The 130750-nt window shown below is 40.6% G+C and overlaps 1 long non-coding RNA gene and 1 pseudogene across 3 annotated transcripts; one reads left to right on the top strand and one right to left on the bottom strand.

The window, feature by feature from the left end:
• Window positions 1-9164: 9164 nt before the first annotated feature.
• LOC309625721 lies at window positions 9165-96284 on the bottom strand. Of its 2 annotated transcripts, XR_014242703.1 has the most exons (4): window positions 95231-96284; window positions 17432-17543; window positions 16679-16777; window positions 9165-10071 (listed from the first exon to the last, which is right to left on the bottom strand). It is a non-coding gene; the product is annotated as an uncharacterized lncRNA (long non-coding RNA). The 2 variants fall into 2 exon arrangements; XR_014242704.1 differs by lacking the exon at window positions 95231-96284 and having other exon boundaries at window positions 17432-21922.
• A 122-nt stretch (window positions 96285-96406) lies between these two features.
• LOC309625847 (Krueppel-like factor 13 pseudogene) lies at window positions 96407-108142 on the top strand (annotated as a pseudogene). Its single transcript has one exon. The product of its transcript is annotated as a Krueppel-like factor 13 pseudogene (transcript).
• Window positions 108143-130750: the final 22608 nt, after the last annotated feature.

The following is a 130750-nucleotide window of genomic DNA, read 5'->3' as shown; positions in this document are numbered from 1 at the left end:
TTAAGCTGTGATAGAGTGGTTTGACTCTCAACTTTGACTTCATACATTTTTTTCTATTTGGAGATACTAGAAAGCTAAAAACTACATTCCTCAGACTCTTCTTGCTGCTTAGGATTCTGGATGTAAATTTGGTTCTGCCAATTAAACACATTTGTCTGAGCTTTTTTTGAACACAGAAGAAAGATATACCATCTTTCTACAACAATGTGGACATACAAGCAAGCTCTAAAGGGTGGGGGGTTTGCAGTGGCCATATGTCATAACCCCACTGTCTAATCACCAGCTACATGGGTGGCGGTGGAGGTGATGGCAGCAGCTCTTGGAGAAGTGGCTGCAGCTATCACGAAATCCTGGGATCACACTAAGAGTGGTTGACACTGAAGTCAAAGTTTCAATGAAATACCTCGATTTCCACACCTCCATCACTTACAGTTATTTAATTGACAACTTATTTCTATGTTAAATCCTTTTATGTGTGGAAAACCTAGAGTATTTTCTCTTTCCTGAATTAAAGCCCAATTGATATAAAACCCTAGAGTTACACTTGTTTGTGTTCAAAAAGAGGCACATAAAGGATGCTCACTTCAACACTGCAACAGCTCCAACACAATGACCTACATGTCTAATCATAGGGGAATGGGTGAATAAATTAGGGCACATATTTACTGTGGGATGCAACAGTCCAAAAGAATGAAGTGAATCTGTACATACTGACATGAAAAACGTTCTAAGACATACTGGCCAGTTAAGGAAAAAGGGAGTTACATAATAACTGTGCCATATTAAACATACTAAATGTACATAGTATAAATATTGCATGTATAACACATGGTTTGGTATATATGCCATGCATCACCATATACTTGAAAGAATATATACCAAATTCATAATAGCAATAACTTCTTTGGAAGATACTGGCATTGACAGTGGTGATAAAGGAAGACTTTAATTTTATGTAGAATGATTGAATTTTTAGAATTAGAATATATCCCTGTATTACTTGATGATTAAAAAGAAATAAAAAAATAAGAACAATTAATTACATCTGTGAAGAGTAAAGCAATTATAAACATTTTTAATATAAAAATGTGTAACATTTTAAAATTACCTGGAGCTACTTGAACAAAATCTAGGAGAGGATTGGAGAAAGAGGGATGTAAATCAAGCTAACTTTTGTCTTCTTTGGGAAGAGGAGGGCAACAGAGTGGGTGAGAATGCATAGATATTACTTTGTTCTTGAGAATGACAGGGAAATTTAAGTTCAAATATATTTTTAATGTAAGGGTAACCAGTAACAGAATAAAAATTGGACATCTAGCTTTTAAACCACTTGAGAAAGAGATCAAAGGAAACTTGATCAATACAACAAAAGACAGCAAGGGAACAAAAGAAGCTAGAACACATAGTAAAGAGATGATTTTATGCGAAAATGTAGAACATCAAAATTGACTCAAGAGCATATCAAATTTGCATAGTGTACTAACTATGCAAACCAGGAAAGAAACTGAAAAGCTTAAAAATAATAATACTGTAATGAAGAAAAGAAAAGAAAAGGCAATAGACCCATATGGTTTATGGACAATTCTCTCCATTCGTTGAAGATTTGATTAAGTCCCTATGTTATTTGTGCAAATACAGAAGATAGAAAAATCAGAATATTTCCCAGTCAATTTTATGAGGTTTACATTGCTTTAAAGTTAAAAATGAACAAGAATAGCATAATAGATGTGAACAATAAAAGACCAATATCAGTTATAAATATAGTTGTAAAAATCCTATATGGAACATTATAACATTAAATCGAATGTTATATTAATTCCAAACTTGAATTATTTCTAAGAATTTAGGAAGGGTTCAACTTTAGGAAATCTGTTTGTGTAATTCATTCTCAAATGAGTTAATTGAGAAAAATATGAATATCTTCATAATTGCCACAAAGATACTTGATAAAATTCAATATCCAATCCTTAGGGGAAAAAATTCTTTGCAAGCTAAGGAATAAAAATATATTCTCTTACTGTGATAAAGAGTATCTATTAAAAACAAATAGTAAATATCATAGCTAACATAAAACATTAGTGGCACTCCCACTGAAATTAGGATTAAAACAAGGGTATGTGTTTTTTTTTTTAACATCTTTATTGGAGTAAAATTGCTTTACAATGGTGTGTTAGTTTCTGCTTTATCACAAAGTGAATCAGTTATACATAAACATATATCCCCATATCTCTTCCTTCTTGCATCTCCCTCCCTCCCACCCTCCCTATCCCACCCCTCTAGGTGGTCACAAAGCACTGAGCTGATCTCCCTATGCTATGTGGCTGTTTCCCACTACCTATCTATTTTACATTTGGTAGTGTATATATGTCTATGCCACTCTCTCACTTTGTCCCAGCTTCCCCATCCCCATCCCCATATCCTCAAGTCCATTCTCTAGTAGTTCTGCGTCTTTACTCCCGTCTTTCCCCTAGGTTCTTCATGACCAGTTTTTTTTTTCTTAGATTCCATATATATGTGTTAACATACGGTATTTGTTTTTCTCTTTCTGACTTACTTCACTCTGTATGACAGACTCTAGGTCCATCCACCTCACTACAAATAACTCAATTTCGTTTCTTTTCATGGCTGACTAATATTCCATTGTATATATGTGCCAAATCTTCTTTATCCATTCATCTGTCAATGGACACTTAGGTTGCTTCCACGTCCTGGCTATTGTAAATAGTGCTGCAATGAACATTGTGGTACATGACTCTTTTGGAATTATGGTTTTCTCAGGGTATATGCCCAGTAGTGGGATTGCTGGGTTGTATCGTAGTTCTATTTTTAGTTTTTTAAGGAACCTCCATACTGTTCTCCATAGTAGCTGTATCAATTTACATTCCCACCAACAGTGCAAGAGGGTTCCCTTTTCTCCACACCCTCTCCAGCATTTATTGTTTGTAGATTTTTTGATGATGGCCATTCTGATCTGTGTGAAGTGATACCTCATTGTAGTTTTGATTTGCATTTCTTTAATGATTAGTGATGTTGAGCAATCTTTCATGTGTTTGTTGGCAATCTGTATATCTTCTTTGGAGAAATGTCTATTTAGGTCTTCTGCCCATTTTTGGATTGGGTTGTTTGTTTTTTTTGGTACTGAGCTGCATGAGCTGCTTGTAAATTTTGGAGATTAATCCTTTGTCAGTTGCATCATTTGCAAATATTTTCTCCCATTCTTAGGGTTGTCTTTTCGTCTTGTTTATGGTTTCCTCTGCTATGCAAGAGCTTTTAAGCTTCATTTGGTCCCATTTGTTTATTTTTGTTTTTATTTCCATTTCTCTAGGTGGTGGGTCAAAAAGGATCTTGCTGTGATTTATGTCATAGAGTGTTCTGCCTATGTTTTCCTCTAAAAGTTTTATACTATCTGGCCTTATTAGGTCTTTAATCCATTTTGAGTTTATTTTTGTGTATGGTGTTAGGAAGTGTTCTAATTTCATTTTTTACATGTAGCTGTCCAGTTTTCCCAGCACCACTTATTGAAGAGGCTGTCTTTTCTCCACTGTATATTCTTGCCTCCTTTATCAAAGATAAGGTGACCATATGTGCGTGGGTTTATCTCTGGGCTTTCTATCCTGTCTCAATTGATCTTAAAACAAGGATATAAGTTTTTAAGACTTTTTGCTACATCATTGTGGAATTATTAGCAAAAAGATCAGAAAAGAAATAAGATACAGTTTCATAAATTGAAGGGATAAAACTGAAATTATTTGCAGATATATGATTTAGTTCTAAGAAAATTAAGGGAAACAACTAAAAATATAATAAAAGGTCAGAATGTCAGCTGAGTGCTGAAGATACAAATGAAACACATAAAACTCAATAGAATCAGAAAAGAAGAAGGAGGAGGAGAAGAGGAAGAAGAACTGAAATGGAAAAAAAATTCCATTCACAATAGCAAAAAAATTATAAAATGCTTAAGAATGAAATATTCAAGATATATAGAAAAAACAACACTTTCCTGGAGAGTATTAAAAAAAAAAAAAACTTTGAGTTAATAGAGCTACCTTAGATGTTCCTGAATGGAAAGATTCAATCTTGAAATCATTCAATTCTCTCTCAATTTGGTCTATACATTTTCAGCACAAATTGCTTCCTGTTAAAAAAATTACTTTTGAAGCCATCACATAGTTACATAAAAGGTGAAGTACAATAGAAAGACCTGCTTTTTTCTGAAATATTTGAGAGTAAATTACCTTCCCATTTTCCTATCATCTAAAAACAATGATGTTCTACATAATGTCAATATAGCCATTAAAGTCAGAAAATTATTTTTGATATATTACTGTCTTCTAATCATTAAACCCCATAATCAAGTTTCATCAATTATCTCAATAATCTTTTACAGCAAAAATGCCCATTTCAGAATCATGCATGGCATTTAGTTATGCCTCCTTAGTCTCCTTCAATCTTTAATAATTCATCCCTTGACTTTCATGACCTTGATACTTTAGACGACTATAGGCCAGTTGTTTTGTAGAGTGTCCTTCAATTTGGGCTTGTCTCATGTTTCCTCAAAATTGAGTTCAACTTATGCTCCTTTTCAGGGATACCATAGACATGAACCACGTTCTGCTGATCCCCCGACTAGGCTGTCCTCGCTTTATGGATGCCCCCCAGGTCCTACTCAGGCTTTGACACACAGTACCAAGCAACAGCTCTGCATGTTTCCTTCTTCACCCTACCTGGGCTCTAACATCCCACTCCAGACTTTCTATATGAGCATCCTTTTTACCCTCCCCTGACTCTGACACCCCATGGCAGGACTGTATAAATTTAATGCAATGCCAACCATAATTCCAAACAAAATCTGTTTAGAACTTTAAAAAATGATGCTAAAATTTTACTTGAAGAACAACTTGAGATGAGTCAATATATATTTGAAAAAGAAGATTGAAAAGACTTACTTTACCATATGTTGTAACGTAAAACCACAAAAATTGAAATAGATTCTGAATCAGGGACATATTCATGAAAAAAATAGAGATTAGAGAAAACAGATTGAAGAATATTGTGGTATTTATAGTCAGAGTAGAAATAACAAGTTTCTTGATGATGATTTGGAGAAAAGCATTAATTAGCATTCTGTATTAGGATTTACACAAAAGTTTAAGTGTAAAAAAATAAAATCATAAAGCAATATTGATTCATAATATTATATTTCTGGGCTAGGAAATACCTTGCTGGACATAGCAAAGGAGAAAGGAGAAGATTGAAAACTTAGACTATTTACAAATTAAAACATCCTATATAGTAACAAAACAATGGTGGCTCCACTTGTCTCCTGCACTTGCCTTCATGTGGAAAATGAGGGCTTTGGATAGATGATTCTGAAGATCTCTTCAAGCTCTGAAATGATAATTCTCAATATTTTATGCATATGATTGTACTTCCATTGTGTTCATGTCTGCCTTGCATCTGTCACATAATGTAAACTCCTTGAATTATATTTTTTAAATCCATTCTTCCAACCTCTCCCTTTTGATTAGAATGTGTTATTTACATTCATTGTAATTATTGATAAAGTAGGATTTATGTCTGGCATTTTACTTTTTTGTCTCTTGTCTTTTTTCTTCTTTTGTACCTGCAACAAAGAATACAGGCTTTACAGAATTAGTCCAGGAAAGTTGATAAGCAAATAAAACACAAGGGCAGCAACTACAACCTACAGCAAGAACGACAATCCGCTGGGGGTGAAGTGTGATCTGATTTGCAGAACTGCCACTGAAGTCTCTGGTGAGCTTGCTAATGATTGGACAGAGATTTTCTTAAATACTAGTAAGTCTCTCCACCTTTGCCAAAGGGTCCAGGTACATTACAGCATATCTTCAATGCTCCAGCAGTTTATAACTCTGCTTTAATCTTCACTTCCTACTTGCACAGTCTCAAAGTGAGGTGGAGATGAGAGATTAGGGTCTTCTCGGGTGTTTCCTGACCGTGAGCACAGCATGTGTGTGGCCTTCTAGATTGTCAGAAATATGTAAAAGTTTTTACTAGTGCTCTGTGCATATCTCTTTCCCATGCTTTTTCTTTTGAGTCTTTTGGTCAGCCTCTTGCGTATCCCAACTTGTAACCCCATCTCAGGCAGTTGTGATGTTAAATGATTTCCACTGATCGTTTTCGACAAATACCCTGGCGATAGGCTCTCCACATAGAGCAAGTTCTGAGTCCAGTCAAATACAGACAAACCTTGAGAATGGGGCTGGAGCAGCCAGACAGATCAAATAGAAACAATTCTCTGGGGAGACAGCTTATGCGGCAGCTCCAAACTTGTCTGCTGCCTGCAATGGCTGCTAGGATGCTGGCTTTCACAGTTACCATGGTTACAAGGCCTTTAGTTTTCAAGGCTACTGTGGAGCTGGGGAGAAGGGGAGAGAGCAAGTTACAATGCCACCAAACTCGCTGAGTTTCCAAGATGTAGCTGTTTTTCTCGCATTGAGGTTCCTTGGATTGTTGTAAACTTTTGGTTACTTTCCAGAGTTTTGAAAAAGTTTATTTTTGACAATTTTTGTCAGTATTCTGACTGCTTTTATGGAGGAGTCGCTTTCTGAGATCCTTACTCCTATCATTTCTTTAGAAGCCAATGTGCTTCTGCCATTTTTTTTTTTCAGATTCTTTTCCGTTATAGTTCATTACAAGATATTGAATATAGTTCCAAAGTCTTCTCTTTTAAAACTACTCTCCTCCATAGAATCACAGATTTTTATGTCTTAGAAGGAAGTTCCTATAGTCCAGTTTTTTCAAAACTTCTAGAGTAACAGAACCCTTTCTCTGAATGATACCTAGAAGCCCCCAAATTACTACTATTACTACTACTACTACTATTACTGCTGCTGCTGCTGCTGCTGAGTCTGATTTGGTTGAAGCAAGGGTAGACAGGAGGGTCACAGACTTCTATCTGTTTGGTCCATTTTTGTTGGCTTGTTGTCACCTTCAAAGATGCTTTATTTAATCCCAAGGGATCCTGGGAGTGGAGGAAACCAAGGTCCAGAGATAAGTGTCTTGTCCAAGATCATTAAGCCAGTTAGTGCAGAGCTGGGACTACAAGTCAAGTTAAAGTTTAGTGCCCTTCAGGTCCATCACCTGTACCATTGCTATCACCACCTGAGACCTGGCTTATTGCAATACATTCTTAGCTGTCTCTGATCTCCCCTCTCCTACGTCCTCATTTACAGAACATATGGTATTTTGTGTTCTTTGCGTCTCTCCTCTGTACAACAGGCTTCTATGGCTCTCCATTTCCTATAAAATCAAGACCCAGTCTTTACGGGTTCATTTCAGGTTCTTCATAATCCAAACTTTTTCTTACATTGTTCCCCAATCCAAAGCCACTGTGCCAGCCTGTTTGTTTTTTCACTGATCCTTGAATCACCCCCAAGTCTTTCCTTATATTTTTCCCTCTACCTGGAATGCTGACTTTCCATTGAACCTGTCCTTCAAGACTCAGATCAAGATCCTTGAAGCCTATTCTAACTATGCAGGTTCACAGTTACCCCTTTTGTCTTTTTGAGGACCATATGCATTCTGTACCATTTTTTGGCTCTTAAATTTCACATGGGTAAGAATATGTATTGTCTCATCAGTAAAAACATAAGTTCTGCTAGGACATGGACCATGGCTTATTTTGTATGCAATACTGACGTGGTGCTGTGTGAAAACCAACTGTGTTTTGTGAGTGAATTAAGCATAGTCAAGGACCTTTAGTTCCTCTTCAAGGGCTATAGATAACATTCTGAGCCATATCCTTTGAGCTATCTTATAGATACTTAAACCCCTTCCACCAGGTGGAAGAAGTTAACTACATGATGACCAGACTATAACCATGACATAAGCTGCCACAGTTCTGAGAGCTGGCCTCAAAGAAATGGGAACAAATTGACCCTGGAACTGAAGATTAACTGTACTTAAAACAATCAAGAGGATGCTGATGAGACCACTGCATGACCAATTTCAAGATGACTGTCAGAGCTGACTGTGTTGTTTCTGCACATAGCCCCCTCCCTTCACCTAAAAAAAGCTCTTGCCCACTCATTGTCAGTGGGGGGAAGTCAGGTTTTGAACAGGAGTCCACCTTCCCCCTCAGGTTGCTGGCCTCTGGAATAAAGGACAGTGGTTCGAGCCCTGGTCCGGGAAGATCCCACATGCCGCGGAGCAACTAAGCCTGTGTGCCACAATTACTGAGCCTGCACTCTAGAGCCGGTGAGCCACAACTACCGAAGCCCGTGCGCCTAGAGCCCATGCTCCACAACAAGAGAAGCCACCGCAATGAGAAGCCTGTGCACCACAATGAAGAGTAGCCCCCACTCGCAGCATCTAGAGAAAAGCCCACGCGCAGCAACGAGGACCACCGCAGCCAAAGATAAATAAAAATTTTTAAAAAAAGAATACTGTTGTCATATATTGTTTAAAAAATCATCTTTCTTTTGCTTTAGTCATAATCTCATAGCTAAAATATTTCTAATGAATTGAACCTGAACTTCCCATTTTACAAAAGACAACAAAGATACCAATCACACAAATGGAATACACATTCACACACCAGAAGACAGAACTGTCACAATCCTCCAAGACGACCGATACGGTGTCCCAGACAAACACTTCCCCAACACAAATGGTCCTCGACATCAGAACCAACTGGCAAAACACCCAACAGCGCTTCGTGCTCACAAATGGTCCTCGACGTCAGACACACGTCAGAACCAACTGGCAAAATGCCCAATAGAGCTTCGTGCTCAAAAGACAAGTTTGCCCGGGAAACACCAGTGGACTTACTCGGTCTTGGAGCTCGTCAGCTTGTCCAGATGCATGTTTCCGTTCCACCAAGGAAAAGCGTACGTTGACAGCCAATGCCGAGCAGGGGAGAAACAGGGAGGATCCCCCAAACACGTGGTTTCGGCAGCTGCTAGGAACGTCCCCCCAAAGCCCCCCTCTGGGGTCCAGCGAGCCTCGAGCAGCGGCTCCTCACAGCCATCCCGGCGCGTCGTCATGGCGGCTCTGCTCGGGAAAACCCCGGGAGCCAGATGTCGCGAGAGTACAGCAGCCCCAGGTTGAGAGCCAGAAACTAACCGAAAGTGGGGTTGGGCTGCTCGCCGCTCTAAAGCCAATGAGGAGCCAGGTTGGTGGGAAGGAAAGTTTGCTTTATTTCAGAGGCCGGCAGCCTGGCGGGGGAGGGGGCAAAGGCCTGTGCAAAGGCCGACTCCCCCCACTGACAATCAGTGGGCAAGAGCTTTTATAGACGCGGGGAGAGGGCTACACGCAGAAACAGCGCAGTCAGCTCTGACAGTCGTCTTGACGTTGGTCATCGGTGGTCTGATCGGCATCATCTTGATTGTTTTAAGTACAGTTAATCTTCAGTTCCAGGGTCAATTTGTTCCCATTTCTTTAAGGCCAGCTCTCAGAATTGTGGCAGCTTATGTCATGGTTACAGTCTGGTCATCATGTAGTTAACTTCTTCCACCTGGTGGAGGGGGTTTAAGTATCTGTAAGACAGCTCAAAGGATATGGCTCAGAATGTTATCTATAGCCCTTGAGGAGGAACTAAAGGTCCTTGACTATACTTAATGACAAAAGTATTATTATTTAGTCTTGTTGGACTGTTTTCCTTTGTTTCTGCATTTTCTCACTTCTCTGATTAAACTTATTCTTTGGCTAAAGTTTTTCCACAGACAAAAGGCAGACTGAGGACATGGGGGGCAAGCACCATAGGGTCCTGCTCTGTTTCACTATGCCTGTTCAATTTTTACATCAGGGTTATGCTAGCTATATAGAGTAAATAAGAGAGCTTCTCTTTTTCTTTCTTAATACTCTTCAACAGTTTAAAATAGTAATTATCTGTTACTTGAAGGTTTTGCAGAACTCATTCATAAACGGCCTATTGCCTTTTGGGAGGTGTTGATATTTATCTACTTTTCACTATCTACTATAGTTAATGATCTAAACAAATTTTCTCTTTTAGAGCCAATTTTTTTTTTAGATTATCATTTATCTCACCTGGATTCTCTAAGTTTGAATGCTGCCAAGTAGAAAGGTAGACTAAAAAACAAACAAAACAAAACAAAATGTTTCAAATAAATGGACTAATGAACATTTCCTTGTTTGGATTAAAGATGACATTGCTTCTTTCTACTTGACAATGGAAAAAAAATCCCAGTTTAGATAATACTTGGAGGAACTATGATTCAAACCACATTTCTGTATTAAGCAATTTATAAAACAAAACAATCCGGTTTCAAGTGTGTCTTGCTCAATACTAAATTTTGTTCTAATTGTCATAAGACAAACCTACATATGCAGATTATGTAGTTTCTTACATTTTAGATGAAAAATTAAACCCTTTGATAATGGAGAAACAATGAAAAGGTGCTTGAAAATAGGTGGAGACATTGAGATTCCTGACAAATGGTGAACACTGCTTTAGAGATGTGGACATCGCAGTGGGGTCACAAGCTCCAGGAGCACGTGGTGGGTGGTTGTGCAGTTGACATGGCACGCCCGAGAGCTGCCACAGGACAACCAGAGAGAGTGGGTGTTGATGTCATGGTTGTTTGCAAAGTGGCCTCTATAGTGTCCATCCACCCTTTCCCAGCTGCAGGGCTGTCCATCCACTCCCTCCCAGCTGCAGGGGTGAGACCCAACTAAACCACTCAGGCTAATCCCATCTCTGCTGTTAAGATTGGTTCTGGTAACCAGACTGAAGCAAATCATCCCAGGGCATTTGGACATAACATTTATGGGGTTGCATTGTTGGACCTCTGCTCTGGTTTTGAATTATATTCTTATGTCTGTACCTCTAGGGTTCTAAATAATTTTTGAACAGCTACACCAGCAGAGTTCAGCATCTGGCTTTACTAGTGGTATATCCTGCTTCTTTGGGAAAGGACATGACAATTTCCTAGTCCCCCTGGGCTCAGGCACAGGCTTCAGAGGTAACAACTCCAGATAGATAAGAATAGGGACATCTGGTTTCAGGCATGATCTAGGTGAGATAGGGACTTTAATCAGGGTTTTTAGAGTTGGGATTCTGGGGTTCTAAAACATGTTTAAATTGCTTCCAAGATAAAGTGCGTTTTCTTGGGAGAAGGCTTATTGTTTTTATTGGATTCTCCAAGGAGTCAATGAATTGAAAAGGGTTAGTGTACTAGTGAAGGTTTTCCAGAGATACAGAACCAATAGGAGATCTGAGAGGGGGGGGGGGGGAGGGAGATAAAATGAGGAATTGGCTTATGCAATTATTAAGACGAGTAAGTCCCACAAATCTGATGTCTGCAAGCTGGAGACCCAGGAAAGCCAGTGGTATGATTCACTCCAAGTTCAAAGGTCTGAGAATCAGGGGAGCCAATGATATAGATCCTAGTCCAAGGGCAGGAGAAGATGAAATGTGATGTCCCAGCTCAATCAGTGAGGCAGGGGAAAAAAGGGGACAAATTCCTCCCTCCTCTGCCTTTTGTTCTGTTCAGTTCCTCAACAGATTGGATGATGCCCAACCACTTGGGGAGGGCAATCCACTGGAGTGAGTCCACTGATTCAAATGCTAATCTCATCCAGAAACACCCTCACAGACACATCCGGAAACAATGTCTAATCTGGGCACCCATGGTCCCGTCAAGTTGACAGATAAAATGAACCAACACGGTTAAGAGCCTTGGTAGAGGTATCATAGACCATCTTCCTTGAGTTCAGGCAAAAGTGCAGAAGCAGTAATCCAAGGCTTGTGAGAATCAACAGAGTAGAGGCAGGTTTGTACCTCAGGTAAGAGACAGGATGTAACTCTCAGCCGTTCTGGCAGTGGTTCTCAATCTTGGCTGCATGTCAGGACCCTGGGGAACCTAGAGGAATTCCTGACGTACAGAGAAATGCCCCGTGAGTTGAATAAGACTGCATTGTATCCAGGTTGGAGGTGTTTGTGTTTCTGTGACTTAAATATTCTCATCAAGGGAACTTTGAGCAGATTCACCCAGAGAGGTCAAGTTCCTGCCTTCAGCTCTGCAGCCCCTCAACAGATCAGATCATAGTTCTCCAAGAAAAAAATCCCCTTTCCTCCAAGCAGGTAGAGTCAGACAATTTATACTTCTAAAGAAAATTACTTGGGAAAATAATTACTTGTGGTGGAATTAAAATTCAGTGTTTATGCACAGATACCAAAGTCTTACCTGCTCAGGATCTAAGGGATAACATTAAAAGTGTGCTTCATAATACTCTTGAATGGTATCTAGAAAGCACTGGAATGTATCCTACTGAATAAATAGCCTCATGTTTGTGTTGGGGCTTAACTGATATAAATACTCAGGACTTTTACCTGTTCCCCCACGAAGACTTCCATAGAGTCTAAAAGTTTAAAACCTTGTATTTTCTTGATATTCATCACAAATTTTCCAGTTTCTTGTCATCCCATTACTTCCAGTGGCAACCCCTTATATCACATTATCTCAACAAATCACTCATCAGAGTGATTATTTCAGAGAGAATTCTTTCTGAGCAAAAGCATTTATTTCTAAGATTTCCATTCTCTTTGCAGCCTATGAAGACTGATCATTGTAATTAGGCATAGTCACTATTTAATTTTGATTAGTGATCTACAAAGTAAACTGTAGAAACATGAAATATCCAAATCAGGACATAGTCTGAATATAAGGCATGTTAGCAATATACTTTGGTAAAATATTTAAAAGGGGTTTATTACTTAGCTGTTTTTAGCATTTATCTTAATTATTTAAAACCCTATTTTTTAAGCATTTAAATAATGCTTCCTGCAAACCCCCCTTTGGTTTGAAGGTAAGTAGGCATTAACTTTTTTTGCAGATGCTAACAAAAGCTTGAAATTAACTGCCCCATTCCACACTCTTTGCAGTTTTCCCCCGTCTCCCCAATATATTATACATCTTTGAGTTTCTGATCTTTCTGATGTAATGCATCAACTAAATTCTGCATTTTTTTAAAATAAGAAATATCAAACAAGACAAGCCTATGGTGAAAAGTTCATCAAGCACTTGAATTTAGTGTAGCAATTTGTCTGCCTCTTAATTCTAATTGGATAAACACCAGTTTCTGATGACCAGTTTAGGAACTGAATGATAGTGGGTGGTTTAAGTGACACATCTAGGGTGCATGAGGACCCTACCTCCCAGAGTGACTGACTTCACTCTCAAAGTTCTGGATGCTTGAGGCACTAGGCAGGCAGCTCTTCCTCTGAGCTGTCCTCACCGCTGGGAAATAAATCAGCAGAAAAGGCTCAGACTTCAGAGCCATCCATGTGGCCCGGGTTCACATCCCCTTTCGGTCACCCAATGCCCTGTGACCCCTGTGAAGGTCACAAACTGTAAAGCTCAGTTTCCCATTGGCAAAATGTGATTACTAATACCTACCTCAGAGGATTTTATGGGGATTACATAAGGTATCTGGCTGGGGGAGGGGGAGGCAGGCAATAAACAGAAATGATCCTTGTTGCATATTCCCAGAGTCTATTAGCATCACTGCATTTTCTTTCAGCAAAGAAAAACTTATGAAAATCCATTTAAGAATACTCACTTTTATATAACTGTATCTCCTAACATTTTCTAGACCAATAACTAATATTTATTGAATGTCTGCATTGTACCAGGGATGGGGCTCGGTACTAAGGATAGAGAGGTGAACAGGACAGACCCCAGCTTGCTGCTCCTGCATGTCACAGATAACAAAACCCATCCATTTACTTTGTTCATCTTCGGTGGTTTCAGCAAGGAGTCTAATAAGCCCTCCTAGTTTGAAAAACAAAAACAAAAACACACAAAAAGTATATTATTCCTTTTAGGAATTTACTGAATGCTAGCTGTAATAAGCATTTGTATCTTAATTCAGCTAATCCTCACAATAATCCTATGAGGCAGGTTCTATTATTATTGCCATTTCACAGAGGAGAAAACCAAGGCACAAAGAGATAAGTGATGTGTTCACATCACAGCACGAATACGTGGGCTGACCTTGGACTGTGGGCCCCGGCAGCCAGGCTGCAGACCCTGGCACTTAGCCCCTGCCTCCCCTGAGTCACGCAGGTGGAGCCAGGCCCGGAAGCAGCTTCGTCTTCTTGGCCTCCAGGACACAGGGCACATGTAGGCATGTTGTGCCGTGTGCCATGGATGCAGTTTGGACAAATGTCCATAGGCTCTGGGAAGAAAGAGGACCCGAACGAATTCTTGCTATCAGGTGGTTCTAGATCTAAAATTCTCAACCAGGAGGGGAAGGTGGGCAAAGGCTCACCCTTAAAACTTCTGGGAAGGGTTCCATGTGCAAAGAGAACTCACCCTGAGATGTGCTGGACTGTCCCGAAAACTCGTATTTCCTTCCAGGAGGGAGGGACTTTTATTAACAAAAAGTGGATTCAGTGAGTGTTTCTTTACTGGGGACATCAGGAGACAGAAATAGTGGGGCCTTCCTATAAATTGTGGCTCTGCAGTTGATGGTTTGGGGGTTGTTTGAAGTGGAGGGCCATACACGAAAGGAAGAGTTACATCAGGATCTGTAACCAAGAACCCTAACACTGACCCAAGAAGAATGGCTATGAGAAGAGCACCCCTGCCAAGTTCGGAGCCATGCACGGTCCCTACAAGTGACTGGCTTGCCCATGACCCCCGTCACACCGAATGCGTGTGTTATAAAAGGCAGCAGCGCTTGCCAGGGCTGTAGATGGCTGCACCAAGGCCAAACTCCCAACTTCACAAAGCTGTCTAAGCTGGTCAGCAGTCCTCCTGGGGCCTGGCGAGAAAGCTCTGCCCAGAAGAGGGCTCCACACAGAGCAGTGACTGACGGGCCTCACTGATCCGTTTCTTAACGGAGTTTGTATGTGACACATCCAGAGGGAATCAGCACCATAGGAGGCAAAGCAAAAGTGGAGAGACAGACACATTAAGAAGAACCATAACATGGAGAGACGTTAGCTATTAGCTCAGGAGCAGCAAAAGAGACAGATAGTGGCTGAGACACCCTTCGCCATGGAGCAGTGGACCCACGCAGTGATGCCCAAGGTGGGGTTTGCAAGATGATCCTCTGTAACATTAGAAGAAAATATTAGAGCACCTATTTACATTTCTTTATCTCATTGCTTCTTCATTTTTATTTTTTGCATACATTAAAAATACATATATTGGGGGAGAATCATCCTCAAATTTTTTCACTTTTGAAGGATCAAAAATGTTTGGAAGCCACTGCAAAAATGTATACAAAGCAGTAGATGCCCACATCTGCAGGGACAGCCACCAGAGTGATGTTACATCCAGAAAATGTTCCCATTTGCCATGAGACCCAGACCTAGGGCTGCTGTCTGCACCTATGTCTCTCCCTGTACTTCTGTACATTAAAGACCCACTAATGAGGTACTGCAAGTGAATCTCTGGAAATAGTCCAACCAACAGACAGTGGCCAATTTTGGTCTATGGTTTCATGAGGGCAACAGCCATATAAGAAGCTGAGGAGGGCTTCCCTGGTGGCTCAGTGGTTGGGAGTCCACCTGCCAATGCAGGGGGCATGGGTTTGAGCCCTGGTCTGGGAGGATCCCACATGCCACAGAGCAGCTAGGCCCGGGCACCACAACAACCGAGCCTGTGCTCTAGAGCCCATGAGCCACAACTACTGAGGCCCACACACCTAGAACCCGTGCTCCGCAGCAGGAGAGGCCACCTCAGTGAGAAGCCCGTGCACCGCAACAAAGAGTAGCCCCCGCTCGCTGCAACTAGAGAAAGCCTGTGTGCAGCAACGAAGACCCAACGCAGCCGAAAATAAGTAAATTAAATAAATAAATTTTAAAAATAAAAAAAAAGAAGCCTAAGATAGGGGAGATCAGAGCTACAACCTCAGAAGGAGACTCAAATGGTCACAGGGAGAAGATGTGAGCTGTCCCTGGATACCATCAGGGAAAGGAGGAATTTGGAATTGAGGCTAGCATCCTGTTGACCTGCATTAAAAATTTCATCTTTTCTATCATTTGCCCCCTTTTGGATGTACACCTCTGAGGTGGTTAACTCGAATGTGTTACATTGAACTTCCAGGTAGCTATACAGTAGAGCTCCCTAGGGATCATTTAACAGTAAACATTTAAAAAACAAAAAGAAATTTCAAGGCGAGGTCTCTAAAAGTCATCAAACTTTCACAGATTTTCATCAAATTTTCTACCTACTCTGTAGGTCTGGTAGCTGGAAAAGTTTTTCCAACAGAGAAAAACAAAGAAAAAATTGTAATAAAGAAATGATGAGAAATCCACTTAAGAAACAAAAATAGAAGCAATTTCCAAACCAGAATTGAAAGGATTTTAGTGATTTTATTCCATATCATTAAGCAAAAATGAAATAACTGCAAATATAATGTAACATGGTATTTTACGTATATTGTGTTCTAAATTCCGTAATTATTGCTGCTGATGGTTGAATTCATGAGCATGGTAACATAGATCAATGGTGATTAGCCATACTTTCCATGTTGTATACATGTGAAAACTTGGCTGTTTCTTCATAAATGACCTTTCTTGCAAAAGGAGAAAATCTTTTCATAAATAATTTCAATATTCTTTCATCTGTGGATACCCTCCCTCTTTGTCGATTCCATTTGTCCCAACTAAAAATATCTTAAGATGTTAATATACTGTAAGTTGTTATTGCAGTATTCATGATACCTCTGCTCCAGAAGGCCCATCCAACCACCAAAAGTTCAGTCAGGTTGCTGCCAAAACACCTCTCAGCTCTGTTTATGTGTCCATGTCTATCCAGCAAGGCTGACAAACACAAAGAGAAATTAATCATGGTCTCTGGGCTAAAGGAGCTTGCACTCTAGCAGGGAAGACAAGACATGCGCATAAATAATTATGTCACAAGATCAAATACGCTGTAGACTGGACAAATGGCAAACATAAAATGTGGAAGGATGTCAGGAAGGGAGCATTCACTTCCAGTGGAGGGGGAGGGCGTGTCATAAGATTTACAGAGAAAGGTGCATTTGATTCAGGCGTTAAAGGACAAGTAGGATTTAAGAAGCCAGGAGAGGAGGAAGAGGAGGAGAAGGCAGAGGAGAGGGAGAAGGAGGGGAGGAGAAGTGGTGGGAGCTGGGGTGGGGGGCAGGAGGGTAGGGAGAAGGAGAACCCGAAAATCACAACTTCTAAGACAAAGAATGGAAAAACTTGGAGTCTGGTTTTAAAAAAGAAAAAGAAAAAGCAAGTTATGGGATAGAGTTAGCTCCAAAGTAATTAGAGACAAGTACAGGAGTAGGTAATAAAGAAGGATAAATTAGTTGGTTGGTTGGTTGGTTGGTTAAAAGGCTACGGTTAAAGCATCTTCTCTTACCTTTATCTGTTTCCTTCTTCCAGCCTTGTTTGTCCTCATTCCACTTTAGAAACCCATGAACTACTGGTTTTGTTTATTTGTTTACTTACCAGACTCTCTTCGTGGACCAGGAGCTCCCTGAGGGCAGGGCCATGCTGTAGGAACCATCTCTGTATAGTAGTCATCTGGTTATGTTCAAGATTTTGTTATTAGTGACCAAGTCTAAACATTAACAGAGGAGGAAAACAGGACAGCAGCTCAGCAAGGCACCTGGAAAGTCAAACTAACCTGGGTTGGAGTCAATCTCTGCCACTTACTCAGTCTGAGCAAGACTTCACACAGACACTTCCCTGACAAACATACATTACCCTCATTTGTAAAATTTTCATAATAACACTTACCTCCTAGGGCTATTGTAAGGATTCAATAAGCTAATGTGTGCTAGACCTTTAGCACATTGCCTGGGACATAGTAAGCGCTTCATTTACATGTTATCTTATTATTTAACATTAAATACAGCTTGTCAGTGACGCTTGGAAGGCTGCTCAAGATATCAGCGTGACATTGGTTTTATGTTCAAAGCACAGAGGCTGGATAATAACTGTGATTTTTTTGGAATCTAAAATAGTACCAACATGATTCTCTATATGGTGGGTATATTTCTAAAATATTGTTTCTATTTTTACATATGACACACACACACAGAATTCAGAAACACACAAATATACAGTGTAATGTATAATTATGTAGTAAATATGCTTGTAACCAATATCAAAGATATAAAATGGAATATTGGTTGCTCCTCTGAAGCCCCCCCCATGACACTTCCTATTCACAATCCTCTTTCTCTCTCTGGAGGTGACCACCGCCCTGATTCTTATGGTGGGAGGTCTTGTCCTAGCTCTCCTAGTGTTTCTTTATAGTTTTATTCCCTACAAAGTGTGGTTTCTCTTATTTTTCAATTTTATGTCAATTAGAAATATACTGGGCTTCCCTGGTGGTGCAGTGGTTGGGAGTCCGCCTGCCAATGCAGGGAACACGGGTTCGTGCCCGGGTCCAGGAAGATCCCACATGCCGCGGAGCGGCCGGGCCCGTGAACCACAACTACTGAGCCTGCGCGTCTGGAGCCTGTGCTCCGCAACAAGAGAGGCCGCAACAGTGAGAGGCCCGCGCACCGCAATGAAGAGTGGCCCCCCTGCTCACCGCAACTGGAGAAAGCCCTTGCACAGAAACGAAGACCCAACACAGCCAAAAATAAATAAATAAATTTATTAAAAAAAAAAAAAAGAAATATACTGTATGCATTCTTATGTGCCTTGCTTCTTTTGATCAATATCGTGTTTGTAAGATTCTTTTTAAAGAAGCTCTATTTTTTCATTTTACATTGTTATAGAATTGCAATGTGCTAATGGATGTACCACGATTTATTCATCCATTTAATGTTTATGGCCATTATACCGCTAATGGACATTTGGTTCATTTACAGTTGAAGACTATTATCAAAATTCTGCTTAGAACACTCTTATACTTCTCCTGAGGCACAGTTGTGTGCATTTTTCTAGAGATATACCCAGAAGTGGGATTGCTATGTTGTGAGGTATGTGTAGCTCCAATTTTGTTGGAAAATGCAAACTGTTTTCCAAAGTAATTGTAGTCATTTCTACTCCTACCAACAGTGTATGAGAGTTCTGTAGTCCACATCCCAGCCAACACTTGTTATTATCAGATTTTTAATTTTGCCACTCTGGTGTGTGCACTGGGATCTCAGCTTGTACCTTCTGATTATTAATGAACTTGAGCTTCTTGGCATCTTCTTATTAGTTGTTTGGGTGTCCCTTTTTGTGAAGTGCTTATTCAAGTCTTTTGCTTATTTTTTTCATTGGGTTGTCTGCCTTTTTATAACTGATTTTTGGATACAAGTTCTATGTTGATTATGTGTTGCAAATATCATCTCCTTCTGTGGCTTGTATTTTCACACTCTTTGTGGTGCCTTTTCATGAGTTTGATTACTCAAGTTTAATGTCATTACAATCTTTTTTCTATCATATTTTAAAACCTTGCCCAATGGCAGAAAGATATGTATAATCATATAAACACTTTTAAATGTTTCTTTTCACATTTAAGTTTATAACCCACATGAAGTTGATCTTTGTGTGTGGTGTTAGGAAGGGGTCCGGTTTCATTCTTTTCTCCTTTAGATACTTAGTTATCCCATCATCATTTAACAAGAAGACCTTCATTTCCCCAACTGTTCTGGACTACCTCCTTTATCATAAGTCATACCAGTCTATGCGTGAGTCTGTTTTGGCTATCCTTATTCTTTTTCAGAAGTCTGTTTATCTGCGACAGATCCACACAGTCACGACTGATATCGCTTCACAAATCCTGATATTTGGCAGAACAAATCCTCTCTCCTCATTACTCTTCCTCAAGAGTGGCATGAATATTCTTGGGATTTTTTTATTTCTTTGTAAAATTTAATATCAGCTGGCCAATATGAAAATCAGTCTCTGGGGATTTTTATTGGGATTCCATTGAATATGGAGATTGATTTGGGAAAAACTTAAATCTTTAATATATCGACTCTTTCAATCCACGTACATGACATATCACTCCATCTATTTAGATCTCACTTAATTTCTCCCAATAATGTTTTGTAATTTTTCTTATAGAGTGCTTGTACATTTTTTGCTAGCTCTTTCACTAATGTAAATGTCTGGGTTCTTTTTACTGTATATCAAATCATTTATAATATCTTGCATTTACTGGATCCCTTCTGTTTTTCAGATATTATACCAGACACTTCAAATATACTATGTGTTACAATCCTCACAGCAACCTTATTAGCTACTCCTACTATTATGCCCATTTTACTCATGAACATACTGATGCTCAAAAGGGTTAAATACATCACTCAAGGTCTCACAGTTAATAAGTAGCCAAGCCAGAATTTGGACCCAGGCTTATCTGATTCCCAAATCATTCTATGATACTATCTTGGAGGGAGACGTGCCCTGAGGGAGTTGAATGCATTTCAGGTATGCTTTGATGGGTAGGAAAGACTGAGGGCCTGGGGCACTGACCAGGGAGGATGGAAGGATGCAAGGGATCCCAAGCACTCAGGAAACTGAAGTAAGGTGTTGAGATGAGCAATGATGGGGGATCACATAAAGTAGGGAGGTGCTGAAGACAAGCATCTCTCAAGCCGCCATATTTCTTAAGGCAAAGAGAAGTCAATCAATTAGCCTGGGTGGAGCTAATTGGCTTGGAGCTCCCGGGTGTCAGGTTTGCTTCAGTGGCATCACTTCTGGACACACAGAGGTCATATCAGCAGTCTATGTTATCCACTTGCTATTTTTAAAGTGAATTTTATTACCCAATTTTCCAGTCTCTTTCAACTGGTACCTTTCATTCGGATTTTCATCTTGGCATATGCATTTCCCCTAATGCTTACAGCTGTTTGCTCAAGCCAATTTTGAGGCTAATTTTGGGAGAACTCATCTATACTGAATAGACAGGGCATATGAGAACATGCCTCTCATATAGAAGATTTTTATGAACAAAAATTCTTTGATATAGTTCCTAACCATCAATCTGCATTTTTAAAATGTAGTTAAGAGTGCAATTGGCCAGGAACTCTAAGAAGCACGATGACAGGACAGATGGTCCAAGATTCTTAATGTCTGATGCTAGACTTTAAAATGCTGCTGTTCCATAGTGTTGATCTGCCTGCCTCTTGAATTCCTCAGAAAATGCATGTTGCATTGTAGTTGATTTTGAAGAGAAATAGCTGTATAAGGTGAGCAGCCGTTAAATGCAGCTCTGGAATAATTGGCCTTCCTCCGTTGTTCAATTCATAATAGCTGCAATAGCTCAGACTGCTAAAATAGATCCAATTATGTAGAAAAATATTAAAGGAACAGCAAGTATTTCCTCAGCTATCATGCCTTGACTAGAAAGTAAGCAAGGATTTTTTTTTCTTAGTTTATGACTCTACAGAAATGTAAGGTCCAATAAAATACAGAAACCCAGAAATAAAAATATAGAAGAAAACTTCCACTTAGCATAGGTTCAGACAGTACTGAAAACTACAAAAGTAAAAATACAATGGGGATGTGGCAAGATTATAAAAAGTAAGATGCATGATTTGTTTAAGAACTTGGACGCATATTTAACACAGTATAAATTTTTGTCAGGAAAAGAACTGTAGTACACATTTGTATAAATACTTAAAATTTTAAAATAAAAATAAATTAGTAAATGAATAAGGAGATTCATATATTTGCTGTATATTTTATCTCATGGTAGATGTACGTTATCTGAGATAAATGCTAATAAACAATGTCAGAAATTTGAGCATTAGTGTATTCAGTAAATTACTTAATCATTTCAAAGTATATTCAGCTTCTTTCCCCATTTTGCCCTAATTTTAGCACCTCGTTTTGTGAGCCATTTCTAATTTCACTTGTCAATTGTTGCATTCCTATTTCCCCTATTTAGGGAGATTTCTTAGATCCTTTTGATTGTCCTTTCCATAGCTCTTCAACTTTAAGCTAGCCCCACCTTATGATATTTTTAAAAATACTTTTAAAAATGTTAAAAAATTGGGAAGACACTTTCAAAAAAAATTATGTTGTTCGTGGTTGTTAGGTCCTCAGGCCAGTTCATCTAAACAAAACAACACAAAACCATTTCTTGCAAATTGTTTCTGGAGTTTAACTCCAATAATACTTCAGAGTCTATATACCATTTCTTACAATTATATCGTGGGAAATAAATTCCTTTTCAACCTGAGATGTCAGAGATGCATTTTAGGGACTTCCCTGGTGGTCCAGTGGTTAAGATTCCGCGCTTCCACTGCAAGGGGCGCAGATGCGATCCCTGGTGAGGGAACTAAAGATCCCACATGCCACGTGGTGCAGCCAAAAGAGGAAAAAAGAAATGCATTTTATTCCCTTACTGCAGTGGGACTTGGACCTCCCCTTCATCTGTCCCTTCTACCTTCTGAGGTCTGACAATGGTGAGACCTTGTCCAACCCAGGACACTTAGGGGGGCTTCTGTAGGCTAGAGTAGGGGCTCCAGCCAGCAGGACAAATAGTGTGCTCCTGGAAATGTGGAAAATGAGGCAGTGCCTTGGGTGGAAGTTTAGGGAAGAGGTACAGGTTCAAGGTCAAGTTTCTGGGTCAAGGCTTTCTTTTGATATTCTGATTTAGCCTAGGTCTTGCCTCCTCTGTCAATGTTCTGTTCCTGATACAGTTCACAAGTAGTGGTGCCCCAGTCTCTCTTTTCCTTTCCACTACCTGTTGCCTCTACCCAAGACGGCATTCCTCCCTGACCAAACATGAACAAGATCAATCTGCCTGCTTCTCCCCTGTAGCCTTCATGCAAGGACATGAGCCCCTTGAAAAGTTCTTAAGGGTTTTGACCACTGAAGGTGATTGGGAAACGCATGGGTGATAAGGTGATTCCTTCTTTCTGTCTGTCCTCTCTTTCCCCCCAAAACATGGAAAGGAATATCAGGTCTGCACATACATGTTAATAATGAGTCTTGCACATAAAGGCTCAAGTCAGAGTTCCTCCATCTCATGGTGTCTGAAACAAAAGCCTTCTGGGACCTTTTTTCACTGAAGAAGCTACTAACTGCCCCCTTACAGGAATGTGTGGAGGATGAATTAGGGTAACGTGGGTCAAAGTACTCAGCACAATGCTTAGCACACACAGAACGTCTTAAATAAATGATCACTTCTTTTCCCTTATGGGCCTTTCAAAGTTTGGTCAAATGAGGGAAGCAGCTATTTTTGCAAAGCCAACAACCACTTGGCAGGTTTAATTTGAAAATTAACATACCAGTATGTATTCTGCAAATCCTGTTAACAGAGGTTGTCAGATAGTGGGTCCACTGAATTCATTACACTTGACATCTTTAACAAGTAAGCACAGATGGCAATTTGTAGTCAATGGTAATCTCAGATCAAACTATTTTAGCATCAAAATTTGACTTATTATGAATTAATCTTCTCAGTTTGGGGTTTTCTTCTGTGTAGAAATATTTGCTCATGAGCTCTCTGAATACAAAGAAACCCGAAAAACTAAAATGTAATTTTTGCAGTTAACAATAGAACACAAGTAAGCTAAATTCTGCCATAAAGGGTATTGTTTTAGGGATGAAGTTCATAATATGGGAAAAATTATAATATAAATGATGTTGTCAAGTCATATTTTTTCATGCCATTACTCCTTGTTTGATGTTGTAGCAGGAAAAAAAAATGAAACTAATAGTTTCAGAGGGACTTCTTATGGGAGTTAGGAATTCTGGTTTGGATTCTTCTGAGCACATCAGGTTTTCTTCACTGGAGAATGGAAAACCATTTCAAGGGGGTAACATAAAAAAGGACTGGGGATGAGGCAAAAGGGAACAAATAAAAATGGGACAAAGGCGTTAATGGCAGGTCGTCTTGGGTTTGAATTCCAGTTTACCACTCAGTAGCTCCATAATGGTGAGCAATTTAAACTCTGCAGATCTTAATTTCTTCATCCATAAAGGGGGAGTAATATCTGAATTGTAGGCTATCATGAGGATTAAGTAAAGCAATCTATGTGCTTTCATTCAGTTTCTGACACATAGTAGGTGCTTAACAATGTTAATTCCAAACCCCCTTCTTTTCCAGACAAGGAAGTATAGAAAGCATGCCCAGAGTATTTTAATTTACTTTTTAATAAGAAAATATTTATGTAATGTTTACTATGTGCCAGGGTCTGTCCTAAACACTTTAAAAATATTAACTCATTTAATTCTCATCACAACCTGTGAAAAGTGCTATTATTCTCTCTCTTCTACAGATGAAGAAACTGAGGCACAGAGAATTAACAACTTGCCCAATGGACACAGCGGGTAAGCGGTGGGGTCACCTTCAAACCTTGGCCGTCTGGTTTGCACTTAAATCCTACACATGCTATCTCTCATAGAAATGAAAGAAAACATTCAATAGCATTCTTTGTTGTCAGAATTTCATTGTCAAGGGTGAAATATGATATAGAAGATGTCAAAGGGATGGTCATACACAAAAACATTATTAAAAATAAAATAATATTAATATGCCCCCAAATATCGAACCTTAAGGACCCACCAGGCAAAGGGAGAAAGCGCAGTATGGGGATGAGAAGAGAGAGGGTCATGGTGACAGAGGCAAGGGGTGGCAGGACAGTAGAGAAAGAATGCTAAGGCCAAGACTGGGACACCAAAGTCATCACAACTAACACGGTGCTTTCCCACTACCCAGGCGAGTGGAAATCATGGTTATGACAGAGCTTGTCCCCAACTTGTAGAAAACAGCACCACTGCCACTGGGTGCCAGCCATCACTGCTTTCCTTGAGGCACAAAGATTTCTTTAAAATAAACATCTGTCCTAATAGAGCGTTGTTTCTCTAGGTCCGTGGGATGAGTTTCCTCTGTGTTAGAAAAGAAAACGGAAGAGTTTTATAATGGATGCTCCACTGCATGTCCCACTCTCCCTCCAGGACAAAGAACTCCCCAGATGCTGAATGTTCCGCTGGCGGAAAACCCTCACCTGCCAGGCCCCTTCAGGAATTGTCTCAGCCTAAGAGCCACTTCACCCAAGGTCACACCTCCTCAGGGCAGACCAATCCAAAGTCAACACAGAGGTATGAGGGGACAACACTGGGTCCAACTGGGACAACACTGAAGGACCACCCCAGCATCGGCGCTTCCCGGGGGGTTGGCTAAGGCCTTTGTTGAGACTTCATCTCAGCCTGGCTTCTCTATCTGCCTAATTCTGCTGCTGCTCTTTCCTTCTCTTCCACAGGTGTGGATCCCACAGGCACCAGTAAGCATCCTACAAACTACTGTCCATCCAGAGTCTGTTCCCCAGGAAGCCCAACTTGCAACAATTTTTTTTCATGTACTATTGTATATGTATGTATGTATGTATCTCTCTATCTATCAATCTATCTATACTAGTGTGGTAATTCCAAGTTCCAATAATCTTAACTTTAGCAGATTTCTAGTCTCTCCTTTCTGCACAGGCTGGATGCCCTTGAGGTGGCTGATTAATATGGCATAGAGAAATGACATCAGAAGCATCTCAAGCTTAGGTCACACTTGGCAATCCTCACTGATAGAGGTATTAAATGGGTATCTCAGAAGACTGTTCACTTGAGGACACAGACATGATACCATAGTCCTGGTCTGGAGATTTGCCTGAATGCTAAAAAATTCTTAGTAAAATGTTTTCACTGGAAAGAAAGCTAATATTATTCCTGAACAATACTAGGAATTGTAGGAATGGGCTTATGAAGAAACACATTTTTTTTCTAGTTAATTGGTTTGTGTGTATGTGTGTTTGATTTGTTTTGTTTTAGGTGGTGAAGGGCTGCACAGACTTTATAAGCATATCTTTGAAACAAGGCTGACCAAATTTCAGGCCTGCACATTTTTGTGGGCTCAGTGATGAAAGAGTGCTGCTATTTTAAGAAGTGATTAAGAGCAGCTTTTTTTAGACCAAAAATTTAATCGAGATTTTTCTTTCTTTGTCAATTGTTCTCTGACAAGTGAATTCATTTCCAAGTACATTAGGCAGAATGAGATTCCAAGAGGCCCAGGAACATCCTTCCAGACTCCCTCTCAACAAGGGAGACAGTGTCCTCTTCCAGATTAAAAAGCCCTCTTCAGAGGGAGCGCATAACAAGCCTGCTGGTAAGACCAAAAGCTGGGCAGGATCCTGGGGGGAAGCTGGCGAGGGGCCATGGACCAAGAATTCAAGTTTATGAAATCCTGATCCATTTCCCTCCTCTAAAGACAACTGAAAGACATGCAGCCTCTTTGAAAACTCAAGATGTTGATCTATTGACATACAGTAGAGCTTTCCTCAACTCTGCTCTGTCACCTTTTCCATTTGGGAGCTTGTTATCTAAGCAAAAGTGCTAATAAAAATTGACACCAGCACATTTTTTTGGAGCTTGGCTTGGCCAGCGTTCAAGAGCCATGATCTAATTGGAATAGTTCCTACGAATGATATAACCACGGGGTGTGGGAAAGCATAGGGCATGAAATGCAATATTCACATTCAAAACAAATACAATGCAATAGGTTGTGACATATATAAATTCCTCTCTTATTCAATAGGTCTAAAGAAATCAACACATAGAAACTGACCTTACGACTGATTATAGGATACTCAAGAGTAGTATTTTCCCATTAAGGAAAAAACAAAAGTATTAATATATATGTGATTTACTTTGGAAAAAACTCTGATGTACCAAAATTCTTATAAATATAAATAAAAGGGTAGGTATCCAGTTTTCACAAGTCTCTTCCCCTGTTTTGCATCTGGTTAAGGAAGGGGAGTGAACACAGGATCTTCTCTCTGATTACAGAGAGTGCCAACAATGGGGAGCTGGTCCAAATTACATGCCAGGCTGTTGGACTGGTGCGTATCAGTACAGACTTTCCCCTGCTGTTCTTCCACATTGCCCCCAAAATTTCTCTCATAGGCTTGAACCTGCACTAATCCTGATGGCAGGGGTTGGCATTCTCAAAATCTCTCTGGTAGAAGAATCCACATCTGAAAAGCTTAAGCTTGTCTCTTTCTTTCCATTTTCACTGTCCAGCATTTCCCAAAAGGTTGTCTGTGGGATGTTAAATGCATTACCCAATAAAATATTCCATGGTCAAGTACATTTGAGAAAGAATGGGCTTAAATAAAATCCAGATTTCCTACTGCAGAGTGTTGCAGATTCTACTACATGCTAATGTGCATTCATCTCTCCAAGTAAGAAACAAAGTATGCACTGTCTCCCAAATTTATTGGACCATTTAACTTCTTTTTCTTTTTTTCAGGGAACCACTTGTGGGGTTAGTGTCCCAAGGAATCTATTTTGGGAAATTTTATAATCATTTGGGGAAAATAAAAAAATCTTATAGTTGTTTCCTAAATTGCTCATTTTGTATCCATATTTAAAATATTTGGTTCCTGCATGTCATATATATATTTATTGGACAGCACGTTGGTAAATATTAAAGAAACCAAATTAACATACTATGCATTCTGAGTCAACTCACCCAGCATTTAGAAAAAGTCTAATTTTGTGTGCTCAACCCTTTTAGAGTTTCAGGAAATTTCAATACAAGATTTCAAATAGATAAAAGGCAGTATTAGCATAGTTTTTTAAGGCCTTGAATCAAAGACATCCATTCAGACAGCAAATTAGTTAATTTTTACTACCGTTCCATCACTATGATGGAAGGAAATACCCATGTGCTTGCCCTTTCACAGCCACAGAGCACTCAAGTTGATGAAGCATTTTCTGATCTGCAGCCTCTGATAATACCTATCAGCCACCAGCAGCCAACTTTGATACACTGCTGAAGAGTAAGTTAAGCAACTCTAACTTGAAAAAGATCAGAAACAATCACAAAATCTAATGAGGTTCTCCTGACATGGCAGGAAGAGGGCGTAAAGAAGTGAAATATCAGAATGTGCTTTCATCAACCTACAAAGCCAGTAAGACTCTCCCTGAACACATGCAAAAAAAAACAAAAACAAAAAACCCCAGAAACATAATAGCAAACAAGAAAACAGCTAGTGTGCAGAAATGACTTAGATAATCCCTGTGCTATAGTTGTGTAATCCTTAAAATGAGCTATAGCACCAACATTAAGTAGACTTGTTATAAAAATTACATAGTGCTTAACACATATGTAGTAAGCACTCAATAAATATTATTATTATTATTATTATTAAAACAAAAGGTGAGTGACGGAAATGCTGTCAAAATTCTAGTAATTTGCTAAAAGTGTCAACAATCTCAAGACTCCCTCAGGATGTTATTAAAGAGCCAACAGTAGGAACTAGTCAATGAAAACACAGATATCAAAGTAGAGGAACAGAGGAAGTAAATTACAGATGGAATTTTAATCCAAGAATCACTGAGATTATTTTTTTTCCCGGGGGACTCGAAGTTTTGGCCGTCACTTGCAGTGTCCTCATGAGGGCTGCCAGTTGTTAAGTTTCCCAAGAGACTGATGATATAGTTTAGAGACATCCACCAAATAGTAAAAGAAAGCAAATTTGTGGATTTTCATCCCTGAATTGCAAATTTTTCTAATGCAAATTGCCTATGAAGGAATCAGCATGAAAATCTCAGCCCAAAGCAACAGGTAAGGAATCTTGGTTTCAGACACCCCAAGAGTGGTGACATAGAAATACATTCAGAGGAGCTCTTCCTAGTTACCTTGTCTTCTATATTCTCTATACCCCTGCCCTTACTTGACCATCCTCACAAATAAACCATTAGACTCTGCCCCCACGTGGAGCATGTTCAGCTACTATAGAGAAAACCCTGCTTAGTTTCCACTGCCACAGAGCTTCTTATGCATCCTTCACCCTTAAGGCAGATGGAATATTGAGTTGGGGAAAAAAAAGATTATTTGCTTCACACTAAATTCCCATTTTTATCTCCAGAGTTTCTCTTTTTATACAAAAGCACAAGCTTCTGCTAGAATCGGGGGGAGGATCCTTTTCCTCCAGTGAAACATTTATACTAATCCTTGGCCATTCATGTATTTCAGGATCTATTTGCTGGACAGCACATTCCTCTGACTGTAAAACATTCTGTCCCCTTGGGACACCAGTTGTCTCCAAACCGGAAGACTTGACCTTCATTTCAGCAGAGACCGGAAAGGAATGTCATTTCCTTGTGGTCTGTTAAACAATGTGACCTCTTGTTCTGCATCAGCCTCTGGCTCCAGCCCACACTGCTTCCCTCGAAATCACTCACTCTTGAAGATCTCGCCTTAGACCTTTTTTCTTTGCTTGCTAAAAACCAGCGGTGGATAATGATGCTGGAATGTTGTCAAACTCCTTATGAAAAGAATAGATTGATTTTTGACAATGGAAGGGGGCTCAGTCCTAAACCAAAGGTCCCGGATGATGAAGAACACCCCTCTGCAAACTTAGCACATCCCTACAGGAAGACCATGCCTCTCAGGAGAGCAGCCACTCTGCTTTACTCAGGAACGAGCCTGATAATAGAAGAATCTAACTGAACTTGACGCATTCTGATTAGAGCGGCTGAAACAAAAGCACATACGGATCTCTCTGAATCATTGAACACACACTGCTTGATAAATTATATTCTCATTTTCAGAGGCTCTGTCTCAGAACGTCTCAGCAGGTAAGAGCTGGCCTTCGCTCTGCATTGCTACTTTTCGCCACCCTGAAATGGATTCAGTGGATGGGTGGGAAGGAAACAGGAAAAGGTGACTGTCAGCTGCTGGCAGGTTTGTCTTCAACAAGGTTTAACTAAGTGAACCCCAACATTGAACCTCAAGACACCAGTGCCTTTTCCAGAACTGCTGCTCTCCACATAAAAGAATAGGAATTCAACTAATGTTGAAAGGGCTGGAAAGGGTGACATCAACCTTTTTCTTGAAACTATGCTTCTTTGACTCTGTTCTCTGAACTCTTGGTGATTACATCATTCTCCTTTGGGCTTTGATTTGGGCAAGAACAGTGTCCTGAGTGAAATCAGGTAAGAAGGTACAGGTCAGACTTTAGCAAGGCCACCCGCACAGGTGACTGCTTCTGTGCCGTGTGACAGGAGCTCAGGTTAACTTCTACATCTCCAGGGCCAAATCTCAGAAAGAGCCTGTGTCCATGAAGATTTTATGGCTAGCAACGGAAACCCACACCAAATGACACAACAGAAAAAGAACGTGCTGGAAGCACATTGAGTAGCTCCCAAAATTGGCCAGCAAGACCGGGGAACGAGGACCAGAAATGTGTGTGGGTATCTTTGCTGCTGCCTCTCCCCCTCCCCCGGCTCTGGACACTGAGCTCAGCCACTGGCCTTGGGAACTGGAGCTGTCCTGCTTCTGTGTCACTCGCTCCTCATTCAAAGTTCCAGTGAGAGCATGTGATTGGTCAAGCTGAAGCATGTTCTCGCACTTTGCTGGTTAGAGCAAGGTGCGGACAAATACCTGGCCTTTTGCAACGTCTTTGGTGGGAAGCAAGTGAGTTTGGATGTGCAACAGAATCTCCCCCCCCCCCCAAAAAAAGGAAAGAAGGGAGGGAGGGAGGAATCTGGACAAATGTTCATTCATTTGAGAACCCCTCAACAATTCTGACTAAATGCAGCATTAACCACTTTCCACAGGAAAGGCCACTGCCCTCTCTGTATCATCTTCAATCCCTTCGAATTCTGTCTTGCCCTTACTAAGCAAACACAATTTGAAAAAAGCCATTGGTAATTCTGATATAAAATCTAACCCTAGTCCTCCAAATCCCCTGGGAATAACTGCCCTAAAACATTATTCAGATTCCTCTGCCTTACTGAAGTTTTACATTGCCTTTCTTCTCAACTGAAGGTTATTTTAAAGTGAAAATGTCTGAACTGTTTAAAAAGAAGAAAGAGAAAAAGGTAAAAGCTATTTGTGATTTTTGAAGAGCGATAATGAAAGTAACCTCAAATCCCCAATTTTTCTTCCACCTGAAAAAAAATTCCTAAGAAAAAAGATTCTTAATTTCTCAGAATAGCTTTTAATTTTGTTTTTCTTCTCATTGGCATACTTTAATGACAGCCCTACAGGAAAAGATAACAAAGCTAAAAAAAGTGTTCCAGAATCATGACACAGAAAATTTTACTGTTTTTTAAATAGTAGAATGAATACTATTCTGGTTATAGACTCTGCAGAAGAAGAAATAATCTTAGAGGGAAAAAAACACAGAAAATATCTCTTTGGTCTTTTTAAAAATACATGTCACTGCCAAATCCCCCTGAGAAATGGATTCCCTGCTGGTTTTGCTTCCAGACAGGCAATAAATTACATAACCCCTGAAATTCCTTTTAGTGAGCCCTAGACACGAGTTGTTAACTAACCCAGCACATGGCCAGGCTCCCCCATGGAAGCAAACCGAAAATTAGGCAAATTCCAGGGGATTCTTCCTCAACACTTCCCCTTCAATGGCTGCAAAAACAAAGCTCCTGTTAGATAGCCTCATCCACCAGAGGGCAGAGAGCAGAAGCAATAAGAACTACTGTCCTGCAGCCTGTGGAACAAAACCACATTCACAGAAAGATAGACAAGATGAAAAGGCAGAGGGCTATGTACCAGATGAAGGAACAAGATAAAACTCCAGAAAAACAACTAAATGAAGTGGAGATAGGCAACCTTCCAGAAAAAGAATTCAGAATAATGATAGTAAAGATGATCCAGGACCTCAGGAAAACAATGGAGGCAAAGATTGAGAAGATGCAAGAAATGTTTAACAAAGACCTAGAAGAATTAAAGAACAAACAAACAGAGATGAACAATACAATAATTGAAATGAAAACTACGCTAGAAGGAATCAATAGCAGAATAACTGAGGCAGAAGAACGGATAAGTGACCTGAAAGACAGAATGGTGAATTCACTGCTGTGGAACAGAATAAAGAGAAAAGAATGAAAAGAAATGAAGACAGCCAAAGAGACTTCTGGGACATTAAACGCAACAATGTTCGCATCATAGGGGTCCCAGAAGGAGAAGAGAGAGAGAAAGGACCAGAGAAAATATTTGAAGAGATCATAGTTGAAAACTTCCCTAACATGGGAAAGGAAATAGCCACCCAAGTCCAGGAAGCGCAGAGAGTCCCATACAGGATAAACCCAAGGAGAAACACGCCGAGACACATAGTAATCAAAGTGGCAAAAATTAAAGACAAAGAAAAATTATTGAAAGCAGCAAGGGAAAAACGACAAATAACATACAAGGGAACTCCCATAAGGTTAACAGCTGATTTCTCAGCAGAAACTCTACAAGCCAGAAGGGAGTGGCATGATATACTTAAAGTGATGAAAGGGAAGAACCTACAACCAAGATTACTCTACCCGGCAAGGATCTCATTCAGTTTCGATGGAGAAATCAAAACCTTTATAGACGAGCAAAGGCTAAGAGAATTCAGCACCACCAAACCAGCTCTACAACAATGCTAAAGGAACTTCTCTAAGTGGGAAACACAAGAGAAGAAAAGGACCTACAAAAACAAACCGAAAACAATTAAGAAAATGGTCATAGGAATATACATATCGATAATTACCTTAAACGTGAATGGACTAAATGCTCCAACCAAAAGACACAGGCTTGCTGAATGGATACAAAAACAAGATCCATATATATGCTGTCTACAAGAGACCCACTTCAGACCTAGGGACACATACAGACTGAAAGTGAGGGTATGGGAAAAGATATTCCATGCAAATGGAAATCAAAAGAAAGCTGGAGTAGCTATACTCATATCAGATAAAATAGACTTTAAAATAAAGAATGTTACAAGAGACAAGGAAGGACACTACATAATGATCAAGGGATCAATCCAAGAAGAAGATATAACAATTTTAAATATATATGCACCCAACATAGGAGCACCTCAATACAAAAGGCAACTGCTAACAGCTATAAAAGAGGAAATTGACAGTAACACAATAATAGTGGGGGACTTTAACACCTCACTTACACCAATGGACAGATCATCCAAAATTAAAATAAATAAGGAAACAGAAGCTTTAAATGACATAATAGACCAGATAGATTTAATTGATATTTATAGGACATTCCATCCAAAAACTGCAGATTACACTTTCTTCTCAAGTGTGCACAGAACATTCTCCAGGATAGATCACATCTTGGGTCACAAATCAAACCTCAGTGAATTTAAGAAAATTGAAATCATATCAAGCATCTTTTCTGACCACAATGCTATGAGATTAGAAATGAATTACAGAGAAAAACACATCAAAAACACAAACACATGGAGGCTAAACAATACATTACTAAATATCCAAGAGATCACTGAAGAAATCAAAGAAGAAATCAAAAAATACCTAGAGACAAATAACAATGAAAACACGATGATCCCAAACCTATGGGATGCAGCAAAAGCAGTTCTAAGAGGGAAGTTTATAGCTATACAAGCCTACCTCAAGAAACAAGAAAAATCTCAAATAATCTAACCTTACACCTAAAGGGACTAGAGAAAGAAGAACAAACAAAACCCAAAATTAGCAGACAGAAAGAAATCATAAAGATCAGAGCAGAAATAAATGAAATAGAAAGAAAGAAAACAATAGCAAAGATCAATAAAACTAAAAGCTGGTTCTGTGAGAAGATAAACAAAACTGATAAACCATTAGCCAGACTCATCAAGAAAAAGAGGGAGAGGACTCAAATCAATAAAATCAGAAATGAAAAAGGAGAAGTTACAACAGATACCGCAGAAATACAAAGCATCCTAAGAGACTACTACAAGCAACTCTATGCCAATAAAATGGACAACCTGGAAGAAATGGACAAATTCTTAGAAACGTATAACCTTCCAAGACTGAACCAGGAAGAAATAGAAAATATGAACAGACAAATCACAAGGAATGAAATTGAAACTGTGATTAAAAATCTTCCAACAAACAAAAGTCCAGGACCAGATGGCTTCACAGGTGAATTCTATCAAACATTTAGAGAAGAGCTAACACCCATCCTTCTCAAACTCTTCCAAAAAATTGCAGAGGAAGGAACTCTCCCAAACTCATTCTATGAGGCCACCATCACCCTGATCCCAAAACCAGACAAAGATACTACAAGAAAAGAAAATTACAGAACAATATCATTGATGAATATAGATGCAAAAATCCTCAACAAAATACTAGGAAACAGAATCCAACAACACATTAAAAGAATCAACACCATGATCAAGTGGGATTTATCCCAGGGATGCAAGGATTCTTCAATACATGCAAATCAATCAATGTGATACACCATATTAACAAATTGAAGAATAAAAACCATATGATCATCTCAATAGATGCAGAAAAAGTTTTGCACAAAATTCAACACCCATTTATGATGAAAACTCTCCAGAAAGTGGGCATAGAGGGAACCTGCTCAACATAATAAAGGCCATATATGACAAACCCACAGCAAACATCAATCTCAACGGTGAAAAACTGAAAGCATTTCTTCTAAGATCAGGAATGAGACAAGGATGTCCATTCTCACCACTATTATTCAACATAGTTTTGGAAGTCCTAGCCACGGCAATCAGAGAAGAAAAAGAAAAAAAAGGAATACAAATTGGAAAACAAGAAGTAAAATTGTCACTGTTTGCAGATGACATGATACTATACACAGAGAATCCTAAAGATGCCACCAGGAAATTACTAGAGCTAATCAATGAATTTTGTAAAGTTGCAGGATACAAAATTAATGCACAGAAATCTCTTGCATTCGTATACACTAATGAAAAATCTGAAAGAGAAATTATGGAAACACTCCCATTTACCACTGCAAAAAGAAGAATAAAATACCTAGGAATAAACCTACCTAGGGAAACAAAAGACCTGTATGCAGAAAACTATAAGACACTGATGAAAGAAATTAAAGATGATACCAACAGATGAGAGATATACCATGTTCTTGGATTGGAAGAATCAATACTGTGAAAATGACTACACTACCCAAAGCAATCTACAGATTCAGTGCAATCCCTATCAAATTACCAATGACATTTTTTACGGAACTAGAACAAATTATCTCAAAATTTCTATGGAGACACAGAAGACCCCGAATAGCCAAAGCAGTCTTGAGGGAAAAAAACGGAGCTGGAGGAATCAGACTCCCTGACTCCACACTATACTACAAAGTTACAGTAATCAAGACATTATGGTACTGGCACAAAAACAGAAACATAGATCAATGGAACAAGATAGAAAGCTCAGAGATAAACCCACACACCTATGGTCAACTAATCTATGACAAAGGAGGCAAAGATATACAATGGAGAAAAGACAGTCTCTTCAATAAGTGGTGCTGGGAAAACTTGACAGCTACATGTAAAAGAAGGAAATTAGAACACTCCCTAACACCATACACAAAAATAAACTCAAAATGGATTCGAGACCTAAATGTAAGACTGAACACTATCAAACTCTTAGAGGAAAACATAGGAAGAACACTCTTTGACATAAATCACAGCAAGATCTTTTTTGATCCACCTCCTAGAGTAATGGAAATAAAAACAAAAATAAACAAATGGGACCTAATGAAACTTAAAAGCTTTTGCACAGCAAAGGAAACCATAAAAAAGACGAAAAGACAACCCTCAGAATGGGAGAAAATATTCACAAACGATCAACAGACAAAGGATTAATCTCCAAAATATATAAACAGCTCATGCAGCTCAATATTAAAGAAACAAACAACCCAATCCAAAAATGGGCAGAAGACCTAAATAGACATTTCTCCAAAGAAGACATACAGGTGGCCAAGAAGCACATGAAAAGCTGCTCAACATCACTAATTATTAGAGAAATGCAAATCAAAACTATAATGAGGTATCACCTCACACCAGTTAGAATGGGCATCATCAGAAAGTCTACAAACAGCAAATGCTGGAGAGGGTGTGGAGAAAAGGGAAACCTCTTACACTGTTGGTGGGGATGTAAATTGATACAGCCACTATGGAGAACAGTATGGGGGTTCCTTAAAAAGTGAAAAATAGAATTACCATATGATCCAGCAATCCCACTGCTGGGCATATACCCAGAGAAAACCATAATTCAAAAAGACACATGCACCCCAATGTTCACTGCAGCACCATTTACAATAGCCAGGTCACGGAAGCAACCTAAATGTCCATCGACAGACAAATGGATAAAGAAGATGTAGTACATATATACAATGGAATATTACTCAGCCATAAAAAGGAACGAAATTGAGTCATTTGTTGAGACGTGGATGGATCTAGAGACTGTCATACAGAGTGAAGTAAGTCAGAAAGAGAAAAACAAATATCATATATTAATGCACGTATGTGGAACCCAGAAAAATGGTACGGATGAACCGGTTTGCAGGGCAGAAGTTGAGACACAGATGTAGAGAACAAACATCTGGACACCAAGGTGGGAAAACCGCGGTGGGGTGGGGATGGTGGTGTGCTGAATTGGGTGATTGGGACTGACATGTATACACTGATGTGTATAAAATTGATGACTAATAAGAACCTGCAGTATAAAAAAACAAACAAACAAAACAAAACTAAAAAAAACAACTAATACTAAACTTTCTTTGGGTTATTTGTATGGAAATATGTTAATATAAATGTTTCCGACATTACATTAAATTTCTGTAAATCTTATATGTTCTGGTATAACGTTATAAGTCATAATTCTAGTTATTACTTTAAAATGTATATCTCAGAAATAACTAAAAAAATAAAAATAAAAATAAAGTAAAATCAATAACCTCAATACCAACACCAATGGAACAACTTCAGAAACCAAGAGGTTTCTGTTGTCTCCCAATTAAGATGGGAAAATTAGCAACTTACACTTCTTCCCACCTCTGTCCCCATTTCTCATTTGCAAGTATCCTCTGAGCTATGTTTCTGCCTTAAAGATAAATTATTTTTTACATTAAAAAAATTTTTTTTAATTTTTAAAAATTAAAACCATAAAGCTCCTTTGAATTAATTGCTTTCCTTTGCTTGTGGAGATCTGTTCAGAAGGAATTACTTTATAACCCCAGAATAAATGTTGAATTTTTGCATTGTCGGTAGTGATTTGGTTTTTTGGAGAGAGAACATCTTCATGTATCACAGATATAATTAAACGCTGGTTTTAAAATGGAAGGAGTTATCTAGTTAGGATGATCTTTGCAGTAGTCAAGTAAGGAAGTTTCATAGGAACTGCACATTTTATGATGGTTATATTGGTTACTAATTACTGGTTATATTAATTAAGACTAAGCAATCTGATAAGTCTATGTGTGTTTTTCTAATGCAGGTGTAACAGCTGGTTCTTTCCAACATTATACCTATTTGGGAACTATTTTGTAAGTGTGATTCTCACTTGATCTACTTTATTACAGCACCCAGAGAATGACTACCCATATGGGTCAAGTCCAACTGGTCCAGAGGCTGCTCTACACAATAACTGAAGAGAGTCACCCAATTTGAAAATGTATTTGGTTGAGAATAATTAAACCTAATGATTTTTATCACAGATATAGGCAGCAAGTTACAAGTAATTGAAGTCCAAGTCCAGCCTGGGTGTGGGATTATCTACCCATCTGTTCTCTCTTGGTGAAGACCTTGGCCGAGAGCAGTACAGCCAGAGTCATGACCTCACTGCTCCTATTTCGTTTTCTATTCCTGCTTCTCCATCCTCAACTCACATTCTTTAATCATATGCTTCTCACTGGGGAGTGCTGGTTTGGTGGCTTTCTGGAACTGTCATTAACATGTCATTGCAAACAGTTCTGTCTCATTATCTTCAATTGCCCAAAGTTTAACCCTGAGAGTACAATCTTTTGTCTTCAGAGTTCTTCCTATTACTAATGACTGCTGCACAAATCTCCACAATGTAGAAACTGCAGAAGTTGTGGCTTTTCTCAGGCCTTTCCAGCAAAAAAACTATGTAGTGTCATATTTAAGAGACCTCTGTTTATGAAAAATTTTGACAGTTACTCCCTGTGTGGTTTTGCACAAGTTATATAATCTCTCAGAACCTCAGGAATGTGAAGCCTGTTCCTGTGATTGGCACCCAATAAAGCACTCATGGAATGGTAACTGTTCCTATTATTTCTTCAGAGTGTCCCCTCCTGGAGAGGTGGGAGCAGGTCCATGGAAATGTAACAGCTTAGTTGAAAAATAAATATTGCCCAGTTGAATTGTTACCTAAAGGATCTTTCTTATTACCCCAAACCCTTTTTCTTAATGGTTTTCTGAATCCACTGTAAATATCTTCTGTACCCACTCTTCCCATGCAAAGGAATTATTTGCTCCCAAGACTGGGACTCAGTAGGTTATATACGAACATATGTTATTTACTATTTATGTATCACATGAACAGTGGGAATTTGAAAATTCAAGTATAGTTAATTATAAGTTGTTTATTCAATAGCATTCACTACTTGAAAGGTTCTAGGTGGTTCTGTGTTGCAAGGTCACTGACAAATCACAGCAGTTCCTCCAAGTAGCCTACTTGAACCCACAGGACCTTACACATGAAGGCCCAGCAGACCTATCATATGGATGATGCCATGGTTGCAATTGCGCAAGTTAAAGTGCATCCTGGGCCTTACTTACCAAGAGATCTGTGTCTAAAACACTGACAGCTAAGACATGGAAGCAACCTAAATGTCTATCGACAGATGAATGGATAAGGAAGATGTGGTACGTATGTACAATGGAATACTATGCAGCCATAAAAAAGAATGAAATAACGCCATTCGTAGCCACATGGATGGACCTAGAGATTATCCTACTAAGTGAAGTAAGTCAGACAAAGACATATATCATATAGTATCACATATGTGGAACCTAAAATACGATACAAATGAACTTATTTACAAAACAGAAACAGATTCACAGACTTAGAAAACAAATTTATGGTTGCCAAAGGTGAAAGGTGGGGGTGGAGGATAAATTAGGAGGTTGTGATTAACGTATACACACTACTATATATAAAATAGATAATCAACAAGGACCGACTGTATAGCACAGGGAACTCTACTCAATACTCTGTAATAACCTAAATGGGAAAAGAATCTGAAAAAGGATAGATACATGTATATGTATAACTGAATCACTTTGCTGTACACCTGAAACTAACACAACATTGTAAATCAACTATACTTCAATATAAAGTAAAAAATTTTTAAAACCACTGACGAATCTGTGTTTGGTTAAAAAAAAGGGTGGGGGTGGCGGGAGGATGAAGAAAAGTGCCTGTCAATAAAAAAGAAAATTGTGTAAGCACTTTGAGGGAAATGGAGAGTAAAGAACTCTGTTAAAGGAAGTGCCTTTTTTGAAGCATAAAATTGGTGTCAAAACGAGGAATAAGGAGCGGCGTAGGAACCAGAGATGTGTTTGAAGGGAGCATGGGTCAAAGAGTCTCAAGTACATAACTTAGTGACAGTGAATCCGTTGTCAGTGAACATGTAATTAAAAGGTGTTCATTTGGGGGAAGGTTGATGGCAAAACTTATAATGGAGACATTAACCTAATACCACCTGCCCACCCCACCCAATCTCAGCATGAGTAAAATAACTGGGACGATCATCACCTTGTGACGTGACACCTGAGGAAGCACCGTACACTGCCTGGGAAGGAATTGCGTCTAAAAAATTCAACCTGAATCTAACCAGTTTTCTAGGCCTAAATTTCAGTTATAGAAAAATATGGAGGAGAGAAGAACAAATGTGTTGACGTGATGAGGTAGCACTGACCAAGTTCACAATGTGAGACATTCTTCAGGATAAATGACGTTTCTCTAACAAACTAATGGCGTGAATAAATGGAGCGGGTCAGGGTGTGTGGATTAAAAAGACCTAACGTTCATTAAATGCAGCATGGGAACCTTGTATGGAACCTGCTAATAAGTAAATCAACCATAAAAAGACAAGTTTGAGACAATCAAGGACATTTGAATATTGTCTTGGGTTTAAATGAAATTAAAGAAATTATTGTTGATTTTAGTATCTATGGTAATGCATAGTAGTTATGTTTCTTTCTTTTTAAATAGGGGGAGAAAGATCTTGTTAGTTAGAAATGCATACGAAAGCTTTAGGTATGAAATAACATGATGTCTGGGATTTGTTTTAAAATACTGCAGCAAAAAAATGGGTGGAGGGACGGAGGCATAATTAGCTAAATGTTGATAATTGCTGAAGTTGGGTATATGTGGGTTTATTATACTATACTCTATACCTTTGAGTATCTGAAAATTTCCATAATAAAAACTGTAAAAAGTGTTTGCTTTCCCAATTATCTGTATATTATAAATGTGCTTAAAGCTTAAAAATTCTATTTATTTACAACATACTAGGAACTATATTTAAGCTACATCTTAGTTTGGGCTGTAATAACAAAAATACTATAAACTAGGTGGCTTATAAACAAATATTTATTTCTCACAGTTCTGGAGGGTGAGAAGTCCAAGATCTCAGTACCAGCAGATTTGGTGTATGATAAGAGCCTACTTCCTGGTTTATAGATGCTGCCTTTTTGCTGTGACCTCACATGTGGAAGGGACATCTCTCTGGGATCTCTTTTATTGTTTTTCTTTTCTTTTCTTTTTTAATTTTTTTAAAAATTTCTCTGGGATCTCTTTTATAAGGGCACTAATCCCACCCTCATGACCTAAGCACCTCTCAAAAGCCCCACGTCTTAACACCATCACCTTGGCAGTTAGATTTCAACACATGAATTAGTGGGGACACAAATATTCAGTCCATAGCAAGCTAAAAGTGGAAATTTCCCCTAACTGGGGGAGCCAGCAGTCTAACTTTGGAGGTAGGGAAGTTGTCAAGAGCTGTAGTTTCTTGGGCATAACTGACATACACATAGATTTTCAGCATCTCATGAAAAGAATACATATAATCAGTCTCCCTTGAAATGTCAAAGTGAACCTTTATAATCCCCTCATGATAAATGTACTCTTTGTGTCCTGGAGATTTTACTAGAAGATGGAATGCCCCTGGCAAAAAATTGACTGGTTTTGTTACTAACATGCTATGATAAATTGGAAGCACTGATTTAATCAGAGACCGAATTGAAAAAAATATGTCTCTTTGAAAAGGAGTTATTTCCAACCCTATCTGCCCCAGTATTATCCCTGATACCAGTGAAAGAGGAGGCTCGGCTGTAGCACTTGGTTAATACGTTAAATATTTAAAAGATTCAAAAGTCTAAGGAGAAAAAGTAATCCCTGTCAAAAAAATAAGAATACCTTTGTCAGCTGGGCAGGGCATATGAAGAGAAAATTATCAAACAAGTTTCTGAATGACGCCTTTACAGTGAGGACATGGAATTTGTCACGTCCAGGATATTAGGGGACAAGGAGCATTCCCTTTACAGGGCCAACAGAAGAGGGGTGTCCCAGCTTGACGTATACAAATGGAGGCTACCTTGGACACATATAAATGGTGTTGACATTTCCAGAGTCAATGGACGAAGGAATAAGATACAAGCCTTAATATACTTGATGGCTGCTTTAAACACACATGGGGTGTTGGTGTTAGGAATGACCTAACACTCCCAAGGTCATTTTTAGTATCCCTAGAGCTCCTATTGCCTAATTCTCAGTCCAGTAGAAGAAGTTCTCCCAAAGTGCTCCGCTTTAGGGACAGTTCTAACGACCTCATTTCAAGATCATTATAAACCAATACTATGACCTTCTGTTAACTAGAGGCCCACAGTTGACAGTCCTTAAATTTCAAGACACAGAAATGAGATGCCACCATTCACGGCCCAAGCCACATCAGGAAATCTAAGTTATCCCACAGCGATTTTGTATCACTTAGAATTTCTACCTAATATTTTATACTTAGTAGGAACACAATATTTTTAGAAAGAATGAATTTTCACACTTTCATAAAAAGTTTTGTTTGTTCTTGATAGCACATCCCATCCTGTTCCTACTGGTCATGACATATACCAGTCTCTCTAGTTTTTCCTTTCAATCAGTCAGATACCCCCATCACCTCCATAAAAAGCACTGGGCCATAGTCATCATCTCTTTCATCATCAAGCATCTCCTCTTATGGAGATGCCCATTATGTCCAGCACTATCTTAGGTTTAGGAAGGTTTGGATGCGGAGAAGGATGAAGTATATGCTCTACCACATGAGGAGTTGGCAGTGACTGTCCTCCTGCATCTGAAAAGCTTTACATCTTGTCAAATCGTAACAGTATAGGTTTTGCATTTAAATAGTTACCGACAATGATACATTTCAAAGCGCTTCTTTGTTAAACTGATGTGGACATTCACTGGTGACATCTGTCACTTGGAATTTTTCCCTTAATAAAATTGATTGTGAACAAGTAACAAAGAGCGACTGCTTCAGGACATCTGGCATGTGAAAATGGGCCCTTTGCAAAGAACTGGATGTTAACGTGTTTTCATTAAAATGGTACCTTACCTGAGCTACACAAGTGTTAACAGAGTAGAAGAATTTTTCTGCTGTCTAAACAAAGTCGCTATGTACAGTTCATGGGGCACAAATACTTCATGGGAGAATGAACAAATTATGCCTCTGAAGAGTTGGTGAATATTTATTCTGACACAGCTTCCACAGGACAACCAGCAACCTTACTTGAAGTAAATTCCTTAGTCTGGTCCAATAAGAATAATTGTGTTGGAACTGTGCTCCCTGCTCTAAAGAGGGCAAATCCATTTACTGCTGCAGAAAAGTCTCTGGAATGGATCTAACCTATTTGCGTTTGTGGGTTTTGATGCTGCTGAGTAAGCCAATGATATTTCAAGCGGGTGCCGGTTTGGACACAGTCGAGAGAGCTCTGTGGAGTGTTTTTTCTTCAACCACTCAACCATGACTGCAAACACACAATCAGTATCAGAGATGTGGAGTAACTTGTCTTGACAGCAGTGAACTAATGAACATCCATCATTGGATTGTTCGAACATCTTTCACAATTGAAGAGGTGACTTTAAAAGAAATTGCAGTAAAGTCTTCAGCATTTTCATAGCATTCATTTGGAGCAATCTGTGGTGTTTATCTGTAGTTTAAATGCAAAAAGAAAAGAAAAATCACACGAATGTTTCATGCAAGGCTGCTTCTGGAACAAAATTAATAATGGCTGCAATTTACAAAATGGTTCTGTCGCATTGTGGAGGCTAAATCTGACTAATTTAATTCCCTTGCAGTGATGGCTTAAAATATTGCAGAAGAAACAGTCAAAAACCTGTGAATATGGCACAACTACACAGTCCTCTACTGATCGAGAGCCTTCAGAGAATGCCCGCCAAGATTACTCTTAGCTCAATGATGTGTTTGCTTTTCCTCATAAACCTAACAATGTTTTTCCAGATTCATCCATTTTCATTTTGGGGGAATTCTAATTGGCTCCCAGTGAGGCTGGGCAGCCACCAAACTGATCATATGCCAGTTTAATTGACTCCAGAGATATTTAACAAATTGTTCACTATTTCACTGTGTACTGAAGGGTAGCTGTAACTATTCTTTTTTCCTGTCATAACCATTGTGGCCATTATGACAGCCCTGCACATGATTTATTTTGTGGCATTTTCTACGCAGGGAAAATAATAATGCTTCACCACCTCCACCTCCTCCACCACTGAAAATATGATTAAGATCAAAGATGGACTCCTGCTTATACATGAAAAATAATGATTGCTAGCCTGTCAATTTGTAGAGCAAATTGTGACACAATTCCATATAACACTGGACATCTACAAAGATGTATTGCAGTGAAATCATTGTGTGATTATTCATTCCATCCTTCCAAAACGAGCGTTTCATCAGCTTAAGAAAATGTAATAGACCTAGTCATCAGATGTTTAATGAATGAGTTTTAAATAACAAGAGATCATAGAAAACATCTTCGAAACATTTGAATCCAAGCTTTTGTTTCTTTAAAACCAAATCCATTAGAGAAAAAAGAATTGCACTTCACCATATTGTTTATAGACTACAAAGATTTAACTTCCTGGTGATAATTTATAAAGCAGTGAAATGAAAATATGCACATTTTCAGGAAGCATTCAACATAAGAGGCTTTTCTTGTTTAGAAAACTTTAGTCTGTTTGATCCTTTCAATTCAGTGAGTTAACACTGAGCACTGCAGACATGTTACATTACAGGGAGAGCTGTGAGTTCTAGCTTGAATTTGTGCAAATGTGCAAACTGGAGGGACAGATGGGGGAGCAGCAAGCAAAGATCAGGAAAGACCACTCTTAAATGAGAATATGCTATAATCAGAGGCAAGAAGATAATTCTTCTGCTGACCTATGGGGCACAAAGAGCACTGTGACCATGACATTGTAAGTGAGCCCAAAAGCCAAATGGCAGAAGGTGCAGGAAGCTGTCATGAATTTTATAACCTGATCTGCTCTCCTCAAACGAGAGTTTAGTATTATGAAGCTACATTTTCATGCAACGAGCACAAAAGGGCACTTCACCAAACCTCCAGTAACCATTCATTCACTTCTTTTTCTTCTTTTGCCAGCTCTTTTCCTTCATCAACTTCCCAAGCGTGTGCCACAATTCCACTGTTCCCTGTGTTTGCTCTGCTGGAGACCTGGCTGGACCAGGCATCTGATATGTTGCTGGAACTCAGCAGTTTGGGGCACCTGTTCATTGTGAAATGGTAGCAACGGTAGGAAGCGTGGGTAGAGTTCAGGTTCCTTAACACGTCTAGTAAGATCTTTCATGATCTGGTCCCCACTGAGCATCATTTTGCTTTGATTCTCTTTCTTCTCTTCCTTTTTCCTCATCCTTGCTACACTGGGTTGGAACATACTATACAAAGCATGAACATCACTTTAACCCTTGCCTTAGTATATTTTCCAGAGAAAGCTGTGCTAAGAAAATCAGAATAGGAAAATGGTTCTAGAGCAGACACACAGGACAGGATTTGAGGGTTGAATTGCCGTTCATCTAAACCACCTCCTTCTACCTCTCAGGCTGCTTTTATTCCAGCAGAAATTTAATGCTCATCTCTTCTTTTCTTTTTGTTTTTTGTTGTTGTTGTTGTTTGTTTGTTTGTTTTTTGGCCACGCAACTTGTGGGATCTTAGTTCCCTGACCAGGGATTGAACACAGGGCCTTCAGCAGTGAGAGCTCAGAGTCCTAACCACTAGACTGCCAGGGAATTCCTGCTGATCTCTTCTTATATTCTCCATATTTCCCATAAATGAGCTCATCTCTTCTCATCACTTCGAAGACTGTACTGATGATGATGATTCTAAAATCTTGTCTCCAGCTCTGACAATTCTCCGGGGCTACAGATTTACGTATCCAGCTGCCTTCCAGACTCATGAACGCTTCAAACTCAGTAAGTTCTGGCATGAATTCATCATCTTCTCCCCACACCCGATCTTCCCCTACTATCCCTTATCTCAGCAAACCTGGAGTTGTTCTTGATTCCTCATCGCCTCTGCCTTTCAGATTCATCTAGGTATCAAGTCTTATCTATTCTTCCCCATAAATATATCTGAAAACACTATTTTCTCCATTCTCACTGCCACTACCCTGATTCACCCTATCAACCCACCAACGATTCTTGCCTGCAGTAACGCCATGACCCTCTCATTGGCTTCACTTGTTCTAATCTTTCTCCCTGCAAATCCCTTCTCCATGCTACAGCCAGAGTGATCTTTCTGAACTGCAAACCTAATCATCATTCTGCTTAAAACGCCCCAAAGTTTCCCCCGCTGTTTTTAGGAAAGAGTCCAATCTACCTAACAGGTCTAAGATCCTTCATGAAGCTCCCTGCCGAGATCACCAGCCATTATCATCTTCACCTTCTATCTTAGCCCTAATGACAGTATTTCAGTGCCTTACAGGTAGCTTGTACTCTCTCTCCTCAGAGCCTTCACATAGGAAGTTCCCTTTACCAAGAATACTTTTCTCATCTCTGCCTTTCCCACCTCCATCCTTCAGCTGTCAAATTTGGCATCACTTTCTCCCAGAAGCCCCTTAGACTAGATGTGATCTATGGCTCCTTGCTCTTTTCGTTCTGTAATACGTCACACATTGCTGTGATTGCTTGTGTAATTGTTATTTCCCCCACCAGGCTGTATCACTTGTTTGTCTCACTTACAGGCCTAATGCAGGGCACAGGACCTGGTGCACAGGAAACATTCCATAAATATTTGATGGATGAATGACCATCATTTTAAAGAGACAGAATGGCTCCCAGGCAGGGCTAACTTCACCACGATACGATTAAATATATTGACAGGTCTAAATAAAGAACGTATCAGTCATTAAAAGGAGCTGGTCAGTTAGGAAATACAGAACAAGGTGAGTCACCGAGGTAGATGTTAGAATGCCTATCCAAGCACATCTAGGGATGAAGGAGTATTAGCTAATGGACTTCAAATACTGTGGTCCCATTAGTAAGAACATCCCTTTTATGAAATGGATACATCCAGCTCTTTCAGCCTGATGCTATTAACTCCTCACTTTCTAATTCCATACTCATGTAGCAATTTTTATAATTATTATTTGGCTTCCCATGTAAGTCTGTTTATAGGGAGAAAGACATGCAGATTCTGAGTATTTCAGGTCTCTGTGACAGTGATTTCTCACTGTGAATTAATGAATTCCCTTACGGTTGTGGTGTGCACGGATCGTGAGCAGACCAGGATGGGGTCTTATCCACTCTTTGCTCTGTGCACATTTCAGCGGCTCTTACTTCACTTCTCATTTTCAGTAGCCAATGGTTGCAGGAGCAAAAGTCCCTGGAAGCCTACAACAGAGGGTGGAAGGAGCTAGACCAGGGGCAGGGGTCATACTCTATAACTGTCAGTTCTTTTCAGCCAGGATTCTTTGTCAAGAACTACAGGACACAAGCAGGCAGTTTTTGTAACATTTTGTTCTTTGGTACATAGAGTGAGTTATCTTAAAAATTTCCAACTACTGAAGCCCGCGTGCCTAGAGCCTGTGCTCCACAACAAGAGAAGCCACTGCAATGAGAAGCCCGTGCACCGCTACAAAGAGTAGCCCCCTCTGGCCACAACTAGGGAAAGCCCATGCACAGCAACGAAGACCCAATGCAGCCAATAATAAATAAAATAAAATAAATTTAAAAATTAAAAAAAACAAATTTCCTCACCAACCTGAGTAATTTCTAACTCACACTGACCAAAATCACACAAAAATGAAAGATTTACCAAAGCAATTTGTTTGAAAGTGACCACGTGAAGGTCACAAGCAATATAGGCTCTTGGATCTGACTCTCCAGAGCAAGGTTTTGGGTACATTTAAAATCACAGAAATGGGAGTTCATACCAAGAGAAAATAGATGGTCTTCCCTTGTTGGTTGGAAAAAAGAGAAGCAGAAAAAAATCCCAAGAACACTTACTCATAATCACTCTGTATGATAAGAGATGGTTTGGCAAGTAAAATACAATTTATCAGGTTTCCATATATTTTCAATATATATTTCCATATATATTGAATTTTCATAAAATGAATGAAATTAGCTGCATCAATTTAGTAAAAGGACTAATGCAAGTAAACCAGGTACAAAATTGTACAATTGATGTGGGAACCATGTAGAAATATATGCATTATACCTCACATGCACTCTCCAGCAGCACATAAAAATGTCAGCAATTATTGCTCTATTTCCTACAGGAAGGTACAACTCCTCATTTAGAGTTTCATCCTTTAAAACCAAAAAGGACATGGGATAATTGGAAACAGTCTTGAAATCACGCTACTTATGAATTTTTCTGAGAGTGGGTATTGGTCTATGGCCTTATTTCTATTCTCATATCAGAGAAGTGGGTCCAGTTAAATTAATGCAAGGTACAAGCATGTTTAGCATTAAATTATTCCTTTCATTTCTCTGGTGACTTGAGCAAAACATGAGTTTCCTTTAACAAAAGTGTGCATGGGGAATGCTAATGAAAATTTTGCTAAGATTATAATACCTTTCGAAAACAAATCTAATCATACACTTCCAAGAGAAAGAGAAAAGAGAAGAAAGGCAAAAATATTTAACCTAATCAAAAAGAAAAGTAACTTTCTTCAATCTCTTGACATTTGGCACCCCAAAAATTACAGCTTAGTGTTTCAAGAAGAGAAGACAGGGGCAAATACCCTGAGAAAACCATAATTCAAAAAGAGTCATATACCAAAATGTTCATTGTAGCACTATTTACAATAGCCAGGACATGGAAGCAGCCTAGGTGTCCATTGACAGATGAATGGATAAAGAAGATGTGGCACATATATACAATGGAATATTACTCAGCCATAAAAAGAAATGAAATTGAGTTATTTGCAGTGAGGTAGATGGACCTAGAGTCTCTCATACAGAGTGAAGTAAGTCAGAAAGAGAAAAACAAATACCGTATGCTAACACATATATATGGAATCTAAAAAAAAAAAAAAGGTTCTGAAGAACCTAGGGGCAGGAGAGGAATAAAAACGAAGATGTAGAGAATGGACCTGAGGACACAGGGAGGGGGGAGGGTAAGCTGGGACGAAGTGAGAGAGTAACACTGACACATATATACACTACCAAATGTAAAATAGATAGCTAATGGGAAGCAGCTGCATAGCACAGGGAGATCAGTTCGGTGCTTTGCGAACACCTAGAGGGGTGGGATAGGGAGGGTGGGAGGGAGACGCAAGAGGGAGGGGATATGGGAATATATGCATACGTATAGCTGATTCACTTTGTTATACAGCAGAAACTAACACACCATTTTAAAGCATTTACACTCCAATAAAGATGTTAAAAAAGAAAAAGAAGACAGGGACTTCCGTGGTGGCTCAGTGGTTAAGAATCCGCCTGCCAATGCAGGGGACATGGGTCCGAGCCCTGGTCCGGGAAGATCCCACATGCTGAGAAGCAACTAAGCCCGTGCGCCACAACTACGGAGCCTGTGCTCTAGAGCCCGTGAGCCACAACTACTGAAGCCCATGCATCCTAGAGTCGGTGCTCCGCAACAAGAGAAGCCACCGCAATGAGAAGCCTGTGCACTGCAACAAAGACTAGCCCCCGCTCGCTGCAAATAGAGAAAGCCCGCATGTAGCAACGAAGACACACATAGCCAAAAAATAAATAAAATTTTTTTTAAAAAGACAATGAAGTTTTTTTTTGAATTTTATTTTATTTATTTTTTTATATACCAGGTTCTTATTAGTTATCCATTTTACACATATTAGTGTATATATGTCAATCTCAATCTCCCAATTCATCGCACAACCACCACAGCCCCACCACTTTCCCCCATTGGTGTCCATACCATATTTGTTCTCTACATCTGTGTCTCAATTTCTGCCCTGCAAACTGGTTCATCTGTACCATTTTTCTAGGTTCCACAAATATGCGTTAATATACAATATTTGTTTTTCTCTTTCTGACTCACTTCACTCTGTATGACAGTCACTAGATCCATCCACATCCCTGCAAATGACCCAATTTCGTTCCTTTTTATGGCTGAGTAATATTCCATTGTATATACGTACCACATCTTCTTTACCATTCGTCTGTCGATGGGCATTTAGGTTGCTTCCATGACCCAGCTATTGTAAATAGTGCTGCAGTGAACATTGGGGTGCATGTGTCTTTTTGAATTATGGTTTTCTCTGGGTATATGCCCAGTAGTGGGATTGCTGGGTCATATGGTAATTCTATTTTTAGTTTTTTAAGGAACCTCCACACTGTTCTCCATAGTGGCTGTATCAATTTACATTCCCACCAACAGTGCAAGAGGGTTCCCTTTTCTCCACACCCTCTCCAACATTTATTGTTTGTAGATTTTCTGAGGATGCCCATTCTAACTGGTATGAGGTGATACCTCATTGTAGTTTTGATTTGCATTTCTCTAATAATTAGTGATGTTGAGCAGCTTTTCACGTGCCTCTTGGCCATCTGTATGTCTTCTTTGGAGAAATGTCTATTTAGGTCTTCTGCCCATTTTTTGATTGAGTTGTTTGTTTTTTTGACATTGAGCTGCATGAGCTGTTTGTATATTTTGGAGATTAATCCTTTGTCTATTGATTCATTTGCAAATATTTTCTCCCATTCTGAGGGTTGTCTTTTCATCTTGTTTATGGTTTCCTTTGCTGTGCAAAAGCTTTTAAGTTTCATTAGGTCCCACTTGTTTATTTTTGTTTTTATTTCCATTACTCTAGGAGGTGGGTCAAAAAAGATCTTGCTGTGATTTATGTCAAAGAGTGTTCTTCCTATGTTTTCCTCTAAGAGTTTTATAGTGTCCGGTCTTACATCTAGGTCTTTAATCCATTTTGAGTTTATTTTTCTTGTATGTTAGGGAGTGTTCTAATTTCATTCTTTTACATGTAGCTGTCCAATTTTCCCAGCATCACTTATTGAAGAGACTGTCTTTTCTCCATTGTATATCCTTGCCTCCTTTGTCATAGATTAGTTGACCATAGGTGCGTGGGTTTATCTCTGGCCTTTCTATCCTGTTCCATTGATCTATATTTCTGTTTTTCTGCCAGTACCATATTGTCTTGATTACTGTAGCTTTGTAGTATAGTCTGGAGTCAGGGAGTCTGATTCCTCCAGCTCCGTTTTTTTCCCTCAAGAATGCTTTGGCTATTCAGGGTCTTTTGTGTCTCCATACAGATTTTAAGATTTTTTATTCTAGTTCTGTAAAAAATGTCATTGGTAATTTGATAGGGAGTGCATTGAATCTGTAGATTGCTTTGGGTAGTATAGTCATTTTCACAATGTTGATTCTTCCAATCCAAGAACATGGTATATCTCTCCATCTGTTTGTATCATCTTCAATTTCTTTAATCAGTGTCTTATAGTTTTCTGCATACAGGTCTTTTGTCTCCCTAGGTAGGTTTATTCCTAGGTATTTTATTCTTTTTGTTGCAGTGGTAAATGGGAGTGTTTCCTTAATTTCTCTTTCAGATTTTTCATCATTAGTGTATAGAAATGCAACAGATTTCTGTGCATTAATTTTGTATCCTGCTACTTTACCAAATTCATTGATTAGCTCTAGTAGTTTCCTGGTAGCATCTTTAGGATTCTCTATTACAGTATCATGTCATCTACAGTGACAGCTTTACTTCTTCTTTCCGGTTTGGATTCGTTTTATTTCTTTTTCTTCTCTAATTGCTGTGGCTAAAACTTCTAAAACTATGTTGAATAACAGTGGTGAGAGTGGGCAACCTTGTCTTGTTCCTGATCTTAGTGGAAATGCTTTCAGTTTTTCACCATTGAGAATGATGTTGGCTGTGGGTTTGTCATATATGGCCTTTATTATGTTGAGGTAAGTTCCCTCTATGTCTACTTTCTGGAAGGTTTTTATCATAAGTGGGTGTTGAATTTTGTCAAAAGCTTTTTCTGCATCTCTTGAGATGATTAGATGGTTTTTCTCCTTCAATTTGTTAATATGGTGTATCACATTGATTGATTGGTGTATATTGAAGAATCCTTGCATTCCTGGGATAAACCTCACTTGATCATGGTGTATGATCCTTTTAATGTGCTGTTGGATTCTGTTTGCTAGTATTTTGTTGAGGATTTTTGCATCTATGTTCATCAGTGATATTGGCCTGTAGTTTTCTTTCTTTGTGACATCTTTGTCTGGTTTTGGTATCAGGGTGATGGTGGCCTCATAGAATGAGTTTGGGAGTGTTCCTCCCTCTGTTATATTTTGGAAGAGTTTGAGAAGGATAGGTGTTAGCTCTTCTCTAAATGTTTGATAGAATTCGCCTGTGAAGCCATCTGGTCCTGGGCTTTTGTTTGATGGAAGATTTTTAATCACAGTCTCAATTTCAGTGCTTGTGATTGGTCTGTTCATATTTTCTATTTCTTCCTGGTTCAGTCTCGGAAGGTTGTGCTGTTCTAAAAATTTGTCCATTTCTTCCAGGTTGTCCATTTTATTGGCACATAGTTGCTTGTAGTAATCTCTCATGATCCTTTGTATTTCTGCAGTGTCAGTTGTTACTTCTCCCTTTTCATTTCTAATTCTATTGATTTGAGTCTTCTCCCTTTTTTTCTTGATGAGTCTGGCTAATGGTTTCTCAATTTCGTTTATCTTCTCAAAGAACAGCTTTTAGTTTCATTGATCTTTGCTATCATTACCTTCATTTCTTTTTCATTTATTTCTGATCCAATCTTGATGATTTCTTTCCTTCTGCTAACTTTGGGGTTTTTTTGTTCTTCTTTCTCTAATTGCTTTAAGTGTAAGTTTAGGTTGTTTATTTGAGATGTTTCTTGTTTCTTGAGGTACGATTGTATTGCTATAAACTTCCCTCTTAGAACTGCTTTTGCTGCATCCCATAAGTTTTGGATCATCGTGTTTTCATTGTAATTTGTCTCTAGGTATTTTTTTATTTCCTCTTTGATTTCTTCAGTGATCTCTTGGTTATTTAGTAATGTATTGTTTAGCCTCCATGTGTTAGTGTTTTTTATGTTTTTTTCCCTGTAATTGATTTGTAATCTCATAGCATTGTGGTCAGAAAAGATGCTTGATATGATTTCAATTTTCTTAAATTTACTGAGGTTTGATTTGTGACCCAAGATGTGATCTATCCTGGAGAATGTTCCGTGCACACTTGAGAAGAAAGTGTAATCTGCTGTTTTTGGATGGAATGTCCTATAAATATCAATTAAACCTCTCTGTTCTATTGTGTCATTTAAAGCTTGTGTTTCCTTATTTATTTTAATTTTGGATGATCTGTCCATTGGTGTAAGTGAGGTGTTAAAGTCCCCCACTATTATTGTGTCACTGTCAATTTCCTCTTTTATAGCTGTTAGCAGTTGCCTTATGTATTGAGGTGCTCCTATGTTGGGTGCATATATATTTATAATTCTTATATCTTCTTCTTGGATTGATCCCTTGATTATTATGTAGTGTTTCCTTGTCTCTTGCAATATTCTTTATTTAAAAGTCTATTTTATCTGATATGAGTATTGCTACTCCAGCTTTCTTTTGATTTCCATTTGCATGGAATATCTTTTCCCATACCCTCACTTTCAGTCTGTATGTGTCCCTAGGTCTGAAGTGGGTCTCTTGTAGACAGGATATATATGGGTCTTGTTTTTGTATCCATTCAGCAAGCCTGTGTCTTTTGGTTGGAGCATTTAATCCATTCACGTTTAAGGTAATTATCGATATGTATGTTCCTATGACCATTTTCTTAATTGTTATGGGTTTGTTTTTGTAGATCCTTTTCTTCTCTTGTGTTTCCCACTTAGAGAAATTCCTTTAGCCTTGTTGTAGAGCTGGTTTGGTGGTGTTGAATTCTCTTAGCTTTTGCTTGTCTGTAAAGCTTTTGATTTCTCCATCGAATCTGAATGAGATCCTTGCCAGGTAGAGTAATCTTGGTTGTAGGTTCTTCCCTTTCATCACTTTAAATATATCATGCCACTCCCTTTTGGCTTGTAGAGTTTCCCCTGAGAAATCAGCTGTTAACCTTATGGGAGTTCCCTTGTATGTTATTTGTCGTTTTTTCCTCGTTGCTTTCAATAATTTTTCTTTGTCTTTAATTTTTGTCAATTTGATTACTATGTGTCTCAGCGTGTTTCTCCTTGGGTTTATCCTGCCTGGGACTCTCTGCGCTTCCTAGACTTGGGTGGCTATTTCCTTTCCTATGTTAGGGAAGTTTTCGACTATAATCTCTTCAAATATTTTCTCGGGTCCTTTCTCTTTCTTCTCCTCTGGTACTCCTATAACGCAAATGTTGTTGCATTTAATGTTGTCCCAGAGGTCTCTTAGGCTGTCTTCATTTTTTTTCTTTCTTTTTTCTTTATTCTGTTCTGCGGCAGTGAATTCCACCATTCTGTCTTCCAGGTCACTTATCCGTTCTTCTGTCTCAGTTATTCTGCTATTGATTCCTTCTAGTGTATTTTTCATTTCAGTTATTGTATTGTTCATCTCTGTTTGTTTGTTCTTTAATTCTTCTAGGTGTTTGTTCTTTAATTCTTCTAGGTTTTTATTAAACATTTCTTGCATCTTCTCGATCTTTGCCTCCATTCTTTTTCCGAGGTCCTGGATCATTTCACTATCATTATTCTGAATTCTTTTTCTGGAAGGTTGCCTATCTCCACTTCATTTAGTTGTTTTTCTGGAGTTTTATCTTGTTCCTTCATCTGGTACATAGCCCTCTGCCTTTTCGTCTTGTCTATCTTTCTGTGAATGTGGTTTCTGTTCCACAGGCTGCAGGATTCTAGTTCTTCTTGCTTCTGCTGTCTGCCCTCTGGTGGATGAGGCTATCTAAGAGGCTTGTGCAAGTCTCCTGATGGGAGGGACTGGTGGTGGGTAGAGGTGGGTGTTGCTCTGGTGGGCAGAGCTCAGTAAAACTTTAATCCACTTGTCTGCTGATGGGTGGGGCTGGGTTCCCTCCCTGTTCCTTGTTTGGCCTGAGTTGACCCAACACTGGAGCCTACCTGGGCTTTCTGGTGGGGCTGATGGCAGACTCTGGGAGGGCTTATGCCAAGGAATACTTCCCAGAACTTCTGCTGCCAGTGTCCTTGTCCCCGTGGTGAGCCATAGCCACCCCCCACCTCTGCAGGAGACCCTCCAACACTAGCAGGTAGGTCTGGTTCAGTCTCCCATGGGGTCACTGCTCCTTCCCCTGTGTCCCGATGCATACGCTACTTTGTGTGTGCCCTCCAAGAGTGGAGTCTCTGTTTCCCCCAGTCCTGTTGAAGTCCTGCAATCAAATCCTGCTAGCCTCAAAGTCTGATTCTCTAGGAATTCCTCCTCCTGTTGCTGGACCCCCAGGTTGGGAAGCCTGATGTGGGGCTCAGAACCTTCACTCCAGTGGGTGGACTTCTGTGGTATAAGTGTTCTCCAGTTTGTGAGTCACCCACCCAGCAGTTATGGGATTTGATTTTATTGTGATTGCACCCCTCCTACCATCTCATTGTGTCTTCTCCTTTGTCTTTGGATGTGGGGTATCTTTTTTGGTGAGTTCCAGTGTCTTCTTGTCGATGATTGTTCAGCAGTTAGTTGTGATTCCAGTGCTCTCGCAAGAGGGAGTGAGCGCATGTCCTTCTACTCTGCCATCTTGAACCAATCCCCGGAATGAAGATGTTTTACTTGTTAATAAAAACAGGCAAAAATTATTGTTACAGGAAATCTGAGAAAGCAAGCAAAATGTATCAGCATTTAATCAATATATGAATAGTGGGGTAGAAGCTCGCTTTTTAATGTACATGGAGGTGAACATAAGATTGCAACTTTTATTATTCATTTTATGTCTTTTGTAATTTTCTTACCTCCTAATTCTCAATCTTCATGAAATCTTTAGATAAAATGTGGGATCACTCACTGCTCTTTCCTTTAGTATGGTAGACACCATTACATAACCTTTCTCTGTCAAACACATCTGTATCCACCTGCTGACTCTTGTCACCTGAATACAGAATGAGTGGCACCCAGGAAAGACTTGTGGGATGGCTATTAGTGATAGAAAGAACTATATTATCCAACTTTCATTCTGAAGGTTAAAAAAAAAAAAAACAGGAGACCAGAGAGAGGATTCAGGGTACCCATTGGCATTCAGCTGCTTAGTGGCTAAGCTGGGGTGGAAACTCATGGGTCCTAAATCCTACATCCCACATTCCCTCCAGCACACATGCTCCTCCAACCCTCATGGAGTACAGGGAAATAACACTGACCAGTGACCTCTGGATTTGAGATCAGCCATAGATGCTCATCAGATGTGTGACTGGAGGCAAATCCAGACAGCCTTGGAGGAACAGTTTCCCAACCTTTCAAACATGGGGTTGAACTTGATGTCTCTAGCTTCACTTCCACTTCTACGTTAATCTTAAACTGTAGCAATCCTCCAGTTGAGAATAATCTTCTATGTCCTCTCTTTTTTTAAATCTCTGTTTTAATGAAAGTAAATTGGATTTATGTAATAAAGGAAGCTTCTGGTTGATAGAGTTATAGAACCATTTTTACTACTGATCTTCACCAGTGACTCATTCTCCTTGTGTGGCCCCAGCCACACCCAGAAGAAGACTTCATTTTCAGACTATGCATCTGAATCTGGTGAGATGCTGGGACACCACACTCTACCTCAGGAAGTCCTCCCTGGGAGGTCCACCTGGAATGTTTCTTTCTGAGCTGTGAGTTAGGGACCGTGGACTAGACAGGAGCCCCGAGTTCACTCTGGAGCAGACTCAAAGTGCCCAGGAAAACCTTGAATGTTGCTGTTTTCCAGAGGTGATTTAGGACAACCAATCTAAGGTAACCTTCACCCAAACTGAAATCTCCACCGCTGCCCATGCTGAGGCCAATGAGCAGACTTTCCAAGAGAGATACATGTCATTAGTCTTCCTCAAGGGGCTCTGCAAAGGGGCTGAAAATATCCCATTGAAGGGAAAAGGAATGGACACGTAGTTTACCATATGGCTCAGATGAGTAACACTCAGACAAGAAATATTATCAAATGATTTCTGTTATGGGCTGAATTGTGTTTCCCCCCCATTCATATGTTGAAGCCCTAACCTCCAGTACCTCAGAATGTGACTGAATTTGGAGACAGGATCTTTAAAATGTAATTAAGTTAAATGAGTTCACTAGAGTGGGCTCTAATCCAATATGACTTGGTGTCCTTATAAGAAGAGGAAATTTGGACACAGTTACAGAGGGAAGACCATGTGAAGACACAGAGAGAAGACAGCCAACTGCATGCCAAAGAGAGAGACCTCAGAGTGAAACCAACCCTGAATGAAACCTTGATCTTGGACATCTAGCCTCTAGGACTGCGAGAAAATAAATTTCTATTGTTTAAGTCACTCAATTTGTGGTACTTGGTTATGGTAAGTACCGATTCCTCTGTTGATGGACACTCAGGTTGCTTCCATACCTTGGCAATTGTAAATAATGCTGCTATGAACACTGGGTGGGGGGGGCATGTATCTTTTTGAATTAGTGTTTTTGGACAAACTGTAATTTTTAACTATTCCCTTACTTTGAGACATTTTAATTGTTTCCATTTTTATCATTATAAAAAATACCATGAAGGATATCCTTGTAAGCGTATCATTATGCCTTGTTTCCTAAGAACGAATTTCTAGAAGTGGAACGGCTAAGTCAAATGTATACACATCATCGGGGCTTCCCTGGTGGTGCAGTGGTTGAGAATCTGCCTGCCAACGCAGGGGACATGGGTTCGAGCCCTGGTCTGGGAAGATCCCACATGCCGCGGAGCAACTAGGCCCGTGAGCCACAACTACTGAGCCTGCGCGTCTGGAGCCTGTGCTCCACAACAAGAGAGGCCGCGAGAGTGAGAGGCCCACGCACCGCCATGAAGAGTGGCCCCCGCTTGCCACAACTAGAGAAAGCCCTCACACAGAAATGAAGACCGAACACAGCCAAAAATAAATAAATTAATTAATTAATTTAAAAAAAATTTTTTTTAAATATTCAGTTTAAAACAAAAAAATGTATACACATCATTAAGGTTTTAACATATATGTCAAATGTTCATTCTTAAAGGTTTTACCAGTTTATACTCCCCTTTCAGTGTATTAGGATTCTAGCTTCCAATAATAATAATTATTATTCTAATATTAATTGGGTATTTACTATGTGCCAGATGATATATTCAACACTTTATTTCACTAATTCCCTCAAAAACCCTGTGAGGCGGTTACTAATATTATCTACATTTTACAGATGACAAAACCAGTCTTCAAGAAAATAAATGAAATGCCCAAGTTCCCTTTGTTAGTAAGAGAAAGAGCTAGGAAACAAAACCAGTCGATCTGACTCTAGTAAATCCCCTTTATCCTTTGCCAATCTTGGGTATTACGATTTCTTCTATCTTTGCAAATTTGATAGGCAAAAAATCTATTTTTAATTTGGATTTCTAGGCTTATTAATTAGTTTCAACCTCCCTTTTTCTGTGTTTTGGCCATTTTGTTGTCTTGCTTTTTCAGAGTGAATTGCCTGTTTCTGTTGTCTTTTCTGCTATTAGTGTACAACCTCTCAGCAACTAAATGTGGAAGTTGCCACATACTTGTGGTACTCAGGCAGACTCCCTGAAACCTCATCTCACTAAGAATTGGAACAGACACTTCTGATGACTCACTGCAGCCAAATTTTCAGGGTAGTCTCATCATCTTGTAAGTAAAACGTGTTTGGAGATAACCCACCCAGCTGCTCACTCCTTTGGTAGACTATAAACTGTAAACTATTTTGATTCAGTGGTTTCCTAATTTTTTAATGAAATCCAACTTTACAGTTTTTAACAAATTTGACACCTTTCCCTCAAATTTTGAAAAGAAAGGGAAAAAGGGGGGAAGCACCGCCAACACTTCCTCGGGCTAGCTTTGCCTTTGTGTAATCACCAAAAATGTTACAGCACACCTGAAACTAACATAATATTGTAAATCAACTGTATGTCAATTTTTTTTTAATTTATTTATTTTTGGCTGTGTTCGGTCTTCGTTTCTGTGCGAGGGCTTTCTCTAGTTGCGGCAAGCGGGGGCCACTCTTCATCGTGGTGCGCGGGCCTCTCACTATCACGGCCTCTCTTGTTGCGGAGCACAGGCTCCAGACGCACAGGCTCAGTAGTTGTGGCTCACGGGCCTAGTTGCTCCGCGGCATGTGGGATCTTCCCAGACCAGGGCTCAAACCCGTGTCCCCTGCCTTAGCAGGCAGATTCTCAACCACTGCGCCACCAGGGAAGCCCCCTGTATGTCAATTTTTAAAAAATATTTATTTACTTAGGCTGCCCCAGGTCTTAGTTGCAGCATGCATGAGGGATCTAGTTCCCTGACCAGGGATTGAACCTGGGCCCCCTACACTGGGAGGGTGGAGTCTTACCCACTGGACCACCAGGGAAGTCCCTATATTTCCATTTTTTAAAAATGTTACAGCAGCCCAGCCCAACCACCGGAGCAAGGATGCACGACTTGCCTGATGGTGGTGACAGGGAGCCGGTGGGGAGAGGAGGACTCATTTTTTGTACCTGTTTTGTGCTACAATCAGTGGTTAGCCTTGCAGAAACATTTACCTTGGAGATAGGTTCAATGTATGGGATGGATAATTACACGTCGAGGAGCTTAATTTTGGATAAGAGAAGCCACTAATTCATGGCAGTCACACAAGACTCCAATGAGGCTCTGTGCTGTTGGGTCCAAGTGCTCTGTGGTGTGGGACGAAGTCAGGGTTCCATTAACCAAGTATAGATGAAGGCGGCAAAGAGACTCAAACAGCAGCTTGAGTCTGGATGGTAATTAACAGCTGCTTCCCTGTTCAATATTTTAAATTCCAAATTTAGAATCAAAATACAAGGAAAACCCTTTAGCTCCCCTTAACAATTGCTTGTTTGTTTCTTTTTGCTATATTTAAAGAGAAAGGGAAAGCGTCCCTCTCTGAAACACCGTTGATTGGCCCTCAGTTCAGAGGACGTGCGCATTAAGACGTGTTGATCCTTTAATAATTAAGAGCAGTCTTGGGATTGTTGACCTCCAGCCTTATTCGGCTTATCAGCAATCACAGTCAGCAGTATCTGTGGGAAAACCAAGCCGAAGGGAGTTGAATTGTTTAGCCGGCAGCATCAGTGACGTTGACAAGTCCCCTGGCGCGGCTCCCTCACCTGCTCACGAGCTGCCATTCGTGACAGCCAGGTGGCCGATAAAGCACACGCATGGGAGTCATTCAGTGCCAACGTTCCCCTTGGGTCGCTGGAGGAATCGTGTCACACTGGGAGCTTTAGTTTAGATTACTCTGTAACCACTATCAAATCATACAAAAATTGGAGTTGAAGCTGCTTTCATCAAATTCCAAAGGAAATACCATTAATATGCAGCTGTGAGTCAAAGAATATGTAGTTAGTCTCTTTAAAAGGCTTTATAATCAAAAACAGCCAATTAAGATGACCTTAAAGCATTCGTAGAAAGTGGTTCATACTCATCATTAGTGCCTCCAAAAGAGAGCTTACAAAAGAACGTGGCTGACAGAATGAACACTGTCAAAAGTGCAGCAATGGCTTCCCTGGTGGCACAGTGGTTGAGAATCTGCCTGCCAATGCAGGGGACACGGGTTCGAGCCTTGGTCTGGGAAGATCCCACATGCCGCGGAGCGAGTAGGCCCGTGAGCCACAATTGCTGAGCCTGCGCGTCTGGAGCCTGTGCTCCGCAACAAGAGAGGCCGCCATAGTGAGAGGCCTGCGCACCGCTATGAGGAGTGGCCCGCGCTTGCCGCAATTAGAGAAAGCCCTCGCACAGAAACGAAGACCCAACACAGCCAAAAATAAATTAATTAATTAATTAAATTTAATTTAAAAAAAAGAAGAGCTGAGAACCGTGATTTATAAAAAAAAAAAAAAAAAAGTGCAGCAATGTTCTCATCCCATTGGCCTTCCCGGCAGGCCAGGGAAAGAAGGATGGCTACTGCACCCCATCAGGGTGCCCTGGTGCTTCTGCTCTTCTCAGCAGGGGCTCAGGGAGCCACACAGCTGTCCACATACTCAGAGAAGGATCAGCTAAAGCCCTGCTCAGCCCGGCTTTGCCGTTGACCTGGATAAATCCACATAACCACTTCATTTTCCCTAAGGGGATAAAGGGAGACCTGCTCACACACTAGATGAATGCTATAGTCCACAAATATACTGTTTTACTGGGGTCTGTGAACACAGGTGGGCAGGGACACTGCACTGTTTCTTTTCCAGACACCAGATACGGCGTAACTGGGATTCGAAAAAGAGATTAATCTAACAAATGCATCCAAAAGGCCAACTCACTCAGATGCCTCTCCAAAGAAAAGGTTACTATGTCCTAAATTAATATCAATTTTATCTAGCAAATAATTTGTCAAGAAACATTATTTTTTTAAATGCAATCAATGTGTTATCAGTAATCTTTCATAAGCAAAAACTGCTTTATATTTTAAGACAAAATGGAACACTATTTCCCTCAGAAGATACAACCACTATAAATTTGGATAGCCTGTTCTATAACTGCTTGGAAATTATAAATATATCTAGGTTTAACTAGGATATTCTTTATCCAAAATTATATCAAGTATGAAACTGTGACTAACTTCTAATTACCAAGAAAAGATAATTACATGCAAAACAAATAAAACTAATCAAAATCATTAGCAGAACTTGCTAATCAATCACTGAAATCTGATTTGGCCATCCAGAAGCCCAAGAGTGTGTAGAGCAGGGAGGATGGGGCATTAATTAAAAGGACACCTCTGAGAATCCCAGAGATTGACAAAGGGGTGACAATATCCATGAATAATATTTGCAAAAGTGAAATTAGAGATAAAGGTATCAGCTGGGAACATGCTACTTTCTAAAATATCATGAACAAGGCCAACCATTTCCTGATGGTTCTTTAATATGCTTCTAGCAAAGTTTATCTATTTATAGCTTCTGATTGCCACTATACCACGCAAGTGGCTGAGACAAGGAAATATGGTCCAAAATAGTTTTGCACTATTTCCTTTCCTCAGAGGAAATGGGTTTTAGTCTTCAAAATCAGCTCCTCAGCTCATGTCTCCTATTGACCCTTCCCCAGTCAACTTGAGATGTTCTGCTCCACTCACTGGGAGAAATCTCAACTCAGGATGCATTGACTTGCATTCTCAGCACTTTAACTTAACCCCCTTATTTTAAAAGTGAAATGTTCTGAAAAGAGCACACACAATACAAACAAACCTTCAAAAGGAATAGACAATGAGAAGCAAGGCAAAGAGGAGGTGAATTGTGATAAACAGTAGGAGGAGCAGAAATAAAGATGAGAGAAAATAGTAGCTGCATGTAAGAAAATTCATTATGGGTGAAGAAAAAGCATCTAGGCAGTTGCCAGACTCAGACAGGGGAAGATACTTACTGTCAATAAAAGAATTAATCAGCAGAGAAATGACAGAAATGGAAAACTAAAAAGTTCATTAAGGAAATTTACTCACATCCATTTCCTAGCTATATGGAAGATTTTTTAAAAACATGTGAATATACCCCACTGAGGTAATGTCAGAGAAGGCCTAGTGGACAGTCAAAAATTTCACTATGGCCCAGTGGTAACAAGGCCAACCCCACTGCAGTATCTCTGGAGAGCTGGAACTCCCATCCCTGCCTAGGTGCAACTAGGAACCTCCCTGCTCTGGTGTCAATAGATACCAAATAGGGAATCTGGACCACCCAGATTCCCCTGGCAGTAATAAGGGTCCCCTTTCCCTGCGAAAGCACTGTCAGAAACTTCCAGCTAAAAACAGAAGATTTACATAAGATCTAGAGTCTCCTAATACAATATGAAAATGTCCAAATTTTAATAAAAAGTCAATGGAGGGCTTCCCTGGTGGCGCAGTGGTTGAGAATCTGCCTGCTAATGCAGGGGACACGGGTTCGAGCCCTGGTATGGGAAGATCCCACATGCCACGGAGCAACTGGGCCCGTGAGCCACAATTACTGGGCCTGCGCATCTGGAGCCTGTGCTTCGCAACAAGAGAGGCCGCGATAGTGAGAGGCCCGCACACCGCGATGAAGAGTGGCCCCCGCTTGCCACAACTAGAGAAAGCCCTCGCACAGAAATGAAGACCCAACACAGCCATAAATAAATAAGTAAACAAATACTTTGGGAAGATGGAGTTATGAAGTTGCCTGAAAAATGGCAGAAGGTAGAGGAACAAAACAGTGAATACATTGTTCAATAAAGTTCTTAAAAAAAAAAAAAGTCAATGGATACTAATCTCAAGAGACAGAGATGTTGGAATTATCTAACAAATATTTCAAAGCAGCCATGATAAAAATGCTTTCAAGACCAATTGTGTACATATTTGAAACAAATGAAAAAACAGAAAGCCTTAGCATGAAAAATTGTCTCCAAGAAGAATTAGAAGATAATGAAGAAAAAAACAAATGGAAATTTTAGAACTGAAAAGCACAATAACAAAAAAAACCACAATAACTGACATTAAAAGACCAAGGACTTCCCTAACGGTCCAGTTGTTAAGACTTTGACTTCCAATGTAGGGGGTGAGGGTTCAATCCTTGGTTGGGGAGCTAAGATCCCACATGCCTTGGGGCCAAAAAACCAAAGCATAAAACAGAAGCAATATTGTAACAAATTCAATAAAGACTTTAAAAATGGTCCACATCAAAAAAAAAAAAATCTTAAAAAAAAAAAGCCCATTGGGTGGATTCAATAGCAGAATGGAGAAGAGAGAGGAAAGAATTAGTGAACCGGCAGGCAGAACAATAGAAATTATTCAAACTTAACAACAGAGAAAAACATGAAGAGAGACTCAGGGACCTCTAGAACTATAAGAAAATATTTAATATGTATGTCATCAATTCCCAAAAAGAGAAGAGAGATTCTTCTTACTTTATTCTCATTTTTCAAAATTATTTTAGCTATGAGTTCCTTCGCCTTTTCATATAAATTTTGGCATAATCTTATGTATGTTTGCAAAAACTCGCTGGAATTTTGATAGGATATATATTAAATCTGTATATCGATTGGGGGAGAATTGACATCTTTACTCTGTTGAATCTTCTAATCCATGAACACAGTATCTCTCTCCCCTTATTTACATCCTCTTTGATTTCTTTCATCAGTGTTAGGTAGTCTTTTTCATAGAAGTCCCATACATGTTTTGTTAGCTTTACACCTATTTATTTTTTTGAATGATTGTGAAAGGTACTGTATTTTTAATTTAGGTATCCATGTGTTCAGTCTACCTGATTTCAGGATGTACTATAGTAATCTATACTATCTGTACTGTACTACAGTAAATCAAAACTGTATGATAGGGCTTCCCTGGTGGCGCTAGTGGTTGAGAATCTGCCTGCCAGTGCAGGGGACACGGGTTCGAGCCCTGGTCTGGGAAGATCCCACATGCCGCGGAGCAACTGGGCCCGTGAGCCACAACTACTGAGCCTGCGCGTCTGGAGCCTATGCTCCGCAACAAGAGAGGCCGCGATAGTGAGAGGCCCGCGCACCTCAATGAAGAGTGGCCCCCGCTTGCCACAACTAGAGAGAGCCCTCGTGCAGAAACGAAGACCCAACACAGCCAAAAATAAATTTTAAAAAAATTAAAAAAAAAAAAACTGTATGATATTGGTGAAGGAATAAACACATAGATCAATGGAACAGAATAGAGAACCCAGGAAGAGACCCTCATAACTAATGCCCAACTGATTTTGACACAGGTGCAAAAGCAATACAATGGAGAAAAGATAGCTTTTTCAACAAATGTTACTGGAGCAATTGGACATCCACAGGCAAAAAAATAAACTTCAATCTGTCTCACACTTTATATAAAAATTAACTTAAAATGTATCACAAACTTAACTGTAAAGTTATAAAACTTTTAGAAAAAATAGGAGAAATTCTTCAGGATCTAGGCAGACTTCTTAGACTTGACATTGAAAGCACAATCCATAAGTAAAAGCTGATAAATTGGACTGCATAAAAATTATAAACTTTTACTCTGTGAAAGACTCTACTAAGAGAATCAAAAGACTAGCTACAGACTGGGGAATAAAAATATTTGCAAACCACATATTAGACAGAGGACTAATATCTAGTCTATATAAAGAACTCTCTAAATTGTTCAACAGTTAAAAAAAAGAAAAAAACTAAAAACAGAATTAGAACATGGGCAAAAGACATGAATAGACATTTCACCAAAGAAGCTATAAAAATGGCAAATAAGCATATGAGAAGATGTTCAACGTCATTAACCATTAGAGAAATGCAAATTAAAATCATAATGAGATACCCCTACACACATATCAGAATGGCTAAAATAAAAAATAATAACAGAGACTTCCCTGGTGGTCCAGTGGTTAAGACTCTGCACTCCCAATGCAGGGGGCCCGGGTTCAATCCCTGGTCAGGGAACCAGATCTCCCATGGCACAGTTAAGACCTGGCGCAGCCAAATAAATAAATAAATGTTTTAAAAATAAAATAAAATAAAAAACAATGACAACACCAAATGCTGCCAAGAAAGCTGAGAAACTGGTTCACTCATACATTGTTAGTGGGAATGTAAAACAGTACATCCATTCTGGAAAAGTTAGGTAGTTTCTTAAACAAAAAAACTAAACATGCAACTACCATACAACCCAGCAATCACACTCCTGAATATTTATCCCAAGGAAAAGAAGACTTATGTTCATACCAAAACCTACACACAAATGTTTATGGTATATTTATTTGTAATAGCCCCAAATTGGAAATGGGTGAATGGTTAAAGAAACCACAGTACATCCATACCATAGCAATAAAAAGGAATGGACTGGGACTTCCCTGGTGGCACAGTGGTTAAGAATCCCCCTGCCAGTGCAGGGGACTTGGGTTTGATTCCTGGTCCGGGAAGATCCCACATGCCATGGAGCAACTAAGCCCGTGTGCCACAGCTGCTGAGCCCATGTGCCACAACTACTGAAGCCTGCGTGCCTAGAGCCTGTGCTCCGCAGCAAGAGAAGCCACCACAATGAGAAGCCCGTGCACAGCAAGGAAGAGTAGCCCCCGCTCGCCACAACTAGAGAAAGCCCGCACACAGCAACGAAGACCCAATGCAGCCAAAAATAAATAATTTAATTAATATTTTTTTAAAAAGGGAATGGACTATGAATACATGCAACTACCTGGATCTCCAGAGAATTACTTTGAAAAAAAGCCAATCCCAAAAGGTTACAAGACTGTATGATTTCATCTATGTAACATTCTTGAAATGACAAAATTATAGAAATGAAGACCAGATTAGTTGTTTCCAGGGATTAAAAAGAGAGTGAGCAGGAGGAAAGTAGATGTGGTTATAAATGAGCAATATGAGGGGCCCTGGTGGTGATGGAAATACTTTGCACCTTGGCTGTATCGATGTCAATATCCCATTGTGGTACTGTTTTGTACTTTTGCAAGATGTTACCATTGGGTGAAACTGCCTAAAGGGCACATGGGAACTCTCTCTAATATTTCCTACAACTGCATGTAAGTCTACAACTACCTCAAGATAAAAATTCTAATTACAGGGACTTCCTTGGTGGTCCAGTGGTTAAGAATCCGCCTTCCAATGCAGGGGATGAGGGTTCGATCCCTGGGGATCGATCGAGGAACTAAGATCCCACATGCTGGGGGGCACCTAAGCCCATGTGCCACAAGTAGAGAAGCCCGCACGCCGCAACGAAACATCCCTCATGCCGCAGCAAAGATCCCACGTGCCACAACTAAGACCTGATGCAGCCATAAATAAATAAATAAATAAACTTTAAAAAAAAATTTTTATTATAAAAAGTATCAGGATATATTCTTCCCCCATGGGAAAATAAGGAGAAAGGATCAATGCAATCCATTCCAATGAAAGAAGCATTGAGATGAATTTTTCTGTAATATGAAATCATTCCTATATTCCAGAGCAAATTTTAAAAGTTGTTCATGGCAACAAAATTGTATTCATCAGATACTTGCCATTGTCCCCTGCAGTATCTGTCTTGGGTAACACTCTATTTTCAGTCTTGGTGTATGGTTGGTGTGTTCAATATTTGTTTGCCTTTATTAGTGAATTAATTTTTGTACTGTAATTTGAACTTAAGGATAGAGCACTTTGTAACCATGGTGATCCCTGATTGTTTCTTGTTCACATGATATTAGAATGAAGTGATGGATTTCTTCCTGGTCACTCTGAGCATTGTCAACTGGATGCCAGGTGTTCAGTGAGAAGGAAAAAGCAGAGACGGTCACATGTCTCATGTAGGAGGTGAGCCTGCTAGGATGTACTGGAGGTGATGGTCATAAAGATCAAAAGGAAGGGGTAGACAGACCCAAAGCTGGGTAGAAAATAGAAAAGACTTCACAGAAGCGTAGTTTACATGAAGTAACAAATGGAAATAGAATTCTGAAGTTCAACCTTAGTCGAAAAAAAACAAATTTTCTTCAATGCCTTTTCATTCCACTTTGCATATCCCCTTTACTTCCATTGACTTATTCATTCAACAGGAATTTACTGAATACCTACTACATGCAAGGATGGCTCTGAGGAAAAGTCACAAATATGAAAGGGAAGCTCTCTTCCCTTGAAGATATTATAACTTAGTGGGAATGACAGGAATATGAAAACAGGAATGTCCAAACAAGGCATCATTGACCCAAATACCAATAGAAATGTAAGCAGTGTTCTGATAGCTCAGGGTAATAAATACCCCCCACCAGTCGTTGCTCAGCCCCTGTAGATGACCCACTTCTTCCCAGGGGTCTGAGTCTCCCATCATGACTTGTTTTTCTCCAACACAACTTACCTCAGGATTCTACTCTTTGCTAGGGTTAACCAGATAAATTAATGCCAATGAAGGTATCAATGCCTGATTCTGGCTTAATCTATGATTCTTCCAGATAACATAATTCATGGAAATAGGTAGATGAGAGCTTCAGTCATCTCATAGTTACATCACAGCAGGAAGCAGAAAGAACAGGGTGTCTGAGGATCGGACAGGTTCTTGAGAACTCTGAACCTCCACAAAACAGGGGGCTGCCCCCAAATGACCTCGTCTCTGAGAGGAAATTTCTGGGTGAAGTTCAATTCACTAGAACAGATTTTGAATTTAATGTCGTTGTTGCACAAATATTATTAAATCAACTCTAGCTAAAAGCCAGAACATATCCATTTGTCACTAGCTTGAGTCGATTGTATAATGTGACTCATTAATCTTTTTCACCGAACTAATCTTAGGTTGCAAAATAATTCATTCTCCTTGGTATCAGTCCAATCTTCAGGCTGTAACTAGATTTCTAAAAACTTCCTTGATTGTAATGAACTTTCCTTGCTGACGTCACCAGCTACATAAGCAGCACGATCAATACGAAATAGTGACTTAGATGTTGGGCACATTTGAAAATAACACATAGGTCAAGTGCATTTGTTGAATACATAATGTATTCAACAGCCCTGTTCACATCTATCATTTCATTTAACTGATATTAACTACCTGCTGAGATAGACATTTGAGCTCTACTTTAGAGTTGCAGAAAGAGAAATTCAGAGAGGCTGAATGACTTTTCCAAGGTCACACAGCTAGGAAGTGGTGAAGCCAGGATTTAAATTCAAGTCTGTCTGACATCAAAGCTTATGTACTTTCTGTGGCAGGTCCTAACCCCCAGTACTTATGAATGTGATCTCATTTGGAAATGATATAATTCCGTTAAGGATCTCATGATGAGATCATCCTGGATTTAGGTTGGGCCCTAAATCCAATGACAAGTTTCCTTATAAGAGACAAAAAAGGAGAAGGCACAGAGACATAGAGTCCAGGTAAAGACGAAGACAAAGATTGAAGTTATGCAGCTAAAGCCAAGGAACACCAAGAATTGCCAACAGCCACTACAAACTAGGAGAGAAACATGGAATGAATGCTGTCTCAGAGCTTCCAGACAGTACCAACCACGCTACCACCTTGATTTTTTTACTTCTGTGCTCCAGAACTGTGAAAGAATAAATTTCTGTTGTTTAAAAGAAAAAAAAAAAAGTTTATGTACTTTCCTTTATATCCCATTCCACATTCAATTTGGAGCCAGAAAGACCAAATAACTATTTGTCATTTTCACTAAAGATGGAACAGTAATACGTGCCTTACATTTCAAAAGGTGGAAAATTTTTCCTAAATAATAATGCCTGTGAGCCGTGGGGCTATGCAACCACAGGCTGTCTTTGAAATATTGTTAGAATAGATTGAACAATCGACTGGAAGTTCTGTCTAAAAGCAGAGGTTGAGTTAGAACAGCACGCTTCTAAAGTTCACGTCTCAGATCCACCTTTCTATCTATACAGACTGTTGGAAAACTTTAACACTGTCAAGGTGGTACTCTCTAAAATTAACTTCTCTGTGTTTCCAATAGCTCAAATCAATCAAAAGCAGAGAAGTCATAATGAGTGTCCTCCGCAGCAGGTCCTGAAGACTTGGTCAAGCTGAGGTCACCAAACCTCTTTATCCCTTTGAAGTGAAGAAAAGGACAAACACAGGGGAAGCAGTTCCCAATACTCACTACTAGGTGAAAGGAAGAATGGCCATCCAGGCATTCTCTCTGACAACTTCCAGCCACTCCCAATCAAAAAAAAAAAGTGATGAGCAAGATATAATCTGGTTTTTTTGTGCGTGGCCACAATTTTCTCCATGCTCCATCCATTCCTGCCTTCATACTCATTCCTTTGGTCTGAGCATCAGATCATAAATATAACTTATATAGTATTTCGTTGTACATTTAGTCACATGCAATAACAGTTCCTTAGTTTTAAACAATGTATCGTTTTCACCATTAAAAGGAGACAATAAGGTTTAATAGCAAAAGCCATATGCCCAAAACCACAATTTGTCTCTTTTCTTACAAGTATGAGCAGATGGCTAGAGGCCTATTAGGATGATTCAAACTTAATACATGATTCAGAATCATTTCCTTAGATGAGCAGGAGGGGTTCCAGCTTGAACCTAAACTGTCGTCATCCTAGGATTCAGACTTTCTCGTCATTTCTGGACGGGCCCAGTGATGGGACACCAAAAATCTATGGAACCAAGACTGAAGAGACTGGTAATCAGGCACAGAAGCTTGGTTCAAGGTCAGGGGCCCACACCCAGCGGGACAACTGGAGAGGCAGGAGATGCTGAGCACGTGCAGTCACTCGGCACAGCCAGCTACCCCGTCCCACGCAGACAGGTGTTTGCTGAGAGCCCAAGACGGTTCTCCTCTGGCCAGGTGAGAATGTTACATGGGGTTTAGAGACAGGGAAGAGTCTCCCCACTTTACTAGAGAATACAGCAGGGCTTTTGCATCTGCTACCGCGTCTTTGACACGGCATGCAGAATGTCAGTTGTGGCCCAACTGAAAGGCAGCATGACCCTGTGCTGGATGTGGCCATGTGTCACCCCCCCACCCCCAGTGTCTTGGTGGACATCAGAGAACAGGCATCAAGTCACCGTGGAGGAGGCCCAGCAGCAGAGGGGGAGAAGTCAGACTCTGTGAGGAACCTAAGAGGACGATGCTTGGAAATCCACCAAGATGCCCCGGAGGGTTTCTTGAGATATGTGAGGAGGACTTCAAACTGAGAAATCAGGGATCTTACAAGAGTTGCTGTGTACAGGGAAGAGGAATATCACTGGCTACTGTTATCATCACCTTCATTTTAACCACTCAGGTTGCCTAGGAAACCCAGATTACAACCTGCTGTGCTGAAACCTGGGGTAATGGAAAAATACAACTGCAGCCAGACCTTGGAGAAAGGGGAAGGCTGTAGGGAGCTTGACCGGCTATGAGTTCAAGAATTATTTATTCCAGTAGCTTCTTCATGAGGTAAGTCAAATCAAACAGTTAGTGGTGTTTTGTTTCCCCTTTATTAAAAAAAGAAATTTGCAACTATGTGAGAAGCTATGGCATTTGTTTTCAAATTCAATAATTTCATTTTTGGTCTCAATATCATATTCTTCTTCAAAAGACCTTATGGGCCATTCGCCTTTCCATTGCCATTCTAAAAACGTCACCAAAATTAGGGGTACAATATTTGGTGTATACATCTCTGTCTTCATTTCTCATAAACATCTCAGGCACAATGCATCTAAGCAGATCTCATTATCCTTTTATCCAACTCTACTCCTCCCCCCTGCAGTTTCTATCTCAGTAAGTGACCTTCCTATACATCAATAACTAATTAAAAAGCTAATTCCAGGTGGAATATCTACCCTCCCTCTAATGAAGTAAACATATAGCCATAAATTCAATTAAAATATTGGAAAACCCAATATTATAAAGTTAAAAATTCTTCAAAAATTAATCTACAATTTCAACAAAGTTCCAATAAAAATTTAAACAATGTTTTGATGAAACTTGACAAGCCAATTCTAAAATTCAAAGGGAAGGGAAAAATGTGAAAGAATCACCAAGAAAATTTTAGGAAAAGGAAAAAAAGGGACGACTTGCGCTACTACATAGCAAAACTATACTATCACGCTACAGTCCTCACCATTGTGTGATGGCAGCACAAGAATAAACAAACCGAGTTCAGACACAGGTCCATCCGTATAGATGAGGGAGAAAGATTAGTGGGAAAAGGATGGCCTGACTCTTAAGTAAATAGTACTGATACATGGAGAACAGTATGGAGGTTCCTTAAAAAACTAAAAATAGAACTACCATACGACCCAGCAATCCCACTACTGGGCATATACCCAGAGAAAACCATAATTCAAACAGAGTCATGTTCCACAATGCTCATTGCAGCTCTATTTACAATAGCCAGGACATGGAAGCAACCTAACTGTCCATCGACAGATGAATGGATAAAGAAGATGTGGCGGGGGCTTCCTTGGTGGCACAGTGGTTGAGAGTCTGCCTGCCAATGCAGGGGACACGGGTTCGAGCCCTGGTCTGGGAAGATCCCACATGCCACGGAGCAACTGGGCCCGTGAGCCACAATTACTGAGCCTGCGCATCTGGAGCCTGTGCTCCGCAACAAGAGAGGCCGCGATAGTGAGAGGCCCGCGCACCGCGATGAAGAGTGGTCCCCGCTTGCCACAACTAGAGAAAGCCCTCGCACAGAAACGAAGACCCAACACAGCTATAAATAAATAAATTTTTAAAAAGTAGTATTATTAAAAAAAAAAAAAGAAGAAGATGTGGCACATATATACAATGGAATATTACTCAGCCATAAAAAGAAACGAAATTGAGTTATCTGTAATGAGGTGGATGGACCTAGAGTCTGTCATACAGAGTGAAGTTAAGTCAGAAAGAGAAAAACAAATACCATATGCTAACACATATATATGGAATCTAAAAAAAAAAAAAAAAAGGTTCTGAAGAACCTAGGGGCAGGACAGGAATAAAGATGCAAACGTAGAAAATGGACTTGAGGACACAGGGAGGGGGAAGTGTCAGCTGGGACAAAGTGAGACAGTGGCATGGACATATATACACTACCAGATGTAAAATAGATAGCTAGTGGGAAGCAGCCGCATAGCACAGGGAGATCAGCTCCATGCTTTATGACCACCTAGAGGGATGGGATAGGGAGGGTGGGAGGGAGACCCAAGAGGGAGGAGATATGGGGATATATGTATATGTATAGCTGATTCACTTTGTTATACAGCAGAGACTAACACAACATTGTAAAGCAATTATAATCCAATAAAGATGTTAAAAAAAATAGTACTGATACAACTGGCTAAGCTTTTTAAAAAGATCAACAATCTGTATTATATATTATATATATATATATTTATATTATTAACCCAATTTATTATACAAGTCAATAAATTCCAGATAGGTTAAAGATCTAATTATAAATACATAAAGCTATAACATGGATGAAACTTAAAAATATTATGTTAAGTGAAAGAAGCCAGTCACAAAAAACCACATATAATATGACCCCATTTATATACGTCCAGAAAAGGCAAAACTATAGAAACAAAAACTGATCACCTACAGTGGGGAGGTAGGGGCATGTTGAGGGGAAATGGAAAGTTACTACAAATGGGTATGGGGTTTTTCAGGGGGCAGACGAAAATGTTCTAAAATTGATTGTGGTAAAGGTTGCACAATTCTGTAAATATAATAAGAACTATTGAATAGGAGAACTAAGAACTGCTTTAAATAAGAGAATGGTATGATACGTGATATATATCTCAATAAAGCTATTAATAGTACGTAAAGCTAAAAAATCCAAGGAAAATATAGGAGAATGTGTTTATTACCTTGTACCAGAAAGTTCATTCACATACACACACACACACACACACAAATTTTCAAATAAACTGTATGACATAAAACCATGTAAGAAAAGACCTTATTAACAAAGTTAAAAATCAAATAATAACTAGAAAAAAATATTTGCAACGTGTATAAGAGACAAAGAATTGATATATGAGCACACTCACCTTCACACACATACAATCACACCTATAAGGAAAAGACAACCAAACAGAAATTAAAAATAGTTATGAATGAGACATTAAAATTTGAAAATCATTCAATCTTATTAATGTAAAATATTATTTAAATCAGCATTTTTTTGCACAGCAAAGGAAACCATAAACAAAACAAAAAGACAACTCTCAGAATGGGAGAAAATATTTGCAAAACAAGCGACCAACATGGGATTAATCTCCAAAATAAACAAACAGCTCATGCAACTCGATATCAAAAAAACAAACAACCCAATTAAAAAATGGGCAGAAGATCTATATAGACATTTCTCCAAAGAAGACATACAGATGGCCAAAAAGCACATGAAAAGATGCTCAACATCACTAATTATTAGAGAAATGCAAATCAAAATGACAATGAGCTATCACCTCACACCGGTCAGAATGGCCATCATCAAAAAATCTATAAACAATTAATGCTGGAGAGGGTGTGGAGAAAAGGGAATCCTCCTACACTGTTGGTGGGAATATAAATTGGTACAGCCACTATGGAGAACAGTATGGAGGTTTCTTAAAAAACTAAAAATAGAGCTACCATATGATCCAGCAATCCCCCTCCTGGTCATATATCCAGAAAAAAACATAATTTGAAAAGATACACGCACCCCAATGTTCACTGCAGCACTATTTACAAAAGCCAGGACCTGGAAGCAACCTAAATGTCCATCAACAGAGGAATGGATAAAGAAGATGTGGTACATATATACAATGGAATATTACTCAACAATTAAAAAGAACAAAATAATGCCATTTGTAGCAACATGGATGGACCTAGAGATTGTTATACTGAGTGAAGTAAGTCAGACAGAGAAAGACAAATAGCATGTGATATAACATATGTGGAATCTAAAAAAATGGTACAAATGGACTTATTTACAAAACAGAAATAGAGTCACAGATGTAGAAAACAAACATAGGGTTACCAGGGAGGAAAGGGGGGGAGGGATAAATTGGGAGATTGGGATTGACATATACACACTACTATATATAAAATAGATAACTAATAAGGACCTACTGTACAGCACAGGGAACTCTTCTCAATACTCTGTAATGGCCTATATGGGAAAAGAATCTAAAGAAGAGTGGATATATGTATATGCATAACTGATTCACTTTGCTGTACACCTGAAACTAACACAACGTTGTAAATCAATTATACTCCTATAAAAGTTTTTTAAAAATCAGCATTTGTTGATCCATCAATTTGGCAAAAATGATTTTAGACTGATACTATCCTATTGGCAAGGGTGTGGAAAAATGAGTATTTTCATATATTGTTGTAGGGGTAGAAATTTGTCAGAGTTGTTGGAGGGTAATTGTGTGGCAATTTATTAAAGCTTTATTTGTGCATACCATTTGGTCCAGCAATTCCACTCTAGCTATCTGTTCTGAAGACATATTCCTACATGTAGATAACAAGCATGGATAAGGATTTTATCTGGAGTATCACTTGCAAAAGTGAAAATTTGGAAACATTTTAAATGCCCATATTTTTGAACGTGGTTAAATCATGATATGCCTATATAAGTAGCTTCAAAGGATGGGATAGATTTACATTTACTAATAGAGAAACTAATACCAGTGGTTGGTTGGTTGGTTGTTTTTGAGGAGATTGATGTTGATATCTTGCTATATCTGTGTAGATTTTTACCCAAAATTATGTATAACTTATCTAATTAAAAATAAGTGGAAACAATAAGGTGTGAAATATTAGTGAGGAACATTTTGAGAAAAATATCAAAACCAGACTTTGCATTGGTCTCCAGCAGAGATTTTAAAATGGACTAATGTAGTTAAAATAAGAGTGTTTAAGGATACTGTGATCCCACTTCTTGAAATTTACCTTGAGGAGAAAAATGCACATGTGCACCCTCCCCCAAAAGTACGCATAAGGATATCCATTCCAGAATTTTTTAGTTAAAAAAATGGAACAAATTAAAGGTTCACACATCAGGGGATGGCTATATAAATTATGATGGGCACATCAAATAAAATTCACTATAGCCATTTGAAAAGATGCTGTAGATTTTTTTTGACTTGGAAAATGTCTTACAATGTATACTTAAGTGAATATATCAGACAATAGAATAGAATATATAGTTTTATCCCATTTACATAAAAAATGGTTTCCATAGCCTTGTGAATTCACATACATAGAGAAGTATCTCGAGGGATCTTTAATGAAATATTGATATGGTAAATTAAAATTATAAAAATCATTTATCTAACTTTTTGTTTAAAACTTAATATGTATTGAGACTATGTTAAGTAACATATACTCATTATTTCATTTGATCTTCATTATACTATAAATTGAGAACTATTATTACCTCCATTTTTTTAGGTTTGAAATTGAAGATAAAAAATTTATACAAGACCCTCCAGCTGGTAAGTGATGGGGTTGAAATCTGTCTTTCTAACTCTGAAGCCCATGCTTCTAACCACTAGTTATTCTACTTCTGTACTCCACACATTTTCTTACACGTATTTAAGTAATTTATTAACTGATGGTTACTGTGTTGTTTCTAAGCCTAACAGTTGCCAAACAGTAGGGAGTTACTGAGAACTGTACACAAGGGATAGTCATAAAGACTAGAAAGAGGTGGTCTGAGGCTCAGGCACTTGTCCTTCCCTTGCTCCTGGCAGACCCTGTTCCCAGCAAGGCCTGGGGAGAGTCTAACACTATGCTTGGAAATGCAGCCCATAAGGTGCTGGACACACAACACACAAACACACACACAGTGGCATTTTATACGGCATTTTGTGACCTCCCTCTTTCTACCCTTTGAGAATCCATGACTTCTTTAAGAAAAAGCTGGACTAGATAGATACTCTCTCTCAAATACCCTATAACTGTTCTTTAAAAAAAAAAAAAAAAATCTGTGGCAGAGGTCTTTAGCAGACATTAAGAATAATATATCTGGGGGTCTACTTAAAAATTCAAATTGTGGGAAATCCCCTGGTGGTCCAGTGGTTAGGACTCCATGATCTGACTGCTGAGGGCCCAGGTTCAATCCCTGGATGGGGAACTAAGATCCCGCAAGCTGCTTGGCACAGCCAAAAAAAAAAATTGCGATTTAACAGATTCCTTATAAATATATTGCCCATCCACCCTGGTACTGTTGGATAAACGCATGGCAAGTTACCTGCAGTTCCTGTGGCTAGGGTGGGTCCTACGGATGCAATATATCTGGATTTTAATAAAACATCTCATTTAAAAGCTCAAATAATTAGACATGCTACATACATGGTTCCTAGCAAGTTCAAAGCTGATAGAAATCCTCTCCTCACCCTCCCCCAAAAAGAATGCAGATAATTATCTGACGTTAGGAACAAAAGTATGGAGAGAGAATCAGAGATAATACAAATACATAGAGAGATGGAATAATAAAATGAATGCTGTTGGAGGGACTATTAGGTTCATTTCAACTAAAGCACTAAGTACACAAATATTATCTTAGGAAAGAGAATTTAACATGCATGCATTTGTAACTAATACGATACATATTCCTCTGTGCTCATCTCATCCCAGGGTAGGAAAAGGCCATTCATAGGAGAGACGTCCTGTTGTTATAGTGATGACTTTGGGGGTCACTGAGAAATGGCAGTGGCAGACAAGGAAAGAGAGCCCAAGGCTATCTGTCCCCATGCAGTGCTCACCTCATGGTCAGTGGGCAACCGTTTTGAGTAACAGTGGTAATAACCCCATGGATGCCTGTAATTTGTACCCTGCTTGAAAGGTTAACTCAGGCCAATGTGTCAAAAGTCCACAAGGAAATATAGAAATTAATGACAACAGTTATTTGATATTGTAATAAATATACACATTTAAATATATATAATATGTTGTAAAATAAATACAATAAAACAAAAAACTATTTTAAAACAGAATGAAGAAAAAAGGGAACTAATATTTGTTAAGCACCAACTATGTACCAGATACTTTATGACGACAATTTCATATCAACACTGCAAAGTATCATCAACCCCATCTTACAGACAAGGAAACTGTAGTCCAGATAAGTGACTCACACAAGTCAAAAAGGCAGGGACAGAAATAGAACTCCAACCCAGGCCAAACTGGCTCTAGAATTCATGGTCTTTTCATGCTATGGCATCATTTCCCCAGATGGGGGCCTGAATTTCCCACCAAATAGACATACTTAATGTATATCAGTCTACTCGTAGTATGAACTGCTAAAAACCACTCACTGGGGTCCATCAGACAGAATCCTTGGCTGAAAAGAGGAAAGAGAATGAACATGGCAGTTTGGTCCTATTTGTTCCTTACAACACCACTAGGAATTATGCAATTATTTCTCATTACCTGGCTTTCTTTTCTGCAATGAAATTCTTATGAGTAACAAAAATAACCTCATAAAGAAATACCTTGAAGTGAGTAATTATTGAAACAATATATGTCTTAGAATCCACATCTTAGGGCAGTGGGCAGCACCTGCACCCTTTTGCAGAGTAAGCATGCTTCAGGGCCCTCCAAAACCTCCTTTAAAAGGCCCAGATGCTAAAATTGCTCTAAGGCAGTTCTGAGCAGCCTCCAGCCTAATAATGTGTTTTAACGCTCTTGACCACCCTGCAAATTAGCGATATTATCCCCATCTTAAAGATGAGGAAAGGGAGGCTCAGGGAGGCAGGACAGCCCAAGGCTTAATATCACAAATCCTCTTCCTTAACAGCTAGGGAGACAAGGCATCTATCTCAGCTTGGTTCCATCTTATGACATCTGCAACTCTTGTGCTGCTGATGGATGTGCCACTAGGAGGGTCTGACAGTTGGAGGATAAGCACTGATTGGCTGTGCCTTGCAGGAAGAGGTATACTGTCTATTGGCTTGGAGAGAGGCAGATGGTGGGGAGAATGGATGATGATGGTGTGAGTCTGTCATTTTCCAAATGGTTGCTGCCAAGAAGAGAAGAGCAGCTGATGAAAATCATGTGTGTCGAAGTAAGGAGACTGGGAAATATGTCTTTTTTTTAAAGACATTGTTTTTCTTATTTGCAATGGAAAAATCTCTTTTTCAGAAAGAATAATACCAAAATGCACTATGTAATAAGCTGCATTTTATAGTTAAGTAGCTGACAAGGTCAGTAAAAGACAAAAGAAACAAGATTCACAAATGTCTTATTTAACAACAAAAGTTATTCAAAGTCGCAGCATTATAAGATAGTGTAGTGCATGCTACTATGTTGATCCTGAAATTTTAGCAAAAATTGTTAAGACTAGCAAAACAGTAACAGAGAAAAAGAGAAATGTTTCAAAATATTAACATGGAGAGCCTCCCTCAAAATGACCCAAGTGCAGACGACCCCACAGTGAACATCAAAATGAACAAGCCGCATTTGCAGAGATTCTAATCAGAGTTTTACTTCTCTAATCCTGATTATGAGAAGACAAACAAGGGCTGCCAGACATATGAGAAAACTCTCTAATGTGGAAGATAAAGATCAGAGCAAACAGAAAACAAAACAAAACAAAAAACCAACTTGGAGGAAACAAACAATGCAAGGAGCAGCATGCTTTTAAAACAACTGTAATTAGTATCCTCAGAGGCACAAGGAAAATATTGCATTCCAGAAGCAAGAACAGAATCCTCCAAAAAGGAGCACTCAGAAAATAAAAAGTGTTCTTGAAATTTTAAAAAATGATAACATAAATAAAAGTTTTAATATAAGAATTACAAGACCCAGAAAACTGGGGGAAAAGATAAATAGAAGGACAACTAAAGAAATAAGAAAGGGGTGGGATGGGGAGGGTGGGAGGGAGGGAGATGCAAGAGGGAAGAGAAATGGGAACATATTGTATATGTATAACTGATTCACTTTGTTATAAAGCAGAAGCTAACACACCATTGTAAGGCAATTATACTTCAATAAAGATGTTAAAAAAAAAAAGAAATAAGAAAATTAAAAAACAATTCCAGGAAGTCTGGCATCAGAATTATCAAATTACCAGAAAAAACAGAGACAACAAAGGAGAGGAAATCATAAGCAAAATTTTTTAGAACTAAAAGACATCAGTTTCCAGATTGAAAGGCTGACTAAGTAGCCAAGACGGTGGAAGAAACTGACCCACCATAAAGCACATCAGTTCAGAATACAGGCATACCTCAGAGATACTGTGGGTTTGGTTCCAGACCACCACAACAAAGTGAATATCGTAATAAAGCAAGTCACTCGAAATTTTTGGTTTCCCAGTACACATGTACTGGGAAAGTTATGTTTACACTATATTATAGTCTGTTAAATGTGCAATAGCATTATGTCTAAAAAACCATGTACATACCTTAATTTAAAAATACTTAGTTGCTAAAAAATACCAACCATTATCTGAGCCTTCAGTGAGTTGTAATCTTTTTGCCATAGTAACATTACAGACCACTGATCCCAACTCACCATAAGAAATACAATAATGAAAAAAATTGAAATATCACGAGAATTATCAAAATGTGACAGGAGACGTGAAGTGAGCAAATGCTGCTCACTTTTCACTGGAAAAATGGCGCCAAGAGACTTGCTCTATGCAGGGTTGCCAGAAACCTTCAATTTGTATCTGCAAACCACAATAAAGTGAAGCACAATAAAATGAGGTCTGCCTGTAGGGTGGACCAAGAAAATCTCCTGCAAGTTAGAGAGAGAGGAAAAAGTGGCCATATTCAAAGTGTCAGGATTCAGAATGGCTTTGTACTTTCCAAGACCAACACTGGAATCCAGAAGCTGATAAAATAATGCCTTCAAAATTCTGAAGGAAAATTAATTCTAACTTAGAATTCAATACTCAGCCATAAATTATAGATAAGGTAAAATTAAAACACTTTTAGAAATGTAAGGTCTCAAAAATCTTGCTTTTCTGTACACTTTCTCAGGAAGCTATTGAAGATGCCTTCACCAGGTGAGGGAGTAAAAGGAGAAGGAATATGTAGGATTCAGGGAAGAGGTGATTCAAAACAGGAGAGAGAAAAAGGGGAATTTTCAAGATGATAGTGAAGAAAAAGTCCTAATAATAACTGGGCACCAAGTATACAGATGAATGAAATAATGTGATTCAAGAGAATGGCATGGCAATGGCTGCCATCCTGATTTCCTCTGCTATAATATCCACTAAGAGAAACAAAAAACAAGATGAGTTCAGAAAGCCCACTTAGTCCTGGAATGGGCCCAAAAGTAATCAAAGATGATCACTGCCCAGCCAGCCTAGGAAGATCTCTAGGGACAGTGTCTCAAAAATGTATATATAAGAACTGATAGATTAGCTGTTGTGATAAACTTTGTGGAAAGTTTTACTAAAAGGTCATTAGAAGAAATGGAAATAATTAAAAATAAATACAAAGAAAACTCAGCAAATGAAAAAAAAGGGATTCTTAACTTTATGAAAAATATAAAGGAAGGAAAAATAACCACATACACAGAGATGCTCAGTTATAAAGAATATTAGAACAATCGTCATACTAATTTAACCAAAATTAGTAGTAGAACTATATTGGGAAGATAAGAAAGGAGGAACAAAATGATGACAGAATAAAGAGGTAGCTATATCTTTCATGATAATTTAATAGATAACATCTAAAATGGACAAATAAAGAGATAGCAATATATACATAGTTTTTAGAGCTTTGGAGATGTGTAAAGGCCAGAGGAGCTTTATTTATTTATTTATTTATTTTTTGGCCGCATTGGGTCTTCGTTGCTGCACGTGTGCTTTCTCTAGTTGCAGCGAGTGGGGGCTATCCTTCATTGCGGTGTGTGGGTTTCTCACTGCGGTGGCTTCTCCTGTTGTGGATCATGGGCTCTAGGTGCACGGGTTTCAGTAGTTGCAGCATGCAGGCTCAGTAGTTGTGGCTCGCAGGCTCTAGAGCTCAGGCTCAGTAGTTGTGGAGCACAAGCTTTGTTGCTCTGCGGCATGTGGGATCTTCCCGGACCAGGGCTTGAACCCATGTCCCCTGCATTGGCAGGCGGATTCTTAACCACTGCGCCACCAGGGAAGCCCCCAGAGGGGCTTTAAAAGAGTTGAATTTTCCTCCCATGGGAATTCCCTGGTAGTCCAGTGGTTAGAACTCTGTGCTTTCACTGCTGAGGGCGCAGACTCCATCCCTGATCTGGGAAAGAAGATCCCGCAAGCCTTGCAGCTCAGCCAAAAAATTTTTAAAAAGAAAAAAAAGAGTTGAAAGTCATTGCCTTTGGGGACTGGGACCAGGAGAAGTGAGATGGGGTGAGTCAGGAAACAAATTTTGTAATAGATCTTTTACTACTATTTGCCATTTTAAACTACATGCCTGCAAAGCTTTGATTTAAAATTTAATTTAAAAATGAAAATAAAGAAAAGAAAAATGTTGAACTTCCAGTATAAACAGGTAGGCTCTCAAGTGATTAATTTGAATATTAAAAAGAGACATGATATTATTTGAACCCCTGCCTGAGTAGGGGTATAATACAGATTACACCTGGAATAACCCAGCTCTTTTCACCTTAAATATTTTCATTTGTATTTCTGTGGTGCTTTCACCCTTTTTAATTGTTTGCATAGTCAGTGATCTAATCTTCTCCAGGATCCAGAATTTCATCCACAGGCAGAACAGGATCTGTTACTTGCTCATATTATTTCTCTGAAACTCAGTGGTACAGGGAATGATTATCCTCTCCTAGGAAAGAAGATACTCTCCACTATATATGTAACCTGCACTGCCTTGAATATTCAAAGCCCCTCGGAATTGTAAGTACTTCACATTTTTCAAAGTGCTTTCTCATGTTTTTATTTGATCTTGCAACAGCTCTGAAAGGTAGGCCAGACAGAAGCTCAGAGAGGTTGAGTGACTTCCCTAAGGTCACTCAGCTGGTCAAAGCAGGGCCACGAGTAGATTCATCTGCTTGTGACTCTCTTCACCTACCACGCTGTACAGCAGCCTTGTTTTCACATTTCATGGAGTTTAATAAGCTCCAATTGCTGGCAGCCGGATGACCAGATGGTGGGGAGAAAAGATAGAGGGTGTGTGTGAATTTACTTCTCCAAAGTAGAGCCACTGCGTCCAGACCTGGCCTAAGAAAAAATTGCCCTCTGCTCAGGAGATCAACCCCAGAACTTGCCCTGCAAACAGCACAAATTTGGGGTCTTAGGACTTTTCCACATTCAAGGTTCTCTTCTAAAATTGGAAATGTCCCTGAAAAAGAGAGTAAGTACCTTACTACTTATCCTTCGGCAGGACTGGTTGGCAGTCAGCTGAAAATAAGCCTGAGCTACTGGAAGATGGTTAAGAGAGGAAGAAAGAGGCACGGATTTATCCTAATTCCATATTGTTCCCGGGGTTAACCTTGGCCATCCTAGCCAGAATTATTTTAAAAGATTCCTTTAGCAGGAACATCATTAACGGGCCAACTCTCATTTTGTGACTATATAGAGTGATTGAAAAAAAACGACAACAATCAAAACCCAAAATTTCCCTGCGCAGTTCAGGTCACTGAGAAGCATTTAGGATAAACTGGCATTCAAATCATAAGTTATTTGTGTGTCAATTTAAAATCAGTTGGATGTTTCATCTTGTTCATCAGGAACAAGATTTTTCTCCCTATTTTTAGCAAAAATTGCAAGCTGAGCACGTGCAGTCTCTGCTAAACAGAATATGAACAAGGATTTCTTGTAGCTCCTCAATGTATGGGGAGCATGATGAAGCTCAGAGAAGGACAGAACCAAAAACAAGCTGTGATGACCACTTGGAGATACAAGTCAAACTCAACTCTGGCTTCTGAGCTGGATATTAGTACTCTACCTTTTAAAAATTTTAATGAGTATTACACATACATTTACATTTATGGCTTATGAGAATACATTTGTGCCAGTCTATGTACAGTGAGTAGCAAAGTCCATGCAAATTTAAATATAGAGTAGGGCTTCCCTGGTGGCGCAGTGGTAAAGAATCCGCCTGCCAATGCAGGGGACACGGGTTCGAGCCCTGGTCCGGGAAGATCCCACATGCCGTGGAGCAACTAAGCCCGTGAGCCACAACTGCTGAGTCTGCACTCTAGAGCCCGCAAGCCACAACTAGTGAGCCTGCATGCTGCAACTACTGAAGCCCGCACGCCTAGAGCCCGTACTCTGCAACAAGAGAAGCCTGCGCACCGCAAGGAAGAGTAGCCCCTGCTCGCCACGACTAGAGAAAGCCCACGTGCAGCGACAAAGGCCTGACGCAGCCAAAAATCAATCAATCAATCAATTTTTTTTTAAATAATAATAAATATAGAGTAAAGGATAATTGTAAGATATCTCAATCAGGGATTCTGCTATTCTTCACATATTTTAAAGGCATAACACACAGAGGTTACATAACTGCCTTTACGGAAAACCCTGCATTCAGAGTTGTTTTCGAAGCCTGTTTGCAGCTGAGTGTTTACTAAATCAAGCACTAAAAACTAGATTTACACTGGTTGTTCGAAGCTGAAAGCCAGCTGCAGCTGCCATTAGAGCAATTCAATTTCTTTTTTATAAAGCACAAGTAAGGCTCAATTTACTAAAGTTTTATTTCCTTTTTATGCATCACATATGCTAGGGGAAAAAATTAAGTTTATGAGATTAAAAATGAGTTTTATGCTAAATGTTTACAAAGTTTCAGCTGGTTGCATTTGCAAGCCCTCAAACCCACCAAGTTCAACTTCTGGTTTTTTTTCTTTTCCATTTCAACAAAAGAAGGTCTTTGGGTTTGTCAAAGGAAATTTCCCCAGCCCCCTTCTCTGTTCTCATCTAGCTCTGCCTTCCTCTTTCACATCATACAATTTTACGACAGTTGAGATAGACAGATAAATACGTTCCTTCATGATGTCAAAATCTTTAGTAGGCACGTTCTTGTATGAACTCAATTGCTTTCTTTTTTTTAAATTTTTTTTTGATGTGGACCATTTTTAAAGTCTTTATTGAATTTGTTCTGTTTTATGTTTTGGTTTTTTGGCTGCGAGGCATGTGGGATCTTAGCTCCCCGACCAGGGATCAAACCCGCACCCCCTGCACTGGAAGGCGAAGTCTTAACCACTGGACTGCCAGGGAAGTCCCTCAACTGCTTTTTTAAATGGTTCTTTTTTTCCTCCATTCCCTGTCTTGATTTACCTAGTCTGGTGACGTTTTTCATTTCTGCAGTCATCTCTAAAAAAGCCACATAGCTTTTACTTGATAGAGGGAAACATCTAGATAACTAACTGCTGCTGATTTGGAGAAGAGTACACTTCATCAATTACAAACTACAGTAGCCTAGAAAAGGATGAGTGTTACATTTCTTTGCTCCAGAATTAATGGGCACAGAGAATTATTATTTTTTTAAATTGTGCTTACTTAATTCAGGAGACCCCAAGATAGCCATTATAATAGATTTCACTATGCAAATTCTCCCTCCCTCTGAAATCCTTTGGCCTTTCTAAGGATTGGTTTTGTAAATTCCTCCAGTTCAGATTAAGCTCTTGGCGAATCTGTCATCTTAAGAAATACTCATTGATGTAGAGAACAAACATATGGACACCAAGGGGGTAAAGTGGTGGGGGGGGTGGTAGTGGTGGTGGGATGAATTGGGAGATTGGGATTGACATATATACACTAATATGTATAAAATAGATAACTAATAAGAACCTGCTGTATAAAAAATAAAATAAAATTCAAAAATTCAAAAAAAAAAAAGAAAGAAACACTCATTGAAAAAGACAGGGTAGAAAAATACAAAAAGATGAAAAAGGCTTCGAGACATAAGGCCAGAGAAACCATCCAAATTATCAATGGAATAAGTCCATTTATGTTCAGTAGCTCATCCTGCCTCTACTTAACTGTCAAAAAGTCAAGTTTCAAGCCTTCTTAGTATCAGTAAAGGAGACTCTAGAGTCTTAAAGTATGAGATTGGGAAAAGGAAGGAGAAAAAAATCAACTTGTAGACCTCAGAGTAGATGACAGATGGGAAGCGTCCTGTGAGAACAAGTTGTCGTGCTGGCCAGGGGAGCTCAGTTCTGTGCAAGCATGTTACAGAGGGTTCCATAAAGGGTTCTCAGCTGGGCAGAGCTCACAGAACCTTCAGCACCGAGATTCTTCAGCAAAGAAGAGAAAAGAAGGTCATCTCCCAGGCATTGCCCTACATGAGGGAAGAGTTGCCATGGATCAACTTAAGCCAGAAACACTAGCTAGGGGTCAGTAGACTAGAATTCTCCAGAGATGTGAACCAAATAATCTCATTCCAAAAGGCAACTCCTGGCAAATAGGATGGCTTACATGACAAACAGTGACAAGAACACCAACTACAGAGAAATGAACAATCCCCACACAGAAATGAAAGTTGAAAGATGCCTACAAAACACCGATCAATCTCAACCTGCAACCTACAGTAGCAAAGGTGGAGCGCAGTGGAGATGACCTTGGGCGCTTGATCTGAAGTGCTTCTGGCAACAAAGGAGAGCACCTGGGACTTGGCCAGGAGAGGGAGGAAATTGAAGGGTGGGGTTGCCTTGATTTTACAGTAAGGGACTTAGACCATAGATCACTTTTTACTGGCATGTTAACTGCCCCCCCCGACCCCCACTGCTTTAACTGTACCCCTTCAAACTATTACACCTTCGAAAATGAGCATCACACCAACAAACCATCAACCACACCCTTGGAATCCTCACCCTCATTTAGGGGAGACAAGGGACATGTTTATGAAATCAATAGAAACAATGAAGACCTGATTGGTAAGGTGTTACCCACAATTCATCATAAACTTGGGAAGACAGAGGGGTCCATGTATGTAGGAGTGGTCAGAGAAGTTTTTCCAGAAGGGATGGGCCTTGAAAGACATACAGCATTTGGATAGAAGACCAAAGGTATTTCCAGCATATGGAGGGATATGAGCTATAGCATTTGATGCAGGTATGAGAATGGCATGTTTGTAGAAAGGAGGACAGCAATGAGGAGGCCAAGTGGAGCCCAGGGCTAGGAGAGTTGCAGAAGGTGATGTTTGAAAAAGGGATTAGACTCAGGATTTGGAGGATTGTCAACACTGGGCTGAAGAGCAATGACAAGGCTTTGAAGGTGATGAGAAGAAAAATGGAGGGGCATCTTAGAGAGAGCAGTCTGCTGACAGGACAGCAGGATAGAGGGGACAGGAATGAAGACAGGTCACTCAGGGCACAGCAATAATGATCCAGGCATGAGGTAATGAAGCACAAGTGGGAAATTGGAAGCCACAAGGAGAAAAAAGTTGGGGTATTTATTCTCCCCACACACCACACCACCACACCACCCCACCCCCATCCCATTCCTCATGAGAGTTTAGCAATGGTTGCATTCCTCTAGGAACTGGTGGGTGGTCCCACTTCATTAGATACAGCTCTCTCTGGACTCCCATAACATTGTTTACTCCTCTTCAAGACTAGGGGTGATAAGAGCACCCTAATGGTATTAGCACCTGGGAGCTTTCCCATCCCTTTATGGTTTCTTTAATTTTATCTCCGTGTCTTTTTTTTTTGAATGGGCCATTTGTGTCTCTGCAGACCCTAACGGATGTAAACACCAAAAACATTTGGAAAGAAAAGTAAAGAAGTCATGAATTGGGCTGGAAGAAAAAAAGAAGGCTGTTGAATACACTTTTGAGTCTGGGGACTTGGAAAACATAGCATAGAAATATAGAGCAGTGGTTAGGGGTAAAGGCTCTTAGAACAACACTGCCTGGGTGAACCTTGGTTCCTCTACTTTGTAGCTGTGTGATGTCAACCGGGGGCATATGGCTTCACATCTCTAGGCGCGAGTTCCTTCATCTGTAAAATAGGATAATAATTCCTTTAAGGACTAAATGAGTTAATACATAAAAATGCTTAGCATGGTGCCAGGCTTCGTGTACATGCTGCTTAAGCATTTTCCATTATTATCACAAGAACTCACATAGGGAATATTGATTATGAACTAAACCTTATACACTTTGAGCTTAATGGTGACAATAGAATACTTAAATGGAAATTTACAGGAAGCACTTGGAAATAAATACTGACATTTGGGTAAGAGGAAATTACTAAGGTATAGACAGATAAACTTTGAAAATGAATGACCTTTCCAAAGGGAAGAACACATCAAAAGAACAGCCAAGTTCGGAAAAATAAGCTTTGGAGAAATGTAAAGTAGGTAGGAGGATGATGAGAGATGAAAAAAAGAATAGGAAAAAAGAAGCAGAAGAGCTGGATTTCATGGTATTAGGGAAGATAAAAGAGCCAGAAGCAATGAAAATGACAAGTGCCTTCTAACTTCACAAAGAGATTACCTGGGTCTTCAAGAGATAAACCTGAGGGAATGGAGTAGAAGTGGGAAAGGAAGGGAGACTTAGGTCTTTAAAAAAAAAGCTAGAGAAAATAGGTACAGCCACCAGTAGATTATTCTGTGGATTTTTCCCCAGGATGCAACAGACATGGGCATATTTAAATGGAAAGAGGAAGAAATTAAGAGAGAGAAAAAGTGAAAATTCTAGGGAAAGAAAAAACAAGTAAGGTTGCAAAATGCTTCTGGGAAAAGATAAGAAGCTAGGAATAGAGGGACTTCCTGGTGGTCCAGTGGTTAAGACTTGTGCTCCCAATGCAGGCAGCGCAGGTTTGATCCCTGGTCAGGGAGCTAAGATCCCATATGCTGCATGGCGTGACCAAAAAAAAAAAAAAAAGCTAGGAGTAAAAATCAAATCAGAATTTCTTTGGAAAGAGAAATCAAAATTCTAAGTGTTTGCAGGGTTTTCTTACCCTAATGAAATTCTTTTCACTTATAACAAAGCTAGCTACTGAGATTTTAATTATTATGGTCCAGCTGTGAATCTGAGCAATTTTAAAACAAAACCAAAAAATGGCAACCTATACTCTTTCATTGCAAAATAACATTGTGGTTAAAAAATGGTCTCCAGAGTAAGACTGGCTGAGTTTATAACTCCAGACTTGTCACTTGGTAGCTACGTGCTTTGGGGCAAATTACTTTATCTTTCTATACCTAAATTTCCACATTTCTAAAATGGAGATAATAATAGTACAGGCTTCACTGGGCCTCTCTGAGGAATAAATAAGATAACGCAAATTAATTGTTCAGAACAATGCCTGGGATATAGTAAAGATTCAATAATCCTTAGTTATTATTATTCACACATATCCACGTTGTACAACAATTATATCTTATTTCTTTCTCCTCAGGCCAGTACTCTGATTTCTTTCAACTCAAAGAGAACATCAATACATAAAAATCCCATGATAATGTAAATTCAGATATAATGCAGTTGGACATTGGCAAGTGTCTTCATCTGTGTTCAGCCTTGCTTTTGGAGTGGGGCAGGGCAGGCAAAGTTCTCATCTTCTGGAGGGGAGACACATGCGATGAGGGGCAAGGCTGGGCGGAGAAACTGTGTCACAGAAAATAGGGGTACAAAGGTAGCATCGCCACATCCCCAATAATCTGTCAGGCCAATCTCCCTCACACTGGGCTGAAGAAATGGGCATCAAGTGACCTAGAGATTTCTGGAATCCCTGCTGCTGTCCTGAAAGTCCAGCCAGACCCAAGACCCAGAATCTTCCTCACTGATATTTAACCAGAGTGGCACCAAATTGCATGTGGGACCAGGAAGAATTTAAATGGCGTGGTCCACCAGCTGCAGAGGCTCCCCTCGTTACTTGATTTATCTCACAATCCTGTTGACTCCATATTTACACTATCGGAACTTTGGTACCCTCATTTATCAAGTTACAGTAGGGTTTTCCTGTACTTCAGCTGTCTTCAGAAAATTGTTCTAGGTTGATTAATAGACTCTTAAACCTGTTAGTTTTTCTATCTGCCCTGGCCAAACTCTGATTTTCTCGAGGGCAGGGTTCATTTTAATCTAGTTGTGTTTTTTTCCCCCCATCTCCCACTATGACCAGCACAATGTAGTAAGAAAATAGTTACCATGGCAACACAAGAATGGGGCTCATGGAGCTTAGGAGGGATTTAGCCTCACCCCACCATTCCATCATCTCCATATCTCCATCAACCCCTACTCACTCCCGTTTTCAAATGAATTCTGCCCCTAATTCCCTTTGTCGTAGAAATTCTGGAGCAACTTCTGAGTTGGTACTAAATAAATGTTGCTGAAATTTTCTGATTTGACCAGTATGCTGGATCCCTTTTTATGTCCCTTGAGTGTGTCTCTAGCTCCCCTTTGTGGAGAATAATGAGCAGGGTATCTCCAGCAGCTAATTCAGCTGGGTCAGGGTCCCAAGAGGAAAGAGACAGAGATCCTGGGATTAATTTAGTTGACCTACACAGAAAGGCAAATGCTGTTTTGATAGCTAATTGCTAACTGTTATCAAGAGAGAAACAGCCTAAATAGAGACAAAAACAGGAAACAGACTGAAAACAGGCACCTGGCCAACTACTTTGAGTTGAGTGCATAAAAATCCAAATTGTATCCACTCTTCCATCTGAGTCCTCATAAGATCCCTTCCCTCTTGAGTCTGGAAAATCCTTTTCCAGTCTTTTTTGGACAATCAAAGGCTTTTAAAGTTGCCCATTTAGACATCTGCCGGTGTTTGTTACAGCTGCTTAAAAGTTCACAACGGAGCAGTCTCCACCCAGGAATCACTCTATCAGAATGAAATGACTGCCTCGCTCCCACCCTAGCTTATGTCAGTTTCTGTTACCATCTTTCATTTCTCTCACCCACCAATCTGTTCTGCTACAAGCGGGCAGATAATGGCTCCTCCTTTGCAGTGTCTTTTATCAACACTAATATAGCACTGCCGTGTTCGTTTTTCTTATTGTTTCAGAATTGAGGCTGCCCAGCGTGTAAACTCCACGGGGTAATGAATAAATGGTGCATGGTTTTATTCACCTTTGAACGGATGCGTTGACTAAAAGACTCTCTTTGTTTATTCATTCAGTATCCAGGTGCTGGTTTTAGCTTCAAGGAGTTGACAGCACATTTGGGAAGACATAGAAGCACAGAGTAGGAAGGTTAGGAAAGGCTTTCTCAAGGACAGAGTACCTGGGACTTCCCTGGTGGTCCAGTGGTTAAGACTCCGAGCTTCCACTGTAGGGGGTGCAGGTTCGATCCCTGATCAGGGAACTAAGATCCCGCATGGCCAAAAAAGCTTAAATGTGAAACTGTGCAGGCGGGAACGATGGGGACGGTATTCACAGAAGGAGCTGTGTGTGCACCGAGGCAAAAAGGAGCACAGCTCATTCAAGGAGCAATTCATGTGGCTGGAAAGTAGAGAGGTAGGAAGGGACCAGCTAAAGGTCATGTTGGAGGGAAAGAAAGCCATACAGAAGAACTTACAGTTCTTTGGCAAGGGAAGTAATGAGAGGTTTTTTTAAACATTCTGAGATTCTTCAATTTCGAAAGCTAGCCCCAGAAAGGAGGATGATATTCAGTGCTGGATAACTCAAGGCTGGGAGAAAAGTTAAGAGGCTGTTAAAATAAGCCCCACTAGAAATAATAAATAGATAGCATGGAACAATCATGGCGACTGATAAGATGTGGGGAGGTCAGAAAATGAAGGAGTCACTGATGGTTCACAGGTTTCTGGCTGAGCAACCAGGTAGATTGTGAGACCACTCTCTGACCCAGGGAATACGAAGAATTCAGGAAGAGTTTAATTGTTAGATGCACTGACGTTGAGGTTTCCACAGGACTTTTAAGAAGAAATGTTCAATATACAATTAGATACTGAATTCAAGAAAAAATTCAATACTAGAGACATAAATTTGGGACCCCTTAGCACAATGGTGGGAGCTAAAATTGTGAGAGTAGATAAGTTCATTCAAAGAGCCTGTGGAGAATGAGAATCAAGACCAAATTGACCACAAGCAGACCCTAGCTTTACAGATGTCTACCACTCCACACTGAAACTGCACCCAAAGACACATACCATATGATATCACTTACATGTGGCATCTAAAATGTGACACAGATGAACCTATCTGTGAAGCAGACACAGAATCACGAACATAGAGAACAGACTGGTGGTTGCCAAGGGGGAGGGGGTGGGGGAGGGGGTGGGGGAGGGATGGAGTAGGAGGGTGGGGTTCACAGATGTGAGCTCTTACACATAGAATGGATAAGCAACAAGGTCCTACTGTATAGCACAGAGAACTATATTCAGTGTCCTATGATAAACCATAATGGAAAAGAATATTTTAAAAAAAGAATATATATATGTGTGTATAACTGAATTAGTTTGCTGTACAGCAGTAATTAACACAACATTGTAAATCAACTATACTTCAATTAAAAAAGAATTTTTTTTAATAAAAAGAAGAATGAAACTGCACCCAGAGGGAGTTTCCTGGCAGTCCAGGGGTTAGAACTCCATGATTCCACTGCAGGGGGCACGGGCTTGATCCCTGGTTGGGGAACTAAAATCCCACAAGCTGCGTGGCACGGTCAAAAAAAAAAAAAAAAAAAAAACAATTGCACCCAGAACAAAGGAAAGTCCTACTCCCCCATATTCTCTGGATGGGTTTACTTACTGTTCTATAGTCTTTCGTGGGTTTTTGAAGGTCATTTTGGAATTGGTGTAATTTCCTGAAGATTACATTTTTCAAATTTGAATTCATCTAATGAACTAAGAGTGAGAGTGGGAATGAGGATGAGCATTGGTGAGTCACCTGATGGGACTGAGGTGGGGACATTTGATAGTTTCACTCAAATAGGGTATCAATATTGATACAGCCAGTGTCAGATCCACCCTAGAAAGTCTTATTAGGTATCTTGGTACTTCCCAGTGGTAAAAGTTAGTCATCACAAAGTATTGCTACACATTTTAATGATGAAAAAGAATACTGAGGAAACACGCGATCTATAAAAATTCCATACCCTTCCGCACTTCTTCAAACACCCACATGGGTACACCTTCTCTCAGTGCCTATGGCTATTACATGAGGTCTCGTATCCTGCCTTGGTCAACACCGGGTCTTGGCGGGTTCTCCTGATCATTACCTACTTGATCCTACTCTTTTCCCTCACTTTTCAGCATGTTCCATTCACCAAGACACTTGAACAAGCCACTTGGCTGTGTGCAGGTGGCTTCCGCTCTGTATTAATCAGGATTATCTGGGTTGCAAGTGACAGAAACCCAAGTCAAACTAGTTGAGGCAAAAGGAGAAGTGTACTGGCTCCAAGAAGCTTGGCTCAGACATGCTCTCTGTCTGGTGTCTCTGCCCCTTTCTGCAGCTTGGCGCCCACCTCTCTCCTCCTGGACTGACCTTCTCCACAGAGCAGGAGGCAGCACCACACTTCTCATCTCCTAGGATTCACTCCAGAGGAGCTCTCAGACGCATTCTCACTGGTCCTCAGTTCAAAATGCCTAAGAAATTTCTCTGATTGGCCAGCCTAGGAAACACATCAACCTCATGACCACACATTTGTCCAGAAAGATGGTATTCCCAGAAAAAAAAAAAAGGCAAAATAATAGACATCCACCATATGCTCATTGTAGAATCCCCCCCCAGTTACCTCGCTCCCCTGCACACCTGTCTGTGTGCCTTACAGATCAGGGAAGCGTTTCCTCTTTTAAAGCCTATTTCATTTTTATTCTGCTCAATCACTCGTTAAGGTCTCACCTACTCCCAGGCTGACACTCTTCACTCCTCTAAACTTGCCTAGATACCTTTCCTTCCGGGAATCACTTGTGAAACTACCTGTCTTCTGCTCACCTAATGAAAGCACAGATGAGATGGGAGGAGGTCAGAGTTCAGACAAGCAGGATTGCCAAAAAGAGAGAATATTTTCACTGCTGGTTTCATATGACAGTTTTGCAATCCTACCAAGTAGGAAGCTTGGTGAATTCAAAGAGGAGAAATCTATCATTTCTTTGTGCGAATTCTGATTTCAAAAAAAACCTCTTTAGAGACATATGGCAACTTAAGAGAGAAGGAAACCAAAGTATGTGACATTCTTGGATCAACAAATAAAATGAAAACCTCCTTAAAAGTTAACAAGGTAGGGGCTTCCCTGGTGGCGCAGTGGTTGGGAGTCTGCCTGCCAATGCAGGGGACACGGGTTCGAACCCTGGTCTGGGAAGATCCCACGTGCTGTGGAGCAACTAGGCCCATGAGCCACAATTACTGAGCCTGCGCGTCTGGAGCCTGTGCTCTGCAACAAAAGAGGCGGTGATAATGAGAGGCCCGCGCACCGTGATGAAGAGTGGCCCCCACTTGCCACAAGTGGAGAAAGCCCTCGCACAGAAATGAAAACCCAACACACCCATAAATAGATAAATAAATAAATTTTTTAAAAAAAAGTTAACAAGGCAAAGATGAATGTGGATTCTAACATGTGAAGTTAGCGGTATTTAGTGATTTAGCTCTCCTGGAGGTTATTACACCAGAACAGAGTCAACACGGAACTTAGTTTGATCTATAGTTCCAGTAAAAGAAATCTGAAATTAACCTCGGTGTAATCTGAGTATGGAGTATTTCTAATGGGTCACTGAGCAGTTTGGTGATTACCCTTCTGTTCTTTGAAAATAAGAAAACACAAGGCTGATGACTGGCTGGAAGACAGATTTGGAAAATGTGAGGACACCCAACATCATTTATCTAAGGTTACATTTGAATACAATCAGTTCTAAAATGTGTTAGTCATTTTACTCCATTAAATGTTTAACAGCCATTTCTTTGTTATACGTATTGAAAACTTCCCCTTCATCAATTACTATCTCTTATAATTTTCATTTCCTTGGCTATGTGGCCTCTAGTAGAAGAAACAAAATAAGTAAAGATTATGTTTTTATAAGTTATTTTCCAATATTCAATCTTCTCCCAATAAATAAATATTAATTCAAAAATCTGAATGTTATATATAATGGTTATGATTCACTTTAGTTCATTCCTAGTAAGTTGAAAACTGTTAAAGCTTTCACATCATTTTTCAATATAAAAAATCATGTTTCATGGATATTACCACTAGGTGGCTCAAATGGCTGAAATATTAATTCAATATATGAGCAGGAAAAAAAAAACTTTAAAGATTTATATCTTTTTCTGTAATTATATGCTTTATACATTAATTTCTACAAACTTATATACTACTTATAGATTATCACTATAATACTACACATGGGAGACAATTACATTAATATAGGTCATCATCATGTATGCCATTTTTATGAAGGAGAGAGGATTAATAGACAAAATGAATGCGTTATGTTACATTTTATCATAAAAATGTAATAATAAAATAAATTAAAATCTTGCCAGCTGACAGAGAACACAGTATTCAGTGGAGTCTAAATCGTCAGAGTCTCGAGTTGTATTTCATTTAAATTTATTCAGGCAATTGTAGACATTACCTGCTATACTTCCTGGCAATTGTGGTTATTTATGTCTCTTAGAAGCAAGTGGCTCACAGCCAGAGCTCAAGCTCAATGTAGTCCAGGGACCTTGAAAATCAAGCCATTCTTCCTTATAGTAAGTTACTGAAATGCAGGATGCTCAGGATACTGCGTCCATTACATTAGATACCTTGGGACCCTCTACTCTTTCTGATACAAAGAAAACAGATGCAGGAAATGATTATTTCTTCCCAACTTTAATGAGCATCTTATGATTCTATTGAACTGCTCAGGATAGAGTACCAGGAGGTAAAGGAAAAATGGCTTCTCTCCAAGCTGGGAAGGAAAGAATTAAGCCTTTTGATTCTGTCAGAGAAAAGAAAGCACAACAGGGACTTTGGAATAAGGGGGACTTATGTGTTTCCTAACCAAGAAGAATCAACATGCCCTCCCATTATTCTGGAGATACCTGGCTCTCTAGGCTTTCTTAGTACTAACAGAAGCTCTGCCCTAAGTTTAAAGTTTGGGACCATTGAAATCTTAAAGAAACTCTCCTTCAAATGTTCATTTTATCTTTGGATTATTTGTCTTTATCCTTGAATTATTTGTCGTTGTAATCACCAACTATCCGAATCTTCCACTCTAAAAGTTATTTAATTGGCTTTACTTTAGGGAAGAAACAAGATCCTCTATAGGAGGAGCTTAAGGGATGATTTTTCCAACTCTAATAACAGACAAGTAGCATTTTTTTCCCCTAATTGTAAAATATTTTCCTTGGCTATTTATTATTCGTCTTTTGGAAGCACATGTAAGAATCTGAGTTTGGCTTAAAAGAAAAGTACTGATTCTCCCTAAGGGAGGCATAGTTTAGGTTCAGCTGCAGTACAGCAACAGCAGGTCCTGGTATTTTTACACTCGTGTTCAAGCACCTGACATTTAGGTTTTATTTGAATATAGAATTGTAAATATAACATGAACCAGTTATCACATAGCTCTTAAATATTGAGATCTAATTAATTCTCTCCAAGTTTAACAACTATAGTTGGTCAAAGTTCTAACCAGTTAGCTTTTGAGAAAGAGACAGAATCTTATCTTCCCAAATTATGGCCATGAACAGTTTCCACTGAGTGACTAAAAAATAAAACAAAACAAAACAAATAAAATCATTCAAAGTGGCTTAAACGATCAAAAAGAGATACAGTGGCTTACATGACTGAACCCTAAAGGTAGAGTTACTCCTCCTTGTCATCCAGGACCAGGTTTACTTCTGCAGCTGTCTGCCCTTGGCAATGTCAGCTTCACTTCTGGTTCTGCTGGGTGTCCGTTCACAACAGCCTGGGCTATACTTCCATTCATATCTAAGGACAGAGAAAGAAGGTGGTTACTCAAAGTTTTTCCAGAAGAGAGGACACTTCTCTCCCAGAAATTCCTCAGCAAGCATGGCCTGCAGGTTTACTGCCCTCCCCTGATGCAATAGCTCTGGCCAGTGAATGGGAGCCCAGCATTAGTGTCGACCCAGTCTACATGCCCCAGGTCAGTAGCCAGCAATGAAATCTGCTCCCCCCCAGTAAATGGGTTACATGCAGGACGTTTAGATATCAGTGTAAACAGAGCTATCAAGGGGAAGGGAGACAAAGTGGGGGAATGGGGAGGGGCAAAGGAGGGGTATATACTAATTCATACACCTGACTATATAGGGGGAACTCAAACCAAACTGCCTGAGTTTGAATCCAGGCCCTACCACTTGTTGGCTGTATGACCATGGGCAAGTCACTTGACCTCTCTTGTTGAGTGACAGGTAGGTCAATGATTTGCTTAATTGCTTATATCACAGGGCTTTTCTAAAATCCATGGCACTAAACCAAGCATTTATTACACTCTTCTTTGTGTGAGGCATGTGGAATTGGGAAGAACACGAAAGGGAGCAAAATGATGTTCTGCTTTCAAAGAGCCAGCAATTAAGGAGAGGAAATGAGAGCTCGGAGTTGGTGGTAAAAATAGATGGGATAGGGCTTCCCTGGTGGCGCAGTGGTTGAGAGTCTGTCTGCCAATTCAGGGGACGCGGGTTCGCGCCCTGGTCTGGGAGGATCCCATATGCCGCGGAGCAACTGGGCCCGTGAGCCACAACTACTGAGCCTGCGCGTCTGGAGCCTGGGCCCCGCAACAAGAGAGGCCGCGACAGTGAAAGGCCCGCGCACCGCGATGAAGAGGGGCCCCGCTTGCCGCAACTGGAGAAAGCCCTCGCACAGAAACGAAGACCCAACACAGCAAGCAAGCAAGCAAGCAAGCAAGCAAGCAAGCAAGCAAGCAAGCAATAAATAAATAAATAAATAAATAAATAAATAAATAAATAAATAAATAAATAAATAAATAAATAAATAAATAAATAAATAAAATACTGGCTTAACTCCAAAAAAAAAAAAATAGATGGGATAAGTTACATAGAAAAAATGTTTCCTAAAATGGCTTTTTTTTTCCTAATTAAATATTCTTTAATAGCGACCACATTTTCTAGTGTTTTTCAAATCCTATGTGAAGTTAATATGATTTTTCTAGACAGTCATTTATTAATAATAAATATCAACAATAATTAATAATCAGTCAATAAAACTACTAGAAAAAAGAGTAACTGCAACCAAACTGCAACTATAAAATGTGTAAAGTGTAATGTTCTTAATTGTCTAATGTTTAAGATAATGGAGAGGAACAGAGGTGAGGACCATTCAAAAATCACTGAAAGTTCTTCCTTGGAAGCATTTTTGTGCTTTCAGTGAAGTACGTGACAATTGGATATTCTGAACCTATTACCCAGGTCACAGAGCAAACCTCACTGTGGACACCTAGGAATTTGTCATTTCCCAGCCCACTAGTTCTTTCCTAAAGTTGGGAATAGACAGATTTCCTTTGTTCTAAGTAGAGTTTATTCTCGGAGGGGAAGTGCAGGTCAGCAAAGCAATTGAATAACTACCACCCCTAGAGGGAGCTATGGTGCCTTTTAAGTCACCGAAGTCGACTTTTCCCTCCCTTCCTCTCAGAGACCACTGCTGGTCCACTGGTCCCTGGGCATGCCTTCTTTCCAACTCTGAGTCCTCAGAATTTTGAACATCCTGCATTTACTTAGCGTTTTGGCCATTGTTTAAAAATATTGTCACGGTAAGATAACAATTCTGCAAAATGGCAGTAGCCCAACCACATTAATCCCAGACAGAAGGTACATATTGTCTTTTCATCAAAGAAACAGATGAAATACCACCATTGGTATTTATAACTACTGCTAACTTCCTTATATCCTTTTGGAAATACATAAATAAAATTCTCAGGATGGCAGAGAGAGGGAATGTTGATGAGTGCCTGGGGTGTTTAAGATGGAATCTTCAGGAAAGGAGCTCGCTGTCATTTCTACCCAGCTTTGTGGGGCTGGGGGACAGAGCCCTGTCTTTTCCTGTCTGTGTCCCCAGTGTGTGGCTCAGATTTACATACAATAAATGTATGCCGAGTCGATTTCAATTTTTTCCAGAACGTTTGTAAACCAACCCAGCTTAGATATGAATAAGAAAACAATGATATGAAAGAGAAAAACCACAGGACTGGGGTGGAGACTGGGGAAGATTGCAACGAAAATATTATCTCAAGAGAAGGGAGCAGCTGTGCAGGGCTCACTTAGAGCTGCAAGAACAACCGGTACTGGAAGAAGAAAAAAGTCCACAGCATTCCAGGAGTGATGGAGCTGGGAAAGAGCATTAGATGCTCTTGAGCCAGTCCCATTATCTTACAGATGAGAAGAGAGGTCCACGGCAGGAAATAACTTGCCCATGGGCTCTCAGCAGGTCAGAGGCAAAGGTGAGACCATGAATGATTTCATCCACCAGGTGACTCCCAGCTGCTCCACATGCTGGCGGCCACTTCACCCGTCCCAGACATCCAGAACAGAACTGGCTTGTCAAGAAGACATGGTTTCTTGAAAAACCAGGCGCCACCTCAGAGTTTCTGTCAAAGCTGCAGTGAGTATTTCCAGGGCTGAGCCAAGTGGCTTAAGGTTCGCCATCAGTTAGAAGTAAGGAAGTGGTGAGGCTCCCACCACTCACATTTTGCCTTGACCGTCCGAGTCCAATTCAGGGGATCACAGTCCTGAGCAAAGGACAGTCAAGAAGGGGCCCAGTTCTTCAAAACTCTTCAGAAGGTCTTTGAGGATTCTTGGCCCCAGAATTTCCAAAAGACCTAGATTACTTAGAAATACTTTGCTGGTGTGATGCAAGTTCAAATCTGAAGGTGTACAAGGAGAGATGTCGCCATGCACGCATACAAGGTACAACCGAATGCTGGAGTGAAGAAGGGATGGCCTCCAGCAGGAGCCAACGGTCCTAGCAAACCCCCTAGGCCTGTGGTGTTCTCCCACGCTAGCTCAAAAGTGTACTTTAAACACCTGCAAACACCTGAGCTGCACAGTAGTTACAACCTCCAAGATGGTCATTTTTTTAATATATGCTAAAACAAGTAAATGAGTGGGTACTGCTTCCATTCAATCAGTCATTCCATCCTGCAAGGTCTGGAAGTGGCAGTGTGGGGAAGGAAAAGGAGGATGCCTACGCCACCTCTGCATCCCAGGGGATAGAAGCTGTGGGAAGAAAACAGCATCCTTTGAAAGGTCTACTGGGAAAGCAATGGCCTCCGGGAAGAGCTAGGCTTCACTTAGAGCAAGAAGATGGAAGAAAGGATTAAAGAAGAATTTGCAAATATACAGAAGTGTGCTGCTGGCAGGCCATGAATTTGAAAGCACTGTAGGAGAGTCAGGGTTTGGTGGGGCGTAGGTGTTGGGGACAGAAAAGGGCGTGTTCAGAGCTGCATGGAGATGAGAATCCAGGGGATGGGGAAGTGCTGGGAGCCCTGAGTCCTGCACTTCTAGGGGTGCTTGGAGTAGACGGGGCTGCGATGCTTTTCTCAGATCCCCAGCCCCCTTTCCAGGAATGAAGTATTCATGTCCCAGCCGCTGGGATGTTGGTGCTGACAGCTCTTAGGTGAGCCCTCCTGCAGGAGCTGCCCATGGATGAAGAGAGCTCCCTTGCTCAACATCACACCCATTCCTGGCACCCCTGCCCCACTGTGACCAGTCCGTGCTGAGTCTGAATATCTGTCCCCTTGGCCTACCTCGCTCACAGCCACTCAGAAAGACCACGAGAGCTTCAGAGCTCTCCTAGCGTTGCAGGGTCTGTGCAGGTTCCTGCTGCAATTGCACTGCCTCCGCCCCATCCCGCTGCCTCCCCTTCCCCCGCGGCTGGTGCTGCTGAGAGAACTCACCAGGGGAACCACCTGTGTGCAAATCTCCTGCACAGGGAACTCCATCTGTGACACACAGGATGTGGTGAGATGAACCCTGAGACTCTCAAAGCAAGTGGTGAGGGGAGACTGTGAGTGAGAGCTGGGATGGGTTAGGGCCAGGTCCTAGCTGGGGGGTCTTGCCAGGAATCCACAAGCTCTGAGGTCCCCTTCTCACCCCCAGAGCACAGCATTCTGAGGCTGTACTCACTGTAGGACTCATACTGTTTGATATGCTCCAAGGGAAGGGAAGAGACAAAAATGATTAACCTTCTGCCCGAAGACCTTGTAGACATTTTCATTTCTATGTTGAACCCTTAACAAAAGCTCAAATAGCCACTGTAGTAGCCTGGATTATTATCAAAGTTTTCTCAGCACTAGTCCACACGGGGGCTGCTCCTTCAGCCTGCTTCCTGGAGTGAAACACAAAAACTTACCCTCAAAGATTGTATCATAAGAGTGAGAAATAGCCCTTTGTCGGAAACCACTGAGATTTTCAATCATTTGCTACTGCAGCATGATTTAGCCTCACTGGATTAATACAGACTCGGAGAACAGGGGTCGGCAAACTGTAAAGAGCCAGAAAGTAAATATTTTAGGCTTTGCAGGCCATCCAGTCTGTCAAGACTATTAAGTCTACCATTCTCATGCAAAGCACTCATAGACTATAGGTAAGCAAATGAGCATGGCAATGTTCCAATAAAACTTTATCTACAAAAACAAATAGCAGCCCAGATTTGACCCTTGGGAAATAGTTGGCTGATCCCTGATGTAGATCCTCCTGGGGATGTCACTGACGTAGTTTAGCCACTGGCTGAAAATCCTACAGGTAATTGCCTAAAATCACATCTTTGCGAATTTTACCCACACAGTGTTGTATTGGTATGTTTTATATTAAAGATTATGTTCTTAGAGTCCATTTATTTAGTAAGGCTTAAAGGGATGAAAAGGCAAAGGATGGCAGATTTAATATTTCTTGATGGGAGAGGAGGGTATCTTTGCCAGCACAAAGCCTTCAAAAACAACTGGGAAGACCTGGAGAAAAAGAATTGGAGAGGAAAGATAGATGGCTGAACTAGGGATAAAAAGAAGGGAAATGGAAACATGAAGAGAAATAATACAAGGGTGAGAGAAAATGGAGTGAAGCTAGAATTCCTTACTTGGCTTTTTTCAGTCCCAGGACCAGACAGAATGTTTATTCCTCTACTGCCACCTTCAGTTCTTTAAAGATCCTGGCTCTCATTTGCAATTTCCACTATGGGGCTAAATCACCCAGGATGCAACTCCTATAGGTGCTTTTTCCATTTTTTATTTTAGCTACAACTTGTTGAAATCCACAGGGGTTCATAAATGGCAGAACTTGAGTAAATGATTTTTGAATGGAGGAAAGAGTACAAGATCAAGGATTGTGGATAAATATGGGCCAAGATTAATGTCAGGATGGGATGGGAGAAACATGAAGCAGAGTTGGGGGTCCAGGGACAGAGGAACCTTGGAGAAAGAGCCTAATTCTATAAGTTAGAGAAGCGAGTTTGCATGCATCTGGGCAATTCCACAAAAGTGGTACAGTAAATTGATATCAATAGATTATTAATTATGACTGGGATCTGGAGGTGTGAATTGCAAGCAAAATTATGGAAGGCAAAATAGCTCTGGGTATATCTGGGATAGAAAATCAGGGCTTAACTATCTCCTCTGCACTTTATCATGCCTGGTCAGGGAATCAATGGTAATAAGATCACGGGGATATAATCTTTTTACAAATTAACCAAATCTACTCTATCATTGCATTATGGCTATCTGTTTAAGAGTCCGTCTACATTGTAAGTAACTTGGGGCAGAAACAAGTCTTTTTCATCATTGTAAATCCAGCATTCACTATAGCAGCTGTCCAAAAGTTAGCAGTCAATGAATTCCTGTTGAATTAAATTGTTTCCTTTCAATGATAAAATGCAGAATTTTGAAAATTTCTTGTGGGAAATTATCAATTCATCGATGGAGATGGAGAATGCTTTGTCCCTGGAACCTCTAAGAATTTGCCATCTGTTTCCATGCCTCCATCCTAAAGCTACCCTTTTTCATTTCAATTCATTGTTTGCATAGAGTCCAAAGCAAATGGTCATATCTTTGCTCTAATAACTGCAGTTATAAGGGGCATTTAGTTTCACAGTGACCCCAGGCTGGGACTCTGGCTGCAGCCACTCTAAGTCTCTCCCAGAGATGTGCAGCCTGAGAAGAGAAAGACTGAACAGGAAATGTCCATTGTCACCCTCTCAGGGCATCTCCTGGCAAGTCAGTCAACCCTGGTCCAGCAGTGGGTGATGGAGCATGCACTGTCTAGGAGTCCATTATGATATAAAACAGCCAAGCTATTCAGAAGGTGGTATGCATTTGCTTCTGAAAATAAATTCACATAATAGTAGAGGTTCAGTTACCAAGATAATCAAAACAAAACTAGGATAATCAAATGGGGCATCGTACCTCAAGAAATAGCCATACCTGCTGTGTTATTAACCAAAGGGCACTTGAGTTTTGCTTTTCTCTTATGGTTGAGGACACTTCACTTGGTAAATGAGTATGCAACTCTCTTCTTACTCAGGTCAGAGGTCACTTCCTTTGGGAATCCCTTCCTGACCCTCTCCCCCACGCTCTCACTATTGGATCTGTGCCCCTCCTCCATTCACATTACTCTCATCATATCATATTGAAATGGTTTATGGAACCCTCTGCCTCCGGTGAATTCCTTTAGGGCAGGAACCATTTAATTGCCTCTGTCACTTCAACCCAAGCATCTAGTAGAGTCTCATTAAGTGTTTTTAAATGAGTCATTCATTCACTGATGGTTTATGGAGTCAAAGAAATCACAAATTGAATTCTAGGGATCATGGCAGCTTCTCAGCCTTGCTAAGCAAATCAGTCATGGGAGAAGCAAAATAATCCCACAGAATTTTCCATCACACTTGGCTGTTGGGGTCCTATGGACATCTCAGGGACTGGTGAGAAGACGTCAGAGATGCCCCAACAATGCTGTAATGGATATTTGCCATTCCGTCTTCACTCAAAGGGTGTCCTTTGTGATTTCTGAGCCACCTCACAATAGTTTTGGGCCATGGGAAGAGCCATGTGGAGATTGCTTGTGCTTCATTTTGCTTCAAGGTCCAAGTGACCTTGAAACAGACTTCCTGTTGATCTTTATACCTAGAGGTCCCTTAGCCATTTAAAGGCATAGGAACTTTCTATTAAGATTTGAATTATCTTTCAGTTCTGATCAGTTCTTCTCAAAAGAACACTTTGCTTCAGAATCCATTGCAGTGTCCTTTCAGGAGAGATGTAGCTAGATGAAGGTCAATACCCACACCATACTCTTGCTTTATCTCTCAGCCAAATTAATAGATGTAAATGGGTGTCCATATGCATTCTCCAGCCAAGTAAACCATACTTGCAGAGCTGGACAAGTTCATTTTCTACAAAACTGATACAAATAACTGGATTCTGTTTCTAAGGGAGCACATATGTATAACTGTAGATATATCTACTGAGTCTTCCCTTGGGTCATAATTACTTGCAAAAGAGATCAGATCAGATTCAGACTGTGAGCCCTTTGAGCTCTATTAAGTTGCACATCCACTTAATAAGAACAATGGGCTACTCAGATTCCCTATTTGTAAAGTCAGGTATTGGGGGTGGGACCAGGTGACCCCCCCAGAGTCCTTCCAGTTCTAAGGAAACTCTAAATAAACATGTATGCCCTCAAGATCCAGAAACATCTCATTCCATCACCGGACATATTAAAGACCACCTTGAGGCAGGAGATAGATGGGCTCCAGGCTAGACATTTACAACTGGCCTCCTGTTCACACTACCTGGGCTGAGAAGAAGATGGGCTCCAGGCCGGACATTCATTACCAGCCCCCTGTTTACATTTTCTGAGGCAAGAGACAAACGGGCTCCAGGACTACATATTTATGAACAGACTCCTGTCTATATTTCGATATCTGCACTTCGGTATAAGAAACAGCAACAGGAATAGGGTAGATAACCGGACACTGGACACTTTTATGGCAGGGACAGAGAGGGGCTAAACCCTGTTAAAAGGGTTTATCAAGAGGTCATATATTTCCCATCCTTGGGGCAAGGGAAACATTGCACATGTGCAGAAAGGCTCCTTGGGGGTCAAAAGGAGGGGGCACCACCCCATAATATGTGATGCTAAGGCCATCCCATAGGCTGAAATCCATCTTGGAAAAACGTTGTGCACACAGGTTGGGGAGGGTCTTAGGGCAGGGCAGGTGCAGAAAAAGAAACCAGATAAGTGGCCAAAGGTAAACAAAGACCGGGAAGAACTGCCCTATATGAATGATTTAAACACCTCTTTACTGAGCGTCCTCATTAGGAAGGATGCCCACACCCCTCCTCTCCAGGTGTGCATCTCTGCCTTGCTTCTGTCTTAACTAAACAGTTTCTCTGTGTGCTCTCCCACTTGTTGTTGAGCTGTGTCTCAAATAATAAACTTTGTACCTGTTTTTACAGTTTTTGCCTCTGTGAGAAATGCATTTTTCACTGGGGGCAAGAGCCAGGGGGTGTGGTGGCCTGGATTCCTGGTTTTCAACCAGGCTCCCCAGGTTCAATTCCTGGGCAGGGAATTAAGATCTCCCTTCACGCCACCACTCACTGCTGCCTCTCCGAGATTAACCTGACCCAACACGGTCTTACTTCTAACTTGCAGTCACTTCATTTTCAGACCACTCACAGTCAAAATGCAGATTGTTTCAATTACCCACATGGATTAAGAAAACCACTGACGAGAAAGGAAGAGATTAGCCTGAACTATCCTTTAGGTTCTAGTGCATAATCCAAATTCCTAGGATATTTTACTACCCCAACTGTCTATGCTAGGTAGCTTTGGTCAGTTAATCTGCTATTTTGGGTCTCTGATATTCAATAACACTCACATACCTTCTGAAAGAAATTCAGTCTTGAAATTCTATAGGGTACTGTTTTTCTCATGGCCACTGGTTAGCTGACTTTATAAATGAACTGAGTAGTAGATTCTTATCATAAACAATACAGATTCCGGGAATCGTGTTAAGAAAAACACCGCTGTGGTACACTGAGCTTTTGTTATTTTTTACACAGAGCAAGGACTTCTTTATTCCACCAAACTTCATTGTTGCATTCAGGAGAATAGAACGAAAATATCTTTCTATGGTTCTGTTGCATCTAATTGTTTATAAACAAATATACCTGGAGGCAAATGATTCTAAAAAAAAGAACAATGGGCTAATTGCTTTTAATGGGCAGCAGTTTGCGACAACATTGTCAAAATTCCAGCACCATTTAATTCCCTTTTTGTTTTGTTTTAAGGACACCATTTTCACATGGAAGATCTGCAGAGCATTGATTGTCATTTTTCCAGTTCAAACATGGGTTCGTTTATCTTTTGGCTGCGAGAGAAATAGGGCTGTAGCCAATGCACTGCAATTGGAAGCGCCCCCCATGCTGTGGAGCAGACAGTAGACACTTAGTAACTACTTGTTGAAACAATACAAACATTTTCGGTCAAGAGCAAGTTATTTTCCTGAAAATACAGTTCTAGGCAGGCAAAGGCACAATACCAACTTTTAAAGTAAACACATATATATTATGCTCTGTGATTGGCTCTATTACTGTTAAAATCATTTCCTTTCTAACCCAAGACTCTCAGCTGAATAGCCTAAGCTTTGAGAGTTCAGCAGAAAGACTTCCCTTTCTGGCAGTTTTGGAGTTGGGAAAAACTAAAAATGCTCCTTCTATAAAACTAAAGATAATAAGGCAAGAGAAATACAGTGGCCAAAAATGACCGAGAAACTTAAACTAGAAAGATAAGAATAAGCTGGTAATATTAGATAGCTCTACAGGGTTTTACATGTTTTTGCAGCCAAATGGTTAGGTTGTTAATCCTAAATAATGATAAGACCTTGAGCCTTTTTGAGGAAAGGGAGATTGAACTGAGGCTTCTGAGTCAAGAGAGATTCCAGAAGGTTTTACCCCTCTGCAAAAAGTAAACTGTAACGACAACAAAATGCCATCCAAAAAAGGAAGACTGTTTATCTTGGCCTAGACTTTGGATGGAAAAAATAATTATCTCTCTCAAAAATGTATAATCATGAGCCTGTTCCATTGTCTGGAGATGTTCGAGCCCCAAAGCTAACCACCACAGCAACCAAAAGTCCTGCCAGGGCTTCCCTGGTGGCGCAGTGGTTGAGAGTCTGCCTGCCAATGCAGGGGACACGGGTTCGAGCCCTGGTCTGGGAAGATCCCACATGCCGCGGAGGAGCAACTAAGCCCGTGAGCCACAACTACTGAGCCTGCGCGTCTGGAGCCTGTGCTCCGCAACAAGAGAGGCCACGATAGTGAGAGGCCCGCGCACCGCGATGAAGAGTGGCCCCCGCTTGCCGCAACTAGAGAAAGCCCTCGCACAGAAACGAGGACCCAACACAGACAAAAATTAATTAATTAATTAATTAATTAAAAAAAAAAAAAGTCGTGCCAACCTGGAAATCTCCTTAGCAGAGGAAGTTAAAAACTGCTCTAGAGGTTGTACAAGATTCCCACCACTTAAGATGAGTTCACAATCCAAAATTTACAAATAAACAAGTCAACCATACTGAAAATCAAACTACTCAACATATGGTGGAAGAACGTCAAATAACTAAATTTTCAGAGACAAGAAGCAAGTATAAATATAATAAAGACATATATGTATTAATAAGTATAATATGCCCCGCGTCAATGAGCGCCGCGACGGCAAGGACAGCGCCTCGCTCGTCGTAGGCGTGCGGGTCTTGGCGGACCTTAATCAACAAGCGCCGGCGCCCGCCCCCGCGGAGCGCAGAGAGGGCGCCGCAGCCCGGAAGGCGAGGACCCCCGGCCGCCTGCCGCCCGCCCCACCACCCGCCCCCGACCCACCTCCCCCGGCGCCGACGGCGTGGCGGCCGCGCCCCTCAGCCCGGCGTGGAGCGAGCCCGAGCCCGAGGCGGGGCTGGAGCCGGAGCGAGAGCTGGGGGCCGCGGGGAGCGGCGAGCCCGGCCTCAGACAAAGGGGCCAGCGGGGTCGAAGTCGCGCCGACCTCGAGTCCCCGCAGAGAAAGCACAAGTGCCACTGCGCGGGCTGCGAGAAAGTTTACAGGAAATCCTCGCACCTCAAGGCGCACCTGAGAACTCACACAGGGGAGCGCCCCTTCGCCTGCAGCTGGCAGGACTGCAACAAGAAGTTCGCGCGCTCTGACGAGCTGGCGCGGCACTACCGCACGCACACGGGCGAGAAATTCAGCTGGCCCATCTGCGACAAGCGCTTCATGCGCAGCGACCACCTGACCAAGCACGCGCGCCGCCACGCCAACTTCCACCTGGGGATGCTGCAGCGGCGCGGCGGGGGCTCGCGGACCCGCTCGCTCAGCGACTACAGCCGCTCGGACGCCAGCAGCCCCACCATCAGCCCGGCCAGCTCGCCCTGAGCGCCGGCGGCGGGGCGGGGTGGGGCGGGGGCCGCGGCAAGCCACGCCCCATCCTTACCACGCCCACCCTAGGCCCCGCCCAGCCCCGCGGCCCCTCCTCCTTACCACAGCCATGAGCAGATGCTCTCACTTCCACCTGTGATTCCATGTCGTTTCCTTTTGTAATCAGAAGAGAGAGAACTTTATGAAGTCAATGACAACAAAAAAACGATTTTCTTCACCTCTGGTGTCAAATTTGTAAAAAAACAACGAAAAAGTTCCAAAAAACACCATCCACAATTGCACAAGAGACATACCCACGAAGGTGATTCTGCGGTGTTGAACCCCCCCTTTCTCAGGGATGGACATGTTCCACGAGGTCAGTAAGGACACCCCCTTCCTGCCGCCTTACTCTGTACATAGATTTGCACTCTGGAATTTTCTTTTAGGTTTGGGCACACACTGGGGGCAAAGCAGTGCAGGTGGAGCTCAGTGCAGGCGGCGGATAGGCCGGTCGGTTAGTTTGGAGCCGTGGTCACCGACCTTGTGCTTCCAGAGCAGACCCCTAAGCAGGGCCCGCGGCTCCCTCTTCCTGCCCCCTGCCCAGCTTCAGCCTCGCCCCAGCTGGCAGTGGGCTCAGAATGCAGACGGCTCAGAGGGACGCCTTAAGCCGTGATGGGTAAGGGGAGCACTCCCCAGGGAGACTGTAGGGGTCCTCGCCTCCGGGACCCTGCCCAGGTCCCCCTCGGAGCGCTGGAAGCAGAGATGCAAACCCGTGTTGGGCAGCAGGCCACACCATCTGATGTCCACATGGCCAGGGCCCCCGCCCGCTGCTGTGTCCCCGCAGAAGGCCCCAGGACCTTCCACCATTACACCACGTTCTCTGACTGGCCTCCTACAAGGGTGTCCAAAGGTGTCATTGGTGCGTCCAGTTCCCACGTTCTCCCCGACCGGCCCTGCTCTTGGGATGCCTTTGTTTGACACGATGTGTGAAGCGGGGCCACCTGGCCAGGCGCTCTGTGTGTGTGGCTTGCTGTGGCTGAGCTCGGCACTTCACAGAGACTGCTCCGTAGCAAGAGACCGGAACATTGTGACTTGGAACTTTGGGGGGTGGCGAGGCGGATGTCATGGGAAATGCAGTCAGAGAACGTGCATTCTCTTTCCTCCCTGGGGAGCACCGGACGGAAGTTGTGGGAAACGCTTTTTTCAGACTCACCGTGTCCCCAGCTCAGAATTAGTGAACCCTCAGCTTCTCCATGAGCCCTGTGTCCCCTGGACTCCTCCCTTCCCCTCCTCCTTTCCCCCTCCTACCTGGGAGGCCCTGGCACACCCCCGGCCTGTGGGGCACTAGGGTGCAGGGCCCCCACCGCCAGCCTTCCCCTGCTGACGGGGGCGGGCAGAGAGCTGGGGACGTCTCTCCCAGAGCTCTAACCTGGGCAGGTGGTTCAGGCCGGGCTCCGGCGCGCTCCTCAGCGGAGAGCTGAAGCCACCACCTGCCCAGTCTCCTCCCTTCCCTTCCCCCAGGGAGTCGGGGCCTGTAAATACAAGTCCCCGGGACAGTGTGTGTGAGTGTGTGTGTGTGTTGGGGCAGGGGGTGTGGGTTTAGGAAGCACTTGGGGTATCTTGCAGAGACCTCTGTTCATTGCCATGAGGAGGAATGATCCTTGGGACCTCAGAGGGCCGTAGAGGGGCTTCCCTGAGCCCAGAGTGCCTTGGTTGTGGTCATCCTGCTTCCACCCCAAGCCAATCACGGTGAGGGATGCAGCACAGAGGAACCCCAGAGACCCAGGCCCAGCTGGTGCTCGTAGCCCCTGGGCAGCTCCAGAGCAGATGGGCACCCTCTGTCCCTAGCAGCCAGGGGCAGGCAGTCTGCTGTCTGCAGCACTCCAGGTGCCCATTTCTAACTGCTGTGTGTCAGCTGGGATCAGCCAGTGGTGTGGTGGTGGCTTCTGAGTAGCATGGTAGCTCCCGAGCTGGGCGGGAGCATTGCTCTTGCTATGGGTGGGAACCAGGCGGGAATGGCGTGGGGTGAGGGGCGTGGCCCCACCCTGGCTCTCTTTGGGCTGTGTGACAGCCCTGCTCGCGTTTGGTCCAGGAGAGGGAATGGGACGTGCTGGCCACCTGGACGGAGCTGCGCCCTGAGCACCTGGGGTGAGAGCTCTTCACGCCTGGTTCCAAAGTGAGGCCCGGAAAGGCCCTCGGAGGTCCCTCCCAAAGTTGTTTCTGGGTGGGGCAGAGAAAGCCACACTCCGAATACACTTCATGTCTCAGGAACTCACATTCCAGGTTCAGGAATTTTATTCCAAATTCCTTTGGTGTGCTCGCCACGCACGGGTCCCTGAAGGCAGGGAGAAGGAGCCGCGTGCCCCGAGGGGCCAGGCTTCTTGTGACCTGCCCACAGCATCGCGGAGGAAGAGGGGTTTCCGACCCCCCTGCTCTCTGCGTATAGGAAGGGGGGCAAAAGGACTCTAAACCCAGTCATCTTGGAATAAAAGAAGAGTGGTTTGTTTTAGAGGCGGGGTGGGGGGGTGGGGGAGGGAGAGCGGGCGTTTGCTATTTCCAAAGAGAGCACTTAATTTAATGTTTCCTCTAAGTGACCCAGAGCTGTTCCGGCTGATAGATGGAAGGGTGACATTGCCTTAAAACAGAAATATGCAGGCGTTGGCTATTTTCGGCAGGTGAGTGTGTCTTCGTTCCCAAAGTAGTTCTCATCTATTGGCAGGGTGCGGTCCTTCTGAAGTGGGCCTGGCCAGGAGAAGGGCCAGCTGCGCTTCTGCCTCAGGGCACCTGGAGGGAACTCCCGCCCGGCAGCCCCAAGCACTCGGCCTGGGGTTCCAGCCAGCAGGCAGCCTGACTCATCTGGGGCTAAAATTCATCTCACTTGAAGGGTGGGAGAAATCCATGAATCTCAGGCTAAGTTCGAATGGGCTCTTGCTAGCATCTCATCATCACGACACGTGGACCGCGTGTGGAAGAGAGGAGGGTGGCAGGCCCCGAAAGGCCGCACTCGCTCAGACCCCCCGGAAAGCGGTTACACGGTGGGTGACCCTGCTGAACAGCCTGCATTTTTTTCTAAGATGTAGAATGTCTTCCCGGCCTGGGTCTGTTTCAGGGTCTTTCATTTTTCTGGTTTATGGCCATGCTTGCTGGCTTCAGTGTGACTGAGGAACCCCCAGGACTCCTAGAAACAGTAGTGAAAACTCAAACCTTTCTTGTGTGGCCAACTCCAGTGCTTGCAAGGCCAAGGGGGCAGAGATCTCAAAGGTTGCCTGAGTGAAGGGAGAGTTCCCCTCCAAAAAGGCCTATAAGTGACCCTGGACTCAACCAGGGGGCTGGTGTTCAGCCCATGTCCCAAACAAGGAAGCCCTCTTTGCGTCAGCCATATTAGGGTTGTCAGCTCCCCATACACCTACCCTATTCTACAGCCATCGGGAAAAACGCAGCCCCTTCCACGAAGGGCCCTGGGGTCCTCTCCTGTTGGGTGCTATGTAGGAATGGGCAGTGATGCCCTTGATGGGAATGTGGTCCTGGAGGTGCCCTACCTACATCCTGCTGCACCCCACTCATGGCACTCGGGGTGCACGACGACCCCCCTTTATTCTGAGGCCACGCATCCGGGCAGGTGCAGGATTCACCAGGGTGCAGCCTCCAGGTGCAAACTTCAGCAGCACTGGGGTCCCCAGACCTCCCCATGACCTGGGTCGCAGCTCAGACCAGGGAAGGTGATTCGGAGGTGGGGACAGACAGCTGGGCCACGGGTGGCCCCCAGCCCTCTTTTAGGGACACGCAGACAGGGCTGGTGGCTTTCTGGGGTCCAAGTGAAGTGTGGCAGAAGCGGGGTCTCCAAGTCTCCTCCCCCCCAGCCCAGTGTCTCCAGAAGACTGGCCGCTTTTCTTGCCAGAAGCAGGTGCTAAGGTGGCTGCCAGCGTCAAAGCACGCCCCAGGGACTCGCCCCTAGAGCTCAGCAAACGAGAGGGCCACCTAACAGGGAAGCGTGATCTGAGCAATAGCGTCCCCTCATTTCTCAACTCCTGGTTTCGGCTGTGTTTACAAGGCTACCTGATGTTTTTGACTTCTGACAGCTATCACTTTTTTATTTTTTTTTTTTTAAACCCTTTTTCCAAAGTCATTTAAAGACTGAGTGCTGGAAGGTTTGAAGGGCCTGATACATCTGTCACGTTGCAGCCAGTAAGAAATGCTTTGCAGGTCACCCACATCTTTCTGTCCAAAGATTCCACGTGCGATTCTGGTGACCGTATTTTCCAAAGCTAAAATCAAGGGTGTGGGCTAACACTTTTTGAATTCAGGATCACCCTGGGAAAAGCCAGGTCCTGTAACTGATTTTCCCGATTCTGAGGCTGAGTTTCAAAGGTTTGTCCCAGACACATCCCAGAGAATTTTGTACCAGAATTCGGATGCACAATCCAGCTTACTACTGATTAATGCCTGAACACCGTTTAGGGAGAGGCCCTTCCCCCACCTGCTACTCTGTCTCTCATCAGTTAGAAGAGTTGGATTTGGTGGGAGGCGTGAGCCCGGGGCCACACTTGGTTTCTACTGACCCCCATCGAGGTATATTGGACTTGCAGTGTTCCCCTGACCCCACCCAGCCTCTCCCCTTCTCATGCAGCTTTAAAACCTTACTCCTTTTATTTAAAGATGAACAGGATGGGAGAAAGTGGCTTCCCCTGCCCCGCGCATCCTGCATTCCCTGTGGGGGACACAGGATGCATGGGGGGCGGCGGGGCCGCATAAGCAGCTTTCTCTCAGGGCTCGGGACGTCTTCCTAGTGACATGGCGACAGGCTGCTGCACGTGCTCGTTTGGAAACCAAGCTGAATGCCTGCCCGGCAACCACAGGTCTGGGTGAAGGCCGTCTCTCCCACTCAGCCCAGGGCCGCCTGTCCCAGGCCAGACGCCTCCCCCCGCAGCCTGCCTCCGATGGAGCAGGGGGCCACTTCCCAGTGTGGCTCAGACACCCGGGGGGAGGCGTCCATTCCTGGGTCAGGGTGCCTGTCTGGGTGTGTGGGTGGGAGGCTTTGCTCCCTCGCCTCACCTTGGAGAGTCCCTTGTGCCAAGTGCCGAGGACCCTGGGGGCTGGAGGCGTCGCTCTCCCGAGCAGCTGTGGGTTGTCGGGCGCGGGCCTCTGTGGCTCCCACGGGGCCGGGAATTGCTGTGTGCGTGGGCTGGGTGCACGCCGGGTCCCTGCCGCCCCCGGACTCTGCACAAAGGGCCCCTCCTCCTCCCAAAGCCATTGATGGAGCTTCTCTGGAATTGTTTGCCAAAATCCCAAGGTAGAATCCAAGGGTCCAAGACCATTTCCATCGAGCACACGTTTTCCTTTTCCATAGGAACTTCTGTTGTTGTTTTTTTTAACCAGCACCACACCATGCTTCCGAAGGCCATGTTTCGTCTTTCCTGGATCACTACAGTGAAGTATTACAGTTGTACAGTTCCCAATCTGGCCTTGGCTTGCTCGGATAAAACTTTGTATGTATTTTGTAAGGCATAGATTCTATATTGTAATGATGTCCTATGCAAAAAGAAAAAAAATTAACTAAATTGTAAATTTTATTGTTTTAACGTGTATGCATGTTTAGTGACGTTTACATTTTGAAATAAAATTTGATTCATTATTTAAAAAAAAATAAGTATAATAAAGACAAAAAATTGAACACATGAAAGAATAAGACACTGCAAAAAAAATAAGGTAGATTTTAAAAAGAATAAAGTACAACTTATATAAATGAAAAAGAGTCTCTGAAATTAACACTTAATGGAAATGTTAAACAGCATATTAGACACAGCTGCAGAAAAAAATTAATAAGAGGGAGCTTAAATCTGAGGAAATTGCCAGAAGGCAAGACAGAGAATCAAGGATGTGAAAAATATGAAATAGAAGTTAAAAAACATGGTAGATAGAATTAGAAGGTCCAACATAGTTATGAATTCCAGAAAAAGAAAATAAAAAGAATGCAGCAAAGACAATATTCAAAGAGATAATATCTTAAGTTTTCCCAGATACTGATAATAACCTGATCCCTTAATTTCAGGAAGCTAAACAAACCCATATGGGATTAATAATAATTCCCAGCATAGAAAATTCCATTCAATAACTTATGCTAGACTAACTGGTTATTTTTATGAAAAAATCAAATAAAATTAGATCCCTATCCCACACAATTTACAAAATTCAATTGCAGATAAATTAAAAGCTAACTAGGAGGGGAAAACACTTTAAAACACTTAGGGAAAAAATTTGGAAACTAACTATGATCCCAGGGTATGTAAAACATTATTAAACAGAATTTTAAAAAAAATAATTAACAAATGATTTGTTAATGAAAAGATATTTAAAAATCAGAAGCCACAGACTGAGAGAAAAAATACTAGTGATCAAATATTATAAAGAACTCCTATAGATCACTAAGAAGATAAACAACCTCAAACATGAGAAAAAAATAATAATAATATAATTCTCAGAACAGGAAACCAGAATGGCAGATAAGCATATAAAAAGATGCTTGACTTTAGTAGCAGTCAGGGAAATTCCTATTAAAACAATAAAGTATATTATTTATACTCCTCAGATTGGTAAAAATGAAAAATTCTGACCATAAGAGTTAGTAAGAATGTGGAGCAACAGGAACACTGTTCAGGGAAACTGTCAATTGGCACAGACTTTAGAGAATGATTTGGCCAGAGCTGGTCTTGGTAAAGATGTGTGTACCCTAGGACCCAGCAATTCCACTCCCACGTGTGTATCCCTAAAGAGATTCTTGCATAAGAGATGGAGAAAAGTTAAAGAATGTTTAATACATTATTTATTGACACTGAGAAAAGTTTGAAACAGCTGATCAATGGGAGAACAGCTAAAAAAATTTTTTTGTCTATTCACCTAATAAAATGCCATATATGAGTAAAAGTGAACAAAATAGAGCTACATCCATCAACATGGTTAAATCTCAAAAATATATCGTTAAACACTGTACACCTGAAACTAACACAATATTGTAAATCAACAATACTTCAATTTTAAAAATTAATAAATAAAAAATAAAAGACCATGTATATAAAAAAAGATATATATAGTTAAACTGAAAAAAAGGGTTTTATGAAGGATACACACAGTATGATACAATCTATATAAAAATTAAAGACATGCCCAAAATACCATAATATTTAAGGCTACATATGTATAGTAAAAGTAGAAAAACTGGGGAGGGTGGGGAAGAATGATAGGGTTTTGTGGGGGCTTCAGCTGTGTTTGTGATCTTAAACCAGGTGATCAGTATGTTGAGTGTGCATTATACTATCATCTGTTCTTCTTATAGGTCTACAGCATCTCGTAATTTTAAGAAATAACAAAAAAGAGATGCAAACTCTGGCACTCTGAGATGAAACAGTGAAACAATTTCTGTTTCATGCTGAGGAGTGGCCTGGTGTTATTCCTGGGCCTTGTAAAGCCATCAGGAAAAGACAAGAAGGCACATCTGCAGAGGCTTGGGTTAGTGGTAAAGGAAGCTTTACTAACTTTGCATCATTTTACATGTTTTATGAAAGATTTTAGATGTTAGTATCCCTGTTAAAGGTCCCTGACAGAATTCAAGTCTAAGAAAAACAGGCAAAAGATATTAACTGCATTAGGAAAATTCCTTATTTTATGCATTTTGATAGCCCATAAATCGTCCAAGCCCCCAAACCAGAATGATAAAATGGAAATAGAACATTTTAAACTAATTTGCCAAGTACCTATAAGCTTCTGTCACGAACAAGGAGACCACATTTTCACTTTAAATATTTATCGAACACACCATGCAATTAATTTATGTATATAGTTACTTCCTCTCTTCATCTCAAAAAGCATTTAAAGCAGTTAAACCTCTATTATAAATAAAATAGATTCAGGTGCTTGGAGTAAGACAGAGTATGAGTAGTAGACAATCCCTACCCACAAGAAGCTTGCAAAATAATTTATAAAACCTTTGACCCAAACCTTACAAGTTCATGTTCTCCGTATGTAGACTATCCTCACACTTAAACAGCCAAGTGCTAGAAATATGCAGGGAGCTAATCCCTTCAGTGTCGGACATAATATCCATTAGCTCATTTATATTCGCCCTAGACTTTCCTAGTCACTGATGGAGTCGGCATTAATCTTCCTTGCCGGTCATTTAGTGATCCCTAAAACACATAAAAAATCCAATTTTGCAACCTCATAGTCCCATATTAGTAATTTTCTTCGCATGCCCTCTCTCCACGGTTGCTAACTGCCTAGAAAAACGTTATCATGATCATGTTTGGAAAATGACTCTATTCAGAGTATTATTGGACAATTATTGCATCAGCAACTGCCAACAGTAGAAAGGTCCTAGACAACACTTATTTAAAACGGTCTCACCCTGGTCAGACGAATCCTGCATAGGCTGGAATGAAAACCTTTCACTCCCATGAAGTTTTGTGAGCCCGGGAATTTTTCTGATGGACTGGTTTTAACACTGAGAGCCTCCGGGAAATAATAACAGTAAAGCCTGCTTCGAGTAAACTGCGGGTGGGGTGGTCAGACTAGATGACTGGATCCCAAGGGGAACTCAGCTGTCATAGTGGCTTCTGAGTCACTAGATCCATCTCTTTGAGATTGTTATGAGTAGGAGCGGTTTCCGTCGAATTGTTTTTGTTATCGGTACATAAGAAATCTATTAGCAGCCCTAGAGCTAGTCAACTTCTTCATGACTGGGGTCACATCTATCAAACATGATGTCAGAGCTCAAAGGGATTCTCAGTCCACCCGGCACCCTCATTTTACCAAAGGAGGAAATGGAGTCTTGGGGAGGCCAATCGTTTGCCCAATTATAGTAAAATCATAAAACAAGTAGCAAGGCTGCTGATAGCAATCACAGGCTCTTCCCCAACATGGTGCTATGTGGCTGTTGGAAGAGTCTCACCTGCATGCTGAAATAACCACACGACAGATGCCCAAACGGGATACAGTGACCATGGCGACATTTCTAAATATACATCTGGAGGAGGCTTTGTGCTTCTTTGATCAGAGAAGAATGTTAAGAAAAGTATCTGTCCATACAAACAACGTGCTTTTTCCCCCATACAGAGATGAGAGGAGAGAGCATGGGAAAGAAGTAGCACCTTTTCTCCTACTAGGTGGACCCTGAGTATTTGAAAGTAGCATCCCTCAAAGGCTGTCCAAGCTGGAGATAGTGCTCAGAGATGACCACAGTCAGAAAGCAAACACGTAGCTCCCATAAAGGGAATTTAGACAAATTGCTTCTGCTTCCACCAGCCATCCACTGGGAAACACTGTCTCAAGGAGTGCCCACTTCGCCACCCCCGACTTCCCCCAGCCCCCCACAGCTGAGCAAATAGGATGGATCTCAGGCATGACATGCCCTCCTGGGCAGCTTCTTCTGCACCAGTGCCATCCAATTTCCCTCTTCACTGCCAAACTTACCTGGTTAGAACCCCCTCTACCTTTCAGTCACTCATTGCTGACAATTGCAGGGAAGGCGACTTATTCCATTTTCCCTTCTAGGTAATATATGTAATTCTGTAATTGGGGGCTTACTCTACGGCAGGCATAGTTCTAAGGTCTTTACATGCATTCATATTTCATCCTCATAACAACTCTGTAAGGTGGGTACTACTGTTATCCCCATTTTACAGATGAGCAAACTGAGACACAGAAAGGTGATGGTAACATAAATTATTAGTACTTTCAGGTGGTGCAGGGGGTAATTTACCTGCTCGGCGTGTGACCCAAAGCCATGTTCTTTTTTTTTTTTTATGCATATTTGCATATTTATTGAATGAAACTTGAAAGAATAAACAACTTAGCATCATCAATTACCAAACTTAGAATTATTTAGCTCTCCCATAAGTTCCTTTTTATAAGCTGATTTTAAATTTCATTAATAACATACAGGTTAGGTTCTAAATAAACTACAGCATACCTCAGAAACATGATCTAATTTTCATTGGCTTTCACCTGCATCCCGGGAACTTAGCCTGGGAAATCTGTCATCAACTCAATCACATCTGTGGAGCCGGCAAAAGCTATGCAAAGAATAACTAGCTATCAATACATAAAACGTATGTGATGATTTCCCAAAGCTATATTCTAATATTTGGGATATCTTTCCGGTGACTCAGAAGGAGAGGGATAGTGTCACCATTGGCCTATAAAAGCCCATATGTATGTATGTGTATATATATAATCTCTAATCTTGTGTGGATGGCTCTTAAATTTCGCCTACACACAGGGCTGACTTTTGGGGAAGTCTGAGTGTCTGTCTACCCTTGAGTCCTCCTATTGCTAAAAAATAAGAGCACGGCTTCACACAATCTTCATATTTACTCTCAGGAAGAAGTCCTAGCAGTTTTGAAAACTTAGCTAGGGTATGCTTCAGATAAAATAAAAACCCATACATCATTTTAAAAACTTATTCCAAGTCACAGAAATCACGTGATATCAGCAATATCATCTTCCCTTTGACACTAATCAGGATCTTTATAATGTATTCATTATTTTATATTCTGCCAAGTTCTAAAAATAACTTGAGCCACCCTTGTTTCATGTTTAGTATGTTGTTCACTCTCTTGGCTCTACCTGTTAAGTATTTGGGAGTTCAGTAGTAAATCAACTAAGAATCTTTTTAGTCATGCAGCAGAAAAGAAAAATCTGTAGTCATAAGTTATCTCTACTACAACTTCAAAATCAAAAGATAAAATAATTTCATAGCAGAAATGAAATAACATTTTACACTATCTTTTATGGGAATGGACTGACCCACATGAATCAATAACTTGAGATTTCATTTATTTTGGAAAGTTCTCTAAGAACTTCAAAGACTTAAATATAATGGAGTTGATTTCCTTAGGGTTAAGTGTTAAGAATTTTAGCTCATCAACTCGAAAGCTCAAACTAAAACTGAAAGCCATTCAAGCAATGCTTTTATTTTTTAAATTTTTTTAACATCTTTTTTGGAGTATAATTGCTTTACAATGGTGTGTTAGTTTCTGCTGTAAAACAAAGTGAATCAGCTATACATATACATGTATCTCCAAATCTCCTCCCTCCCACCCTCCATTGAGAATGATGTTTGCTGTGGGTTTGTCATATATGGCCTTTATTATATTGAGGTAGATTCCCTCTATGCCCACTTTCTGGAGAGTTTTTATCATAATGCATGTTATATTTGTCAAAAGCTTTTTCTGCATCTATTGAGATGATCATATGGTTTTTATTCCTTAATTTGTTAATACAGTGTATCACATTGATTGATTTGCATATATTGAAGAATCCTTGCATCCCTGGGATAAACCCCACTTGATCATGGTGTATGATCCTTTTAATGTGCTGTTGGATTCTGTTTGCTAGCATTTTGTTGAGGATTTTTGCATCTATGTTCATCAGTGATATTGGCAAGTAGTTTTCTTTTTTTGTAACATCTTTGTCTGGTTTTGGTATCAGGGTGATGGTGGCCTCATAGAATGACTTTGGGAGTGTTCCTCCCTCTGCTATATTTTGGAAGAGTTTGAGAAGGATAGGTGTTAGCTCTTCTCTAAGTTTTTGATAGAATTCGCCTGTGAAGCCATCTGGTCCTGGGCTTTTGTTGTTGGAAGATTTTTAATCACAGTTTCAATTTCAGTGCTTGTGATTGGTCTGTTCATATTTTCTATTTCTTCCTGGTTCAGTCTCGGCAGGTTGTGCTCTTCTAAGAATTTGTCCATTTCTTCCAGGTTGTCCATTTTATTGGCATATAGTTGCTTGTAGTAATCTCTCATGATCGATCCTTTGTATTTCTGCAGTGTCAGTTGTTACTTCTCCTTTTTCATTTCTAATTCTATTGATTTGAGTCTCCTCCCTTTTTTTCTTGATGAGTCTGGCTAATGGTTTATCAATTTTGTTTATCTTCTCAAAGAACCAGTTTTTAGTTGTACTGATCTTTGCTGTCGTTTCCTTCATTTCTTTTTCATTTTTTTCTGATCTGATCTTTATGATTTCTTTCCTTCTGGTAACTTTGGGGGTTTTTTTGTTCTTCTTTCTCTAATTGCTTTAGGTGTAAGGTTAGGTTGTTTGAGACCTTTCTTGCTTCTTGAGGTAGGATTGTATTGCTATAAACTTCCCTCTTAGAACTGCTTTTGCTGCATCCCATAGGTTTTGGGCCGTCATGTTTTCATTGTCATTTGTTTCTAGGTATTCTTCTATTTCCTTTTTGATTTCTTCAGTGATCTCTTGGTTATTTAGTAGCGTATTGTTTAGCCTCCATGTGTTTGTATTTTTTACGGTTTTCTTCCTGTAATTGATATCTAGTCTCATAGCATTGTGGTAGGAAACAATACTTGATGCAATTTCAATTTTCTTAAATTTACCAAGGCTTCATTTGTGACCCAAGATATGATGTGTCCTGGAGAATGTTCCATGAGCACTTGAGAAGAAAGTATATTCTGTTGTTTTTGGATGGAATGTCCTATAAATACCAATTAAGTCCATCTTGTTTAATGTATCATTTAAAGCTTGTGTTTCCTTATTTATTTTCATTTTGGATGATCTGTCCATTGGTGAAAGTGGGGTGTTAATGTCCTCTACTATGACTGTGTTACTGTTGATTTCCCCTTTCATGGCTGTTAATATTTTTCTTATGTATTGAGGTGCTCCTATGTTGGGTACATAAATATTTACAATTGTTATATCTTCTACTTGGATTGATCCATTGATCATTATGTAGTGTCCTTTGTCTCTTGTAATAGTCTTTTTTTAAAGTCTATTTTGTTTGATATGAGAATTGCTACTCCAGCTTTCTTTTGATTTCCATTTGCATGGAATGTCTTTTTCCATCCCCTCACTGTCAGTTTGTATGTTTCCCTAAGTCTGAAGTGGGTCTCTTGTAGACAGCATGTATACAGGTCTTGTTTTTGTATCCATTCAGCCAGTATATGTCTTTTGGTGGGAGCATTTAATCCATTTACATTTAAGGTAGTTACCGATAAGTATGTTCCTATTACCATTTTCTCAATTGTTTTGGGTTTGTTATTGTAGGTCTTTTCCTTCTCTTGTGTTTCCTGCCTAGAGAAGTTCCTTTAGCATTTGTTGTAAAGCTGGTTTTGTGGTGCTGAATTCTCTTAGCTTTTGCTTGTCTGTAAAGGTTTTAATTTCTCCGTTGAATCTGAATGAGATCCTTGCTGGGTAGAGTAATCTTGGTTGTAGATTTTTCCCTTTCATCACTTTAAATATGTCCTGCCACTCCCTTCTGGCTTGCAGAGTTTCTGCTGAAAGATCAGCTGTTAACTTTATGGGGATTCCCTTGTATGTTATTTGTTGCTTTTCCCTTGCTGCTTTTAATACTTTTTCTTTGTGTTTAACTTTTGATAGTTTGATTAGTATGTGTCTTGGCGTGTTTCTCCTTGGATTTATCCTGTATGTGACTCTCTGTGCTTCCTGGACTTGATTGACTATTTCCTTATGCATATTAGGGAAGTTTTCAACTATAATCTCTTCAAATATTTTTTCAGTCCCTTTGTTTTTCTCTTCATCTTCTGGGAGCCTTATAATTCATATGTTGGTTTATTTAATGTTGTCCCAAAGGTCTCTGAGACTGTCCTCAATTCTTCTCATTCTTTTTTCTTTATTCTGCTCTGTGGTAGTTATTTCCACTATTTTATCCTCCAGGTCATTTATCCATTCTTCTGCCTCAGTTATTCTGCTATTGATTCCTTCTAGAGAATTTTTAATTGCATTTATTGTGTTGTTCATCATTGTTTGTTTGCTCTTTAGTTCTTCTAGGTCCTTGTTAAATGTATCTTGTATTTTCTCCATTCTGTTTCCAAGATTTTGGTCATCTTTATTATCATTACTCTGAATTCTTTTTCAGGTAGACTGCCTATTTACTCTTCATTTGTTTGGTCTGGTGGGTTTTTACTTTGCTCCTTCATCTGCTGTGTATTTCTTTGTCTTCTCATTTTGCTTAACTTACTGTGTTTGGTGTTTCCTTTTCACAGGCTGTAGGTTCGTAGATCCCGTTGTTTTTGGTGTCTGCCCCCAGTGGGTAAAGTTGTTTCAGTGGCTTGTGTAGGCTTCCTGGTGGAGGGGACTGGTGCCTGTGTTCTGGTTGGTGGGGCTGGATCTTGTCTTTCTGATGGGCAGGACTGCATTCGGTGGTGTGTTTTGGGGTGTCTGTGAACTTATGATTTTAGGCAGCCTCTCTGCTAATGGGTGGGTTTGTGTTCCTGTCTTGCTAGTTGTTTGGCATAGGATGTCCAGCCCTGTAGCTTGCTGGTCATTGAGTGGAGCTGGGTCTTAGCGTTGAGATGGAGATCTCTGGGAGAGTTTTCGTCATTTGATATTACATGGGGCCGGAAGGTATCTGGTGGACCAACGTCCTGAACTCGGCTCTCCCACCTCAGAGGCTCAGGCCTGACAACCGGCTGGACCACCAAGACCCTGTCAGCCACATGGCTCAGAAGAAAAGGGAGAAAAAGAAAGAAAGAAAGAAAAAATAAATAAGATAAAATAAAGCTATAGAAATAAAAAATTTAAAAATATTATTAAAAATGAAAAAATTAAAAAGTAATAAAAATAAGAAAGAAAGAAAGAAGAGAGCAACCAAACCAAAACACAAATCCACCAATGATAACAAGTCCTAAAAACTATACTAAAAAAAACCAAAAACATAAACAAAAACGGACAGACAGAACCCTAGGACAAATGGTAAAAGCAAAGTTATACAGACAAAATCACACAAAGAAGCATACACATACACACTCACAAAAAGTGAAATAGTAAAAATATATATATATATTTTTAAAAAAGGAAAAGAGCAACCAAATCAATAAACAAATCTATCAATGATACTAAGCTCTAAATACTAAACTAAGATAAACAAAAAACCAGAAACAAATTAGATGCAGAAAGCAAACCCCAAGGCTACAGTTGCTCCCAAAGTCCACCGCTTCAATTTTGGGATGATTTGTTGTCTATTCAGGTATTCCACAGATGCAGGGTACATCAAGTTGATTGTGGAGATTTAATCCGCTGCTCCTGAGGCTGCTGAGAGAGATTTCCCTTTCTCTTCTTTGTTCCCACAGCTCCCGGGGTTCAGCTTTGGATTTGGACCCGCCTCTGCATGTAGGTCGCCTGAGGGCGTCTGTTCTTCGCTCAGACAGGACGGGGTTAAAGGAGCAGCTGATTAGGGGGCTCTGGCTCACTCAGGCCGGGGGGAGGGAGGGGTACAGATGCAGGGCGAGCCTGCGGCGGCAGAGGCCGGCGTGACGTTGCACCAGCCTGAGGCGCGCTGTGTGTTCTCCCGGGGAAGTTGTCCCTGGATCACGGGACCGTGGCAGTGGCGGGCTGCACAGGCTCCCGGGAGGGGCGGTGTGGAGAGTGACCTATGCTCTCACACAGGCTTCTTGGTGGCGGCAGCGGCAGCCTTAGCGTCTCATGCACGTCTCTGCGGTCCGTGCTGACAGCCGCGGCTCGCGCCCGTCTCTGGAGCTCCTTTAAGCAGCGCTCTTAATCCCCTCTCCTCACGCACCAGGAAACAAAGAGGCAAGAAAAAGTCTCTTGCCTCCTCGGCAGCTCCAGACCTTTTCCCGGACTCCCTCCCGGATAGCTGTGGCGCACTAGCCCCCTTCAGGCCGTGTTCACGCCGCCAACCCCAGTCCTCTCCCTGGGATCTGACCTCCGAAGCCCGAGCCTCAGCTCCCAGCCCCCACCCACCCCGGCAGGTGAGCAGACAAGCCTCTCGGGCTGGTGAGTGCTGGTTGGCACCAATCCTCTGTGTGGGAATCTCTCCGCTTTGCCCTCCGCACCCCTGTGGCTGCGTTCTATTCTGTGGCTCCGAAGCTTCTCCCCTCTGCCACCCGCAGTCTCTGCCCGGGAAGGGCCTTCCTAGTGTGTGGAAACCTTTCCTCCTTCACAGCTCCCTCCCACTGGTGCAGGTCCCGTCCCTATTCTTTTGTCTCTGTTATTTCTTTTTTCTTTTGCCCTACCCAGGTACGTGGGGAGTTTCTTACCTTTTAGGGGGTCTGAGGTCTTCTGCCAGCATTCAGTAGGTGTTCTATAGGAGCTGTTCCACATGTAGATGTATTTCTGATGTATTTGTGGGGAAGAAGGTGATCTCCACGTCTTACTCTTCCGCCATCTTGAAGCTCCTCCCCTACCACCAAGTTCTGAACTCAACACATGAAACTACCTAGATAGAAGGCTTCAGGCTTTTGTCCATTCTATACTTCTATTAATTTTTTTAATAGACTTCATCTTCCAGAGCAGTTTTAGGTTCGCAGAAAAATTGAGCAGCAACTACAGAGATTTTCCAAATATCTGCTGCCCCCATGCGTGCCTACCCTCCCCCACTATCAAATTCTATACCCGCATGGTCCCTGCATTACAGTCAATGAATATACGTTGACACATCATCATCACCCAAGGTCCATAGTTTACGTTACAGTTCACTCTTGGTGTTGTGCATTTTATGGCTTTCAACAAATGTATTATGACATGTATCCACCTATATTATAGTATCATCCAGAATAGTCTCACTGCCTTAACTTCTATTAATTCTTTTTTATTTATTTATTTATTTTTTTTGTGGCTGTGTTGGGTCTTCTTTGCTACATGTGGGCTTTTTCTAGTTGTGGCAAGCAGGGGCTACTCTTTGTTGCAGTGCGCAGGTTTCTTATTGCAGTGGCTTCTCTCGTTTCAGAGCATGGGCTCTAGGTGCATGGCTTCAGTAGTTGTGGCACACGGGCTTAGTTGCTCCACAGCATGTGGGATCGTCCTGGACCAGGGCTCGAACCTGTGTCCCCTGCATTGGCAGGCAGATTCTTAACCACTGCACCACCAGGGAAGTCCCTTTATTAATTCTTAAGTTAGAAAACTTTACCAATCAAATTTAATTAAAAGAAGAGACACCTGGATAATAATAAAAATAAATGCTTAGGCCACTACCAAATGAAACAGAGGTGGTTAAACAATATAAAATCAAAATGTCTTCGTTGGCTTAACTAATATCAAATTATTCTTTGTAGGTAATACAGTTATGTAGGTGGTTTACAAGGCCTTATCTAAAGTTCAGCTGCTAGCAAATTGCTTATAGCAGAGCAATGACCTCAGACTGTTTAGAATGAAAAAAAAAAAAAAGGAAGTACCAGAGGTGAAAATAAAGAGCACAAATCAGAGAGTTTCATATATTTTAAGGGCATGGCCTCCCCAAAACACTCACATAACGCCTCCAGTCTATGGAGATTTCACGGATCAGCAGAAATTTCTTTGAAATAACACTTCCCTTGTTCAGCCTACACTTGACAATACATCCCCACTCGGTGTCTTTCCTAATCATTACAAATAGAGGCCTCGAATATGCTTTTGACCGTTCTAGTCACTGTTCCCTGATTCTTGAACCTGGGATGTTTCTCTGCTTCCCAGATCCCTGGCTCTTTCCATGCTTCTCTGTGGTCGTTCCCTCACCTGGGATGCACAACTCGCCAGCTATGCAAACCCTCCCCACACCTGAAGGCCAATTTCCATTGTCACCTCCCACCTGAGCCTCAACTTCATCATCTGCAGCTGGGTTAATAGTATTTCCCTTTTAAGGTGTGTGTTGAAGCATTAAAATAAATAACCCACATCCCTGTTGCCTAACAGGGAATCCTTCATGAACGGTGGATATTTGTATTACCTTCTGAACTTCCTAACTTATCTGTACATGACTGTGACATGTTTTTCTTTGCTTCTTTGCTTATATTTATTTATGTAAATAGATATTTTTCTCTACCATTAGATTGTAAGTTTCTTGAGGCCAGAATCTGCTTTATTCATCTTGGTATCCCATGAAAACATAGCAAGTTTAAGCACAAAAGTAAATGTATAAACACGGCTTTCAGGAACTAAGTCAGAGTATCAATTCTAACTGTAGCAAAGAGAAGTGAACTGATTTAACCGGGACAGAGAATGTGCCAATTACGTATAAATCCAGTCCAAACCCAGTGCCTTGTTCGTACTAAGAGTAATTTCCTGCAAGGTTCCAATAGTCTCAATTTTACAACACGGGACTAAACACAGTTACTGATCTAAGGAGAATGAACTCCAGAAATCCCCCAAAGAATGGAAGATCAGGTTTTAAAACTTATGAACCCTTTCTTGTTCACATAGTGATGTGGCTGAAGTTCATTCATAACCGTCTGTAAAGCTGCAATTGTGTGGAGGAAAGAGGCTGAGACTTAGAATCTGATGGCTTAAATTTCAGTACCAACTCTGTCATTATCTGTTTTATAACTTGGTACAGATGACAATCTCTCTCAAAGCCACAGTTTTCTCATTTCCAATACGGGAGTAAACATTAGCAATTCAAAGATTATGAAGAGAATTAAATGAGATGATACAAGAGAATGTACTTTTTAAAAATTCCCAGATATTGTTAATATTTATGTAACATGGGATCATAATTCTCACCTAGATAAGTGTATCTTTATTTAATTTAAATATTCTCTTAAATGAAGTAATATGTTGCCTGAGACTTGCTTTATAATAGAGATGGGGCAGAAGACAGAGGCTATAGAGAAACTAAGATCGGCCGTGTGTTGATGATCCTTGAAGCTGAGGGATGGGTATGTGAGGGTTCACTGTACAATTCTTTAACTAATGAAGTTTTCCATAATTAAAAAAAAAAAGTAATTCCTTACTTTGGTTATTTACAATTTAATTTTACTTAAAATAAGTTTTGTGTAGTGGAGAGTGCAGGCTCTTGAATCCCAGAATTTGTGTTCCAGTCCTGTTTTTCCATCTGCAAAACAGAGATGATAGTTTTAATTCCTATCACATAAAAGCTGTTGTCAAACTTGGATGAGAAAAGCCTCATAAAGCCTCATGTAGCATACACAGGGCCAGAAGTCTAGTAAGAACTTAATATATTACATTATGGAACCACATAAAAACAAACCAATGTACTTAATTATAGGCATTCTTTCCGTTTAGCTCTTGGAGTGACTAAATGCTTTTAACTAAAATGAGATAACACCAAGTTAAACCCTGCTTGAAAGTATTCAAGAGGTATATGTAAACTTACTCAAAAACTTAGCTAGCAAACTTCCATTAAACTGACATGTTCAGTGCCAATTTCCCCAAATCTTATAAAATTTCTACTTAAAGGTCCACCTAGTATTTCAGAATTTTTCTCATCACTATTTGTGGTCAAATTGTTGCTGTAAATGGTGTTATAATTTATTAACAGTATCTAAAACAGGGTTTCCCTTATATGAATAGAGAAAAGTACCCTATCTTTTAAAACTTATCTAAGCAATATAGAAAAACTCAAAGAAAGGAAAAAATGATCCCAATTTCTCTACTCAGAAAAAAAGGCTCTTCATATTTAAAAACTCAATCTTTTCTTCCATATCACCAAATATTGTATGCAGTTTTGATTGTATTTGACAAACCAAGAACCTTAGCCACAAAGTACCATACATTTACTGAAACAAAGTAGATATCTTTCTCTTTCAATTGGGGGCATTTCCATATGCTTCAGTGCAAAGCTCTTGAAATCAATATAGTTCCACTAAATTAAAACAAGAAAAAACAGGGCAAGCCTCAGTCATATTCTAGTATTGCGCTTGTTTCCTTGGTGTTTGTTTTATTTAACATTCCAAAAAAATGGAATTAGGCAATGGCATGTAAGTTTCACATGCCAGTTAAGAATTAATTTTAATATAATTTGAGAAGCAAACTTTAGCTGCTGGAATGCTGCAAAAGAAGATTATTTTAGAAGGTCAGGGAAGCTTTAGAAAAACTGATGGAATGTACACACACAAAAAAAATTTTGCCACCTTTTTTTAGAGGGGTCTCCAGCATCCTGCAGTCCAGCCAAAGATTCCCCTAAGGTCCATGGACTCTAGTCAAGAGCCTTGCTCTGGTAAGCCAATTTTTAAATTTTAGGATAAAACACTGCTGTTCTGAGAGACCTTTGGTCTAATGCTCTTGTATGAGCCTAGGAACCCTGATATTCACCAGACAGTTATTTTTTCCCTCTTTCTTAGGGAGAAAAAAAAAATGGAATTAACAGACCATGACTTCTATTAAGCAACTCACCACAAGGCTCTGCAAGCTCTTCCCCAGAAGACAAATATTGCAACAAGGGAAGACTATGTTATGTTTGCAAAATGCTGGTAAGAATTTTCTCTCAGTTCAAAATGTGTGTACCCTTGCCAGTTAGGGTAAATATTACGGGAAAACTGCCCAGTGAACATGCCCCCAGTGGGAGGAGAGCGGTGGCTGGCTGTCTTCTCACTGACATTTTCTATTCTAGAGGAGATGGTAAGGGCAGAACACTGCCACTCTTTAGAGGAGAAGCTCGTTCAGCTGGGTCACAGAGCCCCTCTGTGTGCTGCAGGCAAATCCCTTTGTATTCACTTTTGCCGGAGTAAATAAGAGTCTAAGACTGTTTAAAGATTTTATGAAGAAATATCTCATTTGTAGATGCCTGAAAATCAGTGAGCGTACTATCTGGGTACAGCTTAACATAGTTGTGGGTAGAAAACAAAGAGGACAGTTGAAAAACCCTTTGACTAATCATTAACTTTTGGTGCCCTCGAAGTCCTGCTCCTTGTTAACCCTAGAGAATCAAAAGTATGCTTTTTAAGAGAAGTTCTTTATCCCTGATTTTGGCAAGGTCCTAAAGCAATTACCTTTTAAGGTCAGACTGCTTTACAAAAACATGCACATAACTAACCTGCAATGCTGTTAGATGCATTTAGTTAAATCCTGCATTCTGCGTTTCTTGAATTGATTTAATGTAAGTGAAATGAATAGAGAAGCCAAAATACCATGATTTGCCAAACACCGCGGAGTGGTACCAGACACGAATTAATGTATGAGAATGTATCACGGGAATTTAACTATAAGCCTTTGGTATTGAGTAAAAATGGGAAGAGGAGGACAAAGAACCAGAGGGGTGACAAGGAAGAAGGAGGAGGGGGAGAGGGAAAAAGGGAGGAAGAGAAAACAATTTAAATCATGCTGGTGATCTACTACAGATGGATGCTTGAGTGTGTGCCCAGGAGGTCAAGCAGAACCCAAGGAGCTGGTCACCCCGCATCCACAAATTCACAAATAGCTCATTGAAGAAATTATGTTTGCAAACATAACTTTCACTAAGTGCTGCCATTAGAACATGCAAGACACTTTACGATTTAAATTAAACTTGGTGACAGTATCTTACACTACTTCCTAAATTGTACTACTCAGTGCCAAGAAAATATGCTTATTTAAGAACAATTAGGAGCCTTTTTGCCACAAGATGATAGACAATCAACAAATTTTAAATACCCTTCAACATGTTTACCACATTTAAAATGCAACTCCTGGACTTCCCTGGTGGTGCAGTGGTTAAGACTCCACGCTTCCAACGCAGGGGGAACGGGTTCGATCCCTGGTCGGGAAACTAAGATCCCACATGCCGTGTGCAACTCCTGCTGAAATCACCATTTTACAAGCATACACAAATTTTGAAATGCCAAACACTCAAGAAACAAGCTCCTCTGGTCTGTGAAGCATACTCGTAGGTCACAAATCAAAGCATACTTGGAGGTCGTAATTGGTCCCTTGGCTTTTCTTGAATTATTATGGGAGAGGAGGGAGACAGAAAGTTGGTTATTATTGCCCTAAAACAAATAGACTGCCAGTTATTTCTCCAGCAAAAATGGGCTTACTTGAGATCAACAAAGAATTGCAAATGCGGTCTATAACCATGCCGAACCACTGTGCAAGCAGAGAACTCTTTTAAAGCAAGCACAGCAAGCAGAGAACTCTTTTAAAGAGGGGAAAAGAAAGTCGGAAGTGCTATAGTAAACAAAGAGTCCACTGGAGGAAATGAGAGTTCAAAGTATAGTGGCTTTTCATTGGCTGAGTTGTGGCAGTCTCTCATTGGCTGAGCTCTTGCCAGGCGAGAAAAGGAAGTCTTCTTTTTTCCTGTTGGGCTCCACTATTGTCACAGGGCATGAGAGGTCCCCCTCCTGGCCTCCTGACTCTTCTGAGCTTTTGGTTTATTAATCTTTACAATATAAAGTCTGTTTTCTCTCTACTCTGATTAACCTGTTCTATTTCAGTTAAAATGAACAGTGGTATTTGGAGGAACCAGTGACATATCTAGTACATCTAGCATATTGAACAATCAGAGTGGATCATTTTTTTTTTAGTGGATCATTTTTAACATCCCCTTCTATATGCCAAAAAGTAATAATCGTGCAATAATCACTAGGAATCATTATTTTCTTCTTCTTTACTTTTAAAACAAATAATTTATGCTCAAAATAAAAAAGCAATTTCAATTTTGAAGATATTATTCAAATTTAATAAAATATCTCACATATGAGCTAAAATTTGCATTTAACAAATAAAAATATTACAGGCGTATCTCAGAGATATTACGAGTTCAGTTCCAGATCACTGCAATAAATCAAGTCACACAAATTTTTTAGTTTCCCAGTGCATATAAAAGTTGTGTTTATACTACACTGTAGTCTATGAAATGTGCAACAGCGTTATGTCTCTTCATCTGTTAAAGTTTTTCAAGAGGTTGTAGCTGTTCAGTCACATCTTCAGGTTCCACTTCTAGTTTTCTTGCTATTTCTACCACATCTGCAGTTACTTCCTCCACTGAAGGCTTGAGCCCCTCAAAGTATTCCATGAGTGTTAGAATCAACTTCTTCCAAACTCCTGTTAATGTTGAAATTTTTTCCTCTTCCTGTGAATCACAAACGTTCTTAATGGCATCTAGAATGGTGAATCCTTTCCAGAAGGTTTTCCAGTTACTTTGTCCGGATCCATCAGAAGAATCACTGTTGATGGCAGCTGTAGCCTTACAAAATGTATTTCTTAAATAATAAGACTGGGAAGTCAAAATTATTTCTTCATCTATGGGCTCCAGAATGGATGTTGTGTTAGCAGGCACGAAAACAACATTAATCTCATTGTACATCTCCACCAGAGCTCTTGGGTGACTAGGTGCATTGTCCAAGAGCAGTAATATTTTGAAAGGATCTTTTTATTTTCCATTTATAGAGCACAGGCAGAGTAGATTTAGCATAATTCTTAAGGGCCCTAGGATTTTCAGAATGGTAAGTGAGCACTGGCTTCAACTTAAAGTCACGAGCTGCATTAGCCCCTGAGAGAGTTAGCCGGCCTTTTGAAGCTTTGAAATCAGGCACTGACCTCTCCTCGATAACTATGAAAGTCCTAAATGGCATCTTCTTCCAACAGAAGGTTGTTTCATCTACATTAAAAATCTGTTGTTTAGTGTAGCCACTTTCATTAATTATCTTCTGGATAACTTGAGGCAGCTTCTATGTCAGCACTTGCTGCTTCACCTTGCACTGTTATGTTATGGAGATGACTTCTTTCCTCAAACCTCATGAACCAACCTCTCCCAGCTTGAAACTTTTCTTCTGTAGCTTCCTCACCTCTCTCAGCCTTCATAAAATTGAAGAGAGTCAGGGCCTTGCTCTGGATTAGGATTTGACTTAAGGGAATGTTATGGCTGGTCTGATCTTCTATTCAGACTGATAAAACTTTCTCCATATCAGTAATTATGCTGTTGCGCTTTCTTATCATCCGTGTGTTCACTGGAGGAGCACTTTCAATTTCCTTTAAGAACTTTTCCTTTGCATCCACAACTAACAGCGAACTGTTTGGCACAAGAGGCCTAGCTTTTGGCCTGTCTCAGCTTTTGACATGCCTTCCTCACTAAATTTAATCATGTCTAGATTTTATTTAAAGTGAGACATGGGGACTTCCCCAGTGGCGCAGTGGTTGAGAAACCGCCTGACAATGCAGGGGACATGGGTTCGAGCCCTGGTCCAGGAAGATCCCGCATGCCGCGGAGCAACTAAGTGTGTGGGCCACAACTACTGAGCCTGCGCTCTACAGCCCGTGAGCCTCCA

This window comes from Balaenoptera borealis, assembly GCF_965194805.1.
Source record: "Balaenoptera borealis genome assembly, chromosome: 3".
NCBI classification, from domain to species: Eukaryota; Metazoa; Chordata; class Mammalia; order Artiodactyla; family Balaenopteridae; genus Balaenoptera; species Balaenoptera borealis.
Note: the sequence above shows the minus strand (reverse complement) of the source record. Positions and strands in the feature narration are given on the sequence as shown.